The sequence below is a fragment of the Osmerus eperlanus genome, chromosome 2 (genome assembly GCF_963692335.1).
Source record: "Osmerus eperlanus chromosome 2, fOsmEpe2.1, whole genome shotgun sequence".
Lineage (NCBI taxonomy): Eukaryota > Metazoa > Chordata > Actinopteri > Osmeriformes > Osmeridae > Osmerus > Osmerus eperlanus.
Window position 1 is genome coordinate 7,995,659 of NC_085019.1, and position 144,179 is coordinate 8,139,837.

General features: G+C 40.9%; 7 protein-coding genes and 1 long non-coding RNA gene across 9 annotated transcripts; 1 reads left to right on the forward strand and 7 right to left on the reverse strand.

Moving 5' to 3' along the window:
• Positions 1-2,091: 2,091 nt before the first annotated feature.
• Positions 2,092-38,194, reverse strand: baiap3 (BAI1 associated protein 3). Its single transcript, XM_062450627.1, has 34 exons — positions 37,791-38,194; positions 32,951-33,097; positions 26,331-26,418; positions 25,734-25,817; positions 25,391-25,498; positions 24,752-24,811; positions 24,056-24,122; positions 23,388-23,601; positions 23,141-23,185; positions 22,924-23,001; positions 22,650-22,755; positions 22,446-22,553; positions 22,249-22,341; positions 22,039-22,142; positions 21,630-21,747; positions 21,278-21,402; positions 11,650-11,740; positions 11,501-11,557; positions 11,199-11,296; positions 11,012-11,063; positions 10,738-10,889; positions 8,687-8,810; positions 7,476-7,616; positions 7,200-7,295; positions 6,677-6,892; positions 5,500-5,568; positions 5,324-5,403; positions 4,925-5,033; positions 4,295-4,366; positions 4,070-4,153; positions 3,697-3,817; positions 3,476-3,599; positions 3,168-3,373; positions 2,092-2,976 (listed from the first exon to the last, which is right to left on the reverse strand). Exons 2-34 carry the CDS (start codon positions 33,082-33,084, stop codon positions 2,873-2,875), a joined length of 3,528 nt encoding a protein of 1,175 aa, XP_062306611.1. The 5' UTR covers positions 33,085-33,097; positions 37,791-38,194; the 3' UTR covers positions 2,092-2,872.
• A 3,247-nt stretch (positions 38,195-41,441) lies between these two features.
• ube2ia (ubiquitin-conjugating enzyme E2Ia) lies at positions 41,442-46,495 on the reverse strand. Of its 2 annotated transcripts, none has more exons than XM_062450647.1 (7): positions 46,256-46,495; positions 45,671-45,752; positions 45,403-45,486; positions 45,228-45,300; positions 45,019-45,128; positions 44,743-44,822; positions 41,442-43,313 (listed from the first exon to the last, which is right to left on the reverse strand). In XM_062450647.1, the coding sequence occupies exons 2-7, from the start codon at positions 45,734-45,736 to the stop codon at positions 43,253-43,255; spliced, it is 474 nt and encodes a 157-aa protein (XP_062306631.1). In that variant the 5' UTR covers positions 45,737-45,752; positions 46,256-46,495; the 3' UTR covers positions 41,442-43,252. The 2 variants fall into 2 exon arrangements, with proteins under 2 accessions (XP_062306631.1, XP_062306622.1); XM_062450638.1 differs by having other exon boundaries at positions 46,306-46,491.
• Positions 46,496-49,861: 3,366 nt separating this feature from the next.
• kctd5a (potassium channel tetramerization domain containing 5a) lies at positions 49,862-54,162 on the reverse strand. The gene is made up of 6 exons (XM_062450660.1): positions 53,846-54,162; positions 52,289-52,397; positions 51,972-52,063; positions 51,259-51,354; positions 50,374-50,499; positions 49,862-49,947 (listed from the first exon to the last, which is right to left on the reverse strand). Exons 1-6 carry the CDS (start codon positions 54,065-54,067, stop codon positions 49,918-49,920), a joined length of 675 nt encoding a protein of 224 aa, XP_062306644.1. The 5' UTR covers positions 54,068-54,162; the 3' UTR covers positions 49,862-49,917.
• Positions 54,163-54,768: 606 nt separating this feature from the next.
• LOC134037691 (uncharacterized) lies at positions 54,769-56,195 on the reverse strand. Its single transcript, XR_009932561.1, has 5 exons — positions 56,018-56,195; positions 55,782-55,935; positions 55,574-55,661; positions 55,389-55,473; positions 54,769-55,303 (listed from the first exon to the last, which is right to left on the reverse strand). It is a non-coding gene; the product is annotated as an uncharacterized LOC134037691 (long non-coding RNA).
• A 3,239-nt stretch (positions 56,196-59,434) lies between these two features.
• LOC134037696 (uncharacterized) lies at positions 59,435-60,755 on the reverse strand. The gene has a single exon (XM_062483164.1). It carries the CDS (start codon positions 60,661-60,663, stop codon positions 59,815-59,817), a length of 849 nt encoding a protein of 282 aa, XP_062339148.1. The 5' UTR covers positions 60,664-60,755; the 3' UTR covers positions 59,435-59,814.
• A 656-nt stretch (positions 60,756-61,411) lies between these two features.
• LOC134011184 (uncharacterized) lies at positions 61,412-71,161 on the reverse strand. Its single transcript, XM_062450685.1, has 9 exons — positions 71,088-71,161; positions 70,558-70,672; positions 70,338-70,458; positions 69,990-70,180; positions 69,616-69,749; positions 68,964-69,165; positions 68,776-68,869; positions 68,111-68,192; positions 61,412-62,505 (listed from the first exon to the last, which is right to left on the reverse strand). The coding sequence occupies exons 2-9, from the start codon at positions 70,616-70,618 to the stop codon at positions 61,792-61,794; spliced, it is 1,599 nt and encodes a 532-aa protein (XP_062306669.1). The 5' UTR covers positions 70,619-70,672; positions 71,088-71,161; the 3' UTR covers positions 61,412-61,791.
• A 2,355-nt stretch (positions 71,162-73,516) lies between these two features.
• usp31 (ubiquitin specific peptidase 31) lies at positions 73,517-86,124 on the forward strand. Its single transcript, XM_062450672.1, has 17 exons — positions 73,517-74,625; positions 74,743-74,880; positions 75,469-75,563; positions 75,667-75,759; positions 76,858-76,993; positions 77,347-77,494; positions 77,602-77,782; positions 77,935-78,046; positions 78,192-78,286; positions 78,798-78,875; positions 79,400-79,529; positions 80,002-80,121; positions 80,243-80,468; positions 80,559-80,717; positions 80,829-80,981; positions 81,186-83,915; positions 84,171-86,124. Exons 1-16 carry the CDS (start codon positions 74,095-74,097, stop codon positions 82,658-82,660), a joined length of 3,870 nt encoding a protein of 1,289 aa, XP_062306656.1. The 5' UTR covers positions 73,517-74,094; the 3' UTR covers positions 82,661-83,915; positions 84,171-86,124.
• Positions 86,125-110,447: 24,323 nt separating this feature from the next.
• hs3st2 (heparan sulfate (glucosamine) 3-O-sulfotransferase 2) lies at positions 110,448-129,742 on the reverse strand. The gene is made up of 2 exons (XM_062483176.1): positions 128,716-129,742; positions 110,448-111,358 (listed from the first exon to the last, which is right to left on the reverse strand). The coding sequence occupies exons 1-2, from the start codon at positions 129,258-129,260 to the stop codon at positions 110,740-110,742; spliced, it is 1,164 nt and encodes a 387-aa protein (XP_062339160.1). The 5' UTR covers positions 129,261-129,742; the 3' UTR covers positions 110,448-110,739.
• Between the last annotated feature and the right edge of the window lie 14,437 nt (positions 129,743-144,179).

Consider the following 144,179-nt stretch of genomic DNA (forward strand, 5'->3'; position numbering starts at 1 on the left):
CTGCCATTCAAACGGCAGCAACAGGGAGGGGAACCCCAGGAATGTGGCAAGTCTGAGAGGGACCCAGCTGGAAGGGAGCAGAAAGCTGTCAGAAGGAAAGATGGGAATATTCCAAAGGGTCCAACCAGAGGGCATGGTGTTTGTATTACAAGTCTATGCTTCCCTTCACACCTGAGCCAGTACTGACACAACTCAATTCTATCCACTTCATTCACCACTGGGTTTTGTCATTTGATGGAGCCTGCCACAGGTACAAAAACGATGTCAATGAAAGACAACAAACACAGCCTTACTATGTATCATTTCCAAAATCATACTTTCCATCAACGATAAGGGTTAGGGTTAATTCTTTAATGGTATCATGAGGGGAGGTGTGGTGGGGGAGAACAAGTCTGCATCAGCCTGTGACATTAGTAAGGCAATAAGGATGCCTCTGCTCTTTTGACAGTCTTCAACTGAGTGACAGGAAAGAGAGAAGAGACTGACAGGTGGGCTGCAGGAGAAAGCAGGCACCCCCACGACAGAGACTTAGAAAGCCTTCGAGGTAGTTTCAGTTTAATGTATATGTGTCTGCCAGTCTCCAGTCTGCCAGAGTGGCTTCGAGGTCATCCGTCATCATTCTGCTGGACCTTTCTGCAGCATTTGATACGGTTAACCATCAAATCCTGCTTGCCAGGCTCTCTGAGATGGGCATCACTGGCACTGCACTTCAGTGGATCTCATCCTACCTGTCGCGAAGATCCTACCAAGTCTCCTGGGGAGGCAAAGTGTCAGGCCCCCGCCAGCTCTCCACTGGTGTCCCACAGGGCTCCGTCCTTGGACCCCTCCTCTTCTCCCTGTACACCACCTTGCTTGGACCAATCTTCACCTCCCATGGCTTCTCCTACCACTGCTATGCTGACGACACGCAGCTGTACCCGACTGATCCGGGGATCTCAGCTAGGATCGAGGCCTGCTTCACAGACATCTCCGCCTGGATGACCAAGCGCCACCTCCAGCTGAACCTAGCCAAAACAGAACTCCTCATCATCGCGGCCAAACCCTCCATCTCCCACAATCTCTCAATCACCCTGGGATCAGCGACGGTGACCCCTTCGTCCTCTGCCAGGAACCTCGAGGTGACCATGGATGACGAGCTCTCCCTCACAGCCCACATTGCTGCGGTCTCCCGGTCGTGTAGATTCACCCTCTTCAACATCCGGATGATCAGGAGATATCTGTCTGAGCATTCCACCCAGCTGCTAGTCCAAGCACTTGCCCTCTCAAAGTTGGACTACTGCAACTCGCTGCTCGCCGGTCTCCCAGCATGCGCAACTCGCCCTTCCAGAGGATTCAGAACGCGGCAGCCCATCTGGTCTTCAATCTACCCAGACGCTCCTATGTTACCCCGCTCCTCATCTCCCTAAACTGGCTTCCCATCACGGCCCGTATCAGATTCAAGACTCTGGTACTGACCTTCCGAGCGGTGAACGGGACTGCACCCGACTACATCAAGTCTCTCCTCCACCCTTACACCCCCACCCGCCACCTACGGTCTTCTTCTGACAAACGTCTGGTGGTCCCACCGCTCAAGAGCGCCCGGTCCCAACGCAAGCCCTTCTCCTGTCTGGCCCCCCAATGGTGGAATCAACTCCCCACCTCCATTAGGGACACTGACTGTCTCCCCACCTTCAAGAAAAGGCTCAAGACGTACTTGTTTCAGGAGTACAACGGCACTTAGGAATGATTGGCTGGACCTGATGTTAGTTTCCTCCAGGATCACAGAGGGAGGTTCTTGCTGTTTATCTGTAACTTAACTACTTGTCTAACTACATGCTCTTATTGTTCTTCCCTTTGGGACTTATTTGGTTTCACAATGTATGCTTCATGTTTGGCTACTCGCAATGTTTGGGGCTATCTCGTTATGATCAGTGACCTATGCACTTTTGTAAAACTCTCTCTTGGAAGTCGCTTTGGATAAAAGCGTCTGCTAAATGCATAAATGTAAATGTAATACGTGTCTGGAGAACTCGCACCGGAACGCCATGTGTTTTTGTAAAGATTCCACACCACTGCATATTAATTAACGCAAATAAGAAACCCAAAAGTTGAATTGTTTATTGAAGTAATCACGTTAAAGTACAGTTTACAGTTAGGTTCATATGAATAATACATTCAACAGCAACACAGTCCATTACGGTTCAATGACAAATAATTCACATTTACAATAACAAATATAAGATCCTTTTCTTTTCAAGGATATGTTCCATAATCTGAAGAGATAATCATTTCGGAATCATATTTGAGTACAGCTGACATTACGCACACGGTTTTAAAATGTGACTACAGATGGCTTTTTGTTTGTCGTTAAACAGACAGTGCTACTTTTCCATAAACTCTGCAATCAATTAATAGGGATATCTTCATGGGGGGGGGGGGTGAATGAATATGTAAAATATTATAATGGCTGTAATATCCATTTTAATGATTAAACTGCATACCAATCGTTTTACAAACACAATTGTCATTTGATGTACGTTTAAATCTATCATATCAAAGATAATACAACAAGATGACATTCAGAAACCTCTTAACAAAATATACTGTATTGAGTAATATAGCTACAGTATAGAGTACACTATTTGTCACATTTCTCAGATACTCTGTCTGGGTAATGCTGAGACATTGAAATACAGCACTGACAGGACATCAGCTTCCCAATTAGAAAACAGTGTTATGTCTTACCATGTTTTTCCATTAGGACATATTTACTGCACATTCAAGAGGATTTAAAAACTGTAAACATTGGAAACATCGTACAACAAGTACAAAAGCAAATACGGCAAGGGCAAGATGTGGCAAGAAAACATTGATACACCAGAAGCTGGACAGCTTACTCCTCTTCCATAGACTTCTCAATCTCCTTCAGTCTGCGAACAAACTCCTGAGCCTCCTTGTCTCCTGTCCGTGCATCCAGCATCCTCATGATTGGCTTCTCTGGAGGGTGAGAGCAAACAGACGTAAGAGCTCCCAAAGCCTGACACAATTATCTTTCGATTGAATGGCTGGCCAAGTTAAATTCCAAAAGTAATTGGAAACCCTTGCACAACTTGAACCCCCTCCTCTCCCAAGGGACCCCTATCCCTTTCAGTGTGAAGTCAGTGTGATGGAGGAGCAGGGCTGCATACCGCTGGGTTTGTTGCGAGACAAGTGCAAGATGGAGGGCTGGACGTTCTTGCCAGATGCTGAGGCATTAGGTCTCCCCGGCCAACAGTAGTCACTTAGGGGGGCCACAGCTTCACCAGCAAAGTCATTGGTGGACAACCAATCATAGTCCATCACAGTGAAGATCAAACATGCAAACCTGTGTCTGTACTGCTCAGGACTGACATGGCTGGAACACAGGGGGGTGGATGACAGTAAAAAACAGAACGGTCAACCTCCAAACCTGGTCAAAGCGGTATGTGTGTGTGTGTTTGCCAGGTTTGACACTCACAAGTAAAAGATCTCATCAAATACTGGATGGAGGGTCTTGAGCTTGACTTGGGTGCGCTGACTCTTGGCCATAGGAAAGAGGTGATGGGGACACAGTTCCATGATGACAAAGGGATCACTTAGCCCTAAGCAGAAACCAGACAGACGGGAGACGGGCGAGTGAAAAATGTTACTATTCCTGGTGAATGAGCCGCTGCATGTCAATGTCACTGTGATATTTACCGTTGGCATCCAGGGCAATGAGGTCAGCTGCATGCAAAATTTCCACAGTCAGTCTCTGTTCAGGAGCATCGTAGTAACACTTTACACTGATACGGCCAAAACGGGTGTGCTTAAGTGTTCTCTGGAAAGAAGATCCATAAAATCAAGTATATTCTATAAGTCTGCTTAACAAACATCTGGGGGGAAAAATGACAAGATTCGATTTGTCCTGATTGCAGCCCCACACACCTCAGTCAAACAAAACCCCATAAGCTGTCAGTGATGCAGATGAAAATGTGCAAATTTCATTTGAGTAAATGTTGCCTCTAATCAACACTCCCCTACACCTGGGGGTTTGGAAACAAAGCAGCCACCCCTGTGTGCTGCCAAGTACCTGCTGGGAGATCTTCTCCAGGAAGTACTGCTCGATCAGCTCGAAGGAGGAGCATTTATTCAGCCTCAGCTCCTCATCCAGGGCCTGGAGCAGCAGGAGGGGAATGAAAAGAGAGAATAGAGAAGAGGTGTCAAGTCAGCTTGACAAGCCCCCCCCCCCCCCCCCCCAACACACACAAATGCCCTCAGTCGTAGCAAAGACTGATTGAATGGCTGGGGCTCCTACCTTGTAGTCTCCACTCTTCATATCCTCCAACGCCAGTCCCTCTCCTTCGGCGTGAAAGAACTGCACCAGGGCCTGGAGGTAGGGAACATTGAGGGAGAGGAGAGGATTTCAGAGCGGTGGATTAGCATGGCGAAATTGGCGGTTTTGCCATCTAGTCGGAGCATACGTCTGAGGATATCAGCAACTCTGTGTGTGTTCTCGCTAACAGCGTGAAACCCCTGGCAGGCAACGGCGACATCCGTGGGCCACACATCATGCTCTGCCCACGCGCTTAGCATTTCATGACTTTTCATGCAAATCTGTCATATGTCCCTTGCCAGCTCAGTTCCATTTGAATACAGGAACTCTCACATTGTCATGCTACAGGGAACTCCCCTCAGCACCGAGCAGCTGCCAATATACCTCATGAATGATATTCATGAGGTTTATGGGAGGTGATGAATGGCAAGAACATCACGGCAACAACAGCAGGGATACCATAGCTAATGATGATGGTAATGATGGGAACGATGATGGACGGGACCACGGTTGTTCCGAGTCTCTGACTGGGCTGGACTGGGCCTCAGCTGGACCTTGGAGGGGGGGGGGGAAGCTGGAGGCAGATGGTCTGTGGTCCACAGGAACACTGACCTCCACAGTGTACTGAAAGCGGTTGTAGAACTCCACCTGGACTCCCCGGTTCTCAGCGATGGTGTCTAGGATCATCCTGAGGAGCAGCTCCCACATGCTGTGGAGAACTCTGGAACACAGACGGCTTGGTCAGACAGCGAAAGCCCCGGACCTTTTGCGCCCTCCTTCACGGGCCCCATCGCTATCCTTAGCAGAGAACAGACAGGAACACTCCCACACACTAATGTTGAACAGACCCATACACCAGACTACAAACAGCTATTTATTTATAGTTGTTGTATGCTCATGTGTGGAAAAATGACTAGTTAATGATCGCTGCGATGGCTTAGGTGTCAGTAGGCATGCTATTATGGCACACTGATTATGCATAGTAAAGTGTGGAACAATAAAGGCAATTACCTTGTCAGATTCTCGTTCAGCAGGGACTCACTGAGGATGACCAGAGTGTCGTGCAAGTACTTCATGAGGGGGGACACAGCCTGCATGGATCAAACTCACATTACCAGTCTTGGACAGGGGACTACACCAATGTATGGACTACATAACAGATACTGCAAGGCAGTGTTGGGTCTTACGTCATCATTGTTGATGGAGTCAGGGGAGAGGCTGATGTGCTGAATGTACCTCCTCAACTCTGAAAGCATCTATACAACACACACACACACTAGTTGTCTTTAAGAATCTACGGTATGACATGTGCCAACAGTCTATTCTTATGCTGCCTTCACGTGCTAGTCGGAAGATCCCATTTCCCACTTGTTAAATCGAGATTAAAAGGACGTCAAAGTACTTCGGAGGAATATAAAAAATGGCGGACACAATTTCATATTGTGGAAATCCTTTTGAGTCCATTATGCACCTGCTGAAGGAGGAAATTGATGCAATAAATGGTTACAAGTTAAAGGTCCCATGACATGCCGTTTTTGGATGCTTTTATATCGGCCTTAGTGGTCCCCTAATAGTGTATTTGAAGTCTCTTTCCAAAAATTCAGCCTTGGTGCAGAAATACAGCCACTACGAGCAGTCCCACAATGAGCTTTCCTTAGGACGTGCCATTTCTGTGACTAACTTTAAATGCTATGAGGAGGAGAGAGGCGAGGCTAACTGCCATGCTTTGGTCATTTGCAAGCCATGTTGTCTCTCGAGGAAAATACATTATCGCATTCGTAGGTTGTAGTTCATTTTCTCATTGGTGGGCCAAATTCTCTGGGTGGGCAAAGCAGAGAAAGGGGAGGTAACATGTCGTCATAAGAGGAAAGGTTCCAGATCGGAGCGTTTGAGCTTTCGTTTTCTCAAAGGCGGAGAAGAATAGCCAGGGCTTGGTTTACATCTATCAAAATGTCTAGCCACTGGGGGACCAAAGGCAGGCTATGAGAACTCATATTAATGTTAAATAACTTCCTAAAGTGAGATTTTCATGTCATGGGACCTTTAAGTGTACATAGATTACAGATTAAAGTACACACACAGCTAACAATAGTTGCACTGTTATAAATAGATACATACATTACTGAATCTGTCCTCTTCTCCTCCATGTTGAAAGGTAATCCATCTCGGAAAATTCCCCACTGGTAATCCCGATTTTAGGGGGTATTACATGTGTAACCTCCCAGTCGGAAACTTGTATTTACCATAATTCCGACAGCATGTGAAGGCAGCACAAAACCATACTGACTCACTCCTCATTCAGCTGCCTGATAATAATCATCCTGGTTCCTGACAGCTTTATAAAAACAGAAAGACCAGTGGAACCTTGTCAGTGAGCAGGGTGATGAGGCGCTTGGCCTCTCTCTGCAGGTCTAGGTCTGCGTTGTACAGCTGCCCGTTGAGGGCCTTGTTGACCTGCTCCTTGCCTTCCGCTCCACAAGACTCCTCCATGGCCTGTTCCAACCCGGGCCAGTCCAGGTCCCGGGGCAGGCCCCCCAGGAACACACGCACGTGTTCGGTGTTGTTCAGTGCAATGCACAGCTAGCCAGGATAGCCAGGGAGCAGAACAGGAGGAAGAGACAGACACGGAAAAGTTGCACAGAAGGGTGAAGAAACAAAGGAAGAAGAGTGGCAGGGCTAAAAGAGGCAGGTGGAGGAGGGGATGAACAATTGGCAATGAGTATAGGTACGAGCAGGAACTAGAGCAAACACATACTGGAACTCTACAAGCCCCCTGCTGTCTTGTGTTTTGCCGAGGTGAGAACACTCATTGACATTCACTTCTTACGTCATTGCATAACGCCACCCCCCCCCCCCTTCCCCCTTCCTGTGTTCCCACAGGCGTTACCTGCACTGTTAGGCTCTTGTGGTCTTGGCCCAGCTGGCTGGTCTCAATCTTGCGCTTTATCATCTCAGAGTAACTCACGGCCTCACTGCAGAAATTCTGCGACACAGAACCACACAAAATGTACGTGAGTGTGAAACCCTCAATTTTCCTCTTGATTTCTGCTCGGGTGTCTTTGATTGTAGTTTGCCACCTGTAGAGCTTTTCAACTTGAGAATGAGTGCTGTGTGTGTGGATGGTTGTGAATAGAAGAGTGGCAGCGTTGGTGGCGCCACTCACATCCGTCAGGCGGGTGACGAAGATGAAGGCTCCTGCAGAGTCTGGCCAGGCCAGCTGGGACCAGAAGTCCTGCACCTGGCTGAAACATGCTGTGACGTCCACCGCTGAGGAGCTATGTTTGGTCTGCTGCACTGGCTCCAGCTGTTCAGTCCACACAAACACACCCATCAATATATCATACACATGTAAATAAATAGTAATTAAGAAAAAAACAGCTGGAGGTAGGGCGTTCTCATATAGAGCACCTCTTCTCGGGAACAAATTACCCGTCTCAATTAAGGAGTCTGATACTGTTTCGACATTTAAAATTAGGTTAAAAACGTTATTGTTTAGTCAATTCTACGACAGTTAAAGGTAAGTATGTTACTAGTTGGAGGCAACGGGGGACGGGTTGTTTCCATCCTTATTCTATAAGTATAACTTATTTTAGAGTTCTCTTCCCCTGGAACAGATTTCATGTTCCAAACGAGGGGGGCTGTCGCTGTCTTGGTGTGTGGGGTTGCATCAAATTCCCCTTTTTTGCTCTGTTAAATTGCTGCACAAGTCCACACTTGACCGGTGGGGATCTCATTCTATTATGACTGTAACTGTTAGCTGCTCCTGGCATTCTCTAATCCCTGCTCTCCTCTCTCTGTCCCCCCCCACACACATCCCTTGTGGTGTGGGGGGTTTGAGTTGTCAGCACCTGCCTGGTTGTCGGTCAGCCAACGCTGGACCTGGTCGCGAGTCTCCCGGTCCTGTCCTACATCTATAAAGTTGAACAATGGATTTTGGTGTTTTAAAAACCCATCGACACTGTATGACTATGTTTAGCCTGTGTTCTGCTCCTCTCTCTCACCAACCGTCTCTGGAGGAGGGGATCCCTCTCTGAATTGCTCCTCCCAAGGTTTCTTCCATTTTTTTTTCTCCTGTTGAGAGTTTTTTGGGAGTTTTTCCTTGTCTTCCTTAAGGGTTTAGGTTGGTTGAGGGGCAGTTCTATGGGCATATGTGAAGCCCTCTGTGACATGCTTGCGTGTAAAAAGGCTATACAAATAAATTTGATTTGAAATAGATGCACACACAATTAAACAAGCTAAAGTACTTATAAATTAATGAAGGCTGTATGAATATCACTGATATTCTGGTAAGTTCAAAATCAATATGTAATGATGGAGGGAAATTGGTATTGTATGTTCAGTAAGAGTCATGCTATAAGAGGGTCCTTCTCTTACCTGGTCCATGTCCACTGCCTTACGAATCCTGTCACAGGATCTCTCATGGACTATCTGCAGCCACTTGTGTATAGAGGACTTGAACCAGTTGTGAAAGCCAGTCAAAGCTAGCATTTTAGCATCCCTGCGATGAGAATATGCATCATGTACCAAGTAAACCAAGTATGTACACAAGGATTGTGTGTGTGTGTGTGTGTCTGTTTTATAGTGGGATTTTAGGGCAATGACCAGCCAATGATTATCTTGAGAACTGGGCACTGCAAAGTTGCAATTTTGCAGGTGTCCGTTTCAGAACCCAAAGACGTGTGGTGCCGTGTTTGACATTGTTTGGATAAGCGCTTCAAGATCCCCCCCCAAAAAAATATTACCGCCAGTTTCGCAATTGATCCCTTTCAGCCATGTTGAGCTAGCACTGTACATAGAATTTAGCTGCACTTTAGGCGACACAGCGTTTAGCTGAGCTCTACTAAGCGCTTGAACAACTGAAATTTGAAATGCTGTGTATTGCTCTGATGTGAAAATTAATATATGGACTAAATGCTGGCTAGCTAAGAGAAACACAACACTTAAAAGTGGATACTTTATTTCAGTATAGCTGGAAGGTTATAAACTACAATTGTGCTGTGTATACACGTCACTAGGGTTTAGCCTAAGACAGGGAATTGACTTATATTGCTTTAGGCATCATCAACAGAATACTTATTTGCATTTAGAATCTAATTTTCATATCACTTTTACAACGCAGATGTGGCCAGGTGAGCAGTGCTGTGCAGGCATAATTGAATCAGCTTCTTTCAAAGGGTTTTCTTTATGGATGAAATGCTAACTAGCTAACAGAAAGAACACTATATTTTAGTATAGATCAGTGAATTGTATTACATTAATTCATGTATTTACTGATGCAAAAACTCAAAACATTGCAAATGTGCAAAAACTCAATTATATTTACACCAAATCAATTAACCAACATTATAAATCACCAGCTGCATCACAGGCATGGACACTGCATAATCTATAGTGTGTGTGTGTGTGTGTGTGTGTGTGTGTGTGTGTGTGTGTGTGTGTGTGTGTGTGTGTGTATGTGAGACTGAATCAACTAAGTGGCATCACCGGCTGCATCACAGGCACTGCATGAGGTCGCAACGGGTATAGGACAAGAACACTATGCCTACCACTTTTGCCTCCTCAATCGGTTTCTTGAGGCATGGATATAGCAAGCTGCAAATGGGCATACAACAGAAACTAAGTTCTTACGAATTTAGCTTCCTCAGTTGATTGTTGGTTTTGATTGTTTATGTCAGTGTGAAACAGAAAATACAATACTATTTTACAGCACTGCATAGCACAAAGGAAAATACAAATGTTAGAAAATCCCCTTAAGGCATAACTTCAACACTGTATGGTGAATTTGGCCTATAATTATGGTTGGCTCAACCATTGTGCATGTAATGTTTTATGAAATGAACTAAATATCTAGATTTGTGTAGGGGTAAAACAATTTAACAGAACTAATATAATACATTTTGAACAACATGACATAAATTGTTAACATAGGAAACCCCAAACAATTGTAGGCTACATAATCATTTGGATGAATGTACCAAAGCATTAGCAATGTGTTTAAAAGAATGAGAAATTGCTTTGATGATGTGCATAAGTGACTAGATGATGTGGAGGCTGAATATGTATTTTTGAGAATTACAATTGTGAATGAGAAATACCGTCACACAAACACAGATTCCTGGAACTATTGACCGATAGTGAATAGTGCCTGTGAGGAAGATGCTGACACACGCACACACACACAGATTCCTGGAATTATAGATGAGTAGTGCAGTGCCCGTGATGCAACTGGTGATGACTCTCACCAACATCTTAAATCGCCAACGGAATCACAGGCACTGTGCACCAGTTTAACTAATCACCTAGTTGAGAAGGGAGTTTTTTGTGAAGAGGACTCAATCTATTTATATCTCTTAATTTGGAAAATGCTTGTGGTATGAAATTGAAAGCCAGTGAATACCCATACTAGAATCTAGGCAGTGACTCACTTGAGAGGTAGAAACTCCCTGAAGTGCTTCAATGTTTTCAAAGACATGTAGAGCTCAAAGAGGGTCTCGCCCATGCTCTGAGTCAGTCTGGTGCTTTCTTGTTCCAGAGTTCCACACACCCTCTCCATGGCAACGCTCACGTCATCTGCTACCTGGGTGAGCACAAAGATGGACAGAGTTCAAGGGTCAGGTGTTGTCCCTCGTGACAAAATTCTCAGGCAGAGGCCATATGGTCAAACAGCTACAGTATCTCTCACAACTAGTAAAAACTTACTAGTTTTTCCAACTGCCTGTATGAGATGCTGAAGAAATCTACTTTCACAGCACTGGGGATTCCAAGGAGAAAAGAAGAAACGTAAACCAGAAATGAGACTGAACTGACACAAACCAGAAATGAGACTTAACAACAGACACAGCTAATCCAAGTGATTAGGATCTGCCTGCAGACTGAATGTGTGTACCTGTAGAAGAGCTTGTTGTAGACGTTCTGTCCACTCTGGGCGTCAACACACACAGCATCCACCACCTGGACCAGTCTCCTTAGCTGCTCCTCCAGGGCCTTGAGCCGGCAACAAGAACAGCCAAAAGAGATGTCACCGCCTTCACAGGCTACTTCAGTACATGGTGTACTGTATATGATGACGAGTCATGACGAGGGACTTGGGTGCCGGACGACTGACAGGAGACAGTCCAGTGAAGGAGGCCTTGATGTCTTCAAGCCACACATCTGCAGTTGAATGAACATTTACTGAGGAATACTCACCCCTTTCTCTGGTTTGTACTGTGAGATGATGTTCTCATACCACTCCGCAGTTCCTTTCTGATGGCATGGAAACAGGGTAAAAGGCAACGTGCGTAGTAAAATGCCATCACCAATTTAATAAATCAGTGGTGTTTGTTTTAATGTTTTACCTTGACAACTGTGGCAATTTCCAAATGCAATTCATTTCGTAAAGGACAAACAGTCTTGAATGCCTGCATGGTCTGCATGTGTCCTATCCCCCTGCCATGAAAGATGAGAATGACAAATCTCAAACAGGAATGTGTAACTAGACAGGGTACAATTTCTGGGGAAATTGTAGGGTGTGCTTGCTTGCGTCGGTTGCACAGGGGTCAGTTTTTGAATGACATTTTTACAACTGATATTTCTGTATATTTTATATAAAAATGCATACAATTATTTATAAAGATTACATAGATTTAAAAGCATTTTTTTGCTGCTCATTTACAACTGAAAATACGAGTGAAGTGTAGAATGAAATAGATGTCTTCTCATTTCCCCTGCAAGAGGCAGCCTCATCGTTGAATCAAAACGAATACATTTGTCAGACCGGTGTAAAAATTGACCTAATCTCTATGACTTAAACGTCCTTTTAAGTTTTTCCCTTCTCGTGATATTTTAAGGAATTTAGCCTACTCATTGCATTCATTCATGAATAAAGAACCCTCTTTGAAGATTATTCTACGACGTTACCAGCAGTAGAAGATGGAATCGCGATTCAAACAGTACCATCTGCTAACTGAAAATATGCCCCCAAAAACGTAAATAAGCTTGACATTTATTTAGTGGAAAATCGCTTTCATAAAAAGCTCACTGGTAGCGATCATTGTCAGTAACAACGCCAAGTGCGATATAGCCCTGTGTGGAGAGCTGCCCCGGTAAATTGTACTACTACGGTACAGTACTAGACTACTGCTGTGTTTGTCTTATTTAACGTCTGATTTAACTTTCCGTTGTACGGTGTAGGCTGAAATTAATTATTTTCATGAACAGATTGACAAAGTTTAGGCTGTGGCAATGAAGTTAAGGTTAGTAGTTAGATAGATTTTTGATTTAAGTAAGGGGAGTGCCGAACATGTTCTGTCGCCGTTTGACTTCCTAAACAGCTGTGTAGATGTTTTTGTAGTGTGTCTCGCGTAAGCCAGAGCCATAGAAAAAGAGAGCTGCGACACGCTTTGATCTCGCCGACACGTGATCACGTGGTTCATGCTCTATGCTAGCTCGCTGTAGTTCCAAAAAACCCCACTGCTGTCAACCGGTTTGAATGGTTTTCAATGAAGCTGGCCAACGGAAGTCGCTTTCTCAGGCAAATGATGAATGAAACAGGCTCGGTTAAAGAAATCTGATATTCTGGCTATCTTCAGCAGACTCGTATCTACAAAAGGCAGTCCTCCCTGACGTGTTTGGTGTAGAATGGAGTGAAATACAACATTGTGAACACTCACTGCCAGTGAAACACAGGAAAAAAGCTAGAGCTTTTTTGTCACGTGGTTCCGGTAGCTCCCTGTAGTTAAACAAACCCCCACTGCTGTCAACCTGTTTGAATTAGTGATGGGCATTCCGGCTCTTTTTCGTGAGCCGGCTCGTATGGCTCAGCTCACCAAAAAGAGCCGGCTCTTTTGGCTCCCGAACGGCTCTTTAAAAAATACATGTTTTAACTATGAATTTGACTATGATGGGTGTGAAAACAATTTGAATTAAATTATGAAATGAAATCATACTCGACCGTAACCACATATCTTTAAAAATGCATTGATTTGTCATGGCTCTCCTCCGAGTTTTGACTGGCCCTCCCTCATGCAGGATTGACAGGAACAGAATGTGAGGATGATCGTGTGCGCCTTTAAGCCTACAAGTATTTTTTTTGTTGTTCTTTGAATTAGTCAATTATTTTAAATACAATTAAAATTCATTATTTCATAATCATTTAGTTTTTATAGGCTGTATTAATCTATTAAAAATAGAGTCGGCTCTTCAGATATGCGAGCCAGCTCCCGACGTTCACCTTCAAGAGCCGGCTCTTAGAGACGGATCGTTCGCGAACGACCCATCACTAGTTTGAATGGTTTTCGGCGGGACAGACAGCAGCACAATCTCGATTCACGGACATTTTCGGTATATTAACACATAATGTCAATTGGTTACTGGTGTGTTGTATCATGTATGTCTGATACTTTATTAACATGTATGTATTACATGAACTTATACATAACTCAATATTGTGAAGCAGAGCTAGAAATGGCTATGCTAGCTCTACTGTACAAACTGTACTGTACCATACTGTACATACCAAACAGTAGCCTAATGAGGACTATATTGTTCCACTTAACGTTTAACCTTAGACGGTTGAAGTAAATGGGTCTTGTTAAACGTTTTTTTATTCATCAGCCCACTTACAATTTAGCCTACCACATTAACAACACTTATATTTGTAGTACTTGATGCAAGTTGAATCTAACCATTATCACCAGCAACTGCTCAATTTAAGACAAGAAAGGAGTTTGGTAAATAGAACAGAATAAACAAGGCAACCAACTGCATTCAATAAAACATTTTATTGTACAATATGTCCTGTGTTCTTCCACTCCTTTTGTTTGTAGTGATCCGGTGATCTTCTGGCCATGATACATGTACAGCTAGCTAGAGTAAAAGTGTTGCTTACGTAGACCTACAGTCTAGCTCCAACTGCATTTAGAATCTAACAAGCTTACGATAAACTTTAACTAAAGCTGGCTATATAAAACACTACTAATAACAATTGATATGTGGTGGTCGAAATATGAAAAAATGCAGGATTTTCGTGAATTTACCAGCTAACTTGCTTCGGACCACTTAATTTGCAATTCATTGTTGCTAGCTCTACTAACTAGGCTAATAGACCCTTTTATGACCTACGTCATAAAAGGTATGTGCACGCATTCTGGAGGCAAAAAAGCAGTAATTTCAGCTAGTGTTAGTGACAGTGCAAGTGGATTTTGGATCAATAGTTTTAAAAAATGCCATCTTGTTGTGTGGTGGGATGCCAAAACAGATCAACTAAAATAAAAGGTCTCAATTTCTACCGCATTCCATCGGGGAAAAGACCGTTTAATGCAAACAGGCGTACATATCCTGACCGAGTGATAGGGCAAAACTAGCCTGGCTAACGGAGGTCACTTTCTCAGGCAAATGACGAATGAAACAGGCTCGGTTAAAGAAATCCGAGATGTTGGCTATCTTCAGCAGGCTCGTATCTACAAAAGGTAGTCCTCCCTGACGTTTTTACTGTAGAATGGAGTGAACGGGCAAAACTAGGCTGGCTCGGGCAAAACCAGCCTGGCTAACGAAGGTCGCTTTCTCAGGCAAATGATGAATGAAACAGGCTTGGTTAAAGAAATCCGAGATGCTGGCTATCTTCAGCAGGCTTGTATCTACAAAAGGCAGTCCTCCCTGACGTTTATAGTGGAGAATGGAGTGAAATACAACATTGTGCACACTGCCAGTAAGCGACCCGAGTCTGACTGAGGCTAACAACGTCAAAACAGTGTAACGGGGACGCAGTCTCACTCAGATTGCCAGTTTTACACAAATCACAAAAATAATCGGACCAGCTGGCTAAAAGCTGAATTCCCATATCTCTTTAAAGCTGCCCTGTTTGACTTTTAAGGTGTATAGTTGACTGTAAAACTGTAAGATTATGAACTTTGTGACGTGAAGACATAGCTGCCGCATAAGATGCGGTCTACCGGGCGACATTCTCACTAAAATTTCAAGACTTTCGTAACGCAAATCAAAATTCTGATGTGACAGATCAATGGGGAATCGACTTTTCTCTTAACCCTTGTGTTATCTTCGGGTCATTCTGACCCATCAGTCATTGTGACCCACCGTCATATTGCGACAGATTTACCGCATACAAAGACAAAGTGAAGCATTTTCTTTTAACCTTCGGGCTGTCTCAGACCCCCCACATTGCAAAGGTTAAAAGAAAATTATTTTAATTTGTTTTTGTATTGGGTAAAATTGGGTAAACACAACGATGGTTCGTTATGAACCTTTGGGTCATGTGACCCGAAGGCAGCACGAGGGTTAAAGGCTGTCCTTCTCGACCTTTTTGGTCTTTTTAAATCGTACTATTTGTATAATCCGTGTACTTCTCTAACCATTATAAAGGCTATCCTTTCCCGGTTTTCTGCAGCCACATTGCGCGCGCATCCCGAATGTTTACAAACAAATAATTGGTCTATAAGAGCTATATATAGAAGACTTAGTATGCCAACGAACACCAATAATTAGAACTAATTTGACAGACTATAAGCCAACTGACTTCTGGTTATGATACACGTGCTCTCTAGCTAGCTTCAGTAAAAGTGTTGCTTATGTTAGATACTAGCTAGACCGTCTAGCTCTAACTGCGTTTCGAATCAAACAAGATATAATCTTACGATAAACTTTATCTAAAGCTAGCTATATGAAATACTACTAATAACAATTGATATGTGGTGGTAAAAATATGAAAAAATGAAGGATTTTCATCAATTTACCAGCTAACTTGCTTCGGAGACACTGATAATGAATGGGGTTGAACTGTGGAAAATGCAATGTTTGGAACTACAGGTCGCATGTGACACGCTTTACTTCCGCATTCCTCGATAACAATGGGAGTCTATGGAAGTGTCGCAACTCTTTTTCTATGGCTCTGGCGTAAGCTACAGCGTTTCAGTGAGCAACACTGGTTTGAAACCACAGGTAATGATAATTTCACCCACAAATCGTTTACTTGTAATGTAATGTCATAATAAATCCTACAACGAAAATGTATTTGTGAGGAATGTTTATTTTAACGATTGAAAACAGATGCATCATAGACCACTGTAGTATGTGTTGGCATACTACGGTGAGAGAATCGGGCTAGTAATCCGAAGGTTGCCAGTTCGATTCCCGGTCATGCCAACTGACGTTGTGTCCTTGGGCAAGGCACTTCACCCTACTTGCCTCGGGGGAATGTCCCTGTACTTACTGTAAGTCGCTCTGGATAAGAGCGTCTGCTAAATGACTAAATGTAAATGTGTTGCCCGGGCAACAGAGGCTAATGTCATGATGCTAATACTTCAGTGACATAGTAGACTACCGTTTCCGAAAGTAGATGTACTTCCTTCATAAAATCAGCTTATATTGTACATTACACGTCACAATTGTGTGTCATATCACAAAGTAAAATTAGTTAATAGTTATCACCCTGGCCTCTTTGCTTGTGGCGTTTCTGCAGCTGCCTTGCAGTAAAGCAGTTAGCTTAGCTATCTCCCAGAAGTTAACGAGCTGCTAAACTAATGTTCTGCTAGAGGTAGTCACGCCAGTTTTCGTGACGTTAGTGACGTAAGTAGCGTCATTGACTGTGGCTAGCAAGTTAGCCACCATTAGCTTCACTTTTCGCCACAAAAACGTAATTTCCACTTAAACCATGCAACGGAACGTAAATCCCAATAGAAGCAACTCAATCGCTACCAAGACGAAACTTTTGACACCTAGGTTGTCTATGTAGGCCAAATATTGACTGAGTTTTAGGGGGGCAAAAATAAAAAATAACAACTAGAGAGGGTACAATTTCTGGGGAAATTGTAGGGTGTGCTTGCTTGCATCGGTTGCACAGGGGTCCGTATTTCTGTATATTTTATATAAAAATGCATACTTATTATTTATAAAGATTACATAGATTTAAAAGCATATATTTGTTGCTGCTCAATTACAACTCAAAATACGAGTGAAGTGTAGAATGAAATAGATGTCTTCTCATTTCCCCTGCAAGAGGCAGCCTCATAGCTGAATCAAAACGAATAAATTTGGCAGAGCGGTGTAAAAATTGACCTAATCTCTATGATTTAAACGTCTTTTAAGTTTTCCCTTCTCGTGATATTTTCAGGCATTTAGCCTACTCATTGCATTCATTCATTAATAAAGAACCCCCTTTGAAGATTATTCTACGACGTTACCGGCAGTAGAAGATGGAATCGCGATTCAAACAGTACCATCTGCTAACTGAAAATATGCCCCCCAAAACGTAAATAAGCTTGACATTTATTTAGTGGAAAATCGCTCATTGATAAAAAGCTCACTGGTAGCGATCATTGTCAGTAACAACGCAAAATGCGATATAGCCCTGTGTGGAGAAGCTGCCCCGGTAAATTCTACTACGGTACAGTACTAGACTACTGCTGTGTTCGTCTTGGTACTGTAGCGATTGCGTTGGTTGAATTGGATGTAACGTTCCGTTGTACGGTTTAGGCTGAAATTAATTATTTTCATGAACAGATTGACAACGTTTAGGCTGTGGCAATGAAGTTCAGGTTAGTAGTTAGATAGACTTTTGATTTAAGTAAGGGGAGTGCCGAACATGTTCTGTCGCCGTTTGACTTCCTAAACAGCTGTGTAAGTTAGATGTTTTTGTCGTGTGTCTCGCGTAAGCTACAGCGTTGCAGTGAGCTACACTGGTTCGAAACCACAGGTAATGGTAATTTCACCAACAAATCGTTTACTAATGTCAGAATAAATCCTACAACGAAAATGTATATGTGAGGAATGTTTATTTTAACGATTGAAAACAGATAACGCTACATCATAGACCACTGTAGTATGTGTTGCCCGGGCAACAGAGGCTAATGTCATGATGCTAATACTTCAGTGAAATAGTAGACTACTGTTTCCGAAAGTAGATGTACTTCCTTAATAATATCAGCTTATACTGTACATTACACATGACAATTGTGTGTCATATCACAAAGTAAAATGAGTAAATAGTTATCACCCTGGCCTCTTTGCTTGTGGCGTTTCTGCAGCTGCCTTGCAGTAAAGCTATAGTTAGCCTAGCTATCCCCCAAGTTAACAGATGCGAAACGAATGTTCTGCCAAAGGTAGTCACGCGTGTTTTCGTGACGTTAGTGACGTAGTGACGTTAGTAACGTCAGTGACTGTGGCTAGCAAATTAGCCACCGTTAGCTTCACTTTTCGCCACAAAAACTTAACTTCAGCCTAAACCATGCAACGGAACGTAAATTCCAATAGAAGCAACTCAATCGCTACCAAGACGAAACTTTTGACACCTACGTTGTCTATGTAGGCCAAATATTGACTGAGTTTTAGGGGGGCAAAAAGAAATAAAAATAATAATAATATATATGTGAGAGAACAAAGGTTGTGCTCTCGCCGAAGGCTTGAGCACACCCAACTAGAAAAGGCTGTTCCTGCGAAACAGCAGTGAGAATGCTGAAAACCTGAATGGGGATAGCTGACCATGCTAAAAAAGCTGAAAAGTGAAAATTTAGTAGAAAGTTATAAGCTGAAGCTTCAAAGCAACCGAAAGGTATTTTTGAAAGGGGCTGGAGCAGCATTCCAACAATGATTTGAAAGGATTTACCATTACTTTTAAAGGGAGAATAATTTGCACAAAAACCTTTATATTTTAAAAAGTATAAAAGTGAGAAATGAGAAAATACCCGCAAGCTGAAATGAATTTCAAAAATGTGTGAGTGACACAAAAGAGGCAGTGTGGAAGCTGTACTGCATCATCTGCATCATCTTAACAAAGCTAAGAGCTAATATAGCCTACAATGCGGGAGAAGCTGAAAGCTGAACTGTTAAACAGAAGAAGTAGGCTAGCTAGTCGGAACAAGAATATTATCGTTTTAACAGCTGAAATTATAGTTGGGATAGTAATAGCAGTAGCAGATGTAGCCTACCATTGAGTGCGTTTACTCGGCTTTCTTAGTAGGATTCAATGTGTTGATGGAATGAAACATACAGCAGTAGAGCCGATACAGGAAGACACGGCGACACTTTGTTGCAGAAGGATGATGGTGCAAGTTTTGTCCGTGGAGCATACAACGATTAATAAAAAAGAATCATGTAGACGCGTTTATTGAGTAATCGCATAACTAATTACACATGTAAACGGAGTAATCGTATTATTGGCATAAACCGACAATTGCTAGTAATCGTGTTTCTCATGGTCAAGTAAACGTACCAATCACCTGTGTGAGAGACTGAGTGGTGCGTCTGTCGTTACGGTGATGGTGCAGCTATGATTGCTAACGCGCTGAGGGCAGAGAATAAGAGAAATGTAGCTAGAATCCACACCTCAAACAAGATAACCTAGACGCAAAACTGTACGTCCAATCCAAAATATAAGGATATTTTCCGAGACCCAAGACTCTGCCGAAACCAGAGATATTCTTTATATGTCTGTGCAGTCAGAAATACGACTCTACCTGCAGTTTCAAAAACGTGTTCCTTTTGCTTTCCTGGTGCTTGTTTGTTTGGTTGCCACGGTGATGGCGCAGCTGTGATAGCTAACGAGCTAGGCAGAGAGAAAAACGAACATTTACCTAGCATCCACACCTCAAACAAGTTGACCTAGACGCAAAACTATACGTCCAATCCAAAATATAAGGATATTTTCCGAGACCCAAGACTCTGCCGAAACCAGAGATGTCCTTTATATGTCTGTGCGGTCAGAAATACGACTCTATCGGCAGTTTCAAAATCTTGTTCCTTCTTGCTTTCTCTGACTGATTTTACTCACCTCTCCATTGAAGTTAGTGAGAGAATTTGAAAGGCTGCTCTCGCTTCAAGGCTCATAGCTGAACATCTGTAAATGTGAGCTCTTTAGTAGTTACATTGGCTGAAAGAGGACAATTTTTCCTACATTTTAAGGTATAACTTGTTTCTGTAAGTTAAACTATATGAACGTTAGAGGAATTTGTTTGACAAATTAGTTGAATATCAGAAAAAGAGCAGCCAGCAGAGTGTGCCACTCTGCTTGCTGCTCATTCATAAAAATCAAGAAGGAGCAAACATTTTAATGTATTTCAAACTGTCATAATTCAAAATTGGCTGAACATTTGAAAAAGATGAATCATTTGGGAATAGCTGAATGTCTTGTGAACATTTTAAAGGTTGAATGGTGTCTCTAGCTGAAAGTAAGCTGAAGTAGTTGCGTTTGAAAGAGGAGGAAGCTTTTTAATGATTTGAAAGGATTTACCATTACTTTTAATGGGAGAATAATTTGCACAAAAACCTTAATGTCTTAAAAAGTATAAAAGTGAGAAATACCAAAAGTCATAGCCATCATCTCCTGAAGGAGCTGAACGTTTTGATACAAAAGTTGTAGGAATCGGTTAAAGTATGCAGAACGAGTTAAAGGCCAAAAAACGGCGGAAGAACTGAGAAGTTGAAAAGCAATAGTGAGAATGCTTAACAGCATTCTCACAATAATATATATGTGAGAGAACAAAGGTTGTGCTCTCGCCGAAGGCTTGAGCACACCCAATAATATATATGTGAGAGAACAAAGGTTGTGCCCTTGCCGAAGGCAAAGCACACCCAATTAACAGGAAGACATACGAGTGTGTGCGTGCGTCTGTGCGTGCATGTGTACTTTGTGAGATTTCTCTAGAGGAGTCAATCTCTGGGCAGAGTCTGAAATCTTATTGGAAAGAACCCCACAGGATATCAATTCTTCCAATCTGGTCTTTGCAGTGTGGCACCCCATGAGGATGCTCATACAGAAAGGGCACAGCAACTTGAGATTTAGAAACACAGCTGCTTTTATTGGCAAAATGACCGCCAATCACGCGCAAATGACTGACTGGGTTCTATAGCTCTCCTAAACACTAGAACTGACTGAGGTACTGACTGACATGGCTGTAGACTGTATGTCTATGCATATCAGTGGCCCAGTGGAGTGTTGAGCAGCATGCAGGAGAGAGGTGACGGTAGTGAGTTTACCTCAGCATGAGTTCACAGCGTGTGATGGCGGATGGACTGGAATAGGGAAACACCTGACGCATGCTCTTCATCAGGCCCAGGCAATGCTCTATGTGGAGCCGGAAGCTGTCAGACAGCTGCCTCTCCTGAACACAATGCAGGCAACACATGACTCAGTCTCGCATGACCAAAACAAACTATACAAAATCTATATTCCATATCTAGTTAGGGGTTTGAGACTGAATTCATGTGTTTTAATACATCCACTACTCCATGGAGATAATTACCATTTTTAAATGCGCTCAACCTGTAACAATGTAGAACACCTCATGGAATGAGACGGAGACAAAAGGGGGACTGAGGGAGGACCTACCAAGTCTCCTCTGACCTCGGGGGGATCCCACTCTGCATCGATGGTTCTGAGGAGACGCAGCAGCAGGGTGTAGCAGACCCTCTGGGACCGGTGGTGGCTGCTGTAGCACTGCCAGCGGCTGCAGACGAGGGCAACATCAAACCAGGACCGTTACCTCTCGCCTCGTGTCAAGAGCTTGTCATTACACGGTGCAAGGTATATGTTGAACTACACTTGAAACCGGTTGACTCACTATGTGAAACAATATGTAATAAGTCATATATGATTCATAATGAATGCTGGTTAGAAGGCTTGTTGGCAAGAAATGTTAGGTTTACTTAAAAAAGAGCTTCAACTACAAACAGTGTTTACAGTATAAATAGCACCACAATATTTGAAGTACAGAATACAGCATGATCTATGAACTGACATGATGGCCTGTTGCAGGGGTGAGAGGTCAGTTTGAACTGCATGATGGGAGAGCACAGTCCATGCTGGTGGAGTCACTTGCCCGTTCCAATTGTAAGGCTCTTTCTGAAAATGAAAACAATATTACCTACCTACAGTATTATTGAATGACAATATACTGTATATCCTATTCCATAAAATATAAATCAAATAGTTAAAAGTTATGTTTCACCTGAATGTGAGCATGTTCATACTCCAGTATCTGACTCAGCATTTTCTTGTGAATGAGAATATTAGAATCCCTCTTACTCAGTGTTGTGTCTCTCTGAGGAACATAAAAAAGGAGCTCCTTTAATAGTCTGTACTAGACCTTCAACAGAGAGGTGTTGGAGTATGGCGAGTTTGGTGAATGTGGGGAGACATTCAAACCTGAGTTGTGAAGAGCTTCAGGATCAGGTAACATTCCCCCTGGACCTTGGAGGCACTAGATCTAGGCTCAAGTTTAAACCATTTATCATACCCCACAACAGGGATCTCCTGCATGGACAACAGGATAAGAAAATGACGTCAAAAGCCCCTGGAACCAACAAGGAAAGGTCAGGCCCAAAGTTATTGTATATTTAGATGACTCACATTTAGAGGAACGTTGATGCACCCCAAGAAGTCATCAGCATTTTCCTCGGACCCAGACGCTGCTGTTCCATTGGACCGAACAGATTTAGCAATCTGCTTGAAGTACCTGGTGAGATAATCAACGACAAACCACAGAAACACACGTCCAAGTGATCAGCACATCCTCTGTGTCTTGATAATAAAGAACCTTTAACTTCCCTGTAATGCAACCACAGAGGGTCAGAACCTTCAAAGTGTATATGTGTATGTCTGTACTAAGTTTTGAATATTTTACCTGCCCATTCCTCGGAATCCACTGACTTCATTCAGTTTTTTGCAGGCTTCAGCCACCGAGACATCATCATCGTGATCCCTGTGGAAATTAAAGATCAAGGTTTATCAGAGATGGTCCTATGCCCAGCATTAGATCAGATCAGATCAGATCCAAGAGAGTGCCGTCAAAATATTCTAATATTAGTCTTCCTGTAGACCAGACTTCTGAGTGAACATACCATATGTCTAGATGAAGTAGATCGCTATGGACATCATCGATGTCGCTGTGAAGGACGAATGTAAAAAAACACAGAAGACACTCATGTCATCATGGTCATTCACAGTATTGGTGATAGAAAGCCTGTGAACAGTCACACTGAGTTGTGAATCACAGAACATCCTAAATGGGCAGATCATCAACTGTGGAGTTTTTCCTACAAGCACACCAAACCTCTCACAGACTGACGAGACGGAAGCAGTGCTTACAAGGCAAAGTGCTCATTCCAAACGGGGTTGAGGGTTTCAGGCTTGACCTCAGTGACCTGGATGCAGCGTGCAGCCAGTACTTCCTTCACACTGGAACGCTTCTCCAGTTTGTCCTTCCTCTTCCTGAAGCTAAACTTCCTCTCCTTTTTCTCCTCTGTCTCTCGTGGGCTCTGACCCAGCAGGATACCCAGCATGCAATAGGGGTCGCTGTACCCTGCCCAGCCCCCCGGTGAACACACAAGAAAGGTTAATGTGCACTCCGAACCAGTGCTATTAGATAATGAGGTTCCACTCAATTGGGGTTCAGAAAGAGAAAGCAATCATCCAACAGTGTTTTTAGACAATGCTCTGAGCAGTGGGATAACTTGAAAGCTTTATGAAAAGATGACAAGTCTAGAGCTTCAGTCAGTCCCTTTGAAGAACTTGAGTACACCAAGTCATTTAGCAGATGCTCTTATCCAGAGCGACTTACAGTAAGTATGCAAGCATGCAAGCCTTACTCCCTCCAAGAACAGACCAGGTTAATCTATCCTGTACTGCCACTCATTAATATGACCAAAGGCTTTCTAAATTCCTTACGTAAAGCATTTTTTTCGTGTTCACATTTACAGATTAATTTACAGAAAACATTCCTCTGATGAAAATGGGCAAAAGAATGAATCTCTTACCATTTGCATCTTTTGCCATTAGATTTTTTCCTTTCATGACAGAAACCCTCAGGGAGAAACTGGCTCTCTGTAAAATAAAGTGTACGCCCATGTAGTCAGACACCCATTAGTCAATAAACATTTATACCAAACCACTAAGTGTGGAACGCACACTGAACCCTAGATTACGCTTCTTTTTATTGCACTTTCACTGTGGTATAGAAATCAGGCATACATGCTGCAGGAGTCTGCCAAGGAAGTGTAATCGATGGCTGTTTTCTTTGTCAGATGCTTCATGCCTGGCATTGTGTACCAGAAAGGTGGAAAGAGACTGCTGTGCATGTGAAAGCTGAGATCCTTTTTAAAAAGGAGCGTTTAAATGGCACAATATCTTTCAGTCTTTTAAGAAGCCTTGCAGAAGGATCCCAGCATCTCTTTCAGACACTTGAAAGGTTTCTCATAGTTGGATGGACGAAAGGGACTCCTGCCTGTTCAGGTACTAGCTGTTAATCTTTCCATTATATCTCACCAGGCCCTTATTTATTGAACGTTCCTTGTAGGGGGAAGAGGAAAATGTCTAAACACAATGACTAGCGGCCACATCGTTTTGACACAGCACCCTTATAGCGGTCGAGGATAGTTGCTTGGGTGTGAGAAAATATGTAAGCAACAAGAATCGAGCAAAGGACATGGAGAAAAAGTAACAAAGCATCTCACCTTGGATTCTTGGACTCTCTGCAGAGTAATGTCATGCTCCTCCTGACCCAGATCAAACACCTGACAGAGAGGGGCGGAGAAGGAAAGGTCACACTGTGCCACAGAGGCTCATGCGTCTGTGAGCATATTAGCGATAGACACGCAGGGCAGGTCATGGAGTTTGTACAGCTCATAGTGAGAATGTCTATACTGTTTGGCTCTGCCACTAACTAGCCCTGAAATAAAGCAGAACAAGATGGCTGTACAGATCCCATCTCATCCCCCTCATAGAACTTTAAAGAGAGCCATGTCAGCTACCACACTGCTGAGAGCCACAAGCCGGGCACAACAAGATGTGCCAGCGTTAGAGTGACAGTGTCTGACTTGTTATATCACAGCTAAACATCGATACTTGGTAGGCACGGACTTTGATGTTTAATCAGATCTGAGGCAAGCACATCTGCACTAACTTATAGAGACATCCTATTACAAAAACTAGTGGTCAGCCTTAAATTGGGAATTTTCCCGGTTTATGATTGAAATTTATGATACATTTGACTGATAATTTGGAACACTCAGTTTAAAATGCCTCGTCATTTTAAACCCTTGTTTTGTCTCTGTGTTTCAGACATGATGACAATCCCTGATGTGCATGGTTACCTTTAGCAAGTAGCTGAAGATCTCTCCTTCTCCGGCGACATATTCCGGTGAAGGCACTCCGACCCTGTTCACCACTGTGTACACCGCCTCCTCATACAAGAGGTCCAGCTGAGGAAAACCATACCCAAACACATGATTAGATACAGCCTCATGCAATTTTATCAGCAGCACCATCATTAAATCCAGGTCATTGGAGAAAAAAAAACTATTGTATCTTTGTCGTCAATGGTAATGGGACTATGATCTGTTTCATAAACATAAAAAAAAATCTGTATTCGCTTTCATTTTATGGTGCTCTACCAGTAATTTGAGCATAGCCAGGTCAGAACCTCAACCCACTCACCTCCCTCCTGGTGGCTCTGTCTGGTACAAAGGCCTGCTCAATGTGTTCGGGGGGTGGGTCTGCAGTGCTGCTCCCTCCCTGGCACTGTGGGGACAGAACTCAGGGCTCACAAACTTCAGAAGCAAAAATCTAAAATCACCATGACAGCCTGAATACGGTCACGGCATTAGGGGAAGTCACAGTCAGCCATAAGACATTGTGTCTTTCAGTCCCGGTACACACAGCATAACTCAAAAGACAATAGGTATCACATAGATGTATGTTTTGGCCTGTTCTTCACCACTTTAATACCACAAGCCTATAGGAATCAAGTGCTCTCAGATAAACCTCTTAATAGGGCCCACTGAGTGTGAGTCCGCTTCGTCTGGCGTGGGCAGTGAGGAGGCTGGAGATAGCCACAGAGAGCAGCTTGTGACAGCTGAACTTCCAGCCTTTTGAGCATTCTACTCAACCTTGTCCTTCTGTCCACACACGTCATACTTGGCCTTGTGGCATGGGGGGGGGGGGGGGGGGGGGAGTGCTGACCATGTGCATCCCCCATGTCTATCCATTATCATATTTCCACAGGAGAAGGAGAAGAGCCAGGAGAGGGTTTACCTCAGCATTGTGAGCATGCAGAATGTTCTCCTGCTTCTGGAGTATGTTGTTCATGCGCTCAAAGAACTCCTCCTTCCCTTCTGGAACCCTTGTAAACAAAAAGGAAAGAGACAAAAACATACTCTTAAGAGAGAAACATCATTGTATTTCAGCTCTGATATATGGATTAGGTCCTGTCCATGTGCTTAGAACCTAGGCAAACATAACATGCTTTTTCCAGACAAGTTCAAAAGGAGCCTAGCATAGCCAATACACTCAGCACATGTATATCTTTTTGTAAAATGGGCAGGGCTGTCAATCACAACCGGTGACAGATAATCATTCAATCACAACTATTCTATTGAGAGGGATATTTGAGAGGGAGTGAGTGGTAGTCGGTACTTCTATAGAACAGATGAACACTAGGTCAGCTGTCACATTACCTTTTTTATCTGCAGAGAGGCCAAGGGAATAGTCTGCCAATAAAGTCTCTTTGTCTGTTTGCTTTGTTCTGACCTGTGTAAACAGCAGATAAACGCAGCAACCTGTGTTTTTGTCACGTATCAAAAAGAACCAACATACTGAACTCTCACACCACTGCCTATCCTCTCTGGAGCTTTATTGTTCTGCAGTAATAATAATCTACACGATGGCTTCAAGTGGCCTCACACTATACTACGACCATGTTAATCTATTACTGCGATGAATAGAGATCCTAGGGAGATACAAAATACGTTTTTATTTTCTCTCTCTCTCTGTGCGGGTGAATCCTTTGACTTGTGCCACTTGCTAATTTCATAGCCCTAGTCACCATGGTGATAAAGTCACATTGAACGAGGGAGTCTTTGGAACAGCAAAACACCTTGGGAGACCGCCTCACCCACCCGTCCCCACCCATCCCCCCTCCTGCACAGAAAACTGTTCTGGCATGAGCAGAAGCAAAGGAAACATTGCCTGCCACCTCTGTCCCCTACCTAGCTTCCTCAAATCCATTTTCCACCAACGCATTATGGATGCTGGTTCGGAGCCAGAGCTTAATCTCGAACCAGTTCTTCTCTTTCGACAGCCTAAGAACCGGCTCCGAACCAGGGAAAGTGGTTCTTAAGTAGCAACAAAACATAGGTGGGCTAAAGTAGGAACCGCTTGCGTCAGGGGCGAGGGCGGGGTTACCGTGACAAACAGAATCCTTTGACCGCCATTGCTGTAAATTTTTACAATTCATATTTACATTTAGTCATTTAGCAGACGCTCTTATCCAGAGCCACTTACAGTAAGTACAGGGACATTCTCCCTGAGGCAAGTAGGGTGGGGTGCCTTGCCCAAGGACACAACGTCATTTTTGCACGGCCGGGGATCGAACCAACATAGCCCGACTCCCTAACTGCTCAGCCATCTGACTCTATATTTCAGATAAACGGTACGTGTAAATCAGCATCTGAATTCAAACGTGATGAGAAAAGGGCAGTGTAGTTGCTGAAATGTGCTTATTTTATTGATGAAACGGCTAATTTCTAAAGTTTCTCCGACTTTTTGATAACCTACCGCAGCTAGCATCGCAGTGCAGACGCTAGTTGCTGCATTTTATCATAATCCTATAAATGACACACATTTTAAGTTTGGTTTGAACTTTATTAAGTGAGCCTATATTTAACACAAATGTAATACACAAGCACTATAGAGCAAAAGTTTATAAAATGTTGCGCTGATAATGCCAGTGTTGTCTGCTAGTCCAGGGTATTGCACAATAGCCAAGAAAACACGCATCTCAACCTCGCGTTCTTCGGATTGCTAAACACTAACAGCCTTTAGACGAGCTCTGCTTTGTGTTTGGCGCTGCCAGGGTTGCCAGGTCTGTGCGACAAAACCAGCCCAATGGCCAATCAAAACCAGCCCAAAGGCCAATAAAACCAGCCCAATATCAGAACTCAAAATATGCCCCTGCCAAACCATATACACTGATTTTAAAGTCCAACAGCATTGCTATCATTGCCAAATGTATTGTAATATCTACAAAGAAACACCAAATGTTTAGTATGCCAGAATTAAAAGCAGTTTTCAGGAGGTTTTCTCAGGAGACAGAGCATTAGGCACGTGTGCACATGCACAGTGCGTGTGTTTATGAGGGTCCATGTCAATGTGTGTACTTGCTGATCTGGAGTCAGTTGGGTAGGATTTGGGTATAAATAATTTCATTTAAAATATGGATTTTTATTTAAAGATATTCATGTAATTTGCATGCAAAATAGGTCTACCCAAACCAGCGGACAAAAAAAATTCAACCCGCGGCAACACTTCAAAAGAAAACCGCGGACCTGGCAACACTGGGCGCTGCTGCGCTACCGTTGCTGGGAAAGATGAGGAAAAGATGACGTATACAGTGACGTAATGATGTGGCTCTGTGGTGGCTCTCTAGTCCGTGGAAAAGCAAACCAGTTCTTAGAAGGCTCGCAAATTGAACCAGCTCCGAACCGGCTCTAGCACCAGCTCCGAATTAGCTCCCGGTTCACTTTGGTGGAAAGTTTTCTTTACTTCTCTTTTCCAGCTCAGTCCCTGTCTCCTGGCCTGTCTCCATCCCCATCTGTCTCATTATGCTGATGGGCTGTCCCCATGGTCCAGTCATGCTTCGTTATTGCCTCCATCACATCCCAGCAGGCATGTGGCAGCCAACACACTGCTCACTGATCTCCCCATCTTCAGGGGTCAGGAGTAGATGGTACACCCTCAAGATATTGATGGAGACTAATGGTAATCATGCTGGCAAGTCTTCATCACAAGAATGCCATGACGCCTGACTGGTGACCATGTACTGTACACAGTGAAAAATAAATAGCCTTTATACATAATAAAGTAGTAACAGTAATATCAAATCTTTTGAAAAATCTACTCAGACGGAAAAAGGAAAATGACTCATGTGAAGTAAATGTAGATTTGGCAGTCTAGGGACCCAGTCTGACATTACAAAGGAAGTTTACATGTTGACAGCAAGAAAGGCACAAGCTTTTACTTTGTTAATCCTGAGCAGACAGGATGTGTGGGGGAGTGCAGATAATTCATTCAGGTGTTGTAGATGTAAAATAAGCCTTCCGAAAATTCAGTTTTTTGGTCAATTTTTACCTACTTGAAGGTTTGAGAAATGAACATTGATTCCACATTCTCTCTATTACTCTCCCTCTCTCACATACACACAAAACCTAGACAACAGTCCCATTTTATGTTGCTAGGAAACAGGTTCTTCCCATACAGCCTTTTATTATTATTCCAATCTATTTTGATTATTCATTCAATGCCTTCACTTGCGGTTTCTGTCTAGAGACTAAATTAGGAGAGAATTGCACAAATAAAAACATACATTTCAAGTTCCTTGGACAATATTAGTTTTGAAAATTGTTTATAATTGGCCAGGTCACATGGAACTTTCCTTTTGGGTATATAGGGCCATAAAATGACTGACAAATCTATTTATAGAATAGTTTTTCCTGTGTAGCAGGATTTGAACAGAATAAGACATTCTAATTACATACATTTCAATTAAAATATATGAACATTTGCAATTCGATTAGGTCGGTAAAGCAGTTATTGCTTGACATTTACAATTTATTGTACAGTGCATCTGGAAAGTATTCACAACGCTTAACTAAAAAAAAAAAAAAAAAATCTAAATTCAACACACAATAGCCCCTAATGACAAAGTGAAAAGTTAGCTTCATATTCTTAATAGATTTGCAAAAATTATACGGAGATATAAGTATTTAAAGACTTTGCTCAATACTTTGTTGAAGCAACTTTAGCAGCAATTACAGCCTCAAGTATTTTAGAGTATGACACCTATCGTTGGGCAGTTTCTCCCATTCTTCTTTGCAGGACCTCAAGCTCCAACAGGTTGGATGGGGAGCGTCGGTGCACAGCCACTTTCAGATCTCTCTAGAGATGTTCAATCGGGTTCAAGTCTGGGCCACTCAAGTACATTCAGTCGTCCCGAAGCCACTCCTTTGTCATCTTAGCTGTGTGCTTAGGGTCGTTGTCCTGTTGGAAGATTAACCGTTGCCCAGTCTAGAGGTCTAGAGCGCTCTAGAGCAGCGCTTCATCAAGGATGTCTCTGTATATTGCTGCATTCATCTTTCCCTCGATCCTGACTAGTCTCCCATAGATTTGCAAATATTTCCAAAAACCTTTTTTCACATTATCATTATGGGGTATTGTGTGTAGAACTTTGAGGGAAAAAAATTATTGAATCAATTTTGGAATACGGCTGTAAAATCACGTGGAAAAAATTAAGCGCCGTGAATACTTTCCGGATGCACCGTACATGACATCTGTGGCTCTTATATTTGCCAGTTTTTCCTCAGATCCTCAGAGCACTCGTTATCTGTTAATAATTTTTAGGATGCTGAATACATTCTTCACAGTCATCTTTGTCCCTTGGACTGATACTAAGCAATAACCGTTTCTTTCTGTAAATCCTTAATGACACATTTATTAAGTCAAGTACAGATTAATATTGATATTATTGCTTTAAAAAAATCTATGTTTCTCTTATGATAACTTGCAATGCGAAGATTGTGTATATTAAAGTATATTTGAACATCTTATTAAAGTATGGATGAGCTCATTTTAATTGATGTTAGAGCATTTCAGTTGATTAAATGTCAGTTGATTTTATATTCAATTCACTATAATCATCATCTCGTCAACATTTTACAACATGTTTTTCAGAATTCAAATTATTTTAATAGTACACAATTCAAAAATGTGTAAATAATTAAGACCTTTGTCCAAGCATAAGATAGCACTTTAAAAAGAGAATACAAACAGCCTATGGGGAAATTTCTGTCTATTGCATAATAATCTCCTGTCCACTGCTAATCTTTACATGGATCACTGGCTAATAGGTGTGCTGCGTCTATGCACAGACATAATACAATTTCACTGAGAAACCGTATGATTATGCATGTTCTGGCTCGGAATATTGCTGTTTACAACAATCTTTTCTTGACATGACTGACGACAGAGCTCTCACAAGACTTTAATCATCAGGGTTCTCTGCATCTTGGGTCAGCTATAGAGGGAGGGGCCCAGTCTTATTTCCATGCTGCTAATGAGAGGGGCCACAAGATCAGGGCCACTGTATGTGTCTACGGTTAACGAAGAAGAAAAACAGTCTCTCCGTTCTCTAATGATGAGAGCTCAGTCACCACTCATGGTCTTGGGGCTGCGCTCTGGGCTCAGTGGGGATGCATATCCATGGGGGCTGACAGAGGAAGACACGCCTGTCCTCCTGGACCTCCAGGAAGTGTGAGTGTGGGTTCATTAGAGCCATCACTGCGACACAGGACCAACTGTAATCAGTCTCATTGCACTCTATCATGTATGGGAGGCATCCTATTTCCAGGGATAGACTAAGTCTCTTACATCGAAAAGATCCTGATCGACTTTCTTTTTATATTCTATTTAGAATGTATTTGATTTAATGTGCTATATAACTCTTGTGCTGCCTTCGGGTCACATGACCCAAAGGTTCATAACGAACCATCGTTGTGTTTACCCAATATAAAAACAAATAAAAATAATTTTCTTTTAACCTTCGCAATGTGGGGGGTCTGAGACAGCCCAACGGTTAAAAGAAAATGCTTTACTTTGTTTTTGTATGCGGTAAAGTTGTCGCAATACGACGGTGGGTCAGAATGACCCGAAGATAACACAAGGGATAAACAATTGCTGATCTCAGTTCGAAGCCTATATACGGTGTTAAGACAATAATAACCAATGTTCTGGATTCATCGTCACATATGTTTTTCCCCTCTCAAATAAAGTGGGTACAGTTGTTAAAAATAAAACTGATTGTACTTTCTGAGCAGATGTAACAAACTGACGTGTTTAGGTTGCTATAGAAATCTCAATGTTTGCATGGCCATTACTTTTGGATTTGACATCATATGAAAATAAAAAGGAAGATGCACTGAAGTAGGCCTGGAGAAACAATTGATTTACTTGGGCCTTTGAATCAGGCACAGTCATCTTCCTGAGTATTTATAGGACTGAACATTTTCATGACTCATTGCATTCATCAATAATAAAAGAGAGGTATAATTTGCTTTGGTTTATGAGGAACATTGTTTGGTTCTATATAGCGCATGATAGAAACTTAACTCAAACAGGAAACGTAAGTTACAAGGTGCCAGGTCGATACATTTGTTAGCCGATTGGTATGTTACCCAATCACCAAGTGTCTGACTGTATGTGGCTCTAAGAATTTAAGATGGCTGATCTGTCCTTGGGGAAGAATTTGTGCAAGGCATTCTCAAAACAGGTCCAATCTCTGAAGCAAAGGATGCCATCCCCATTAAAACACATTCAGAACAAAGTTTATGGTTCCCAGTACCAGCTGATTGGGACTGAGAAAAACAAGACATGAATTATTACACGGCTAGGCAGCCAATTTAAAAAGACTGTCATTGTCCCTTTTAGCTCCGCCGACAGCAAAAACAGGTGCCCATTAATGAGCCGAATACTAGGACTCATGGTAGAGATGAAGAAAGATAATCCACAGTTCCTACACATGATGTATTGTGTGGTATACACCTGACAAAGTTGAGTGTCAGGTGAGAGGAGCATGAGTTTCTTTCGGGCTCTGTGAGACTTACCCACGGGGTTGAGGGTCAGGGCGGTGAGACGGGGGACTGCTGACAGAGGTTGCAGGTTCCCTTCGTCCCCTCAGGGACTGGCTCCTCTGCACCTGCCTCATCACACTGCTCTTTAGGTCCAGCAGTGTCGTCATTCTGATTTCCTCTCTGCAGAAAGAAAGCACTCATGATCAGGAGACACCTGGCAACAAGGTCCTTGGACATGTGTTATATGGAAGACCACATCCTATATTAACTCATGTCTTCTACAGACATAGGTATTTATCAATGTGTTTCTCATCCCCTGGCTTGATCTTAAGGGATATCTGCTTCAGGATATTTCTCTGCAAATGCACCAGGCTAATCAGTGAAATTAATAACCCCTCTGTTTCTTAACTCAATTACACCCAGAAGTAGTGCTATTTCTGGCTGGGGTTGACTGATATTGTATATTGGACAATTTATCTTCAACTTGCAAGGTAACCAGTATTTTGAGAGGCTCCATGGAAGAAAAAAAATGATTTTCATAAGGAGCATTCAGAAGTGCCCTTCTCTCTCCATACACTCACACAATGTACCAAACACAAAGCATCTAACTAATTTCTTGACCTTGCGCTTCATATCCACTTGAGTTTAACGGTGATATAAGAGACTCAAGAAAGAACTCTGTCAGTTCAACCTCAGTGAGTGAGTAATTTCTGAACATCCCCCAGCTTGAATTCCTGACACGAGTAGAGGCTGTCACAAGACAGAAGCAGAGAAAAGCTCAAATAAATAAATAAATAAATATGCACAAAACACAACAAAAGGGACAAGAGAATGGATTTGATGGAGAAGTTGTTTTAGAAGACTGACAGACACAAGTCTTTTCATCCATTGACAGCGTGTCTGTCTTTTGTCACATCTCTCTTTGAGGATGGGAAGAGGAACGGTACACTGGCTTTGACACAGCAGATGCCATTCAGCTACAAATAAAGAAAAGCATACAAAATCTGCATACTGGGAATCCGACATTGAGCTTGTAGTGTTAATTGGAGCACAACTTTCCATGCAAGAATATGACCTTTTCTGAGGTAGAAGTTAGTGTAGAAGGTGCTCAATGAACGTAATTAGCATAATCTTCCCACATGATTAGAGGATCTGTTTCCGTCTCACGGCATCACACACATTCAACTTACCGACGGCACATCTAGTAGCGTAAAGAAAAAGTCTCAGTTTTGGGTCGGATCATGCATTTATGTTTGCTGCATACAGGTATATCCTTATGCTACTGTGAGGAAGGTTACTTTGAGTCATGACTATGACTGAGTCCCAGTTTGGGAATTCTATCGAACTGCTACTGTACCCGTGTATTTTGCAACTTTGACTGGGGACAGTTAACAGGGATTACAAAGCATCAATTTCCCAGGTGAGCTCATTTCAATTAAAAATGACTCACTCCCAACTGGTCGTCACTGTCTCAGTCATCAACCCCTGGTGACAAAAGCAGACGTGCCACTGTACACAGGGGCACTGGCTGCCAAGGAAACACTGTCATAGCCAAGTGAATGCCTCTCTCTCTGTCGTCTCCATGGGTGCCTGAGCTTCTCCATGGAGTCCCATGCCTCTCTCCTGTGAAAGCCAGAGCCAGGCAGCCAAAGGCTCCTTACTGTAGGGATGAGGGGGTCTCTATGGTAACAGTGCAGGAAGAGTGGTAGTGAATCCAGGTACATTCTCCCAAGAACACGCTTGCTGTTATTATAGCAGTCTTTTCCCCCCTTCACATTGACTCACAACAACAGTTCAGTATATAGCCCCAGTTGCTCAACTCAATATATAGGGTGACTTAAGTAGTGCATGACTGCTTTGTCAGAAATTCAGAACCCCAGAATGGCATGAGGTCTCAATCTTGAGACGCCCTCATATCAAAACCAATTCTGTCAGGAGATAAAGCTAGATTTATGATTCATACTTGTCAGAATAGTTCCTCCCATCTGTGGAATCTTATTCTGCAGATTTATTTCATATACATTGATTAACCTACTGGTCTCCATGAAATGAAATCTTAGAAACCTTTCTAATATCTCCATCAATGTCACCACAAAGTCTCAGCCACACTAAATAAGCCTTTCATTTTCTTCTCAGACAGAATATGATATCAAAACATTTGTTTGCCATGTCTACAAGACTTCAACATGTATTAACTTTGTTCTTCAATATTCTTTTCAGAACCGTAGTTTGGAGAAAAAAAAGTGTCCAGTGGCTTTCAATAACAACCTGATAATAAAATAATTGTAATTGAATAACATATTTTGACCTTCGGATGTATCATAATTCAATTCTACATAATCAGTTGTAGTGGAACAACACAAGGACATGATTGTGCAACTCCCTCCACTGGTGAATGTCGATGAGCTATTTGTTTTTGTCTTCTTGATTAATCAATTGTTTGAGGCCATACGATTGATATCTGAAGAGTATTCTAACGCAAAGCATATGTAAAGAAAATCATGGGGGGGGGGGAATGCTGTACCTTATTGATGTGACAAGGCCTGATTACCCAATTAATGTATGTCCATCACACACTGATGATCTGAAGGACAAGGCTTTGTGACTCTGAAGACAGACACTTCACACCAAGCCAATATGGACATTTCAGCTGACAAGAGAGGATCCCACAATGAGGGAGAACGATCATAGTAATCAGTCTGCATGTACAGATAAGGGACATAATCCCCCTTCAGGCTCTGATAAAAGCAAGAAGACAATGCAGGGGTTTCACAGCAGCTCATTTCCAACACATATCCAGCATGACAATCAGCTACTCCAATCAGCGTTTATGTCAGGGATGACAAGACACAGGCAGACATTTTGCATTTCAGATGGGAGGGGAAAATCCCAATTCTTGAGCTGAGAGTTATTTGGCTTGGATAATGTGTAGGACACTTGTTGCATTGTTACAGCCATAGTGTGGTCTGGCAGCAGAAGCAGCTACAGCCAGATGACGAGGGCTATTTAGGTTCCCAACAACAACAACTCTCTACATACAGCTTCAGTGCATGATAAGTGCATAGTAAATGGTCTAAACAAAAGCATAAAGAAAACAAGCCACATGAGGAAAGTAGTCAACACAATTGATACAAATTCAAATGTTCAAAGAGCTAAATGCTACTACACGTAAAAGACAGAAAATTATAAAGATTTATCTTTTGGTCCACTCTCCTTAAACCTATTGTATATCAAGTTGATAAACCACTAGTAGGTATACCACTGCCAATATCCAAACCATTAGTATATTTAATTCCATCAATCACCATTATGGTCCTTTGAATGTCAGCGACTTTCAGAAAGGCGGAGCTTAACACTGTTTGCTGAGTAGTGTTCAAGAAGAAGCTCACAAGCAGTGAAAACAAACAATGAGATTTTACCCGTCAGTCAACCTGGATGGGGCAGGGTTTTCCCCCGATATAGAACAAACCTCTACACTGACCTGTGTCTTTCTCTTCAATAGCATGCTACATACAGCTACATTTTAACGATAACATTTTAAGAGATTAGGTGTTCAGAAAGTCATTTGAAATATGACTTTCTGAAAAGCGTCTGCTAAATAAAAACACATTGATTATTATTAATATTAAATGTTCTTGTAATTGATTTTGATTAACCACTGTGATATAACAACACACATTGAAAAAGACAACAGCCATAGAAGTCTCTTGATGCTCTAGGGAGACAAATAGGAAGGGAGAAAAATACGAATTCATAGGGTATATAAATCTTCATTAAACAGTGATCATTGGTATACTGGATGTCGCAGATTGAGGTTGATGCATTTTTCTTCTAACACCTCTAGGTTTAGTGGCTAATGGTCACTCAAGAGCTAGAACATGTTCCCATCCGTATATATTTATAGAGCATTAACATTATGAATGAAAGCCTTCTAGTGGATTATACTCAAAGCTTACAATGCTGTGTAACTAACCTCCAATTTGTATTTACAGAAAGTATTGCTAAATTTGTGGGTTGCAAGAAAGGCTTTTTATAACGCACACTATATATTTGACTGGTCATAAGATGGTAAGGCTGTTTCCAAGACAACAACAAATGACATACCCATACCTACACTTTGTAAATTAATGTATGCTTTATGACAATTAGAGGATGGTTGATGAGGAATTCTCTTTCATTGGTCAACATCTGGGATTACAAACATGTACTGTCCTTCTGATTAGGTTTCTAAATAACGGTATGCAAGGCTGTTAAGACATTCTAACATCATACAGAAAAATGATGTGTCTGTAGTCTTTGTATGTTTAAACTAAATGTGTATCTATACCATATGCTTGTTTCTTTGCCAAACAAGTTTCAAAATGTATTCAACCTCTCTTACCTTATGCTACCTAAAAGAACATAGAATAACAGCTCTGTTTCCCTGTTAAGCCTATGATTTAAGTTGTGCAGGCAAAACTAACATAGCTTTAACATCCTCATTAAATGGCTTAAAAAAACATTATGTTTAGCATATGCATATGTTTAGCAATGGAAGTTAAAGGAAACTATTGTAATCACTTTAGAGGGCCTATGGGAGATTTGTTAATTAGCCTATATTTGAATGGAAGAAACTTCGAAATGCGACTGATCACTCAAGTGACCAATGCCCTTCCAGTCATTTAATCAAATAAACCATTGACATTTCATCATTCCCCGAACTTGCTATGAATGCGGGGAAGAAAAATCAACAGGTAGAATCGTTGAATGTTCCCTTTAAGTTAAAAAAATGCCAACGATGATATATTAATTATATTTTTACGTTTTAAAATAAGATTCAATTATGATTCTAGCAAAGTTAGGATATTTCAGATAGATATAAAATCATTCTCACCTGTAGCTTTCTCATTCACAGTTAGCAAATGTTGTTGTTGTCGGGTGCTTTTGAGTTCCTTTAACAAAAACCAATCGACGTTCAAGGCTTGACAGCGTCTTCTCAAAAATGATAGGAGCAAATAAACTACTGCAATAAACGTTCATTTATTGTATTTGATGGAAATAAAACGCGCTCATTTTTCACCGAGCTGTCTAGGCTACTGATGCTCCCGCATCAGCGGCACTAACCGAATATGGTCATAGGAAGTGCAGCACTTCATCTTCCTCTAGCTGTTGCTGAGGGATGTCGTATAACAACCCTGCTAAGAAAGGTTACCCTCATCTGCCAGTTATTGAACTCTACTGTTTGTGCAGTTATGTTCACACACTACATAGGTAGGCCTACTCGAAATACTCCGAAGGACATAATTAAAGCTACTGACCGTATAGGCTACACCTGCCTACACGTGTTACCCTTTATTTGTGATTGGGACCACTTTGTGTTGGCTTATAATGTTGATTGCACAATTGACCATGGGCCCCGTTCGTCGTAAGGGTTGAAGCTAAGTTAATCAATTGTCCCTTTAGCCCGTTAACATTAGCGAGATGAGTGAGAACAGCAAATATCGGTTCGTCAACGGCTGATCCGCATCCAAATCATGTGGTTAATTTCAATCAGGCTAAACTTATCAGGGAAATTGCACGTGCACGTCCTACTTCAAAAGGCAGGAAAGGTCGATCACCAAAACCGTGATTTTCTAACGGTATGATGGCGGAAAAGACAAAAGAGAGAGCGGTGATAGGCTATTCTCGACATCCGAGCAAACTATTATAATGAGTCTGTCTCTACGAAGACAATAAGCATATTATCATGGCTAAGTCAAACACCGCCGCTGCCAGAGCAAGACAAGCAGCTTGGCAAAAAATTGCCGATAAGCTATAAATGCGAAAGTTTTGGGGAAATGTATAGGCTCATCTTAAGTGCCTCATTACCCCAATCAGATCACATTTCTTTAAATGTGCCTGCTGGCAGTAGGCTTAATGGAAATTAATAATCGAATGAGATCTTGCAAGCGAAAATAATGATCTCAACTCTTTCAGAATAAGTAGGATAGATAAAAACAAGGCCACAGAGTATCTAATTGATACGAATTCATAGACACTTATGAGGATATATGTAGGCTACTGAGCTTATATCATGTACTATATATGTGTATATGCATGTAGGCCTATGTGTAAATCCCTCTTTGATTTCATTGACTGGGACATGGCCAGGGAATATGATGAATTGATTCATCAGCTGGTTAAGCGCCAAGTAGCCTACACTTTTCTTACAGCAACGCATGCTGCGGCTTTGCCAATGTTTTCTGCATCGCCTATACTGTATAAAAATGTTGCCTATACCTGACGCAAAAAACCTCAAGGCTATGCAGAGTCTGAAGCACAGTTAAAGTTTATTGTCAATTTCTTCACATGTCAAGACATAAAAAGGAATCGATATGACGTTTCCCACTCTCCCACAGTGAAACATATAAAAAGCACAGGCACAACAGATAAGACAAGACATTTCCTAAAACATAGCGTTACATATTCATATACAGCAGCATAAGCTCATAATAAAGCATAAAGCTTGCTGCGGCGTGTGATATTTGCAATGTACGGCCCGAGAAGGTCTTGCAAATAAATGAGTCCTTGTCCGCTGAATCGATATCGCTCAAACAAGAACTCATCCGTGTGAAATAAAGAATCTTGGCAATCGCGAAGAACTCTATTGGAAACAAGAACTCATCCGTGTGAAATAAAGAATCTTGGCAATCGCGAAGAACTCTATTGGTATGGAAAGCTAATCGAACTAAAATATAGCTCCTTGGTCAACTGGGTCTCTCAAAAAGGGAGCTGCCATGTTATTTTCCGGGGGTGTGGCAAGCTTATCCAGCTACACTTACGTTAGCCTGCTCTGGAGCAGGTTAGTGCTAATTGATATGTTACTATGGTGATTTATCGAAAGTTGCTTCCACGAACCAAAAAGAGGGGCGTTTTTTATCTTAGCCTGAAAATTAGCTCGGTAAACCGCTTAGCAAGCTACGACGAATACCCCCCAACTCCATCACAGATTGGCAGCCTTTAGTATAGACTAATTGATTCTCCGAATTCTTACCGTACAACTGGCATTAGCAACTCCAGAGGTTGATTATTATTATTGATGATTGTGTTGTTTATTCAGTGATTTCCTTAATGGTCTCGGAGATTCGGCATTGCAATAATTACATTCTCAAAGCTTAGCCTATATTTCATGCAATAAGTTCATGGTAAAGTGTTTGAGTAGGCCTATGCAGATCTTGTTTATTTTTCTATAAAATCGTATAATGTCGAGTGATAGTGATAATGTTACGGAAACAAGGTCTATAGCTTATGATACAAATCAGCAGGTGGAGAGGTGCACCACCCCACGCTGTCAAATACTATACACTACCCCCACTCTACTCATTTCTCGGTTGTCACGCACGTACGTACGTGCACGCGTACACATGCTATAAATAGGCACGGACACATTAATTACGCGGGTGCTGTGGTGAGGTGCCTCTCTAAGCGCAGAAATGATTCCACACAGACAATAACAAAAGCTCCAGTCAGGCACCATTTCACGGCACAGCAGTGACACTTACCAAATAGAACCACTTATACATAGACAAACCCAAAGATCCCAAGTGATTAGAAGTTCCCGATAGGGTTTTCAGTTTAATTGACCTGCTTAAGGAACGCCGGATTACGTAATTCACTCTGTTCTTTAGAGTTGTAAATCTGAAATAAAGGATATTCTGTAGTCAAACGCCATATAAACCCCATTAGGCCTACGTTTCAACACATTTCACTGAGACACTGGCAAGAGTTTTTCACTTGCAGCATTACCACATCCCCCCCAGGGAATTACAGTAATGTTCTTCCCTTTTGTCTGTGGTCAGACTACAGTGTACGGCCGACAAGCAATTCAGATAATAGCTTTTTTTCCTTCAAAACAGAAATTGTGTTTCTGGATTTTACACCCCTTGCAATTCACTAACCTCAAAGTTGCAGTTTGATTAAACAGTGTTCCGTGTTGTTAACAGCCCTTCTAGGCATGGACCTCATTTGTCTGCTGTGTCAGGAACTCCTCGATCAGAGAACCTCACAATTGCATGTTTATATCATTAACATACACAAACTCTCATCACATAAAAGCCTGCACAGCCTGCAACAGAAAATGATTCCCCCCTACCCCCCAAGCTGTTGCTTGTCCTCTTAACTCTATGCCTTGTCAGCTAGCTACCCTTTAGACAAAATCCACAAAGAAGGTTGAAGACTTCGCTGTGCTCAGTGGAAAGACACTGGGTGACCCTCCGCACCGTTTCCATGGACACATCATTAGTGAACCGCCCCAGCTGGCTTGAATTGTTTTAAGTATCTGTGGCACAGATTTTTTTATATATATATATTTCTAAAACAGGACTCCTAGTGCAAGTGCAGATGGAAAACCTTATTTTTTTATGATTCTCTTCAGATTACTATAATACAGAATCACTTCACATTTTGACAATCTGGGTGTGATCCATATTCAAATCACCCAGCCTGATAAACATCTCCATGATCATTTCAACCCTGATTTGTTTTCTTCAGAAAAATTGCAACAAAACAGGATGTATAGCCTGATGTTGATTACAGTGCTAATGATTTAATTTGCATTGCGAACCCTGTAATTTGCATTGTGTGCTAATTGTATTTCACCTGCTGCGCTCAGTTAGCAATCAGACAAGCTATGAGGTATGAGTGAGGAGTTCCTCTCGGAGACAATTCATCAGTGTCTTACACACAACCTCAAACAAATTACATAACTAATACAATTGTCTTAACATTGCCTCAAAACCAAGTGTGTTACACTTGCTTACTGAATATTTGGGGTTATGAGTCATAACACAGTGGGGCAGGATGGTGAGGTAGAGGTTGATTGTTGAGGAAAAGCAAATGAAAGTGCAAGACGCTCTACTACAGGATGGGAGTCATTCCTATGGGCCCAGGGTCTCAAGTTTCCCACTTCAGTCCCCAGAGCAGTGTTAGACCTAAATTGATCAAAATCAAACGTTAACCATTGGTTTCATTGTGTCTCTATAGCACTTTTGAAACCTTATTCCAATAAATTTGATATTTACTTATGCAATATTTCTATCATGACAGGTTCAATTTGACCTGAAAACAATAGGAGAGTTAATGTGTTCTATTGAACAGGGGAAACATATGTGCCCTGGGAACATAGATAACCTCCAAGAGCATGACCATCCTCTTAAACTATCAGACAGCTTTTAATTACTATCTATGACCCTGTCAATGCGCTGGTCAGTAAAGTCAAAAGAAATTAGATCTACTCATCCAGTCTAGATTCTTTCAACATTAAGATTAAATGGACTCAGCCTCCAAGAGTTGAATAAAACAAGTCAATATAAAAAATAAATCTAAATGTCAAATAAAGCTAGGCCTCCACATCTATGATTAGTCAACACTTAACAGGGAAGCAAGTAGGAATGACAATTAAATACTAATGTCAAGTTAAAAACAAAAAAACACGTGTTTTTTTGTGGAACAGCTTGACATCACACTTCAGGAGAAGGAATGTGAACAACGCTTAAAATTGAATTCAGACGGTACACTTGAATCATGTGACAGTAAAAACATTAAGAAACCTGTCTCACTCAAGGGGCTCAGCACATTAGGGCTTCCTCATCCATTTCAGTAATATACCACAAGTTTGCCAAATTTCCCATACAAAATACAGATACTGTATGCATACATATTTGGATGTACACGGTCATAGAAGAAAACAGTATTGTCACATGGAGGATGAATTCTGCTGAATTTTTGCAACATCCTGTTCAGTATCCATGTTGACAGTCCTCATAACATTCAATATCTAAAAAGTTTGTTCATAAGCTTGATCATCTGATAATACAATACAGTGTGATATGATGGAATGTATCTGTATGCTTTAACACTTTGTATAAACATTTTTTATTTACTCTAAATACTTCAAACAAAGACTTGTGATTTAGTTAACTGCTGAACATACTATGGTTGTCTTGCCTATTATTACTATAAAAAAAGTTTAGCATATAGGCAGACAACCGCTAATTTATTGAATACATTAAGTTGGACAATGTATAGAAGTGGATGCTCCCATCCATTGATCTCATTCAGTCTTTTCAAAAAACCACAGATGGGAGTCCGGCAAATCCATTATGGTGATACATTTCACCTCATATCCCATACCTCCAAATCAAAAAGTTTAAAGGGGCAGATCAGTATGGTGAATGTTTAAGGACAGAAAAATGGCACAAAACATTCAGTTAAAAAAAGAAAGTCCAGCACAAAAAGGTTTGCTATGGACAGTTTTAAAGACCAAAAAGAGCAGACACAAAAAAACATGAGCAATCCTTTGACGTGAAGTATTGAAGCTTACGGGGAAAACTTCTTGGCCTGTGCTCGAACCCTTTTTTCATATTCCACTCTGTTTTGGCTGAAAGGGAAATTGATGAGATGCAGGACAGGTTATACATTTCACATGAATCAAGGTCAGGAGTCTCTACCATTTCTGGGACTCAATGAAATATTACAGAAAACTCCCACACAAACGTCAGCTATTAAACCTTTCAATCTCAGTACATGACCCTCATGGGTATAACTCATAGCTAGAAAGCCTCCTTGTCCTCTCCCATATATAGTAAAGAGGTATGAACGCACAGTTCATACTGTTCCTACTGTTGTAGGATACTTTTTGTATCCTACAAAAAGGGACATTAGACATTCAATTGTCATCCTGCGACCACATTTTATATAGAAGTTTGATCTCAGGTTTCAAATCTCTGCCCTCTATGTTGTATGTTAATATTAGTACCATAATCATTTTTTGAATACATATTTATAGCAAAAGATAAATACAAAAAGGTACAATCATTCTCTTCCCCTACACAGCTTGCGTTAGGATGAACTATGCTTAATCATTTTCTGAACCCACTACAATAAGATCTCAAAATTAAACATGGTGTTTACATGCATACCAAACAATGAAATTAAATATTTGAATGCAACCAGTAATTATATTGTTGGCCTTGTTTAGATGACTGTACCCAAGTAAGTGTGTGGGCACCTTATTTAGAATGAGCATTCATTTAGTGATAGAGAAACTACTTGCGTGTGACCATCACTGAGTGCTTTAAAAAAATAAACATGTAAATAAAATAAATCTGAATGAAACCCAACCGGGGTCCTGTTCCAGTTCATTCGGTTCCATAAAGCCAGCTCAACGTAGTTCAAACTCAGTTACTATGGCAACTTATACTGCGAAACTGACCTGGTCCGGGGCAGGCTAACTGTCAGGCTTAGCACGTGTTTTTGCTTAACCAGACGTTCACTGACCCAACGGGAAAACAATGATTCACCACAAACTTTCTAGTGTGATGCCTTTTAAAACCTTTATCAATGAAGTAAAGGTCGATAAAAATTAAAAAAAGGACCTCGACCTACGTAGCCCATCATTCATGTCAATCATGGCGTGTCATTTTTTTCTGATGAAGTGGTGGATGAAAGAACATTCTTTCGGAATAAGTCACATGATCATGAACATTGCGCTTTGCCATGGTGGATTGATAGGATCCATGTTTACCTCTCAGGCTGCTTAAGAATAGGGTGCACCCGCAATTGACTTGAATTAGTCGGATTGCGTGAACTACAATTGGCCTTTATGGAAAAGCTTTTGCCCCGACTGACTTGTTAGGTTAATTCAAGTCAGGTTTGGGAGTTTAATCTCAAGCTTTTTTGAGCTGTCTTTATGGAACAGGCCCCAGTTTGCATTACATCCCGTTTACAAACATTGAAATCATGAAATCAAAATTACTGATACATAGATTTGTTGCCTATGGATAAGTCAACTGCTAACGAAGACTTACCAGTAAATCGTGTATGCCTCTGCTTGTGCCGGATCTTGGATATTTGGTTCATTTAGGAGCTCTTGGATTCCTAACAATATCTGTTGATGAAGGCAGAATGGCAACCTTAAAATTCTCACATGGGATGAATATCCAGAACATGAATCTTTGCTGCCCTCTGCTGCACAACATTTTGACAAGGCAAAAGCAAGGACAGTTAAACATAAATAACTACTCAAACTGGATTTTCCAACAGAAAGATCTGCGCATCTTAAAAAATTAACTCCAGATGGGTACTTGTTTGATAGTAATGGCCGGCCTCCAGTCTTTGTCCTCCTCTAGAATCGATAGGCAGACAGTGCCTGACGGATATACATTTGGGTGGAACAAGGGAGGCTCAAATTTGCCTGCAAAAGACAACCTGGGTAATTAGTTACATGAAATGTTACATGCATGTAGGATTAGTGCTCATGTAAAGTTAAATCATTAAAAGAAAAGAAACGTACACTTTGGAGGAGAGGAAGGATAGTCATCCTTGAAGAGCATTCTCAGTTTGAACAGCCCTCCTTCCCATGGCGTCTAAATTAAAAAACAAACTTTGTGAAAAAGTACCTGGAATAAGCCATTGCCCATTTAAAAGCTGTCCACACAATTTGGTTGCGGCTTTCCATCAAGTCTTACCCCCTTTTTACCAGGAATGGCACACTCCCAGTTCATCAGGTTCATTGTTCCATCAGGGTTTTTTGTTGGGACAGCAACAAAACCCTAGTGAAGGACATGTCTTTTACCAAATGTAATATCATGGCAATGTTCAGAGCATCAAGACCAAGTTAGGCCCACAGATCCAACAAGCAACAGTAGAGGAGAAATACAACTACGAAACTCACGAAGTAGGCTATATACCGCTTTTTCACAAAGTGGGGTGTCCTGCAAAGATTTGAATACTTACAAAGGGATGGTCCTTTCTCCAGGCCTTCCTTTCTTGAGCAAGGCGGCTTAAGGCTATACCAGACATGACTTCTTGTTGCTTCCTAAATCAAAACAAAGTATTATGCAATATTCAATAAAGAAACCGGGGAAACCCGTACACAAACCAGTTTCTGAGAGCAATAAATAAATTTGCCATCTGGTCAATAATACAACTTTACTTTTCAGTAGCAGTGAAGGGTAGATATTTCTGACTGCCTTGATAAGTTTGAGAGATGTCCACAAAGCAGCTACTAGTATAACGTCTGGACTAGCTAGCAGGCCAGCCTATTTTCCTAGCTAGCCAGCCAGTTTTAGGTCCACACTAGCTAACTCAGCCTGCCAATTGTAGGACAGCTAGCCAGTCAGTCACTTCTATGTAGCCAGGTAACTATCCAGCTACATGCAAGATGGCTAGCTAGCAATCTCTGGCCATTCATAACAATTGTATATATAGGCTAGTTAGCCGGCAGTTGGCTACCTAGCCAGTTAGCTTGTACAGTACGAGCTTCCTAGCGTATTGGCTGTGTTGTTGACTGAAAAAGCAGGCAAAAGCAAAGAAACTTACCGATTAACGTTTAATTTTCACGTAGAGGGTTCTTAAAGATCAACACTCACCTTCAGTATGACTAAAACTGTTTTTTTTTATGTGATGATAACAGATGGCGTCAAATTTGGCCACAATTTGCTTGCCAGGCTTACGAAGTTTCCCTCCTCCTGAAACAGAATTTATCCCCGTCTAAATAAGACCAAGCGCACGTTACGTTGCGCAAATGTCCACCCTGCGCGAACCTTTATTCGCTTTCGTTCGCAGATCTACCACAAATACAGCAACGAACCAGACTGCATTTAATCATCAAATGTATGCCAATCAAATGTAATCAGATCTATACAGAGAAAACAAGAACACATAGGAGGAAACACAATTCAGGAACGGAACGTACCCATATGCCGATTGCTTCTGCCTGAAAACGATTTCACTAATTAACTGATCCAGTTGCAAAACTCCCGCATTCCTTATTTTGAATCAGGTATAATTACCCCAAATAATGTTTTATTAAAATGTACCCACAATAACAGTTTGTATATGTGGATTGGTAAAGACAATGAAATGATTAGGCTACATTTATCGAAGTGTTCAAAAATTCAAAGACGTGGCAAAAAGAGAACGTAGGGTAATGTGTGGGACACCAAACTCCAATGTTCTTTTCCCTACTATGAACATTTGTCTAGTAGGCTAGTCCACATAATTTTTACTCTAGCATGGATGTTATGTGACTGAAATCCCCAAACTTGAAGAGCTCTGACAATATTATTCAGAGCGATACAGAAAATCCAAGACAATATTACTGATGAAATAACTAAGAAAAAGATTGTATTTAAGGTGGATGTTTTATTTCAGTAGGTAGCTGGAAGGTTATTACAATTGTTGCTGTGTAAACTAACACAAAGTCACAACGGTTTAGCCCAGAGCCATAGAGAAATACTTCATCATTTTCATCATTACTAATGTCGTTGCATTTATCATACAATTAAAAAAAAAAACTAATTTGACATACTTATTAACTTCAATAAATATTTGTTGTAACATAAACGTTGATGTTAATATCAAGTTGTAGCATACTGTAACATCAAGGTCAGCCGTTTAAACCAGTCTCGGGAAAAACATCCAAACACTTTGTTAATTAATTTACATTTATTAAGTTTAACAATGTTTTAACATCGTTTCGAATTTTTACTTGTCAAAACATAGTTTTCATATTGTGTATATACATGAGTATATAAAATACATGTACAAACATCTAGAAAGATACTAAATAGGAACGGCAGTGATAAAGTGGAGCAAAGCATAATTGTTCTTTTTCTAAATGTTTTACAGATTAATGGAAAGTTTGAAAAACGTTCTGTTAAGACATCCACAGCAGCTGGAGGAAAGAACATGCTTGTGTCTACCATGGGCCCTTCCTAAGAAGAACAGTCAGACCTATCTAAAATTAGGTGGTGTCCTGCAGAGCTGAAGAGGACCCAATAGGGTGCATCAGTTTAATCATGCAGTAGACGACACATGCAATAACTGATAGCTCCTGTAACGCCATACTCTGAAAAGCTACTGCTGGGTGGTCACTACTCATCAAAAGTTGACCCTGAAAAATATGAGCATCAGTAACACACCCATTGCAAATGCACTGAAGTGCCTCATGGACACTAGAGGCACATGTCACCACAAGACACTCGGTGACGAGTAAATATAATTTTCATCAAAAAATATTCAAAAACGTATTACTAGTTGTGTTGATACATGGCTGACAGCAACTATTTGGGATATGTAAATATACAAATCTTCCAACCAGCCAAATTTGAGGGTGGTGTCAAAATGGCAAGGTAAGTAAACATGTAAGATCAAGATTATAAAACACTACACGTAAACTTTACCTTGATCAGGCAATAACAATGGTTAAATTGACCTCTGTAGAGATTATAGCTTGTATTCCACTATTGAAAGCCCTTAGTGTGTAAGGAAGAAAAAAAAACATGCTATGAGAAAACATCATACAGTATATTATCAGACTTTCTCCTCAATGTACAAACAAAGGCTTGTAGATATATTAAAATTACCTAAATAGTTTCCAAGTCCCTGACCACATATTTGTGTAATTCAGTTCGAATTGATATTGATTTGGTCATCAAACAAAGGCAACATGTTCTACACCAAAATTGTACTGTATATATTGTCAATAAGCAGGATATGTGAAAGCTATTAGTGATGGTAAAGCCATTGTGTGCTGCAGCTTTAACCTTAAATGTTTGTACACTGCCAGTCCAAAACCAGTCAAATGACTGATTGAATGTATACGGGTGTTATTGAAAAACACTGTGGTGAATCATGCAGAAGGATTAGTGCTTCAAAACTATGTTTCCAACACAGGTGTGATACATGTATGCATAATATCAATTATTTGCTTGGTAGAACCTGCCACAAACAGTCACTGCCCTAATATTGAAGTTAACTGCCCAAATCCAAGACAAAAGCTTTGCAAATAATAAAAACTATTTAAAAGTAAACTAAGTAAACAAATAAGGCTTGCAATTAATATTGAGACAAAGAGGCGAAGGTTATATTAAAATTGGCAAGTAAAATGGGTTCCACATACAGTTTAACAAATACCTATTAATAATATTCAACCGAAAATATCCCACTCCCTCCCTTCAAAGCTACTCTCCCAAAAACACATGAACGTGCTGTCTGACTACTGCAATGAGTGCATGGGCAGACTGCGTGCAGGTAGGTAGGTAAGATCATTGGTCGTCAAATCATTGCATTCGGTCTGAATGCGATGATTGGTCGTGTTTATTACAGTCCTGCAATGGTCACAGATATCTGATATATTTTTTGATTATCGTCCGAGCAATTAATTTATTGATTGCTATCAGGATGTGAAGTTTATTTCTGCAAATATGACAAAAAGTGCTTCTCAGAAACATTACCTTCCCTGCCTTTAAGGTAAAATACTCTAAAATACAAGAATGTTCCAGTTTCAAGGCAATCCATTGAGTACACCAAGAACCCTACAATGGAAGACTTCTACATCCTGCATCTCCCAATCATATCTCGTCAATCTCTTAAAATAACAGGTAAAAAAAGATGATAATGTCCCCTTTCCATAACATAAGATTCTGTGCCATTGGGCTATGTGTAAGTGGACAAATAATCTCATTTTCATAGATATATAAAAACCAAAAAAGTCTAATATGGATTTGTCAAACACCAAATTAATACAGAGTACAAATCTAATTGATTTTCTTCAAGTTAATTTCTTGAACTGAAGTTTAACTATTCCCTCCTGGTTGTATGCATTATGTTTCCTGGTGAATATTCGAAAATACTAGCAGAAACCCTGAGTAAATGATGGACCAGCTAGATGTAGTAGATTACCTTGCGCAAGTTTTTATAAATGACACGTCTATTTTCTCTCCATCACACTGATAAGGCTGTTAGGTCCTTCTTTCCATCTGGGATCAATCTACACCACTAAGTAGTCAAAACAGTCAATTAACACTTAGTTGTGCACATTACTGGTGTGTGTAGAAAAAAGAAAGCTGACTTCATCAGCCTACCATGATGTTCCTTAGAAAGTTCCTCTAGATTGTGATGTGTTTTGTGTATATGTGTTTCGTGTTTTGTTTATATCCAAATAATAATCATGTTTTTACAAAAGGATTGCAGTCTCTTTACATTCGAGAACCTTGTTCTTGAAGAATCTGAAAAAAAATGGTAGATTAACATAAAAATTATGTATTACATGAAAAGTATAGAGTGAATGCCACAACAATGAGGAGCAGGTTAGCTTCTGGAGTCACAAAACATGAACAGTAACAGCACAGAAGCAATAGAGAATATCCATACACTAGGGAAGATATGTAAGGAAAGGGAAAACCATTAAATATGGAGGAATTATCATCTAATCTTTGATATAATGGGCACATAGGGAGGGGGAGGCAGGGGAAAGGATGCAGTTTTACCCATAGCTCTAAGATTCTAGGCAAGGCCTTGTGGAAAAAAGTCAGTTAGGTTGCAGTTAGGGTGTTCGATAGGTTGCATGCAAAAAAGCAGAACAAAAGTTTCTCAACATCACATATCAAGTTGTGAAACCAGTAAACGCCATGTAGCAGTATGGAAGCACTCACCTTTGCCTTTTCACTTGGCTCGCTGCTTGTGCCATAACATTGGTTATGCAGTTCTTTGGAGACAACACACAGGAATTCTGCCTGGTCTTCATTTCCATAGTTGTATGAGGAGCCAATACTGACCAACTAAGAGAAGAGAAGGGAGAAACAGAGACAAATAGTCCCTTAACTGTGACCAAAGATGAACATCATGTTTGCTTACAATTAAAGAAAACGTTTCTCAATCATGTATCGGTTCATCAGTTGCTGATTAATGAATGATGTACAGTACATAATATTAATGCATAGCACTAATGCCTTACGTAGGGGACGTTGAATGGCTGTATTCTAACAAGTCTAAACCATGACTGTATTGCGGTTCCCCCTTTTCACAAATGAGGCCATGTGCAGAATGCTTGGCATTCTGTCACCTTGCTGTCTCCCAAAAAAGGAAATGTGTGAGTGGCAGGAGCCAGGACACCCATTCCTACTATCAGAGCAAGACCTTTACACCCTGCAAGGTATCTGCAAGGGGAGAGGCTTCTCACAGACATATCACAGAAAAGGGATCATTGGTGTTCTGATGATTTTAAGGGAGGGGGGGGGGGGAGCAACAACTTTGAACACAACATCAAACTCTAGCAACTTGTACCCCGACAGCAGCGAGTCTTAAATGGTTTCCAGGATCAAAAATTGAATTTTCTTGTCTCCTCACACGGTCTGACAATTGTAAGACTTATGAGAAAAATAACTTCAATCAACACATTTTTACTCTGGCTATAAAAGTTTTCTATACAACTACTAATGATCTGTAGATTATTTGTCATTGAAGCGTTAAGTCTACATTAAAGCACTTGCTCACCGAATACAAACACCTGACAGTGCATCTTTATCCTCTAGGCCTACCTGTTCAAACTTCCAGCCGTCTGACATGGTAGAAACCATTTGTGTTAATTCTTCTTCTTGGCACTGCAAGACTCTATAGACATGCTTTACAGGAAGCTGTGTGAAAAACAATCCAATCGTTAAAGCCTATACCTAAGCTTAGTTATATTAGCCAGTTTTCCAAAAATACTTTTCAAGCTTATTTACGTTTTATGTGGGCATATTCTCAGTTTACAGATGGTACTGTTTGAATCGCAATTCCAGCTAAGATACTGCCAGAGTGACAACGTTGTTAGTATTAGCTTGTTTCAAAGTGGTTTCTTTATTAATGAAATGTAATATGTGCTTAAAAATATCCCTAGAGGGAAAAACGTTGCAACGATGCAAATATTTAAACTATGCAAGGCTGCCACATATCACTCCCCGTTAATTGAGGGGAGTTTCTTAAAGTTGGAAAGTTTCCACCTCCTTCTTATTCCTGTTATTTTGCAACATTTTAAGAAATACTATAATCACAAGAAAGCTAACAGAAGTGCACCACAGAGGCACAAACAGAAACCCTCCACAATACAACATCTGTAAACAGAGAAATTTGGGAGGCATTTGGGAGAACCGTTTGCATAATCAAGAAGTCCTTGTTGAATTCTTATATATTTTTTATACAGATATTTTCTAATTCCTAATTTTAAAGAAATGGGGACGCTGTGATATCAAAATCAGCAATGTAAACTTACCTGCGCAGTTCTGCAGTCCCTCTCTCTGATTTTGTCTTTAACTAGCTTGATCAAATAGGTAATATTGTAGAATTCTGCCTCTTCCAGTACTCCTTCGGGAACAAAACTATACATGAACAGATCCTGAAAGTTTTTTTAAATAAGCATCCGAAACTAATGAGGGAATCATTTAACATGCTGTTAGTGAATATAAGCATCATAAATAAAAAAGGAGATTTATCGGCAACACAGAAACAACAACAGAACACTTATCTGAAGGTGACATGAAAGACAGGCCCAAACACATCTATGAACAATCAAGGACATTCTCATCATACCTTCCTCTGCAAGGCCTCTATTGAGCACCAATTTCCCATGCCTTAGATAGTTGAGCACTGGACCGAAGTAAGTTGGGTCTCTGTCTATTAAATATGCACCTGTCTCATCCTGAATAATAATAAAAAAAAAAGAATATTAATGAGAAAGGAGTTCATACAATATTATGAGGACAATCTGTGCTAGATCTAAACTTTCCCTTCCAAAACTGTTGATTACTGTAGGTACTATACTATACTATACTATACTGTAGGTTTAAGTTGTTACAAGGTTGATGGGAGCAGAAAACACTTGATCATGTATCTGACATACAGACCGACCATGTAAGTGTGTATGTGTGATGTTGTTTCACAAAGGTAGCCTCTGGTTAAAGAGATATTTATGGTATAGGAACTATGTTGTCTATGCATGAGGGGGTGTTTACATGTTACTACAAAAAGAATTCTAGAAGGTGGAAGCAGAGCCTGTGATCCCCACAGACTCCAATCAGATTTATTTGTTCGTTCTTCTAAGAGACTGACTTTCCAGCTGATGTTCAATTTACGCTGGTGTTAGGATTTAAGAGATGTTGTAGTTATTGGCTAGAAGTCAACTTTCTACTTACACATTGAAACCTTGTAGGCACCAGCATTACAGGTGAGTGCCGGGAGTGCCATAATTACACTGAACATTGTGGCTGGATGATCTGTTGTTTAGGATCCCTTGCCAAAGCCCGTGAAGTAATATGAGTCTGTTTCCAGAGTTTGGCCCAGACATAGTTGAGTGGCTAATGCCCCCAGCTCCCCAAGGGACAACATGGAGCACTGACATTAAGAAGTCTCATTATCTCCCAAGAATCCCCACTGTGAGCTAGATTCAACACTCCCACACCTTCATTAGCTAGAATCAATACAGAAAGCTACATTTCTTTGCCACCCTAATCAAAACTTCGGAATTACTTTGTGATTATGCATGAAACATTTTCCACTCATTCTGAACCTTCTGCTGGGCATTTTTTACTCCTCCATGTCCAAATGTTAATAGTATCCGAGCAACAGGGTTTGTGAATTTCTTTGCTGACTTGTAAATGTCACCCTTCAGTTAAATGATGCATGATGACCTTTTGTGAAATGTATAGGATGGTCAAAAACACACTTTCTCATGTATATAATCACATTTTGACCAGAACAGGGCACCTGAGTCCAAGTGAAACATCTGACAACAAAAGATAAATCATGCTCATGGCTGTTAATTTATTATTAATAACCGGTCAACAGACTATATGACTAAGGGTAATTTACAAAGCTGAAAAACCTTGTGTTTTATTGTGAACATTGTCTAAGTTGTTTGAAATGGCCATCATGAAACAATTCTATGATGACTCGAGCTAACTACTGCTGGCTGTTAGCTAGCCTCTGCTAGAAAAGCAGGGGTTAGGCTATCTAGTTAGCTAGCTAGCTAAAAAGTGAATGATTGGCTCACTCACGGTTTAGCCAGCTGGACTGTTGTGCATGGCTAACTAGGAAACTCTAATTACCTAGCTAGCTACCCACAACAACTGTTACGTTAACATTAACTACCTTGTCAGAGTCGAGGTCGGGGTCTGCCTGGCACAGTCGATACAAGAACGATTTGGGGTCTCTACACAGCGTTTGTCTCGTGGTGAGGAAGTACGTTCCACCAACATTCAGACGAACCCATTTGGATGCTCCAATTCCAGGTGAATGCGTTATTTCTCCTGCAGACGGGGCTGGACACCTCCGTCCAACTGAGCCGCTAAGGTCAGGGCTCTTCTCCGCCATCCCTTCTCCCCCACTACACTGCAGCTACTCGGAGCTTGCAGGACCTCATAGAAACAGGAAGTATTCTGGTGGTCCAAGACAGGCTGCTCTTTGCTCGTGAGCAAACTGACTAAAGCCACACCTCCCCGTCCCAGCCAGGACACAAGAGAAAATTGATGCAAGCATATTCCTGCAAAACTGTATTGCTCACTGTATTTCCACTTTTAGTGCAAATATACATAGGAGTGCTGACTGTGCTCATGGGAACACAATTTATTTAATTAAAAAAAATTAAATGCTCAACATTTTTATGAACTGTTAGGCTTACTCTGTTAAGAGAAAGAAAAAGGACAACGAATCAATTGAGCCCTGTGCTGAATGGAAATTGGCCTGTACAAAAGAGATGAAAGTAAACCAGAGCTACTACAGACTTGTCTACTTTCCTGTCTACTTTTCCTAACCCAAACTGAAAAAAGTGATTCAACACAAATAAATAAGAGTGGTTTCCTAAATACAGTCCTGTCATCCACCTTTACATTATATCTAAATAAAACAATTATAGTGCTTTGACCAGCTGGATAAAAAAAATACAATATAAACAAAGCACAGACAGCCCATCAATGAGAACCACAACTGAAGAAGAAATACATTGTGACAACACTTCCAAATGGGACATAAAGTAAAGGAACGATTTCACAAATAAGAAATATTTCTCCCTTTTTAGTTTATTTCATGTGTTTACACATCCTTTGCAAACACATCTTCATGCCATCAACCTGACAGACCACATTCTTAGTTATGAAATGAGAGACTCTGCAGCTTACCACGATTTGCACATAAACATACCGCTGGAATGACACTCTCTGGGATAATGTGAAGGATTTTGTAACCCTCACAGTGGCATTTAGAGTGATCGGGGAGTCTCTGGCCATGGGCATCAATTCTTCCCATCAAGAGTCAACTTTACTAGTTGCTTCAAACTCCGGAGGCGAGGGGATGATCTCCATAACGTAACTCTAGGGTTGAACATGGGTGCTGTGTGTGGGAGATGTCCCAAGGACCATTTGTATTAGAAGAGACCCAGTTCATCAAAGAAGCATCAACATAAGGACTCTGATCTTGCAATGGTGTATTTGCTGTTGCCAAAATGCAGTGGTCTTCCTTAATAGGTTTACTCTCAATAATCAAAGTATTTGTTGTCTGGAGATCTTCTATTTCGTGAATCCACTTCAGATTCCCTTGTGATGCAAGCCAGTCCTGTGGAGACAATATCATTAAGATGTAAACAGTCTCACACAAGACACATTTTAAATATATAAAACTTATATTAAAAAAACTTTACATTAAGATTTCCATTATAATCTTTGAAGAGAGGCTGGAAGAAGGGGGCTGGGGATGGCACATGTAAGCAAGCTTCAATCTTCATTCTATGGCACAATTTATATATTCTTTGACATTTCATCTCAATAAACACATTCCAGTGCCCTTAAAATATAACATGAAATGATTCTACCAAACAGTCTTTACCTTTTGATGGGAATGTATAAGCTGTATAAGATCAGACCTGCAACGACCAAACACACTGGCAATGCTAACTTGAGGAACCCCCTCGATGCTGCAAAAAGAAACACAGATCTGCAAAGTCACAACAACGACAAATAAATGTGCAGGGGAGGGACAGATGTGTGTGGGTGAGCAGTAGAAACAAGAAAAAGAAGAAAAATAACACGTTTACCCTGTTTTGCATTGGTCTTTAGCCGTATCATACTCCACTCACTCTTCTCTTCGTTATACCATTCTGCTTTAGATCTCACTTTAACAAGGTATTCTTGGTCTGGATCAAGTTTGGATGCGTTCATTAAGAAAAATGTGTTGTACACACGAAATTCCTGAAAAGAAAAGTTTATCAAAGTTGAAAAAAAAAACTGTACTTCAATACAATATTTGACCTCTTGCTGAATAACCTTTTACCTTATATATCTCATTGTCAAGATATTTTTGTATGGATAGCTGGTACGTAAATTTTATTATGTGGTTTTCATAGCCACTTTTCCAGGAAATGTTGTAGCTATCAGATGTGCTCTGGACTTTGAGATCAGTTGGGGCAGTTGGTTTAACTGAACACAAAGAGTTTGTTATAAATTAAATGATCAAAACATTGAAAATGGTATGGCGTACTGGTGAATCTTATCACTAAGACCTCTGTATCACAAAGACATTCACCCCCCCACTCCCACATAAACACAAAAATGTATCAATAAAAAACAAGTATTATCCTCATAAGTAACTCACCATTAGCTGAAGGCCGAAATTTTGTAACATTTTTATAACAGTCAGAGTCATAACAAAGCGTTACGTTGAAATGGTCAGATGCTCTGAATCTGCGCTTTGTTTTATTTACAGTCACAAATGTGCAATTGTAATGATGATCCCCTATTTTTACAAGTGGACATTTAAACATGCTGTAGGGAAAAGATTAAGGGGATTGAAATAAGCTTTATCAAGATGGCAAGCAAGTCAATTTTAAGATTTAAATAGTCAGGTATTAGCATCAGTGCTGTTAAAATGGTCTAGCTCCTTAAGAATAATTTCTGCAAACAAAGAACTGTAACATTCTTTTGTATTCTCAATTTGAAATAAAATAACACACAATGGTTCTAATAAAGAACTCAGTTGAAAAACATATTGGTAATCAAAACAAAACTTACCTATGCACCACTTTATCATTAATCCATTTGAAATCCAGCCAGTACTGGATGGTAACTGTTGTGTCTCTTTTCAAAATACAGTTAATTGTAAACTGATAATCTGTCGTACAGCTGAGTCCATTTATTGGATCTGTAAGTATTAAGAAAAGTTACACACTATGTACATTTTGCACTTGAATATGAATTGATCTTATTTCTAATTTATGAATTTACCTTCATCAGTAGTACCTGCTGACAAATTAATAATGCTGCAGAATTCACACAGTATCAGCAAAGACTTCCAATTAACATGCATCTGTGGAGATGAACAAGAAAACTAGTAGTCTTGACTTTCATCATGTAAAAACATTAACATCTCTCATATTGTTTGTATTGAAATTCAGTTGGTATGTATATATTGCCCAATCAAATTGACATTAATGACAAATGAATTAACAATACAGTTAAGACTGAAAGTTCATACATCGTGTAATTCAGTGATAAAGTAAAGCACTACCTTGTTCCTTTTCATGCAATAGATCTACTAAAGAGTAGAGTGTGAAAACCAGAGCCAGATTAATATGCACCACCAAAGTATGGTCATGTGATCACATTTAAGATTGTATCGTATTGTTTTTAACCATGCACGGCATGTGGCAAGCAGTTTAGTGATAATAGTGAAACTGGAATTGTTTGCGTGATAATGTCTAGATAAACATATATAATAGGTACTTTTATTGTCACAAACTCACCAACACACTGAATTTGATAAATGTATGTTGAATTTGTGTAAAACAATTGGAATATGCACACACATGTCCCTATCAAACATTAATGCATAATAACATGCTAAGAACTCAACATCAACAAAATTCTTTAATGTATTTTTTTTTTAATCTCTGTATCAGATACAAAACACTACAATATCCTAATATACCAAACGTTGCACTATAAATAATGTTAAACTATTTGACGAAAGATTAATAACAATAGAAAAACATTATTTAGTTCACACAAGCAGTTACGAAGTCAATAAAACAATTATATGCAAAACAATAGTCTTCAATATTTTGGATAGTTTTTTTCTCTACAGTTCAGAGGGGCTTAAGGGGTGGATGTACTGTGCTTCTGTGGGTTGTCAGGATTTCCCTCCACGGTGTTGCAAATCATCCATTGCTTGACATAGTTTGAGCTTTCTGCTCCACTCAGTAAAGATGAGTTAATTTGCTCCACATTATCAAAGTCTGAATTAATTGGGGGGCCGCAGTCTGACTCCATAAAGCCACTATCAATGGTGTCCAAGTCCACCCTGGGATAGCCATCATCCGACGGTTCATTAGAGCAGAAGGAGTCCAGTGAAATTTGCTCAGGTTCTATGTGTTGGGCTTGTGGCTGCCACTCAACAGCTGATGAACAAATCGATGATCGTCTTCCTTTCTGTACAGATAACCTTTCTTCGTTATCCATATTGCAATCCATTGAAGTTTTAAACTTGCTGCCCAAACTATTTGTGCTGCCTCCTAATGTGGCCTCCTCCTCCCCAGGTGTGGTCACAGTATGGATAGAGATGTGGCCAGCTGAGTGACCAGTGCTATGCCCGCTTGCCCCACTGAAGTAGAGTAACGAGGAACTGTGGGGTGCCAGGCTGAGTAGGGAGACGATACCGTGTCTACCGTTTCCCTGGTTGTCCTCACTGCTTCTCTCTTTTATGCTCCCACAGGTCAGCATGATGACTTCCAACTGCTTCACGGGCATCTCTTGAACAGGTGTGTTCATCATCAAGTGGTCAGACTCACTGAAGATCGGTCTGACCCATTTCTGCGACAAACAGAATGAATGATAACTCATATGGGTGCAGTAAGGTCTACGATGTCTAAGAGACATTGTTAGCAAGCTGTAATGAACAAGTACATCATTATAATTTTTTATGTGCTTCGTATTAAAACTGTGCATCAAACACTGTGCCTTCGATGGAGGATATCCTATTGCGCAACCCTGAGCACTGACACCAGTTGAGCAAGATAAGGCCCACAAATATGCACGGAACATTTTTTCAAGTCAATGCCACATCCGATGAAATAGAGCTTCCGCTGAAGTCCATCACAGATTTTCATTGGGTGTGCTTTGCCTACGGCAAGGGCACAACCTTTGTTCTCTCACATATATATTATTATTTTTATTATTCTTTTTGCCCCCCTAAAACTCAAGTCAATATTTGGCCTACATAGACAACCTAGGTGTCAAAAGTTTCGTCTTGGTAGCGATTGAGTTGCTTCTATTGGGATTTACGTTCCGTTGCGTCTTGACTTTCATCATGTAAAAACATTAACATCTCTCATATCGTTTGTATTGAAATTCAGTTGGTATGTATATATTGCCCAATCAAATTGACATTAATGACAAATGAATTAACAATACAGTTAAGACTGAAAGTTCATACATCGTGTAATTCAGTGATAAAGTAAAGCACTACCTTGTTCCTTTTCATGCAATAGATCTACTAAAGAGTAGAGTGTGAAAACCAGAGCCAGATTAATATGCACCACCAAAGTATGGTCATGTGATCACATTTAAGATTGTATCGTATTGTTTTTAACCATGCACGGCATGTGGCAAGCAGTTTAGTGATAATAGTGAAACTGAAATTGTTTGCGTGATAATGTCTAGATAAACATATATAATAGGTACTTTTATTGTCACAAACTCACCAACACACATCTTTTCATTTGTAAAGCTGAATTTGATAAATGTATGTTGAATTTGTGTAAAACAATTGGAATATGCACACACATGTCCCTATCAAACATTAATGCATAATAACATGCTAAGAACTCAACATCAACAAAATTCTTTAATGTATTTTTTTTTTTAAATCTCTGTATCAGATACAAAACACTACAATATCCTAATATACCAAACGTTGCACTATAAATAATGTTAAACTATTTGACGAAAGATTAATAACAATAGAAAAACATTATTTAGTTCACACAAGCAGTTACGAAGTCAATAAAACAATTATATGCAAAACAATGGTCTTCAATATTTTGGATAGTTTTTTTCTCTACAGTTCAGAGGGGCTTAAGGGGTGGATGTACTGTGCTTCTGTGGGTTGTCAGGATTTCCCTCCACGGTGTTGCAAATCATCCATTGCTTGACATAGTTTGAGCTTTCTGCTCCACTCAGTAAAGAGGAGTTAATTTGCTCCACATTATCAAAGTCTGAATTAATTGGGGGGCTGCAGTCTGACTCCATAAATCCACTATCAATGGTGTCCAAGTCCACCCTGGGATAGCCATCATCCGACGGTTCATTAGAGCAGAAGGAGTCCAGTGAAATTTGCTCAGGTTCTATGTGTTGGGCTTGTGGCTGCCACTCAACAGCTGATGAACAAATCGATGATCGTCTTCCTTTCTGTACAGATAACCTTTCTTCGTTATCCATATTGCAATCCATTGAAGTTTTAAACTTGCTGCCCAAACTATTTGTGCTGCCTCCTAATGTGGCCTCCTCCTCCCCAGGTGTGGTCACAGTATGGATAGAGATGTGGCCAGCTGAGTGACCAGTGCTATGCCCGCTTGCCCCACTGAAGTAGAGTAACGAGGAACTGTGGGGTGCCAGGCTGAGTAGGGAGACGATACCGTGTCTACCGTTTCCCTGGTTGTCCTCACTGCTTCTCTCTTTTATGCTCCCACAGGTCAGCATGATGACTTCCAACTGCTTCACGGGCATCTCTTGAACAGGTGTGTTCATCATCAAGTGGTCAGACTCACTGAAGATCGGTCTGACCCATTTCTGCGACAAACAGAATGAATGATAACTCATATGGGTGCAGTAAGGTCTACGATGTCTAAGAGACATTGTTAGCAAGCTGTAATGAACAAGTACATCATTATAATTTTTTATGTGCTTCGTATTAAAACTGTGCATCAAACACTGTGCCTTCGATGGAGGATATCCTATTGCGCAACCCTGAGCACTGACACCAGTTGAGCAAGATAAGGCCCACAAATATGCACGGAACATTTTTTCAAGTCAATGCCACATCCGATGAAATAGAGCTTCCGCTGAAGTCCATCACAGATTTTCATTGGGTGTGCTTTGCCTACGGCAAGGGCACAACCTTTGTTCTCTCACATATATATTATTATTTTTATTATTCTTTTTGCCCCCCTAAAACTCAAGTCAATATTTGGCCTACATAGACAACCTAGGTGTCAAAAGTTTCGTCTTGGTAGCGATTGAGTTGCTTCTATTGGGATTTACGTTCCGTTGCGTCTTGACTTTCATCATGTAAAAACATTAACATCTCTCATATCGTTTGTATTGAAATTCAGTTGGTATGTATATATTGCCCAATCAAATTGACATTAATGACAAATGAATTAACAATACAGTTAAGACTGAAAGTTCATACATCGTGTAATTCAGTGATAAAGTAAAGCACTACCTTGTTCCTTTTCATGCAATAGATCTACTAAAGAGTAGAGTGTGAAAACCAGAGCCAGATTAATATGCACCACCAAAGTATGGTCATGTGATCACATTTAAGATTGTATCGTATTGTTTTTAACCATGCACGGCATGTGGCAAGCAGTTTAGTGATAATAGTGAAACTGAAATTGTTTGCGTGATAATGTCTAGATAAACATATATAATAGGTACTTTTATTGTCACAAACTCACCAACACACATCTTTTCATTTGTAAAGCTGAATTTGATAAATGTATGTTGAATTTGTGTAAAACAATTGGAATATGCACACACATGTCCCTATCAAACATTAATGCATAATAACATGCTAAGAACTCAACATCAACAAAATTCTTTAATGTATTTTTTTTTTTAAATCTCTGTATCAGATACAAAACACTACAATATCCTAATATACCAAACGTTGCACTATAAATAATGTTAAACTATTTGACGAAAGATTAATAACAATAGAAAAACATTATTTAGTTCACACAAGCAGTTACGAAGTCAATAAAACAATGATATGCAAAACAATGGTCTTCAATATTTTGGATAGTTTTTTTCTCTACAGTTCAGAGGGGCTTAAGGGGTGGATGTACTGTGCTTCTGTGGGTTGTCAGGATTTCCCTCCACGGTGTTGCAAATCATCCATTGCTTGACATAGTTTGAGCTTTCTGCTCCACTCAGTAAAGATGAGTTAATTTGCTCCACATTATCAAAGTCTGAATTAATTGGGGGGCCGCAGTCTGACTCCATAAAGCCACTATCAATGGTGTCCAAGTCCACCCTGGGATAGCCATCATCCGACGGTTCATTAGAGCAGAAGGAGTCCAGTGAAATTTGCTCAGGTTCTATGTGTTGGGCTTGTGGCTGCCACTCAACAGCTGATGAACAAATCGATGATCGTCTTCCTTTCTGTACAGATAACCTTTCTTCGTTATCCATATTGCAATCCATTGAAGTTTTAAACTTGCTGCCCAAACTATTTGTGCTGCCTCCTAATGTGGCCTCCTCCTCCCCAGATGTGGTCACAGTATGGATAGAGATGTGGCCAGCTGAGTGACCAGTGCTATGTCCGCTTGCCCCACTGAAGTAGAGTAACGAGGAACTGTGGGGTGCCAGGCTGAGTAGGGAGACGATACCGTGTCTACCGTTTCCCTGGTTGTCCTCACTGCTTCTCTCTTTTATGCTCCCACAGGTCAGCATGATGACTTCCAACTGCTTCACGGGCATCTCTTGAACAGGTGTGTTCATCATCAAGTGGTCAGACTCACTGAAGATCGGTCTGACCCATTTCTGCGACAAACAGAATGAATGATAACTCATATGGGTGCAGTAAGGTCTACGATGTCTAAGAGACATTGTTAGCAAGCTGTAATGAACAAGTACATCATTATAATTTTTTATGTGTTTCGTATTAAAACTGTACATCAAACACTGTGCCTTTGATGGAGGATATCCTATTGCGCAACCCTGAGCACTGACACCAGTTGAGCAAGATAAGGCCCACAAATATGCACGGAACATTTTTTCAAGTCAATGCCACATCCGATGAAATAGAGCTTCCGCTGAAGTCCATCACAGATTTTCATTGGGTGTGCTTTGCCTTCGGCAAGGGCACAACCTTTGTTCTCTCACATATATATTATTATTTTTATTATTCTTTTTGCCCCCCTAAAACTCAGTCAATATTTGGCCTACATAGACAACCTAGGTGTCAAAAGTTTCGTCTTGGTAGCGATTGAGTTGCTTCTATTGGGATTTACGTTCCGTTGCATGGTTTAAGTGGAAATTACGTTTTTGTGGCGAAAAGTGAAGCTAATGGTGGCTAACTTGCTAGCCACAGTCAATGACACTACTTACGTCACTAACGTCACGAAAACTCGCGTGACTACCTCTAGCAGAACATTAGTTTAGCAGCTCATTAACTTCTGGGAGATAGCTAAGCTAACTGCTTTACTGCAAGGCAGCTGCAGAAACGCCACAAGCAAAGAGGCCAGGGTGATAACTATCAACTAATTTTACTTTGTGATATGACACACAATTGTGACGTGTAATGTACAATATAAGCTGATTTTATGAAGGAAGTACATCTACTTTCGGAAACGGTAGTCTACTATGTCACTGAAGTATTAGCATCATGACATTAGCCTCTGTTGCCCGGGCAACACATACTACAGTGGTCTATGATGCATCTGTTTTCAATCGTTAAAATAAACATTCCTCACAAATACATTTTCGTTGTAGGATTTATTATGACATTACATTACAAGTAAACGATTTGTGGGTGAAATTATCATTACCTGTGGTTTCAAACCAGTGTTGCTCACTGAAACGCTGTAGCTTACGCCAGAGCCATAGAAAAAGAGTTGCGACACTTCCATAGACTCCCATTGTTATCGAGGAATGCGGAAGTAAAGCGTGTCACATGCGACCTGTAGTTCCAAACATTGCATTTTCCACAGTTCAACCCCATTCATTATCAGTGTCTCCGAAGCAAGTTAGCTGGTAAATTGATGAAAATCCTTCATTTTTTCATATTTTTACCACCACATATCAATTGTTATTAGTAGTATTTCATATAGCTAGCTTTAGATAAAGTTTATCGTAAGATTATATCTTGTTTGATTCGAAACGCAGTTAGAGCTAGACGGTCTAGCTAGTATCTAACATAAGCAACACTTTTACTGAAGCTAGCTAGAGAGCACGTGTATCATAACCAGAAGTCAGTTGGCTTATAGTCTGTCAAATTAGTTCTAATTATTGGTGTTCGTTGGCATACAAAGTAAGTCTTCTATATATAGCTCTTATTAGCCTAGTTAGTAGAGCTAGCAACAATGAATTGCAAATTAAGTGGTCCGAAGCAAGTTAGCTGGTAAATTCACGAAAATCCTGCATTTTTTCATATTTCGACCACCACATATCAATTGTTATTAGTAGTGTTTTATATAGCCAGCTTTAGTTAAAGTTTATCGTAAGCTTGTTAGATTTTAAATGCAGTTGGAGTAAGCAACACTTTTACTCTAGCTAGCTGTACATGTATCATAGCCAGAAGATCACCGGATCACTACAAACAAAAGGAGTGGAAGAACACAGGACATATTGTACAATAAAATGTTTTATTGAATGCAGTTGGTTGCCTTGTTTATTCTGTTCTATTTACCAAACTCCTTGTCTTAAATTGAGCAGTTGCTGGTGATAATGGTTAGATTCAACTTGCATCAAGTACTACAAATATAAGTGTTGTTAATGTGGTAGGCTAAATTGTAAGTGGGCTGATGAATAAAAAAACGTTTAACAAGACCCATTTACTTCAACCGTCTAAGGTTAAACGTTAAGTGGAACAATATAGTCCTCATTAGGCTACTGTTTGGTATGTACAGTATGTACATACCAAACTGTACCATACACTGTACAGTACAGTTTGTACAGTAGAGCAAGCATAGCCATTTCTAGCTCTGCTTCACAATATTGAGTTATGTATAAGTTAATGTAATACATACATGTTAATAAAGTATCAGACATACACGATACAACACACCAGTAACCAATTGACATTATGTGTTAATATACCGAAAATGTCCGTGAACCGAGATTGTGCTGCTGTCTGTCCCGCCGAAAACCATTCAAACTAGTGATGGGTCGTTCGCGAACGATCCGTCTCTAAGAGCTGGCTCTTGAAGGTGAACGTCGGGAGCTGGCTCGCATATCTGAAGAGCCGACTCTATTTTTAATAGATTAATACAGCCTATAAAAACTAAATGATTATGAAATAATGAATTTTAATTGTATTTAAAATAATTGACTAATTCAAAGAACAACAAAAAAATACTTGTAGGCTTAAAGGCGCACACGATCATCCTCACATTCTGTTCCTGTCAATCCTGCATGAGGGAGGGCCAGTCAAAACTCGGAGGAGAGCCATGACAAATCAATGCATTTTTAAAGATATGTGGTTACGGTCGAGTATGATTTCATTTCATAATTTAATTCAAATTGTTTTCACACCCATCATAGTCAAATTCATAGTTAAAACATGTATTTTTTAAAGAGCCGTTCGGGAGCCAAAAGAGCCGTCTCTTTGTGGTGAGCTGAGCCGAGCCATACGAGCCGGCTCACGAAAAAGAGCCGGAATGCCCATCACTAATTCAAACAGGTTGACAGCAGTGGGGGTTTTGTTTAACTACAGGGAGCTACCGGAACCACGTGACAAAAAAGCTCTAGCTTTTTTCCTGTGTTTCACTGGCAGTGAGTGTTCACAATGTTGTATTTCACTCCATTCTACACCAAACACGTCAGGGAGGACTGCCTTTTGTAGATACGAGTCTGCTGAAGATAGCCAGAATATCGGATTTCTTTAACCGAGCCTGTTTCATTCATCATTTGCCTGAGAAAGCGACTTCCGTTGGCCAGCTTCATTGAAAACCATTCAAACCGGTTGACAGCAGTGGGGTTTTTTGGAACTACAGCGAGCTACATGAACCACGTGATCACGTGTCGACGAGATCAAAGCGTGTCGCAACTCTCTTTTTCTATGGCTCTGGCTTACGCGAGACACACTACAAAAACATCTACACAGCTGTTTAGGAAGTCAAACGGCGACAGAACATGTTCGGCACTCCCCTTACTTAAATCAAAAATCTATCTAACTACTAACCTTAACTTCATTGCCACAGCCTAAACTTTGTCAATCTGTTCATGAAAATAATTAATTTCAGCCTAAACCGTACAACGGAACGTTAAATCAGACGTTAAATAAGACGAACACAGCAGTAGTCTAGTACTGTACCGTAGTAGTACAATTTACCGGGGCAGCTCTCCACACAGGGCTATATCGCACTTGGCGTTGTTACTGACAATGATCGCTACCAGTGAGCTTTTTATGAAAGCGATTTTCCACTAAATAAATGTCAAGCTTATTTACGTTTTTGGGGGCATATTTTCAGTTAGCAGATGGTACTGTTTGAATCGCGATTCCATCTTCTACTGCCGGTAACGTCGTAGAATAATCTTCAAAGGGGGTTCTTTATTCATGAATGAATGCAATATGAGTAGGCTAAATTCCTTAAAATATCACGAGAAGGGAAAAACTTAAAAGGACGTTTAAGTCATAGAGATTAGGTCAATTTTTACACCGGTCTGCCAAATTTATTCGTTTTGATTCAACGATGAGGCTGCCTCTTGCAGGGGAAATGAGAAGACATCTATTTCATTCTACACTTCACTCGTATTTTCAGTTGTAAATGAGCAGCAAAAAAAATGCTTTTAAATCTATGTAATCTTTATAAATAATTGTATGCATTTTTATATAAAATATACAGAAATATCAGTTGTAAAAATGTCATTCAAAAACTGACCCCTGTGCAACCGACGCAAGCAAGCACACCCTACAATTTCCCCAGAAATTGTACCCTGTCTAGTTAATATGTGAATCCCCTTAAAACGATTACATGAATTCCTTCATGCCCATGAAAACAACATTTTCCTGTTATCACACTTTCAACAAACAAGCAACAGACTGAGCAATAAAATATGATTTGATGTATTAAACTATGTGCTGTTTGTTAGGTGCAACTCTTTCTTTGAGTGACAAAGATATTTTCTAGTTCTCTGGCTTTGGCTACGTTTGGCTGTGAACTTCAGCTCTCTCTGCTGGATATTTGTGTAATTGCATATAAACATGGTGTGGCATGGTGATTTTAAATCACTGGTGTTGTGCTACACTGCATGTCCTTGAGCCCTGAGCCATACATCTGTCTCATTTCAACTTCATACAATGACCAGTTCTTGAGATAATTGAGTCACAGACTGATAGACACACACACAGACATAGATTCTGGTTCGTAGTTAGTTTGTTTTCTTGTTTTAAAATGTTTTGAATGATTTGACAGAAACGACTGTCCACAAAGAAAGGAATCCGATGGATGCATTTCTCCCCTATTTTGTTTACAGTTTGGGGTGGGAATATATTGCTAGGTTAAGGGCTTTAGCAGCTCTGCCTCCAGGTCTCGCAGCTTGTAATATATACTTTTGATTAACTCATGGCTTCATAACAAACATTTAATAAACTGGCTGGGCTGGACAACTGACTTGATACCATTACAACAGATGCAAATAAAAGGAACAATTACTCATGTGTGTTTGTGGGACAAAGCTGAACATCAGCTTTGTCCCACATTTGGGCCAATGCTTTGCAGCATTGGCCCAAAAGTTCCAAAGAGAGAAAAAAGTGTTGGTGCTCTGCAGACAGGTACTGTATATCTGTGGATGGACAAAGTTCCAGTTTTTGGGTGGATGAAGCTCAAAGCTTTGGTGTCCTGTATTGACAAGCATCTAGAGAACTGCGAACCTCATACTAAAAAGATTTTTAAGTGATTATATGAAGATCTTCATAGAAGTTAAGAAGGTTATTTGAGCAAATAGTTACGTATTGTGAGCATGCACACACAAAGACTTTTAAAGAAAAAAGGGGGGGTGGTACTTCCGAAGGGATCAGTTCTGTATTTTTATTTCTGCTGCTTTTGATAAGAGTTAGTGATTACTCCCACCCTCCAGTAATTGTGCTAAGCTAACAACAAGTTTACTTTTAGCTGAGATAAAAACAGGTTCAAAGTCTTGATGTATTTTTGTCAAGACTTTCGGATGGAAACCCCCCGTGGGCTATATTTAAACTGGAAACAGGAAAGTGTTTGTTTCATTTCATGGTATTTTCCATCAAGGGGGTCAACTGCACTGGTAATGTATGCTTGTCATTTAATGATCCGCCTACAGCCTGTTTGAGTTGAAAAACACTTGTTTAAACACCTGCAAAACTGAAAGATTTCACGCACTTCTCATCTTAATCGCTGGGACTTACACTGCCATGGTTGTTTCTGTTTTACATATTTCTGTTTTGACTTACCTTGAAATCCCCATCATATGTATGGTAGAGTGGCTGGAAAAATGCATCTGGCTTTGGGATGTATTTCATTGTAAACCAAGACCTGTAAAAAAGAAGAAAAGAAAACGTCATGTCGTTTCAAACAAGAAAGTGTGCACTAAAGTGACATTGCTATTAGTATTGTCATTATTTACGTACATGTATTTAATCATTTTATTAAACAAAGAATATTTAAGAAGCTTTATGAAGCTATATGTATTTGATTCTGTTCCAGCTATACTATCTGAACCCTTTGTACTTTAAGCATATTTGCATCAATAGTGTATCTCGCTTTTGCAGTGCAACTTCCTGTGTCAGCTTGCCCTTTGACTGACATGCACTTTTGCATGCACAGTAAAGCATCTGTGGGGTTTTTGTTAACGTGGGAGGAGATGCCAGGAAAGTATCTACTAACACATTCTGTAAAAACACAGCAGTTGATCAAATCATTTACTGGTATGGATAGACATGAGCCCAAAAATGAACATGTCAAATAACCTCTATTAAAAAACATCTGACAAAAGCTGGGACACTTCTTCTAACGAGCTATTAGCTTGACCCTAACAGAATATTTTGTCTAGTCAGTTGTATAGCCCAGCCAGTCTATTGAAAGTATATTTAACCAAGGTAAAAAACTAAATACTTACGGTTTTCTGCAGTAAATTAGGCTAAGGACACCAAGGACAAACACAAATGATAGCATCAGGCTCCACCATAATCTATCATCTCCACCATCATCTCCTAAAAAATATGGACACAGTATTAAAGTTACAACAATGAGGATAAACTAAACTTCTGTTGTTATCAAACTGATTATCTTAAAATGTGAATTTACTTTTCATGTCAATACTGTATACTGTGCCTGTATGTTTATCCAGTTCTGTGGTAGAACTCCATTCACTCCAGGGGCCTTTGTAAATATCATTAGGTCCAACTTTAGCCTGTACATCCACCATGCATTCAGCCTGTTGTTGCAACTGTATGTAGTTTATAGTTAAGTACTTCTGGTCCTCGCTTACAACATAGTGTATGGGATCCTGTCAGGATGGATAATTAACACAACATGCAGGCATTAAAAACTACATGCTGTTCCAATGGAAATATAAATGTTGTATATTTTTTTGTTCAGTTGTAGTGCAGTCAGGCCTGTCATCAGGGAGGGTCCAAGGGTACAGATGTTCCCAGGCCCAGGACCCGGTAGGGCCCATGCTAAGTAAAGTTGCATCCCCTCGCCCTCCCTCCCATTGATAAGTTAACTCGCACCCTCTCCTCCACCCCCCACCCCTGTGGATGAGGGGCCCAGTTGGGAAAAAGTTGTCCTCCTTTCCACAATTACTAATGGCTGGCCTGAGTGCAGTGGAACCAATTCAATATCTATAAAGGTGTAAACCCGGCCTAAGTGGCCCTCCAGAACATTTGTCATTATACCAAGGGGTGATTCCAGTAACAATCATTCGTTAAGGTATCATGCATTAAACAATGTTTACCTTTAGGGGGTCATCTTTTGTCCTAATTCGCACTCTGTACATTAAGTTTTCAAAGTGATCATCTGTCTCCCAAGTGATATTGTAGCTTTCTTTGGTCTTTGTTGCATGCACATTAAATGGCTGCTGGGGTTTCACTATGGGGCAGAATTAATGATTGATGATTGAGGGTTATGTGGGAAAGTTCAATAAAATAATTCAAATAAACTACCAAATCCCAGATTAAAAATGTGTAACTGTTAATGGCAGATTAAAAAGGGAAACATCAAAAGTGAAGAAAGTTGTATTACTACTGAGAAGAAATAATCATATTGATACAATTTTTTCATCTTAAACAACATAAGGGAAAGTACCAACTACTTTTACATTTCACTCACCCATATCCGCCAGATTCCAAAATGAATCATTTGTACAAGCGGGCATTACATTTAGCTTCTCTGAATATTTTATTTTTGAAACGCAGTTTGTTCCAAGGGATGCATATAGATAGAAATCCTTTGGTCGTATTAAGCACCAGCCTTGCGAGGATATAATTTCACAGCTGCCATTGATTTCCCCTTCAAAATCCCTGTATGAGACAAGAGTTATGATTAACAATTCATACTAATTGTTTCTACATAGACATGAAATGGGGATTCATTCAATTAGATTAAAATTGAGAATCGTTAATAGAGTGAAGCGATTAGCTTGTAATGAGCATGGCCACAATCATAAATGTCAGGTACCTGCACTCAACTTCAAGGGTCAATGGAGATGGTGACATCTCATTGAAGATTATGCCAGACCAGGAGCAGTTCAGCGAGTCGTTCATGTTTGTACAGCAGTTTATAAGACAGATGCTTTCCGCTGCAAAAACAAGCACAAAGTTTGGACAGTGTTACAGTAAATAGTTAAACAGGTGACTTCCTAGAAATATATATATTGGATTTAAATATGTCCTCTTACCATCTTGAATTAAGCAGGATAGGATCCACAACAAATGAATAGCTAGTAGTTTAATTGCCATTGGGAAACATATGTTTGTTCTGCTTAATGTAACTGAGTACAAGGTACCTGCAACCTTAAAATAAAAATACATGGTTTATAGATTGTTATAAAATACTGTACAGTGTTTAACATATTACCTTTAGCAACTCTACATACTATAAGAGGGACATATTTGATGAAATACTATGAACACAAAGCAACATTACAATAGATTTTAAAAATGTATCTATAGGATTCCATGACCTTCCATGAGGAACTAGTTCAACAACAGTTTTTTCCAACCTCATTACCATTGTTTAATCAATATTACTTTTAAACATTTGAAGAATTGATTAATTCACTAGAAAAGTATTTCTGATAAAAGGTCACAACATCATTAAAAGTGATTAAAAATTGTTTAAACAAAATGTATCTTCAGAAATAAGATATTGTACTTATTTTACAAACTCACAAACTCATAACTCACTGTAGAACTGGCAAAATCTTACTTTTTTTGAATGAGGATTCTTCAAACCATCGTCTCTGATTTCATGAAATTAATAAACTCACCCATATCTCTGATACTTTGGGGGACATTACCATGATGTATGAATTTAGAGCGTCATCATCCGCCATGTCATTGCAGGGAAGTGGTTTTGAGGCTAAACCCATATAAGCCATTTACACAGTCCCTCCCACAGATCATGCTGTTTCTTACAATACAACCCATCTAACTTACAGCTGCTGACAAACAACAATGACTAGTATAGTTCTTTTGAAAAATGACAGTTATCTAAAGCCATCTCATAAGGCAACACAAAATCAAGTTATGTAATATGAAACAATTATGTTTTGCTTTTAGATTATGTTGCATGAATACAGTATTTAATTATATAAAATAGAGATTGTGTTGTTTCAATTCTTCCAAACTAATAAAAGTAAACCTATATAACTACTTTTGTCTTCACACATTTTCAGATACTCTAAACAGTGTCTGGCACCCCTATGATTACTAATACACATACATAATCAGTCTAGTCAGACAATCATCTTACCCCTACAGTGTACAGACAAAGTGCTAGCAGTTGGCTGTGGGAATTTTTTGACAAGCAAATCTTGAACTAAATGAGTCAATTTGTTCCTAACACCTACAGGGCAAGAATGTGTTGTATCTTATTGAAATCACCCCAACTTCTTTTGGTAAAAGGTTATTGGTTTATTAATTTGAGTAAACACTGTTTCTTTGTCACTCAAAAGGATTCTATTGGTGCCTCGTGTTTATTATGTCTTCTTGTTAATTCTGCAAATACTACACTGCTGTTTTTTTCCAATAACATTTTTTTAACATAATATTTTTTTTATTATGCCAATCCTACATACCTAACTAACATGTGTGTCAAATAGTTATCTGAAATGCAATATGATTCATCATGAAGTACAGTAAATAGACGTATCTGACCACTGTGTAAAGCATTGTGCAGTCAACAGGAAACAACATATGAAGCTGTGGAATTTCCTGTGTACTTATGTTATTCACTAATAGAACTAGTCTTTGGATACTAGTTAGTATGTTCTCATGTCCGTGTACTATTGATAAGAGTTAATTGTGGATATTTATCAGGCTGAATAGATGTCCAGGGTGAGGAGAAAGTACTGGGTAAACATTCCTTGTGATGACTACGGGGAGAGCTCCACCTCAATCTCTCTCTGCCCTGAGAGTGGTCATGGGCTGTGAGCTGTGAATCTCTTTCTCTGTGACTGTTGTAACACCATTACTGCCTGACTGTCACTATCTGTGTTTATTTTCTTGTGCCCTATAATAGATGGTCCTCCGGCTTTCAGAGCAGAGAGAGACATGCTTGAGACCTAAGACTGGTGTTGCAGTTGACATTTATTGTCAGAGGTCTGGTTTTCTCTCCCAAACTGCAGAATGCAGAGTGCACTTAATCACTCCGTTAATGAAGAGATGGAACAAACACTTTCTTCATCAAAGCCATCCCAGAACACAGGGAAACCATTTTTTTAAAGATAGAATATGGATGAATTGGACTGCGGTAGAAAAAGGCTAAAATGAATTGCAGACACTAATAGTGGCCCTCATGACAATCCTTATTCATGACAGTAATACTATAGCCGAATTCTCTAAAATTGCAGTGTCCTTGGTTGCTCTATCTTTATCTGTTTTGAGTGACGGGAACACCAAGAGTAGACAGACACATCTTAAATTGATTCTGATTGTTTTTTTACTCGAGACAACTATCATCATCTCAGTATGCCTGCGCCTCGTCCATTAATTGTATATAGCGGAACAAGTTATGTCTCATCGTGAGAAATGTTGAAATGCGTGAGAAATACAAGGTGTTGCGTGAGAAATGGCTGAAATGCGAGTCTCACGGCGAATGCTTGAGACTTGAAAGCCCTGAAAAAGTCAGCCGGGCTCAGGCAAGCAACGGGGGCCTCGAACTGCCTTGCATCCTCTTAAACTAGCCCAGCAAGGTACATCTCTGGCATTGGGTCGTGTTTTTGCCAAATTAAATTCGACACTGCCACCGCCGGGAGGCGTTACTACTAGCTATTCACTATCCCTAACAAGGTAACCCAATACAATGGAGGCTAGAATTCTAGTTTGTTTGGCAGCTGCAACTCTTAGTTAGCTACCTAGTTTAGTCTTAATCTAGCTACATTAGGTAAGACATTTAATCCAGTTAAGTAAACCATGTGAAACAAGTAGCTATAGTTTTGTTCGGCTTCCAGCCACGTATAGCTTGCTAGCTAACGGTAGCTAGATAATTGTTTTGTTAGCTAACAATTTGACCTAGTCGTTTAGCTATCTTGACAGCTACTACTAGATAGCTAACTTGGTAATGGAGCCGGATAGCCTAGCTAGTAGTACCAACAGCTACACTGTAGTAGTAACGTTATCTAGCAAACATACTAGTAGGTAACGTTAGCGTTAGCAAGTCTAAAGCTCGGTTCAGTGCTACAGTATCTAACGTTATATATTGAGGTATCTAGCTAGAGCTAACGTTAGCAGAATGATTTATGCTGAGTTTTGTTGGCTACCAGTAAAGTCGTTAAAAAGATAGCTAGCTAGCTATCTTGCTACTATCTCGACTAGTAGCATGCTTCCGCCTACAGGCTAGCTGATTATTTCTATTAATTTCTAATTTTCCTTATCTATTGCGCCGTGTTAACTACAGCAAATACTTTACTGGACAACTACAGTAGTATCTAGCTCTAGTAGTGCTGGCTGGGCTAGCTGAGGGGCAAAGCAGTTGTACGGTATGCTAAAGCCATGTTGATGTAGTTCAATTCGCATTGCTTGGGTGTGAAATGTGTTATCATTGCAATCAAGCAGTCAGTTCTGTGCTGGCTTCATAGGTTAGCAGGTATAGCCAGCTAACTTAACCAGCACTAGAAAGTAATTCAGTTACGTTTATCTCAGCTTGATTGAGCTAGAAACGACCATAACATTGGTAATTCGGTTCTGAAGGGATCGCTTACATTTAAGAAACCATGTCTAGCAAAGCCACAACCAAGGAAAAAAAGTCTGGTTTTAGCAAGAAGCTATTCCGGCGGAGTTCAGTACGCTCTGTCGGTAGTTTTATGAGCAGAGTCTTAAGGACCTTGTCAACATTGTCCCATTTTGGATCGGAGGTGCATTCAACTGAGGGTGACAAAGACGATGGTGGGTTCATATCATTTAAGACAGGAGGTAAGGATGCCCAGCCTTTGGATGACACGGACTGTAGCGGCTTCCTTTTTGGAGAGAAGGTTCCTGGAGTGTCGGGTCTCAAAAACCATGGAAACACCTGCTTCATGAATGCAATTCTTCAGTGCTTGAGTAACACTGAGCTCTTTGCTGAGTTTTTGGCACTGGAACAGTACAAGGGTGAGGGAATCGATGAAGAGAAACCGAAGACCAATGGTGTGCTTTTGCAGAGGAAAGCTCCGCAGCTCAGAGGAGAGGTTACAGAGCAGCTGTCTGGCCTGGTCCGGGCTTTGTGGACTTTTGAGTACACTCCACAACACAGCCGAGAGTTTAAAGTAGGTGTTTAACCTATGTGCATGTGGTCCAAGTTGAAGTTTGAAATTGCCACACTTTACATTTCATGTACAGATGTTTTGAACAGACTGATCTGAGCGTTGTGTTCTTTGTTAAAGAATGCTGTGTCAAAAAACGCCTTGCAATACAAAGGGAATGCTCAGCATGATGCACAGGAGTTTCTGCTCTGGCTCCTGGACAGGGTACATGAGGACCTAAACTGCATTGTACACCCCAACAACAGGCCATCAATAAAGGTACATTCTACAATTGAACAGCCGTGAATTGCATGACTTTGCTGGTGTCTAGGTTAGTGCAGTAGAGTTTGTGTGACTTTGACTGTGCAGATGAGCTCTAAACCGTTTCTAAGGTGTGTCAGCAGCATGTTACAGTAGTGGGACACTCATTAAAATGTCCCCAGCAGCAGATATAAATCCAAATGACGGGCTGATTTACTGACCAAACCAATTTTTAACTGAAATGACTTGACATGCAAAACAGGTTTGGGTTAAGAGCCTCCCCGGAAGTACTCAACTGGGGCTGTGTGAACAGATATGTGGTTACGTCATTTGTTGTTGAATGATTTGAGGTCGATCCAATTGGCTGTGATTTAGTTTTGGCAATAGCCATTAAGACTGTTTTAATGGTAACTTAAAATGTGAGTGTAGAAATCCGTTTGATCAGAATTTAAAGCATTGTTTACTGGTTCTCTATACATGACCCCTGAACCTTGCTTTCCCTTCTCATTGCCAATCGTATATGACTGCAAAATGTTTTACACTCAAGCCATTACATTTTGTAGTGCTTTTCAACATTACAAATCATTGTAATTGTTTTCTATTCAGCCACCAACTGAAGAGGATGACGGAGGCCTTGAGGGTCCTTCTCCTCCCCTGTCTGCTGGTTCATTTGTTCAGGAACTATTTCAGGCTCAGTACAGGTAGGCTCAAGCTGTCCCGTCCCCCCAAGGGGTTTCGTTCTTCGCCGCAGCAGACACGTACCTGTTCCGCACCCGATGTTTGACTTGGATCTTTTGCCAACAGGTCCTCACTTACTTGCCCACAGTGCCAAAAACAGAGCAACACCTTTGACCCGTTCCTCTGCATCTCTCTGCCCATCCCCTTACCTCACACACGGTGAGTAGTGCACCCATCCTCTGTCCTGCAGCCAGGGGGCCCGCTGGTTCAGACAAACAGTGGGACTATTCTGGATATCCATTATTATTCATTTCATGTTCATGTACAGTATATATTCATTATTTAGATAACCGTACATTTTCTCAACAGATCAAGCCATTGTTTTTTATGTTCCATAGGATTTAAGGGAAACTAGTGACTTTTGGTTTTTGGCCTCAAACTATGGAGACATGCTTGTGAGCGTCTCTTCTGACCCCCATGATAGTGAGGCTATTTTTAAAAGCTTGGCTACGCTGTCAGATCAGGGAGAGAGCTCCTTGTTCAATGCAGATTATTTTCAATATTCTAAATTCATTACTGTCCATGCATAATTAAGGAAGGGAATGGTGAGGGGAAATTAAGAAATGTGCAGTGACAATTTCTGTCACATCAGTCCACCAACATGTCTGATTAATGACATAATAATGTGCTCTGCCTGGCTTTTAGTTCTCTCTCTTTGAGGATTCAAAGTCCTTTTAGTCAAGCTTTCTTAATCAGTTATTACTTATTTGAGAAGCATGTGTTGACCACTTCACATAAAAAGATTTTCTGTTAAGCTAAAAAGCATTGTTGGAAAAATGATCATATAGACATGTAGTTTTGTGAGGGTCAGGCCTAAATTAAGCCATGCAAACCTAGCTGAATTCACGTGACAACAGATCTCACTGTCAATGTCTAGAAAGGAAAGCTCACTTTTAATTCAGGGGGTTCTCTAATTCGTGGAACATGGAACTGCTGAGAGCCACATTTCTCAGCACTCCTGGCTAAGCTTTTAGTCCTGTCAGCTAAGGCAGTAATCCACTTTTTCCCCAGAGGAATCCTGAATATAGAGACAAAACCCACATAATAAGCAGGGACGCAGCAACACCATGAGAGGAAATACCGTTTTTTGAAAATAGAATTGGATTATCCATACTATAGATTCAAAGTTTTTTAATCGGGTCTTATGGTGTTTTGTCCTCTTCCAGGACGTGTGGGTACCCGCTACCCGTTATTGGAAAAGTTCAGTTTTGGGTGATAAACTAAATGTTGCATTTGCGGTTTCCATCACCTTCTCAGGCCTCTGTATGTGATAGTGGTGTACCAGGGAAAGTACTCCCATTGCATGCGGATCGGAGTGGCCGTGCCACTGAACAGCTCTGTGTTCCGGCTCCGAGAGGCAGTGTCACGTGAGACCAAGATCCCCACGGACCAGGTAACCTTTTCTCCTCCCTCCAACCTCTGCTCCGTCATACTAGCGTTGCGCACACACACACACACACACACACACACACACACACACACACACACACACACACACACAGGATTTGCAGCAGTTCTCCAGAAGAGTCCTATAATCACAGAGGCACAGTAACAGTATCACTGTGTAAGAGCATTGTCGTATAACCAGTCATTTTTCAGTTATCTAAATGTTTTTGCAAGGACGCGGTTGGAATTAATGAGTGTATGGGGGATGAAGTGGGAAACAAGGAAATGATGTGTTCCTATGAGTTGACATAATGCAAAATATGTAAGAAAAAATCCCTGTCCTCCCATCCATGTACGCAGTTTGTCCTGACGGAAATGTACTACGACGGGTTCCATCGTTCCTTCTGCGACGACGAGGACGACCTCAACGTCATTCAAGAGAGCGACTCCATCTTTGCCTTTGAGACGCCCGAGACCTTTCGATTGGAGAACCTTCGAACTAAAAGAGGTATCGCTCTCGCCCGATATACTGCTCTGACGTTCTTTTTGAAGCTCTTCAATCGTCTTCATAAAGGTATCCCATGGTGACCCATCCCTAACGTTGTGGTCCTCTAGGGAGTCTTCTTGCAAACCTGAATCAGAACAACTTGAAGTATGGGACTGAGAGCAGTAGGACTTCATCCTTCATGCAGGGGGCGGTGACTCCTGTTTCGGCTTCGCCCAATAAGAACATGGGAGTAGAGAAGATGATCCTGCTGGTCTGCAACCGAGCCTGCTCTGGCCAGCAAGGGAGAAGGTACCACAGAACAGTTTTATAGTTCTTGTGCACAGCAGCATCAGTGGCTATCTAATAGGCTTCATGGATTCAAACTCGGGTTGGCGTGTAAAGCTTTGATGAAATGGTATCTCATGATATATTCGGAGGACTAATTTGTGCGCTCTCTCAAGGTTTGGTCTACCGTTTGTACTGTACATGGAACGTACTGTGACTTGGGATGCACTACAGAAGGAGATCCTGGAGAAAATGCGTCACCTGCTAAGGCCAGGAGTTTACATTCAGGTTGGCCACCAGTCCAAATGACAATTTCATTGTCTTCATTGGAAATAAGAATGCCATTCTGCTTCTCAACATGTGCTCATGGGACCACCTGCAGTCAAGTGGTGGGACGCAAACTGTTGAGTGACAAATGATTGTCTGTCTGTAGGTGGGGCCGTTCAGCCTTCGGGTGGTTGGTGTTGTCGGGATCACCTATCTTCTACCCCAAGACGAGCAGCCCCTGTGCCACCCCACAGTGGAAAGGTCAGCCCTCTCGCTTGCTTTTTAGATTTCCCTCCAGCCCCGACAGTCTGCTATTCTATACAGTTCATTGATTTCCCTTATCACATTTCATGCAAGGCGCCCTCCCGTTGCAGGTTGTTTACGCTCAACCGATCCTAGTCCTCAAGCCACACACACGCATGCCCTGTGAGATGGGTGCATTCCTATTCACGTTGTTCAGCAGCATGCTAAAACATGCTTTTTTGTCTTTTTTCCCCCCTCGGTTTCCTGCTCAGCGTGTTTGGTTCATGCCCTAGCTGTTGAACCTATTTGTCTCGGAGTAGAGAATAACATGTGCCGCCTTCCCATGTGAAATATCACTTAACACAGCAGCATACGATGTTTTGCATCGCAATAAGAATTAGAAAACCCCCATCGAGTACCAAAAGTCCATTCAATTGTTCTATGATATGTTAGTTAATAGTGGTCAATGTTTGTTTTTTAATCAGAAAAATAGTAAAACTGGATTTGTCTCTCCTAACCTAATCTGCAGAGCATACAAGTCCTGCGGACAGGGCGGACCTCCACATGTCAAGATAGTGGTGGAGTGGGACAAGGAGACCAAGGACTAGTGAGTGTAGCTGAAGGAGGATTGTTTGTGCTTTTTGTCTCTGTTTGATGAACCGTGTGTGTCTAGAGTGCAGTAAGATCTGCTGGGAGATTCATAACCATGGCAGATGCACAGAAACAGTTCACACTCAGCAGAATAAGAACAGGGTAAAGAAGAGCCCTTTCATGTTTGTTTTTGTTTATACCTCAAGGAGTTGGTCTGCGTTCTTATGATACGACATCGGCAAAAAGATTGCAGCTAGGAAGAGAGAATGGCTCAGGGTGTCAATCATCTGCATGTTTACATTTTCGTTTGGAAAAAGGAGTTTATCAAAAGGCCCAACATGCCAACTTCAGAATCTGCCTCCTGCCAACCTTACAGTTGACATCTAACCAAACGGCTCTTTCTCTAAATTCACACACAGGTTTTTAAAATGCATACATAAGACTGATTCTACAATGCTAAAAAACGGGACCTCACATGACAGGACTGTCGTTTTTTTTCTCTCCTGTGGAAGTCTTGACTGTGATCCCTTTTGTCTGCAGTCTGTTTGGCCACACTGAAGAGGAGTACATCCCTGATGCAGAGAGTGTATATCTGCACAGGGAGCAGCATCACCAGCCCCAGGCCTGCACTCTCGCCCAGTGCTTCCAGCTGTACACCAAAGAGGAACAGGTAACGCCACTGTAACGTTGAGACGCTTAGCTCGACGTGATTGGGCTGAGGTTGAAAGCGACAGTTTGCTCTTTCCCCACCCACTGGCTTGTCTACTTTTCTGGATAGCAAATGGACTGTCACTTTCGGAGATGGCTGGAAATTATATTCCTAATGCTGTCTCCGGAAAAAGAGAAGCATGGCATTACTACTATTAGAACTCTGGAGAGAGACCAGCGAAAATGTGAATGTACTCTGTAATTAGCTCAGGCTTATGTTGGTCAGTCACAGAGCTGCGTTGAGCCAGTCTGGTCTCAGAAATGCGGGTACTGAGAGAGCGAGAGAGAGCGAGAGAGAGCGAGAGAGAGCGAGAGAGAAGGAAGAAGAGAGAAATCCGGGGCCTCCATCCCGCGTGTGATGCTGATTCAAAAGCATTGCTGCGGGGAGCTTTTCCTTGATGCTGCTGCCTGGATTGTGTGTGTGTGTGTTCCAGTTGGCCCCGGACGATGCCTGGCGCTGTCCCCACTGCAAGCAGCTGCAGCAGGGCCGCATCAAGCTCAGCCTGTGGACCCTGCCGGATGTGCTCATACTGCACCTCAAGAGGTTCCGCCAGGTACTGCACCCAGAAACGGCGCCTGTGTTGTTCGAATGTTTCCCCTGCTTGGACCCTCCTGTCTTCTTGACTCGAGCGGGTAAGGCTCGTTCCGTGCTGACCCGTGTGCTCTCGTCTGCAGGAGGCAGACCGGAGGGTGAAGATGCAGAACATGGTGAGGTTCCCGTTGCTGGGGATGGACATGGCGCCCCACATGGTCAAGAGGAGCCAGAGCAGCTGGAGCCTGCCTTCCCACTGGTCGCCGTGGAGACGACCTTACGGCCTGGGACGCAACCCGGACGACTACCTGTATGACCTGTACGCCGTCTGCAACCACCACGGAAACATGCAGGGCGGCCACTACACAGGTAAAGCGACTTGACAGCAGAACGGGTTGGGTCCTGTTTTTCCCGCCCTGGGTTTGCCTTGAAAAAGCCTCCCTTTCTCTGCTCCGACAGCTTACTGTAAGAATTCCATCGACGGGCAGTGGTACTGCTTTGACGACAGTGAGGTCCAGCCCGTAGCGGATGATGACGTCTGTCAGCAGACGGCCTACATCCTGTTTTATCAGCGGAGGACCACCATCCCTTCCTGGTCAGCCAACAGCTCAGTCGCTGGTGAGGGGGACACACACTGTGGACTGCGCAGGACAAAGGAAACGGCTCTCCCTGAAAGATGTCTGTCTGGGAGGGATGTTGTGTGAGGGCTGTTGCGTCTGTCTGTTTCAGGCTCCACCAGCTCGTCTCTTTGTGACCACTGGATCAACAGGCTGCCGGGTAGCAGGCCTGCCAGCCTGGCGTCAGGGGCCTCCTCCAGACGCACTTCTCTGGCCTCGCTGGCCGAGTCAGGGGACTTTATGGGGGACCGTATGGAAGACGATGGTGAGAGACGTGAGGTTATCCTGCCTTATTCAGCCCTGTCGTCATTCGTCGTCCTCCGTCTCTCTCTCTCCCCCCCCCCGTCCCCCGTCTCTCCCCTATTCATGTCTGGCCTTTCCCTGAACCAATGCCATGCTCGGTCAAGACATGAATACTCAAACCTGTTATCGGAGTTTTGACGTGACCCTCTGTGTCTTCCTTTGGCAGGAGGATTCTCAACCCGCCCCTTCGTGAGGAGCATTCAACGCCAGAGCCTGTCCTCCAGATCGTCCGTGGCCAGCCCGCTGTCCTTCACCGAGAACGGGATGAAGCCCTCGTGGTCCCTCTCCGCCAAGCTCCAGATGCGCTCCAACTCCCCATCCCGCTTCTCTCTGGACTCCCGCTCCTCTCCCCCACTGGAGAGGATCGGCGAGGCCTGCGACGACAAGGTGTCCACCTCCTGTTTCGGTAGCTACAGCAGGCACGAGCGTTACTTTGGCAGCAGGGCGCCCCTGGCCATGATGGAGGGCAACGGCGGCGATCTGGATGGCGGGAAGAGGTTCCTAGATGAGGTCTACTGCAGGGCCCCCACGCCAGCGGACAACAACAACCAGATCACAGCCCTGGACCAAAACACGCAAGCCACCGCCACCAAGGAGCAGAAACGCAAGAGCAGCATCGGAGGATTCTCCTCCAAGTCGGAAACGACCGGGTCGAAAAAGAGCTCCGGCAAAGCCGAGCAAGAGAAATCCTCCAAGAAACGCCAGTGTGCATCGGCGACGCCCAAATCCTCCATCTCCCAATCGTTTTCCAGCCCTCAGGTGAAGGGCCTCAGGGGGATCAACTTTAAAGACAAAAGTGCCAATGCAAAGACCAGCAACGCGACGCCTACCGGGACCCCTTCCAAAAAGAAAGAGTCTTCCCCTGGTCCAGAGGCAGGTACAGCCGGCACCCCGCAGCGGAAACAACGCATCTCCTCAACGCCTCAGTCTTCCGCGTCCCCCTCCCCCACGGCGAAGAAGACTTCCGGCAGCACTGAGACTTGCTCCTCCTCCTCCGGCAGCCGCAAGAGACTGGTGGAGAGGAGCTACAGCAGGGACTCATTTGGGCTCAACAGCCCCCTGGTCGACAAGCCCCGGGGCGGCTCTGCCACGCGGGCCCCCCTGCCCAGGAGCGGGGACAGCAGCCGGCCCGACAGGAGGCCCTTGAGGAGCTCCAGCAGCATCTCGTCCATCACCAGCCTTCGCTCGCCCAGCGTGTCCTCCAGAGACCTGCGTCGTAGCAGCAAGTCCGAAGACAAGGGCCTGTCCTTCTTCAAGAATGCCCTGCGGCAGAGAGAAAGCCGGCGCTCGGCCGATTTGGGGAAAGCCACCATCCTGTCCAAGAAGGCCTCAGAGAGGACAGCCAGGGTGAGCAGCCAGACTCTGAACAATGGGGGCGACGGCGGAGAGGCAGCAGACAGCGTCTCACTCCAGGCCTGCACTGAGCCTCATCTGGGTGAGCTGGCTCCGGAGGGGAGGTTGTCCTCGAAGCCCTCTGTCAGACACTCACTTTTACCTGTAGGCAAATCCAAGTCTTCCACTTCTGAAACAAGTCTTAAATCTCCCACTAATGGGAAAAAGCCTCTTGAAAGGATGGCATCTTCCAGAAAGCTATCTTCCAGCATGCAATCTTCTGCACGCCCAACACAGAAGCCTCAATAATATATCAACAGTAGTTTCATTTTTTAGGTAATGCAGCTATGTTATTTTATGTGCCTAAGATATACATAAATATAAATATGAATTTATATATAGAGAGAGTATAAAGTATATACCTGTATTTTCTTTTAAGAATCAAGATGTAATTTATCAAAAGCGCCTTTCAGTCCTATCATGGAACCAAATCATTTGCCTTTGGCAAAGTATAAGTCCACTACTGTATGCTAAACTGAATAGGAATGTTTTAAGTGAGCACTTTGTATATTTTAAACATTCTTTCCCACTATATAGCTATAAAGTACCCTAACTGTCAAAAGGTTTAAGTAATATAATGTGTTATAGTGCTTATACATGGTTATAATTTATCTAGTTCAATGAGCTTGGGGTGACAAACTACAAACTTCATCTTTGATCTTTGGAAGGAGTTCTGAAAGAAGTGACTCCTTCTCTACACCTGGTGCTGTACCGTGGGGCAGTGTTGTTCTCCGCACTGACGCCATTCAAATGCTGAGGTTCCCAAGTATGTTTTCGTGTGAACACTTTTGAACATCTTGGCAGCATTTAGTTGCATAAGCTGTGGTACCTCATCTGAGGCGATAATGTCTGCCATTTTTGAAATAATAGGCTGCCATAGATGTAATCACAACGGCTTCCTTCAGTTGGAAATATGTACATTTGTGCTTTTTACCTTTAGTTGATTGTAAGACAATGACGTGACAATCTTTATATCATACTTTTAGAATTTCAGGTGGCAAGATCAGCATTTGGATTTCCTTATGTTGCCTATCTAAGGGTAAAACTCGTTGCAGAATCTTTGTTTTTTTTGTGATACAGTGATGGCTAGAAGAGTGAACATAATTACAACTTTTATCGCCACCCCGATGTTGTGCTACCTTATCTTTTTAAAGTTGTTTTCAGTTGCAATAGCCTTGAACTGCCACAGAATTTGCCCGTTTCTAGTTAGGATTTATCCAAGCCTGCAAGTGCAATACTTTGTTCATGTCACTGCAACCCCATCCGAGTTGGTTCGTGGAGGGCATGTATTGCATGTGCTTCTCACAAATGTCGAACCAGATTCCCCAGCCAAGTTTGATAGATGTCTATCCAACAGGTCCCAGGTTTATTCCAGGTTCAGGTCACTCTTGGGATGGCTTCAAATCAATTCATGCCTCTACCACCCGACAGCTTGATCATTCTTTTTTCAGATTGGGGTGTCACCGCATACCCCGTCTCCCCCCAAAAATGCTATTATTATACAGTTTAACCCTCGTGCTGCCTTCGGGTCACATGACCCAAAGGTTCATAACGAACCATCGTTGTGTTTACCCAATTTTACCCAATACAAAAACAAATTAAAATAATTTTCTTTTAACCTTTGCAATGTGGGGGGTCTGAGACAGCCCAACGGTTAAAAGAAAATGCTTCACTTTGTCTTTGTATGCGGTAAATCTGTCGCAATACGACGGTGGGTCACAATGACTGATGGGTCAGAATGACCCGAAGATAACACAAGGGTTAATTGGCTTACTAATGAAAAACATCTCAAATGCAAAATATTTCTGCGCACACTGCAATTTCTCTTGGCTGCACAAAATGTAAACAAACTAAGTTGGCACATAAGTACCCATAGAAATGAAGGACAGTGTTGTCAGGGCAATAATGCAGAGAGGCTCATAAGTATTTCTGTCTTAAAAGACACATCATTGGAACACTTGTCTGTTCTAGCATTAATTGGCTTCCACCCAAAGCCAGACTGCTGACTACTTCACTGCCTGTAGCTACATTCTATCTTACATATTCAAAACTGGTCATACGTTCATTATGACATTTAGGTCAAAAGCAGGAATTCTGGTTTGAGAGGCTTTAGGGAGGTTAACAATACTCTTAATAATCTGTCACTTTTAATTGTTGCCACTGGCAACTGTCATTGCTATAACTATGGAAATGGTTTGGATCTAGCTGTAGCAGAGTGTCACTAAATGGCCCTTCTGCTGTGTCCTGTTAGACCTCAAGACTCAAGCTCCTAGGTTTTGTACTCTGAGTTAAATCTTTGTTTTAAAGTCAACGTCCGTGAATGGGGAGTTGAGTAACCCTGTGACCACGTAATGCTGAGTTGACACAATTCTGCCGTTCCATGCTTGCAAGGCAGAACCTTTCTCTGGCCCTGAAAGGTTAAATGGCGCATATTCCTCTTCATAGTACCATTATGAAAGCTGCAGCTTCTTTTCACCTTTTTGTTTGAAGTAGATGCCACTGTGATGCCAAGCCGTGGAATTCCATAGAGAGACGTATGGAAAGCAGTATTGCATGATGACACAAAAGCATGCATGTCTTAAACTATGCAAGAGACTGTTGCTATGTCCTCTACAGAACAATTTATGCTTTTTGTTTTCCAAATGCCAGTTACAGGGAGCATAGCTCACGACTTCCATTGCTTTATTTGCACTCAAAAAAAAAATGAGGGTAATCATCACTTTAAAATGGCTAATGTTAGAATGTCAATGCTTAAATTTTTTTTCGTGTGTATATATATATATACACACACACACGCACGCACGCACACACACACACACACACACACACATATATATATATAATTTTCTTTCTAAGGAGCTGTCTTTGTCGTTTCTTGTTCCATGTTTGATTTGTTTATAGGTTATCCTGGTGTTACAGACGTTTTTGTTCTAGGTGCTTCAACTGCAATGTCACTCGTTAAAGAGTGACTTGTATACCCCCTTGCCATCACCAGCAAGGACACAAACACTATGGATGCAACTGTCTCCCCTTTCACATTTCAGATAGTGTGTTTTACATACGTAGGTCATTCCTATACTTTGGTCTTGTTTGATTTATACAATTATTACAACTGGAAACAAAAGACAAATGTAAAGCTAGCTAGGTCATGAATGTCACTAATAGTAATCAATTGGAGTATAATCCTCCTTTTAAGAACTTTACTGGTGCCATCAGGAAGAACAACTTGTCATTTATTGTATTAGTGCATTAAAGAGATCTAATATATTCAGGAAATGTAACTAGATATTCATAACTAGTCCTTAGACTTTGTATGAGGTAAATCAGTCTTGAATAGTGTGATAGATGAGTATAACACCCTTCATTTTTCAGTCCTTGATTCACTCTAGACTGGAACTCATAATACCAGGCAGTGTGGATGTCTATCTGTTCAAACAATGTCATTCTGGAAGCTTGTTCAATAGGAGAAAATGAAATAATTGCGCAAAATGAGACTACGTCAAAGCTTTTTATGTTAATTTATTTGTGTGTTTTATTAATGATGTGCAAGCACTTTCAATATGCATATTTCTTTTCATATATCATATTTTACAATTTCTTTTTTATGATACATTTCTTTGAAAGAAGCAAACATTTATAAACATTGTTGGTTTACCAATGCAAGAACAAAAATGTATGGAAAAATTAAAACAGGTATAAAAAATATAAAAAGACGTTGAATTATTTGTCCGTAACCGCTGTGTTCTCAATGTTTACAATAGCTCACCGTACTCTGTACGGCGTATGCATGTACCATTAACTATTAACCACTGGAGGGAGCTCCTCTCCTTTGACTCAGTTTGCACTTGGTAGCCAATTGCTTGTCGTTCTGCCATACATTGAGTTTTAACCTGTTGATATATAAGTGAATCCATTGAAAGTGTTAATCATAGTGCCAAAACCATTATTCTTCTTGGAAAGCATCAAAAAACCTTTCCACTCCAGTATGTGTCAAGTGCAACATGACAAGTGACATTGTTCTGAACTAAGAAAAAATGGCAGCAAAGCAGCTGTACGATTAAGCTGCCAGAGGGGTTTCACTGAGCTTGGTTTTGAGCCACATATGAAAGCTTGTCTACTCATTGAATCACAGGCTGTGCTGTTGCTCCTACTCAACACTGTCAACAGATCTATTACATTGCCTGCATGAGACCCATTTAGAAGTATTTTTTTGATCACAAGAAAAGTAATATTCCTGCCAAATATCTACTTCCCTCCCCCTGCAATTATAGATTCAGTTGGTATTGGATGAGTGTAAGATAGATCAATGACCCAGTCTCTTCCTGCTGCAGATACAGATAGATGAGCTGTGCTGCACAAGCCCTTAGCAGCTCACTACCACCGTAGATTAATACTGCAGAGTTTTTTCATGAAATACAGAGGTATCAGGGCCAGGAGGATGTGTGTTGTCAGTGTTCGGCATGTTTGATTTTTACATCTCAAAATGGTGCTTTCTTCTCACCGCAGGGTAACCAGGGTATTAATGGAGCGAACGAGATATATTAGTGACACTACAGGGATCGTTGTGTGCTTTCATTGGGAAGATTTCATTTCAACGTCATGTATATCATTATGAGTTGTGTTTGCTTATAAATGTTATTTGTGCATTGTCACAATTTCAGGTGTTCCAATCCTCATCGTGGGTTAGGGTAGGGTGCAGGAAGGCTTTGCTTGTAATCCCAGTTTTGAAACTTGCTGACTTCAACCCATTATTTGGCTTTTTCTGTTACTCATCCTAACCCACTAGTATTAGACAAACATTCACTCAGGAAGCTTAGTCTAACACATCCTCAGGAACATACCTCATGCTCATATTTCTTATTTAAAGGCCAGTGCTCCACTCACTGATTTCCCCCTATAGAGTAGTCAAATGCCACAACCTCTACATTTTAAACAGAGTAATACTGTCGTTAATTATGACAGCCTAGAGCCGTGAGTTTCTGTTGAAGTCCTCAGCAAACCGTTAGAGTGGAGCCCAGCAGGCCCGATCATCTGTCATGGTGTCCTGGCACCATGCTGTGTTCCGTTGGTTCAATGTGCCCCTGGACCATGAAACTATGGCCCTTTTATGTACTTATCTGCGGTTATTACAAAGCTTTTTCAACACCACTTCCACCGCCTACCTTGTGAAACAGCCTAGGGTCTGACGATCGGCCTAGATGAGCTGACGCCAGTGTCTGTGGTTTCATTTTTTCCTTATGAAAGAAGTTGTGGTGATTGATGTTCCTGTACAGTTGAAGATGGTTTAACTGCTCAGGCTAGATTGCAGTGATCTGTGTGCGATGGGAACAACTTCCACTAATGTTCCATCCAATCGAAAATAAAACGATAATCTAGTCTAATCACTGGGACTTAAAATGGATGTCATGCTGGGTTTTATATCCAAGGGTAGACCATCATTGAAAAAGAACAATGAGTTGAATATTGATCAATAAAGACCTCCCCTGTGTGCATGTTGCCCTCTAGCTAGGATTGCTGGAAGAATTATGACCCACTAGTTGCATTACATTTACATACATTTAGTCATTTAGCAGACGCTCTTATCCAGAGCGACTTACAGTAAGTACAGGGGCATTCCCCTGAGGAAAGTAGGGTGAAGTGCCTTGCCCAAGGACACAACGTAATTTGACACGGCCGGGAATTGAACTGGTAACCTTCAGATTACTAGCCCGATTCCCTAACCGCTCAGCCACCTGACTCCCTTAGCGTTTTGACTCAACAAAAACCAACAAGCATGCCAAGCATGGTTGCCAAAGTTTCGCTAGAAGCCAACTTATGTGGCTTAAGCGAACCTCCTGGTTTGTCTGTGTGTTTTCTCACTGCCCCCATGTCCTACTGGGCTCTAAACTGGGACAGACGTTCAACCTGTGACCTGGCTCAAGTCCAGAGAACAAGTCATTTAAAATGTCCCACTTTGCAGAGGATGCCATTTTAACCTCATTCCCCATGTTTCGAAACAGAGTCTAACCACTGTCCTCCTCTTCACACTCAATAATATCCATCTCCAACGGCAGAGCAAGTTACTTAAGTAATTCACCTGCGGTTTTATCTCCTTGGTCCCCTCTTTTGACTGTGCACTGGTGAGTGCGGGAACTTTGTAAGAAAATCGATAGTAATTGATTCCTGAAGACCGGAGGTAGAGGGTTGGAATTCATGGGAAGAGCTCAGGGAAGACATTGACAGAGAGCTGGTAGCGGAGAAGTGCAGGACCCTGAGTTAAATATGCATGTGGCTGCACAGCTAAAGGTCACCAGCATGAACCTGTCTGTTGCGACAGATTATTAAAGAGGGTCACATTATTGGTTTCACAGTTACTGAGGGATCAAAGAGATCAGCAGTGAGTAGTGTTACCTCTTCTAATTGCCCTTGTTGGGAATAAGAAGTGGAATAAAGATAGTGTTCAGGGTTTGTTTATCCTAAATAGAAGGCCTTCCCTAGCAGGCCAGGAGCTCAGACATGGTAATTCTGATAAGAGCTTTAAAGAGGCGATTTTGTGACAAAGATGTATGATTCCGAATGTCGTGCATCGTGTTGTGTAAGCAACAGTGCACTGAAAACGGTTCTGTTATCTCCCTCATCCTTGCCTCTCCACATCGCTACACCGGTGCAGCTCATTGCTAGTTACAGCAATCTGTCACATTCATGTCAAAATCCTCTCTCCATCTCCTCCCTTACATTCTCACAATGCTTGTTTGTTCGTCTCTCTTTTCCAAGACCAGTCAATCAAGCTTCGCAGGGTGATGTTCAGAGCAAGATGGCAACAGACTCTCCCCATTGATTCCTCTGCTGTGACGGGGTCCGACGGGTCAGTGCAGCTGACAGCCCAAAGATTGATGGGGAAGATCCTCCCTGCCTGCTCGAACTTCCCAGGTGGAAAAGTGTTGGACAACATGAGCAGTGAGCCAAAGCCCCCATAAGGGAGTGTGTGTGTGTGTGTGTGGGGGGGGGGGGTTAGGGGGGCTCCAGCCAGTCAATTCCCCATGGTCTGTGTGGTCCCTTGGCTGATAGCCACGTGACACCCCTCATCAGGACCGATGAATGGTACTTCCCATGGCCAGGGCAGCAACAAAGCACCTGTGGACCCTTTGAGCATCCTTAAACCTGGATAAGAGCTGAACCCTGAACAAAATAAGCATGATGGGAAAATGTGTGTTTTGCTTCTTTTCATTGTTGACTTTGATTGTACCCTGATATAATTCCTGTGTCTTGCCTAAACATATTTTTCCAGGCAAAGTGAAATACACAAAACATGACTTGCACAAAGAGAATTATGCTCTGTTACTGATGCCTATCTGAAATCTCTGAACCGATTTTAATATAGATGTGCAGTTGCATGAACAGGTGACAATGCTGCTTCAGGTGACAATGCTGCTTCAAACAAGCACTGGTGACAGTGCTTGTTTTTGAAAACACCTACCAAAATAAAAGGGTGATAATGGTTATTATCACGTTCTTGTTCATCTTATTATATTGTGTAATAGGTGTAATATATAGCTGTATGTAAATATCATCCATGATCTAAAACAACTTCTTTGGTCCTTAATTCAATTCCTGGCCACTGTGACCAGTTGTGAATCACACAGTGGGTCTGTGGCATCTTCCACTACCACCAACACCAACTAGATACATAGCCCACTGTGCTGCATTTGCCCACAGCAAGAAAGAAGTGTCCCTCCCTGCGTAGGTTGTGCAGAATTGGTAAGTGTGATCAGCCCTGTATCATGACCCATAGGTAATCTCAGCAGATGCAGATCTCCACAGATAGCAGAGACAATGTGCTTTCAATTAGTCAGTTATCATGTACCCTGGTTGTGGAAGATGCTTCTGCTGAAAATTGCGGAATTGCCTGGAACTGCCTGTCAAACAATGGAGGTCAACACCTGTTTGTGCAATTTGTTTATGAAAATGGCATGTGAATAGTTTCAATGTAACAACATTCAAAACTGGTGTTGATTCATTCTTAGATTATGAGATTCCTATTTATTCTATAACCTGGGGCATTTTGTAATTACAGTATTTTAGGCAGGTTCATGAAATGTTTTAAATTCAAGAGAATAGCTACATGCTTAATTTTAGGCAGAACACTGTAATGTGCATTCAGGTAATGAGGCATGATAAACAGAATTCGGTTGATGACAAAAAAAGTTGTTAGTGAAATATTTAGTTACATCACATTGAGTAAGAACATTACTAGAACATTAAAATGTGTACAGCATGCAGCTGCCTTAGCACCTTCACAAATCCTCTTCATCATGATACATTGGTTCATAAGAACAGCAACTAATACAGATATGAATCCAGATGCCCTTGGCTGTTTAACCATCATTTATTTATGAATGGATGTATTCCTACTGTTGTAATATCTCTTTGGACTTCACTCTTTGGAGTGAGCTGATTTGTCTGAAATTCTTTGTCTTTGTGTCTTTATTATCACCTGTACCACAATCAAGTTCTGCTCCTGTAGTTTTGCTGTGACCATTGTCGCTAGCAAGCAAATTCTACTGAACTTAAAAAACTGAATTTGATTTTGGGTGAACAGTTTCACCAGTAAATGCACAATAACTAGAATCTTTATTTATATTTTACCTATCAAAAAATGTTACAGAGCCAGTATTCTACAGCCCAACAATCCAAAGCGATATTTGTTTTACAGTACTGTGGTGCCAGTTCATGTGCCTTCTCTTGCAGGCTTCTGGATGACGCCATCAGGATGAAGGGATAGTAGGAAGATGTTCAGGTCTGGGGACCAACCTCCTTAAACGAAGGCACTCAAAATGCAAATGGATCCACACTCCTTGTTAATGACCCAGTCGTAAATGTTAACTCCTCCTCACACATTTGCATCATAAACATAACCTACAGCAGTCTAAGAGAGTAAATTGGTGCTGTAATAGATTTGTCAGTGAGAGGAATTTCTCATTACTTTTATTAAGATGCAGACGCTGGCTTGCAGCAGAACAACAAAGAAAACATTTGTCATAAATTGTGACACAGACACTCTTACACTCATATATTGAACACTGTCAGAGTTTAATCAGTCAAGGAATCATTAGGCCCTTTAATGTTTTTGAACCTCTTTTAGATTTCTATTGGATTCCATAGCACCCTTCCATTTCATATTGTGCATGTCAGGTTTGGAGGGCAATGATATGTATTAAAGCCTTTTCAAAGCTGTATTCTCCGTAAAGGTCAAGCATTTTTTGCAGTTTTCCTGTCTTTATCGGTTGTTGTGGATACTGCAGTGCATCATCCTGAGGATAACTAATTTAAGGAGAATGGGATGAGCAGTGTCTGCCAATGGCACGGTTAACATTAATATTACCATTATTTTCATCAGCTTCTAATGTTCTTGTCACATGTCCATGACAAGTTAGAGAAGTCTTCCTCCCTCCATTAATTAACACTATAGAGAGGCTCTATCACTACCTCCAGACTCTGCTCTGCTCCTTTAGCTCACACCAGCGAGAATAATAATGAACTCAACAGAATGAATTATAGATCATGTCATACTCAGAGGAATACTGTTAGTGCTTTATTACATGGTAGATTTTGGTAGCTATTTACACTTTAAACTCTTTGATTAGATTAGATATAACTTTATTCATCCCGGAAGGAAAGTTAAGATGTCACAGCAGCCCTAAAAGATTTACATCAAAGGGTCAACATAAAAAATATATGCACAGTAATAATACAAGTATTCACAGTAGAAGCAGGGTGTGAATTATGGGGTGGTTTAGGGGGCTCTGATCCCCCTAATTAAGACTTGGACCCCCCAAAAGAGGTAAAACAATAGGTTGGGGGGGTCGATAAACACCCTGGAGAAGAAGTTGACCCCCCCGATTGTGATTGTATAATTCGCACTCTGAGTAGTATTATAAGTAATACTGTAGTAATACAAGTTTACACATTAATTGTACTAGTATACACAGTAAACAGTCCCTTTACATACTGCCTAGAAATATCATGTAGAGGAATAACAGGCCACATTTCAGAGCCAATCAACTCAGCCGACTCCAATCTGTAGTGTTGTTTTTTTCAGTCTTCTCCTTTGACAGGAAGTCACATTCCCGTCTCTTTCATAGTCCTGAACAATGTTCATTTGCCACTGGGGATGGGTGTACAGATCAAGAGGTTGTACTTCAAAGTCCCCACGTTGTTTCTTTTGATAAGAGTGTCTGCTAAATGAACACCTTGTTACTATTATTAAAATGTTGACAGCCATTAATCAATTACGACCCCACTTTCTTTTTAACAGATCACTGCAATTGGAATTCTTAATGTTGAGTGTTGATAGTAAAAATACTAAACCATCAAAAATATTCACACTAGCAAAACCTCGTAACATGACCAATGTTTGACATATCTTTGGGCAAGCTGTTGAAATCTACCTGTATAATTACAAGTTAGAAGAAACACATCAATGAATAAAATATCAGACTCCAATATGTAAACTCTAAAGCCCTACAGCAACTCAGAAGATTCTAAAGTTCTTCTTATCATGTATTTTAATTGGTAGTAAAAATACAGACAGAAAGTGAGCAACTTGACGTGCAATACAGACACAATTTACAGCAATTACGCAAGGCTGGATTCCAGCAGGCTCCTCCAGCTCCTCTTTTATTTTCATAGAGGATCCAGTGACAGTAATGAATCATAGTTAAGACTATACTGCAGTGTAAGCTTGCAGTTTATTAAACAGTCATCAGCTCATTGCTTTTGATCCCCCAGAGTGTCATTGTAATAGATTACAGCTAGACATGCTGATGTTTCCCCAAACCATCCTCTCCCTTTTCCCACCACCAAACTTCATACCCCCACACAGGAGGCCATGGTGGATAAACAGACACACAAACGGGCCCTGGAGCAGACCTGGGCTTTGCAGTGTGGATGTTGTGACCTTGACTTGTGTTCTCCCCTGAGTGTTCAAGCTCTGTGGCTGAAGGGATGAATTTAATCACCATGTTCTCCAGTCTCTTGGACAGGTTTTCTTTGACATTGAGAAGAAGGACAAGGGATCCAACAGAAGAAGAGGATCTCACATGTGCCTAATTATCGCATATTTTGAGCTTTATGGACTGTGCTGGACCCACGTCCATCTAGTTTTCAGATTGGTGACCAGGACAGAAACGCATGTTTGATTACCGAGAGCACTACTTTACAATCAATACACATACAGTACCAGCTTGATGAATCAGGCTGTGCTATTCATTGACAGCTTTTTGAACTTGGTAGGAGGTGGAGACTTGTAAACACAGTTGTCGACCGGCAAAGGTATACACAACATGTCCAACAAACATAGAAACCAATGTGCCTCACCAACCTGCATCACGAACAGGAGGCACCCGCATCATGTAACAAATCAGCTGCCCCTTCCTCTCACTTGCTCCGCTTACGTTTTTTTCTCCAACAACACTCCCTGTGGTCATGTTGCACAAGAGGAAATAATCGGGCTGAACAGGTTCATGCTGAGCCCCTGGCTAATACACTCAGGAGTCCTTTCTTTAGGTTGGAGAGAGGTAAAGTGCCCGGCAGTATGCCATTCCTGAGTTAAGAGAATCAAATGACCAGCCTGCTACGTTTTTACTGCATAATATTAGCTTTCATTATGTCTATGTGCTGCAGTGTAGCTCGCTCTAATGTGTTGTGAAGTCAGATGTTTGTGATGCACAGTAATCCTCTCCCTCCACATTGAAGATTATTCACAGTGGCTGGTGGAGCCAGCTTTGATGTTGAAGATTGGTATATTGGTCCTTAGTATAAAGTATGGAATATGGCCGTACTGTCAATCTAATGACTGCTGCGCTCAGCATCAGTGGATGTGAGTGCAGTCAACAAGATGCTGCTCTAACTGAGACAGAGCACCTCTGGGCTCCTGTTCCTGCTGCCTGTAACTTCCATAAAAGTCCACACATTTGCTAGGTCTGTAATTAATTATGATTTATGGCAAGGGGTTTGTAACCAGAGAGAGGATGTTGAATGGAATCTTTTGGCTGAGGACTGGGCTGAGCTACTCTGGGTATAATTTCTAACCCACTGTGGCTGTAGTGCTGCAGTCCCCTATTGAAAGTAATGTGTGTGTGTTGGTGTATGGGCATGTGTGAAAGAGTTTGTCAGTGTATATGGAGGGGTGAGGGAGGTGGGGTGGGTATGTGGATCAAGGACGTCAGGTTTTCTACAGCGGCACAGTAGTAAATCTGACTCTTGCAGACAGAGGGAGTTGGACAAAGTGCTCCACAAAGCTCCTCAAAGCTTTGTCTGTGAGACGTGATGTTTCATTGGTAAAGGTAGTTTTTGTATAAAATGAACTCTCATCAACCATACTCTATCCATAATAGAGTTATGGTCATAACTGTGAGAGAGATCTACATTATAAAGTAGAATTTCATTTTTAAGGCACATAAGAAGCTATGACATAGCATCACAAATCACTATAATTAAAGTCCAGTTTCTAAATAACCAATGTATTGTTTGCCCAGCAATGTTTCAAACATAAAATATGCTTTGATGAGGAGTAATATAAAGCATGTGCTAGTCATGTGATGTTGTACATAATACGTGCTGTTTGCCATCAGAATCATATGGATGAATGTGTCATGCTTGGAGAAGCGTTGAGCAAGAGGAGTAAAATCGACTTTTACCGGTGCTTAACTTTAATTGCGGCCCTTCATTGATTTAAATCAGCTACAGATCTATGACTAAAAGATTGAAAGTCAGGCATTTAAATGTTCCACAGAATGCTAATAACCTGAGGATTGTAAACACAATAAATTTACCATACAAGCCTCAGAATGTTTCAATCCATATATGTAGCATGAGGTGAGAGGACCTATTCTGGGCAAATAAAAACATAATAGTGTCCTTACTTAACAATTTTATGTTAAGATACAGAATATGACTAAATGTAACTGACATGTTTCAGAGAAGACAAAAATGTAAATGAAAAGAATTTCAGTGGATAAAAACAATAGAAGGAAAAAAGCCACCCAAGATAGAAACAAGTTAGTTAGATAGGAAAACAAGATAGTTTTCCATCTTGGAAGCAAATGCAGAGCTCTGTTTCAAAAATGGAATGCTATAAACAAATCACCTTCCTGGTGCTGCACGTGATACCTATAGTCAACAACACCAACAAGCATTACTGACAGTATCTAATGTTCTATCTTGTTCATATGTGTTCAGCCAAACAGTTTTGCTGTTAATCTTGCAAAGTTTCTGTTGTCATTTCTGTTTGGTTGGCTGTAAGATTCGCCTTTGAAGTGTCTCTACATTTCCATTTGGAGTATATATATATATATATATATACTCCATATATAATATCCTGAGAATAGCAATGTTACAGCCTGCTGTGTGGAGGATTGACTAGAGGCGAAGGATACTTTTACCTCTGTAAAGACTTCTCTCTTGTTTTAAGACAGATTCATAAATGCTAACTCCTGGAACCAAAATGCCTCATCAAATAATGAACACAGCATATTTCCCCTCCTGTCAGCTGAGACCATTAGACTAGAAAACATTTGCTTTATGTGACAGAGAAGGAAAAGTGATAAGTTTGTCATATCCCCTGGGTTACTCTGCGTGTGCCGGCTGACAAGGTTTTAGGCTCAGACTGTTAACCGTTCAAGACGGAAAGAGGATAGCTCTACAACTCATATGGACTAGGAGGCAGCTTGCAGGACTATTTACCATCTGGAAAAAAAAATGCTGGCGAAAATAAGTGTATTTTGATTGCATGTGATTTGTATTTTGGTGACCAAAAATGTGGTCCTGCCTCAATTTCTTGACAAAGAAGAAGATGTAAAGGCAGTCCAAAGACCAAAACTACTTTGTTGGGATCACATCCTCATCTCCAGACAACTCAGTGAAGAGGAGGTTGTTTTTGAAGGGATGAGGTCAGAAAGATGTACCCAATGATTGTCTGTATTCATGCTGTCAATGCACCTGGATAATTTGAGTCTTCCACTGTTAAAAACAGCATTATTATCGACAGTTATTACTCCAGATCCAAAATTGGGTTGGACAGTATTTGTATTGGTTTATTATGTGTTTTTTTCCTTGCTTGTTAGAAGGTTTTCCTTCATATTACACGTGTTCAGTGAACCAACAGTAAATTACTCTCCAGTTTGAGTGTATTGGTTTTGATATTCAGTATGAGATGAAAAGTTAACCATGGGTTGCTTCTGTTATTTATTGAAATGGTGAAGATCATCATGCTAAATAATTGAATAAAGGACTGAGGCCAGGCTGTGAAAAGAATTAGAAGGTGCCTCCAGTCGTTTCATCTGCCCACTGCGGCAGGAGGGATTTCTCCAGCATTATCAAAGTTTTAACACAAAATGAAATCCTGCACTTGGGCTTTTGTTTTGAAACTGTGTCTCTAGGTCTGGTTGACCAAGTGTAATTAAGAGCACTTATTGGGTGTGCTCAAGCCTTCGGCGAGAGCACAACCTTTGTTCTCTCACATATATATTTATTATTATTTATTTTTGCCCCCCTAAGGATCAGTCAATATTTGGACTACATAGACAACCTAGGTATCAAAAGTTTCGTCTTGGTAGCGATTGAGTTGCTTGTATATTTATTTACACTCCGTTGCACAGTTTAGGAGGTTACAACGTTTTTGTGGCAAAAAGTGTCTTCTGTCAACGAAGGGTACCAGTGCTAGCCTACGTCACTACGTCAGCACACGTTAGCAACGACGCATGGATACAACGTGATAGAGACGTTCTAGCACGCAAATTGGAGCTTGGATTATGAGTGAAAAATGCCAACCACCAAAATTACCAACCATTGGGTTTTGTTGAGAAAGCAATTTCGAGTGGAACTGCCATCTCGGATTTTTAATTTAGGTCGTGAAAGTCTTTGTAATTTGAGCGAGTGCGCGTCGCCCGTGAGACTGCATAGGCGGCAGCCATGCAAGCGTCTAGTTTAGTATTTTCGTAATTTTATAGTTCGGTCAATTCTACACCAAAAAACAGAAGGAGGGCAATGTTATGACGATATGACTATTGTGAAGACAGCCAGGTGGTGAGATGTTAATGTAGGTTGCTGTAAAAACTTTGGTTTGCCACGTGAGAGCCCCGTCAGCCTCCGTTGACGATTGCGTCAGCTGTTGTCGATCTCTGAGTATTTTCTTAATTTCGTACCAGGGTCAATTCTACATCAAAAATCAGAAGGAGGGCAGTGTTTTAAAGATATGGCGATTGCAAAGATAGCCAGCGGGTGAGCATATTTTTGTGATTTGTGTAAAACCTGGAATTTGCGTGAACACCGCGGCTTGTTTTGACATTAGCCTCAGTCAGACTCGGCTCGCCCACTGGCAGTGTGTCGTACTGTCTTCAAAGCCACAGCTAAACTTTATGTCAAAAGAAACGTTCTCATTTCAAACTTTCAAGCAAACTTATTTGGAATTTCCCCCTACATTAATGTCAAACTTATTTACGTTTTGGGGGGCATATTTTCAGTTAGCAGACGGTACTGTTGTTACAGTAGCTTGTTTCAAAGGGGGTTCGCAGCTGTTTCAAAGGGTGTTCTTAATGAAATATGCAATATGCAATATGAGTAGGCTAAATGCTTGAAAATATCACTAGATGGGAAAAACTTATGGGAACGGACCCACCTGCAACCAACGCAAGCGAGCACACCCTACAATTTCCCCAGAAATTGTACCCTCTCTAGTTCAGTTTGATGCCTATGTTGAGAGAGAGAAACAGAACGAGAGAGAAGTGGAGGGCAGAGTATTATGGCAGGCACTTGCTCAAAAATCAGACCCTTTTGGTTAGACGTTATTAGCTCATATCTTGGTTCCCAAAAAAAGGGATGGAACCCAAACACTGGAGCTGAGGATCATCAATCTGCATACCAATCTGCAGTCACCACGCCACTCTATAAATCAATAGACTGAATCGAGTCACTCACACATTCCCTCCAACCAGTAATTAAACATGTCTCAAACATCTCTGTACAATAATTCTATAATTCCTCTGCATACACAAATGGCTCCAAATGTGCATGTTTATTCAGTGTAATGGTGCGAGAGATATTACTTGGCAGCTTTCTTTTTTGAGATATGTTTTCCTATGTCTTCAACCAACTACAGTAATTGCAGAGCACATCTTAATCACTTCATTTCCTATTCATTCCATATCCCTTCATGAATAGCTAAACAAACAGACTAGTAGATCACACAGATAGATGGACAAGAGGGATTGCAGCAGCTCTAGTGGCAGGATATTATATGGAATGGTGCCTTTTTGATATTGAAGTGATTCAAGCCCAATGTTAGACTTTAGAATAGCTAACATTTAAATGCACATTTAATGCAAATCGTTCTTGGATGTTTGAACAATTAATGCTTGTATGCATTTAAATATGGTCAGTAAATAATTTGTAAATAGAGATTGAAATGAAATCCAATTAAAAAACCATTGATGCATGGATACACAGAAGGTAATGTCACTCCTGTAAACAAGTCTCAGTTTGGTTTTGATTCCTACAACATACTCCTTTTATTCCTACATTATACTGTAATATATGTATTGGGTTAGGACTGTACTGTTGGCTGATGATATCATCACATAATAATGTTATAGTGTTTAAAGAGTTTATAATGTAACATACAATAATTCAAAATGTTTGTATTTTGTTTGTGAATAGTTAATTCTCCTCAAATGGTGTGGTACAGTTATGGTTGGTAAAGGATAAGTATTCCCAGTCGAAAACAACAAATTGCGGTCAAACCCCCTGTGAATGGAGTCCTGCTGACATGTGACCGAGAGGAGAGTGGGTGGTGTCGAGGACATGCTTGAGTGAGTCACAGAGCACCGCTTACACCCTTTCACCTGCGGCAGCACCAGGAACAACATGTCTGTGGGGCATGTTATTTACTGGACTACTACAAAGTCTGAACGCATCAGTAGAGCATGACTCCTTGTGGATCAGAGAGGTTACAACTCAGTTCTCAACCAGCAATGTCTCTTCATCTCCTCATACTTTTGAATGTCTTTTTCCACAAACCATTGGAAAGCCATTCAATCACTTTGTACTTCAAGACAACAATCAACATGTACAGTCTAGCCTGTGTTAGTATAGCCTGTGTCAAAAGAGGACTGGCCCTTTTGTTTTTAGTATCCACCCTTTAAGAGTCAGTGTCAGGGAATATAGCAATCATTTGTTGCTGAAAAGTATACATTACGCAGCCTAATAATTCTGCTGCACTTACAAAATGGCCCATGACATGCAGAGGCATAGCTGGGGATTTTGCATTACAGAAATTGACCTATGTGTCAAGGTTTAATTTCCTGAGCTTGTTTCTGTGTCAGCTTTAATTTCAAGCACTGAAGCATCATTGTTCAACCAGTCACACAGTGCCTGCAGGAAAATATCTGTAATTGGGTTTGACCTTTTTCTGGAATACCAAAGCAAGAAATGAAATTCTATCTGAGTTTCAATAATGACATTTGTGAGGTGGTGGGATTTACAGTGGCACAGCTGTAACTGTGTCTCAGTGCCCAGGGTATCACATTCATAAACATTCATTTAGGTACCTAGACCAAACACTGCATGAGCAAAATGGGATTGCTCATTCTGTGTTCACCACATGGGCTCATAGCAAACTTCCATTGTTGTCAAACACAGACACATTAGCTTGGAACTCGAAGAACACTGACTACACTAATTAGACAAATAAGTTACTCTGAGTTTATGGGAATCTAATTTCTGACAGGGCTTTTTACCGGCAAAACTGGAAAATACTTCCGCTGGTCAAGATAAAAGAGTGAGGAGACATCAGTTTGATTAATATGCCAATAGACGTGAATGAGAAAGTAAGTTAGCATTATATTTATAGTGCTATTGTGCACAGCAATGGTTATAAATACTTTAGTGTGACAGTCATATTGCCGGTGGACGGAGTTCAGTCAGTCACTTGTGACATTCATCTCACAGAAAAGTAAGCACTCTATCTACAAACCTTCACTGCTATAAAACTTTTTCTAGAGGACCCAAGATCTGTAGTCTTGGACTAGACACAGGATGGATTGCCCACACATTGTGGCATTGAGAGTTCAACACAGGGGGGCAACATAGTGCTTTAGTGGTAAAGGGCTACAGAGGTCGGTTCGGGTTTGAGAAACGTTTCACATTCACAACTCAATGTATTTATTTACATTTACATTTAGTCATTTAGCAGACGCTCTTATCCAGAGCGACTTACAGTAAGTACAGGGACATTCCCCCGAGGCAAGTAGGGTGAAGTGCCTTGCCCAAGGACACAACGTTGTGTGGCACGGCCGGGTGTCGAACCGGCAACCTTCTGATTACTAGCCCGATTCCCTAACCGCTCAGCCATCTGACCCCCGCATTTAATAACATTGCAAATGAATGAAATCAATTACAAGGCAAACATGTTACAAAATTAAGGCTTTAAATCTTACCTACTCTACTATGACCATTGTAAATCTGAGAGAACGCATGAGGTGAGCAAGGAGAAGGACAGTATTTATATTTTATTGTCAATCCACAATACCGTTTAGGATTAACACCAATTATGAATACATTGAAATACAAAAAGGGATTTTCTGAATGCCATCTTAAGCCTCAATAATAACCCCCCAAAATGTGTCCTGTATTGCTCTTGCTTCTCTTCAGCATCAAGCAACATATCTTATCACACCTCGAATCCCAGTACGTGCTGCTCTGTCATGTGAAGTGTGTTGACAGATAAGAAAATCTACTGGACTGGTTAGACCGTATTGTTTTTTTGTCTCTCTCATCACCAGCCACATCATCTACCAGATGTTGAACCCAACCGTGAAATAATTCCACCTCATCATGACACTGCTGGCCCTTGGGCTCTCATGCTTGTTCAGCATCTACTTGCTGTTGACGGTATGCAAAGCAGGATGGAAGTGGGGTGTCAGGCAGTGTTGGTTGGTGTCAGTGATGCTCTGTAGACACTTTGACCCAAGACAGGATGCACACTGCATGAGGGAGTGCCTGAGCTGCTAAAAAGGTTCTCCATCACACCATTACCCCTCTCTGTAGGAACCATGAGACACTTGCATTTAATAGACGATAAAATATGCCCCAACTGTTAGTCACCGAGCCCTGTTCAAAAATATTAAACCCAGCCTGTCGCAAGTCATGCCACTTGTGCAATCAAATGTGTGAAGTGAGCGCTAATGGGAGGGTTGATGTACATGCACTGGACCCTTGCAAGATTACAATGTCATCATCTAATCCCAATGGCAATTAATTCTGATTGTTTTTAGAGGTCTGTCTGCTATTCTTTGTCAGATATACATATTCAATCACCTCGGATGAGTATACTTTTCATCAGACTTGATTCAACAGAAATTCAGACAAGGCTACAGGTAACTACCAATCTCTTCACAGATGTGTGTGTGTGTTATCCCCAACGTTGTTTCTTGAGAGGATGCAGACTTTGTAAGCAATAAAGATGACTTCACACTTGGATTCCGCTGTGACATGTGGACACTTTTTTAATCAAAGCTTTTGGCAAAGTTGGCTCTGGTACATTTATCAGTCAGAAGTATAAGTTAAGACTGAGATAACAGAGAGGGAGATAAAAGATAAAAATGTCACACGAATGGCAGAAAAATAAAGTACAAAAACAAGCCCTGAACCTCTTATAATTGTCCTACTGCATTTCTGAAGAATGCATTGAATACATTTCTTTTACCTTTTTGCCCAAAGTAATTATGCTACACTTTAAGTATTTTAGTGATCTCCAAAAGGGCCAAGCATTGTTTGTTATTTCGTAACCATGGTGTATAATCATACAATGTGGTGTATTTTGTTGCTGGAATGGTGAGAGGCATGAAGGCTAATTAATTCCAGTGTTATAATTAGATTCACATAAAATCCCAAATGCATAGTAACTATCAAATGAATTCAATTCATCTCATTCAGCTATTATCTATCTATTATTCTTGTTATTTTAATTTAATGTATACCAAACCCAACCACAATCAGGATTCCAGGAGAATTGTTTATTGAATCATTAAATTAATTAACCCTTGAGGGGTGATCGCATGATGGTGTTTGGACCCATTTTCGATATTTAACATGACAAAACTAACCTTAGCTTATTTTCTGTGAAGAACAACACATTTTGTATGTAAAATGACACATTCCAATGACTGCACACTGTGCTTCCCCTCTACATATTTATATGACATGTCTGGCTGTTTCAATATGGCACCAAGAGCCTCTGTCTCCTGTATCTGTGTTGTTGTAAGTGTTGCATTACACAGCACTTTTGACTGCATTTTTTGACCGACTACTATAGCTTCAGTATCTGTTAATCCACAACAGTGACATTACAGCACAATCATATACTTTATGGCGGGTTGTGCGATGCTTCTAAAGAATGCCCAAAGCAAGGCATGAAAAAAAGAATAGTTGAACATAAATATTCTTTGAGCGCCAAAGATCAATTGTCTGCAGTGATCAAAAACTACAGCGCTGGAGCGATTCACTTTGAAGCTGAAGGCACTACAGCTGAACACTCCTATTTCAAGCATTGTTGATTCAGTGACATGTTTTAACCAGTGCAGTCCAATGGTGTGTCCAATCCATTTCAGACTCAACAAATGAATGTGTAATAGGGTTTGGTATGACTTGAGACCATTTTATCTGCTTCAAATTATGTTCATTTTGAAGTAAGTAGATGTTGACCTGGCGGTGCTGATTATTTCAAACACTTGCGTAAATGTTTGGAAGTGAATACAGATTAGTGCAAAACAATATTCCATAGTCTCTTGATACATTATATTTGTTTTCGTGTGGATGTGGACACTTGGAGCAGGCTGGATTTTAAATTACACCATGTACATCCCAAGTGATGCTGTTTGATGATAACCTTTTTTATATTCTGTCTGCTTGCAAACTGAGGAATGACAATGTCAGCATTCCAGCTTGTGACACCATGCTAAATAACTGTTCTGTCAGGTCTTATCTTTGACTGTTGGCATGCAGGATCAGGCTTACCAAAAATAGAAAAATCACACCCAAATGCCAGAGGAAGAATGAAGTTCACAAAAACTAATTACATAAAATAAATTTCACACTTTCAACATCCAGTCATGGGCAGTTAAAACAGTATTGAACCACTGATTCAAATGTACTTGTTCAACATCCAGTCATGGGCAGTTAAGACAGTATAGAAGCACTGATTGTATTTGATTCCAACTTTATTAGGATTCTATGTTAATCTGTAGCCTCTTCCTGTATGTTATCTGTGGACACTTGTCATGGCATCCTTACAGTAACGCGAGTGACCTTTCCTTGATGAAACGCTCAGGGCTTCAGTCCTGACATGTCGCTTTATCTTGGGAATCTTTGGTGAAGAGAGGGTTCAGGCCTCTCAGTGCAGGGATGCATTACAGACTCCTGGGTTTTCAAAAGGCCACTATCTGTCTTTAACACATTTACCAGCCACCTCCTCTGAAGGTACACTAAAAGTGAGACAGAAAAACTCATGTTTTATTTCATGTCAATCCTTTTTTGTTGACACTGAAGTTAACATCAAATTATTGAAACATGATATTGGGTCATTTATTGGGTCCATTACTTTTTCTATTTTCATCCAAAACTGTAATTAACAATGTAACTTTTCAGCTGCAATGGAAAGGATATTTACCCTTTGGAGAAAATGGTCATGGAGGTAGATGGTATTTGAATAATAGAGATGTATTGGAAATTGATAGACAATTGGGAGACAATTGGCAGACGTCTTGGATGATGGTTCAAAGCCGGGGGGGCTTTTTATTTTGTATTACTCAAAATGTTAACTGTACCAGTATTCGTATGTGCATATCAGATAATTTGTAACATTAATAGTAAAACCAGGAAACCAAAGTACATCAGGATGTGATTCCCAAACTCTCATATTGACACAGTTTTCAACTAGCCTACATACTACAACAGGATCATTGAATTCCTGAAAGTAAGTTATGGCTTTTGATGGTGTGCTATCACAAGATTTTCAGTGGACCCCCCTGGCCACCCCTATGAGAACATTCTGGGGGCACCACTGTAATGGAGATACAAATTATGTTCTAACAGCGGGCACTAGCTCTATATTATCAGTGCATTCACCTGTATAAAAGTATTCCAAATAAACACAAGATGTCAAAGGGTCTTGTCTCTTCTGTGCCCTTCCTATATTTTAGCAGAACATAAATAATCCAAATATCCTACCAATATAACATGAGACTCTTGCTGCTCTGCCTGGAGGAGAGTATCTATTTCAACAGCTGAATCTGGGCTTCCCCTGACAGGAGAACAGCTGAGTAAGAGACTGTGTTTTTCTGTCTTTCGTAATCGTGCTTTGAAGCATCTGACATCTCTTTACCATGTAACCTTACTGCAGAAACAGAAACTTTGAAATTGCTGAACACAAAAGCTAGCTATTTCAAAGGACCTCAAGTCCTAGTTATGTCAACATTTTTGTTTTTGAAAATCAACATATTTTTAGAGTTGTGTGGTGCAATGTTAGTCCTTGGTTTGATGTATTTTTACATTTATATAACTTTAGCTGTTTTCTTTACCTGGCAGTTCTCACGAATATACTTACCAAATCTGTATCTTTTTTTATTGTGTCAATTACATGATGTGCAATTAACACAGGTCAGAACAGGGAGCTGAGGTTTAAGCCTCGAAGTCCCTAGCCAGCTGGTGGACTTCAGTGATTCCAAGAATTATTGGCTACCACCGAGGGTTTGAAACAAGACCTCGAAGATTCACTCAGAATAAAACCACAATTATACTTCAAGGACAAGACTCTCTCTCTCTCTCCAACATCAATATGCTTTGGCCCTATCATATAATTTACAGGAACTTGTGATCTGGAACTAAATACAGATGTGGTCTTGACCATGAGTGGCCTTGTAGAGTAATCCTGTTGGCTCAGGTTGGTTTAGGCCAGCCACTATGTCTCTACTTGTATTGACTGTGGGCTGACCTCATGCTGTGCAGCACCTGAAACACAGCCACCCGTCTTCTTTATAAACTCTCCAAAGGCGTCATCTTCTAAAATTCAATAGGTTTTTGAAAAGCTTTTGAAGGGCATTTTGCACTGAATGGACATGCCCAGTTCTTTAAGTTGGTGAAATTGACATGTATGTTTAGAATTCTGTCACCTTGCTAAAAATCATGGGAAACTTCTGGTCTTTGTACAATTCCATATAATACAATACAGCACCATACAGTGCCATATATTTATTGGAAAATGAAGTCGTTTTGAGTCTACCTTGAGTGATGTTGAGTGTTAGCCATTTTGATTTTGTCTTCAATATTGGTTGTTAATTTATTTAAGTAGAAATAAATACATAATATAAATAAAAAGTATCATGCTGCTCTGTACTATGCTCCACTGTGTTTGTTAGTGTTGCACTGTAATGTTGCAATGCACTGCACAAAGTAACTGATTAGCACTTAAGTATTGTTTTTGTTCACTGTGTCTGGTCAGCAGAGATGTGGTTACTTTGTGATGTGGCTAGAAAATACAAGACCGTTCATTGAATCTGAACACAAAAAGTACATAACTTTGTACTTCTGAACCACGATTTTCTAGACTTTCTACATGCACTATTTGTATGTCACTTTGGATTTAAAAAAAGTATTCTAAAAGAAAAAAAGTTACATTTTATAAATGGAACACTGATATTATGTATTACTTATGAGAAACAAGCTTAGGTCCAATACTTGATAAGATAGTTACTGACAGTAACACAGTTACTGCTACACTAGTTAAATACATTCAGCCGCTGTGTTGCAAGTTCATCATTTCTATGCCTAGCCTGCGGAATCTGTAAAAATCCCTTCGCATATGGTCTGATTACAACAAATCGGTGCCCAATTTCTAAAGTGAAACTATCCATTCCACCGTTACTGACAGTTATTTCCAAGAATCATCCACATATTTTTATAATGGCAAACACATTAACGGTCAATGGGACATTATGTCAGCAGACCAAGCTTTCCATCTATTTTTATGGCTTTGGTTGTGTTTCATTCACTCTCTCCAAACAACCATGGCAGTTTTATGACCCCACATTATGAGAAATGCCTTCATACATCAGAGCATTAGACTACTAATTGCGTCGAGAGAAACCACAAAACAACAGTCCTACAGCATCAGCCCTAAGCTTTAAACCACTGTAATAATATAATACCACACAGTCGGCAATGCAAATGAAATCAATTTACACTTTATTCAGACTAAGCATTGTTTTAAAAGTAGAATGGAGATTATGTTCTGATCAAGGACGAAGGAGTATGAGTGGTCATGATCTTATTTGCCCTAAATGTCTGTGGTGACAGCACCAAAAAAGGATCCATCCATCATTCAGAATGTCCGACTCAATTTTTGACAAAAGAACATTTTCTCCTCACAATTTCACCCGTAAGCTGCTGAGAAGCTTATCAACTTTAAATGCTTCCTCTGAATATAAACATTAAAGGAGACAGCTCTCTTTTTATACCAATGAGCAGTTTCACAGTAAAACCATTTACATCTTTATCTGGCAGTGTTTTACCTATCTCAGATGGGGTGTGAGAAAGACAGGGTGGGTTGGAAGCAGAGCAGGTGGTGTGAAACCATGAATGTGAGAAAATGTTTCTGCACAAGACATTGTACGGCCCACTCATTTATGGATTGCATGTTTGTATGTGAGAACCCAGCACTTGAAAGGACATTAAAGCCAACAAATGTCTGTATGCAGTGCGATTCTATGAATTACATACGTATAGACATGAAACAGACACTGAGTCTTTGTCCTAAAAATTAAGACTATAATCAGCCTGTTAGACAAATTGAAACATGAACCAGATTACAACTGGACAATTTCCTGTTTGTGCACACAAATCTACAACAAATGGAAGGAACTCTCTGTTGTAATGACAGTGTTCATTTGCTGTGGGGGTCGAGCTGTATCAAGTAGATACAGAATGCAAATGGAGACATGCATGAATCTGGGACAAGATGGCCGTGATCACCAGAGGTCTAGCCACTGTGTGCAGTATCCTGGGAGCTGATAACTTCCAACTGCCTAATTAGGCAGATTGTGAGCCTGCAGTGTTCTTCTCTGCCAGACCTTTTTCATAGGTAAGCCTACCAGCACATGTTCAACAGGAAACAAGAAAATAATAGGGGTCTAGAAGGACTCACTTCCAGAATGTCATACATAGGCAGTCAAAACAGGCAATAGTATTAATATATATTTCACACTACGACCAGAAAATGTTGCCATTGTCTGTGAACTGTGTTTGCGTTTATGGCGTTTGTGCTTGTGGACGTGCAAGTGTGTATACATCATTTTTTTTACTAGAAACAGAAGAGGAAAGGTAGAGGCAAGACCTTGACAGAATCAAAGGTGATAACTCTGCCGACACTGTCCTTAATGGGCTGCTCTTCGTTATCGTGGCATGGAATCTGTCAGGTGGAAGACTTCAAGCATGAAACGTACACCGTGGCAGCTTCCAGACCTCTCAATAACAATGTATTCTCTTGAATTACGCTTGTCAAGGAAGTATGCATTCGTTTTGTACAGCTTTTGATTAAAAATATTCCAATGAGGTAGAGTACACAGCAATGTGTTCTTTGAGAGGCCTAAGGGAATTATGGGATTCATACAGTATTGATGCAGGTAGAGGTCTGCTCACATGCCATTTTTGCATTTAATGAGATATCCTTGGAGGAAGGGTTACGGCTGCCACATTGTAAATCATCCATAGGCAAGTGTGTTTTTCTTATTTCACTATAAAGAGAAGAAACATTCTCTTTATCCTCTATGGGTTTGCCTTAGGAGGAGAGACAAGGTGATGTCTCCCTTAGATACAATCTATTAATACCTCCGGACGCTAAACTTACATTTGGACAAATCCAAGTTTTCGAGAATATCAGGTGTGGGGATAAAGCCATATGTTCTAGCATGTCTCTATTTCTACTTAAATGTTTTGGCTTCACCCTTCCTTTCTTCAAACACTATGAAAAAAGTAATTTTCCCTAAAATGCTTTGCTTTTTTTGTTTTATGATTCACAACTTTTAAAGGGTACACTGTTTAAGTAAGCCATGTAGTCTGGACATAAACATCTGGAGACTAATGTGAAAATATAATACATATTTTGGTATAAATAATGTTTGTTAAAACTGTCTGTGACAACAATAAAACAAGAACTGCAGCATGTAGTAATACCTGTTTACAAGACATGTACTGTAATATGTTGGTTATATGGATATGTACAGTAACACACCAATATACAGTATATGTAGAAGGTTAAGAGATTAGGTTTGTAGATTATGCTGTACAAGCCTGTACTCTTACTTTAGAGCTTTGGGGTGCATGTTACATTATTAATGTACACTAACCAATCATTTTGGAACATAAGCGTAGTGTGCACACTGGGAGTCTGCCAGACAGCTACTTTACTTTCTCCCAATAGTCTTTTGAACATTACAGATTGCAGACAGCAGACACAACTCTGAGAAGTTCATGAAGATTCAGGTTTGGAGCATCAATTGAATAGCAATGCGATTCCTGGTGGAGAAAGTTTGTCAAATAGTATACAGTGCACATATTAAACTGACACTTGATTTATTTTAAGCAAGGTAATGAATCCATGGGAATTGATTTTATCATGTACTGTTTGACATTGCCCATTAAGGCTGAGACATAACTAACTTCAGAGTCTTCCAAAGTTCATGACATTTACAACAACAGCCTGTTTGCCTCCGTGGTATTTCCTTTGAAGGTTAGACTAGCCGCAGCAGGTAATTGCATTGGTTCTTCTACCATGATCATCAAATCAATGCCTGGTTTTGATAACTTACTATGATGGTTTACTGTGCAGATAGACCCGACTGAATGACTACTGGGTATGGCATTCAGTCAAATCAGACAGTCTGTCTGATTGTGCAGTCTGAAAATTCCCATAAAACTTCTGTGTAAGATATATTTTTCCACATCTTACAAGTAAGATAAGAATTTCACAATGATATTTAAATGTGTATTATTATTATTTTCACACAGGTTGGATAACACATCATTATTTAAATCTACAATCATACCAAGCAGTAAAATGGCATACTCTCAGTCCTGCACAGTCAGGCCTTAGGCAGTTTGGGGGAATAGTTGTAATTAACTGAGCAATGATGAAGTTGAGCTCATTGGTACACTGCGCCACATATCAGTGTATGATGGTGGCTCGTAGAGCAGGCAGGGGTAGACAGCATTGGCAGGTTAATCAAGAATTAATGGTGAATATCACAAATGACAGTTTAAGTACTGCAATTGCCTAAGGAGATGCTGTGGAACAGCACAGTTGCAATTCTGTTGCTCTGAATACCAAATTCTTGTGATGTGGTAGGTCACCATCAGGTTGGCAGAAAGGAATTATATCCATAGGTTTTATAAAACAATATTTCACTGGTCCAATGCTTAAAAAGAAATCACACACAAAATTGCATCTGAAACTTTGACGATTACACTCACTTTCATATTGAATTGGTAACAATAAATCATTATCAGTCAACATGGGTCTAAGTGTGTTCATCATGTTCCTTTTGATATCTCAAAAAATCTTCCGTATGTAAACATCTGCTGTCTCTCTTGCAGAGTGTGTTTGCTCAGTGTTACAGCTCCAGACATCTCACCACTGCACAGCATTGGTGTCAGAGACACAGGTGTTTCCAATTATCCAATTGGATATCCAATATCATACTAAGGTGCTGATAAATTCATATGATGACGAGTGAAGACAGGTATTACATTCAATAATGTCTACAGCATATACATATCCGTATGTGCTTTGCGATGCAAAATCTTTAGGTTTGTGTAATGCATCCTGTATCGTCTGTGTTGACATCCACATTGCCTTCACCATTTGAATCAGTATGATTTATTGAACATGGTTAGAAGATGGAAGGAGAGACACACTCAACAGACTCATTTGGAAACTGAATGATATGGCAGAATGTCTTTCTCTTTTATTGGTTAAGAAAACAAATAGGCGGTGAACCATGTACATACTATAGCTATTTCAAATGTTTCAATTGCAGAATATTTAAGCTAACGGTGAAGTACATACACAGTACCTTGATAAGTTTGCGCGTCATTGTTTTTAAACTTTTAAGATAGATTAGGTTGCTTTTCAGGTGTTCATGGACTAGCGCTCATCATAAGTCATTACACAGCAAAAGAACAGATGACTTCACTGAGGTAGCCAATGACAATTAGCCTGTTTGCCCTCTTTTTCCACCACACTTTCATTCCCATCTGAAATCATGTCCAACAGTCTCATAGAACTTAACATTAAAAGGCCTATAAAAGTCCCGCAGCTGCTCAATAACCTCCCGGTCAATCTGCACATGAGTTCTACCCTTGGACTTGCCCAGGCAGCGTGGCTGGCTACTGCTCTCAGGCTTCTTCAGGCAGGGGAATCCTTTGGTTCTGTTAAAGTAGAAGTGCTTGTCTGTGATGATTCGTTTGAGTCCCAGGAAGTCCTGCACCCGGCCTAGCTCTCCTGCTGGATCTGTGATCAAACGCTCGCCGCTCACAAAGTGGATCTGTGATAAGCGAAAGTACTGCAACCAGTTCTCCAAGTGGAGGATGTACATGCCAATGCGAATGGCGTTCCAGGAGGTGTCCACCAGAGCCAGGCTCCTGTTCTTAAAGGCCAGCTCCTCAAAACTGGGAATGTCAGGCTTCTTTGACAGAGTCTGTGTGTAATCAGAGATGGCCCTGGTGACCGGGTTACGCACCACCACAATCAGCTTGGTGTCTTGGGACATACTGGCAATGCGCCTCGGAGCCTCTCTGGTTACAAAGTAGCTGGGGGTCTTCTCCAGGGTGATTTGGCTGTCTAGTGTCCTTGGCATTAGCCCCCTACACACAGAGAAACAAAGAGAAGAGTCATTTATTAAAACTAAGATTCTGACTCCCTTGTAACGTTAATCACCTATAGTTTATATTCCCAGCGTGACAGTAATGCTGAAGAGTGGTCACATTTCATAGGTGTAGTCATGAATCATCATCACCTGCATGACAGAAGTCCAGTGGCGAATGACACTGGGTCTGAAAATCTGGGTCATATTAAGTAGGTCATCTCCATCACATTTTACTGGGAACAAAGATTTTTTCAAGTTCTGTAAAAAGTTAGTTCTCTGTCTTCAAAGCATAGTGAAAGTACAGAATAATGGGGTTGCAAAGAACATTGTAGAAGCAGGGATTTGGGATTTGGCTCTCTTTAAAACTAAAACTGAATTGGTCACCCTCAAACATGTGAGCCAAATATCAAAGATATTCCTGTTTTAAAGTTCTATGATTGCGAACAATCTGCTGTCAATTAGATTCAGTGCTTTCTCAACCATAGCAATATGGAACTCCAGGACTTTTCGAAGAATTGGGAGCTCTAAAAGGGCTTTACCTACGGTAAGGGTGGCCATAAGTTCCCTTCATAGTTCCAGAAATATTGATCCATCTAACGTGATTTATGAATTTTGTGCTGTTTGCCTACGTGTTTCAGTTAGCTAAAGCAATTCAGGGCTACAGCCATCCATTAATCTTTATGAGACCAAAAATAACCTTCCCTATCAGCTTTACAGTATACTGAAGACATGTTAATGTATGAGACATGGCAAATACTTGCTTTGGTTACAGTATGTAATATCCACCTTCCCAGCATCCTTTTTCTTGGATTTGGGTACATGCTTCCCCGTAGAAATCTGCATAATTTAATGTAAAATGTCCACTTCTTCTGAATTGTACAGTAGTTTCTCTAAATTGCACTCTATATTAAGCTCCTCATTCAGCAAAGTCCCTTTTTCTGTTGGAAGTGGGGTGCAATCAGACATATTATAAAACCATCATAATTGGATTCATAAAACTACTGTAACAGCATGCCATCTGAGGGAGTCCACATCTTCCAGTGCTGCACAGTAAAATATTGTAATGTTGTGTGAACAAGGCAAACTGGCGTTTCATAGCTGACAAAAAGGAGATAAAATACTGTATTCTGCCAGCTACTGCAGCTGTTGCTGGAAACAAAAAACTAAACACTAATCAAAAGAATCCAGCATAAGATACTATGAGACATTAGACTGAATCATGTGGGTCACATTTCTAAACATGAAAAAGATAATTGGCTACTAGCTGGCTCTTTTCCCCTCCATTTTGAATTTGTCCATGTTAAAATCTGAATCTCTGTGTGTACTCCGTGTGTACTCCAGGACATCTCTAAATTTGGGTTGAGTAAAGCAGTCTGAAACGTTTTTAGTTGATGTCAAACAGAAAAGGAAATAGCTATTTCAAATTCCGATGTTGCACTTACAATTCCTTGCTGTAGCATGTTAATTGTAACAGGCCAATGACATTGATTCCCTTGGGCTATGATGTCTTTCTTTCTGTCAGTGCTCTTAGCATTGTAGAGAGAGAGAAACACCCTGAACTCTTGTGTGATATGACAAGGTGACAGTGACATATTGCATGGGGCTTAACATTGTACTGTGTCACAGCACCCTGTGGTGCCTGGACACTTCAGAGCTATTCAATATTACCAATAGAATGAGGTGTGAGTCATAACTACCACTATACAACCGGAAAATGTGCTACAAGGTTGGGATTCCAGTGAGAGGTTTGCCAAAGCAACTCTGTTGAATGGTGACAGTAATACAACTTATATTTGACTGTAGGTGTACTGTTGTATGCATTCAATTTACACCCTCAATTTCAAGTCCAAAGACACTAATAGTATTTGTGAGACTAGTAAGATGGGAGTAATGCTTTCATATACATTAACTCACTTAGAGTACTCATTCACACACACACACACACACACACACACACACACACACACACACACACAAACACACACACACACACACACACAGTCCCCGACTGGCATTTAGTGTCATGAATCACACTAGTAAGAATTGATGGGTGACCATTATACTGTGAGTTGAAAGTTGAAACCAAATTTATTGGAGCAGTTTACATTTGAGTCTTCTGCACAGGTTATTAGTGAAACTGAAGCCAGGAAGCATTACAGGTTTGGCTGTGACATTTTAATCACACCAGTAAAATGAACTGAGGTGTGAAGAATCTGTCTTCATAGTGTAAATGTGCCCAGTATTCCCAAGTCTGCAGTGAGATAGCAATTTCCTGTTCAGTGTTTTTTTTTGTTTTTTTGTCTAATCTTTGATGGATACATATAGTGCAACACATGATAAAAAATAGTAAGAAAATATGTCTTTCTACTTAAAGTAAATACATTGAAGTCCAATTGTTCAACAACATACAGTATCAGTCATGCAGACCACGGCACCAAGTAATAAAGGTCAGCTTTGGATCATCTCCTCTTGCACAATCAATGGACTCAGACCTTCCAAGTGTCATTTCATTGATGTTTGAATTCAAGTGAGAGCTGAGTACATTATCAGTCTAGCAAGAGCCCTGAGTAAATATATGAACAAGCACATACACATTTCCTTAGCTAGAGAATAGGTAGCACATGGATAATGGTATGGTTGAATCCACAAGACACAAGGTAGTACAACTTTTAAACCAAGAAAGAAGACAGATACAAGATTGCTGTTAGCAAATAGGTCAGCGACTGATAAGCTACTGTATACCCTGTTTCATCTTCAGCAAAGCGTTTCTGACTGTTGCTTTGGAGCTCTGGTTGTAATAACTTCCACCTTCCTGGCGTCCACCAATATTAGGAAGCTGTCACCGAGAAATGTCAAACAGGCTGGGGTGACACACTGTTTTCATCTGAATTAATATGGGCCTCATTGGACTAATTAAAGTGCTGTATGATGAGCATGAGGATTGGACAGTAATGCACAAGCTAAAACCAATCTGATTGGGATTTAAATTAGAAACCATCCATCAACACGGCCAGCGTTCCAACAAAGACAGACATAGAGATTTAGAGAGTGGGCCTATCTTTCACGAGAGCGGAGATGCCTGTCATCACAGAGAGTAATAATGAACCCTGACCATTAAACAAAAGCCTGCTGGTGAGTTATTGTCTCACGACAGTGACCTGCCAACATCAAAGTGTCCACTGTTGTGTTTGACTAGGTTTTAGGGTAATTTTGGAGAGCCTCACATGAAATTATTAAAATGTATTGTGGCTCCTTATTACCAGATGCAGCTAGGAGATCAGTGTAAGGTAAGCCCTGGGATTCAATGCTCAGGAGTATGAAAATGAATTGTCTCTCCACTGTTGTCTCACATTCTGTATAGATCTGAAGGCATTAGCATATTTTCTTGCAGTTAATATATAGTGTACAGTATCACTTAATATTGTATTCCTTAATACTTTTATTTACAATACACATGACCCTTAAAACAAAATATTTCAATACAGTTTCAGCTCTGATGTGCTACGATTGAGGATAAAAAACTACATACTATACTACTGTATTATACTATACTACCACACTACACAATAGACTGCTATACTGCTATACTTTGTGCTGTATCTTTCAGTGTCTGATCCACTGAATAGCCTTTAAACCAAGCCTTTCTTGTATAATAAGAAGGAATAGCTCTGCTCTGTCTCTAAAGTATCATCTTATTAATATTTCACTCACTCAGACTTCTGGGATGATGTCCAACTGTTAATCACAAGTCAGCAGCAGAATCTGGCCTCAATGAAAGTCAATTAAGAGTTAATGAGGAACAATTCAGACAGACAAAATGATACTGGAGATAAATTAGCTGGATGGGGAACAATAGCAGAATACCACCCTCACTGATAACAAGCAGCTTCCATTTAACTAAACATCTAAACATAGCTTGTTGCTAAGTGCATACTCAGTCAATTAAGTTGAAATCACAAACAGGTAGGATCAACTTGTAAAAAGTGAAAACAACTTTTAAAACATTAACTTTAAATTAGTAACATTTTACATTTGGCCTCTGACATTTTCTGTGGAATAACAGTAACCTAATACACTGAAGGAAACAATAAATAATTGCTTTTTTCGATAGATAAAACGCTGAACTGAATCGAGCCAGTTGCTGCTACTGTCTGACATGAAAACATGTCCTATACTTTCCAGTGATGAAGATGCTCTTGGGAAGGCCTCTGAAAGCAATTTACGTGTAGGATTATAAATCATTTTAATAATTCAGAATTATGAACTGTGGTTTTGCCGCCAAGTTAATCGGAAGACTATGCAGTGAACAGAAAACCTTCAACGCATGTCAACCCTGACCACACAATCCAATATGTTCAACTTCAAATGAGTTATTCTGCCACATCTGTCAATGTATTGTTCTCTGGGCTTATCTAATATAAATGTACATCATGTGCAATTATTTGTTATGCCACATATCTGCCTTATCTGACATATCTGGATCATGTTAGCTTTGCTTGCCTCCAGTGGCCTATAATTCCAAACAATAGTTGATATGGTCTGACATGTAACATAGTTTTGGATGCACACAGTGAAAAGTGACCCAGTCTCTAGTGAGAAACCAACAATCCCTTTGGATCTTGCTACTGGCAAATACATATGAATCAAAAATATTAAAGGCAGGGTAGGTAAGTTTTGTGAAACTAGCTATTCCGACTTGAGTTTGAAAGTATCCAACCTAAAATATCCCACCCCCTCCCTTCAAAGCGGTTCAATCATTGAATTCGGTCTGAATGCCATCCAATCATTGCATTTAGGCTGAACGCAATGATTATTTGTGTTCATTACAGTCCTGCAACGGCCACAGATTTTGTATTGTATTTTACTGTCAGTTTATTTCAGCAATTATGACAAAAAATGCTTCTCAAAAACATGACCTACCCTGTCTTTAAAACTAATACATCTGCCTTATTCTCTATTGTGGATTTTACTGTGAGGATCTTATTTTGGTAATTAATGTTAACTGTTTCATGTCTCTCAGCTATGTATCTCTGGTTGAAGGCTCCTCATTAATATTGCAGAGAGAAGCCTGGACATCACACTGTAGAATGTGTCGTTTTCAGTGTTAAATGAGCACCATCCAACTTTCTATACTTGTCAACCTTTCTGACGACAGCTTTTTAGAGCTCCTTTCCTCCCCTAGCCAATTAATGCTAGACCAGGAGAATATTCTTGGCTGCAGCAAATGCTAAAAGGGCTCTCACACAATTTAAGCACTTCTCAAGGAATGTACTCGAAGTGTCTCTGACTTCTGTAAAATCAATAGCGCTGAGATGCCCTTTTAAGTTTTCATGGAATGTAGCGATGCGTATTTGTTTGATTTTTATGATCCTGCTACAAAATGAAAGTGGGACTACGGCAGCAACGGAAAATTGGTTGCAAAATACAGTATACTATCCATATTAGCAGCCCCATACGTAGCTATCTAAAGCCTGTATTGAAATAAGACCACATGGTTCTTTCCTATTTTGGACATACAGTAATGAGCACTGCACCATTTCTCTGGTTCCTTATACTGCTCTGTCACTTGCACTAGGTAAAAGAGAATGAGATGGTATTATTAGTTCTTCAATTAACAAAACAGAACAAAACCTATCATACTGTAGTGCCTCATCAATAATGCCTTTGGTAAAAATCTAATTCCTCAAACTGGGCCCAGGTCATTTTAGGTTATCTGTCACACGTTCAAGTCAAGTCTGAGGAGAGGTAATCCAGAAAAAAAATCTTTGAATTCAATAAAACGGCCTTGTCATTACTGGGAGATAAATAAAATGAGGGGAAAAAAACTCCAAAATATATTAAAGGAGCTTTATATGAAACTTTTGACTTAATCAGCCAATTTATCTTCCTCATTACTGCGGGCGTTTATGTGCCTCTTATTGCAAGATGGCAGTGGTTAAAATAAAATTGCTTTCAGAGAGGATTAGGGAAAGTGTTGTTGTGTCCCTATGTCTATGGCATCTTAATTAGTTTAATAGAATTGATGAATTTAGAGTGTGTGAGAGTATTCACACTGCTTAGGTACATGCATGGGTGTACTGAGATCAGTTTTTGTTCATATCAAACATAAACAAATCATTAACCACCAGGTTATTTGTATTATTTCAAACTTTCATTTGCACAAGGGATATCATGGCTACAGTATGTAAAGTCCACTGCCACTAATATACATTCTCAATGCGCTAGCCTTTCTTATTGATCTTACCTACCCGTGAGACCCTGTTTCAATAGACTTAAGCACAGCAGGTATGAATGACTTCCAACTGTGATGGGAGAGTGAACACAAAGACACACAACTGGTCGGAGCCATAGTCATAGTAAACTGACCAGACGAGTCTCCACTCAGCAGCTGCTAATGGAACACACTTTGTTTAGTTTGGTTTTCTCAGCTAAGTGTAGACATGACCCTGGAGGGTCCCCTATACCAGGGCCGGGATCTGGCATTGACAAGGGTGGGTGGGCTGAGCCCACCCAAACGTCTGTCTTGCCCACTGAATCAGAATTTAGGCAAAGACAGCATTCATCTCTTATTTTTTACAATTTGTGCAATCTGAGGCGGGCTGTGTTGGGAAGTTTTAGGGAGGGTTGTAGACTGCCCCAACCAATCAAAAATAGCACCTGAAAATGTAAGTATTGTTCTATGTTTTTATTGGTTAAAAGCACCCACACTCATGACTCTTCAGTAGTAGAGAAGCAGATTCAGACAGACAAGACTTGAGCGATAACATTAATCTATCATTCAGTAACGAGAGTAGTGAAGTTTTTATGAGAGTCATTGAATCATTCATTCAAAACGCAAAAAAAACTACATGTAAAAATTTTTAAATAAACATTTGTATCTAACAGATGTGGCCACACCACCATCAGAGGTACACTTAGTTGATGTTCGCCTGCACCTGGATTCGAACCCACCACCTCCAACTTCTCAAGAGCGATCACTAACAGCTACACAAACGTAAAACTAAAAGTTCAGTGGCACGGGTGGCCAAATTACATATTTTATTTAGTTGTCTATTCAAAATAATGGGAGAACCATAATCTATGTATATATAAAAAAACATCTCAACTTATCCCCATATTTGCCCGCCCAGGATATCTGCAAGCCCACCCTTCCATAGCTGGCAAGAACCAGGCCTGTCCTATACCGTCTGTGTTAGTACCCCATCTTCTACTATGGAGAGTCTCATATACCAGCTGTGTGTAATACCAGCTCTCCGGCTGCTACATCCCTACTCAGCTTTGGGTTTCAGACCTGTGATGTTAGCTGATGTCTCTGGAAGCCAACTACTGTTCGAGCAGCTCCACTGTCTGGAACTGAGGCTGAAAGGGTAACCCCTGCATGGAGCCAATGGCGTCTTAGATACTCCATAAACTGCGGACATGCGTGTCGTCAATGGCAGAGGAGGAATGGTCTGATATTCTGTTGCAATATGTGGTATATTCAACATTGACACTAATTTCACAAAAGAAGAAACACAATGTATAGTAAAATGTTATTTCTATTGTAACATAAACAACATGTATTAATAGGAACCAGAGAAGCGGAACTAATTAGTTTAAGTGGTGTTGCGCCCAGTTTTCGCTAGGTGAGGGGCTCCGCCCTCCCCTCCAGAGAAGATTTGGGAAGCAAAGAGGAACGCTGCTGTCTCCATTTCTATTAATATACCTCTGTATTTATCAGGTCAGTATTGATATGAGGTCAACTACCTACTACTTTAAAATGATAAACTTTGTATTTTTCTTTGCATTACTCTATATTGTTATGCATGATGGAAAATGACTTGTTTAAAACAAACAGTTAGCAACGCACCTCGCGGCATGGTCTGTATGAGTAGCGGCCGTTGCGGCGAGATGAAAGGAGTAGCAAATACATATATTGTACAGCTAAGTTTGAGGCGCTGGGTCCTGATTGTTTGACAAATGTTTACTATGTTTTAATTGTAATATAATTGCTGGAGTTGTTTATTGAAAGGATGCACTTATGTAGATGTTATGGGTGTATTTCCACGTGTATCACCGATTGAACATTCCCGTCTTGTGCTAGCTAGTGAACGTGCTAGTGTGGGGGTTATTTTCCTGACCTACATAAGGTAGCGAATGTTGTAAGCGTAATCATTTTGTGTAAACTAGTAAAATTACCAATTAGTAATGTGAAACAAACAATGTGATTAAACAAATGTGTGATTGGATAATAATAAGAGAAGATTTGGGAAGCAAAGAGGGACGCTGCTGTCTCCATTTCTATTAATATACCTCTGTATTTATCAGGAACTGAAAGACAGCCATCAAAATCATTTGTTGCTGTGGCCCATCAGCCTTGGGACCTGTAACAAACTGTGGGGGCTCGTCCGGGATCTCTCCTCTTCGCAACAACCAGGGGAGCAGATCCAGTGATACCAGAACCGCAAGACCAAGGTGACCAGACGTGACAACAGTCCAGGAGTCAGTTGGTGGGTGTCCGTAGAGGAAGATCGAGGAGGAGAATCGTCTTCACTTCCTAACGGAGCCGCACTGCTGAACAGGAGGTCGACGTACGTCAGCCACTTGGGAGCTAGACCACTGGTAGCAGACCACACACCATGACTACGACACGCAAACAGCTGGTGTGGGACATCAAAAAGAGTTTGTTCAAACTCTCGAGCACTGACATTTACAAGCTTGCAAGGGACATTGCAAGTGACAGCAAGGACACAGTCAAGCTGAGCCCAGACCATGAGGAAAGCTGCATGGACTATGTTGTTTCCTACATACAGTCTGACTCCTTACGAGAGAGCGATGATGAAGGTATGGGTCAGTTGATGATGTTGTCTGATTTAATATGTAGAATTGTGAATCCTTGTATTGTTGGTGATCTGTCTGATGATGAAGCTTGTGAAGTTGTGACACATGTTAGTCCCAGTTCACCACACTCACCCTCCAACAACACAACCACACAGAAACAACACCAGCCCGGCACACATGCCAACACAAGCACACAGTCAGCAAGAGAACTGAGAAAACTATATGAAGAGTTGGGTGAACAACTAAAACGATGTGAAGCTACAAATACTCCACCAGTCAGTGTATATAACCACCAGGGGACATCAATGCCACACCTAATGTCACAGAGGACAGAGAGGATGGTCCCTTTAAAGGACCTTCCCTACCTCCAGAGCAGAGAATACAAAGTATATGGCGGTCAAATTGGAGACCAGAGTTCTGAGATAGGGTATAACAGCATCAGTAAACAAATAGATGAGGGAGTCAGAGAAGGCTTTGCAGAAGCAGAAGTAATCAGGGGTGTGTTGAGGATAATTAAACCAGGCACCTTTTAAGGAAATGCTTATCAACAATGATGACATGACTATTCTCAAACTCAAGGGCTTCCTCAGGTCTCACCTAGGAGAAAAGGCAACTACGGAGATGTTTCAGGAGCTAATGTGTGCTAGGCAAATTGAACAAGAGTCACCCCAGCAGTTTCTGTACCGCATGATTGGACTAAAACAGAAGCTTAATTTTCAATCAAGGCAGGCCAACGCAGACATCTCCTACGATCCAAGGACCATCCAAGAGGTTTTTCTCCATACCATTTACCAGGGCCTTGGGACAAAACACGCCGATATTCGACAGAGGCTGAGACCTCTCCTCTCGAACAGCCTAGTCACCGATGAGGAAATCCTAGGCCAGGTAATGAAGATGATAAGTGATGAGAATGAGCACCAGCGCAGACTCAGCCAAACCCCCCGTCAAAAGACAACACATGCACATAGTGCCAAGGTGGAAACAGGAGACTGGCAGAGTAATGACAAACCAAAAGCCTCAGTGGAAGACAATAGGAATCTCCAGACCATACAACAGCTCAGTGCTCAGGTGGAGGCCCTAACACGCATGGTGACCACGTTGATTGATCAACAAGTAGTAAATGCCCAGGTCGGTCACTCACTGACACAACCAGCACAACTATCACCTTATCCCCTACCACGTACTCCCTCCCAGCCACCTCCGAACACATATCCTCAACCTCTGCCGAGTCAAACCCCTGCCCAAGTAAGGAGAAGGACAACTTGTCGAAAATGTACTGAACAGAACCAGCAGGAGTGCAACCACTGCTTTGTGTGTGAAGAAATAGGACACCGGGCAGTGGGTTGTTTGAAGCGCACCAAGTTTCAGGGAAACAGGACCCGGTCTCTGCCGAGGGACAGCCAGAGATCGATGTTCAGCCCCAGTCCCAATCAGTGAACCCTGCCCCTGAAAAACTAACTAAGCCACTCCAACAGAAGAAACAGCCACGCACATCTGCTTGTCAGAGTAACACAAGATACAAAGCACCACTTGTTGGAAAGAAAAGCCTGCTTAACCCTTGTGTTCTCCTCGGGTCGTTCTGACCCATCAGTCATTGTGACCCACCGTCGTATTGCGACAACTTTACCGCATACAAAAACAGTGAAGCATTTTCTTTTAACCCTTGTGTTATCTTCGGGTCATTCTGACCCATCAGTCATTGTGACCCACCGTCGTATTGCGACAAATTTACCTCATACAAAAACAGTGAAGCATTTTCTTTTAACTGTCGGGCTGTCTCAGACCCCCCACATTGGAATGGTTAAAAGAAAATTATTTTTATTTGTTTTTGTATTGGGTAAAATTGGGTAAACACAACAATGGTTCGTTATGAACCTTTGGGTCATGTGACCCGAAGGCAGCACGAGGGTTAACCGTCGGGCTGTCTCAGACCCCCCCACATTGCGAAGGTTAACCCTTGTGTTATCTTCGGGTCATTCTGACCCATCAGTCATTGTGACCCACCATCGTATTGCGACAACTTTACCGCATACCAAAACAAAGTGAATCATTTTCTTTTAACCGTTGGGCTGTCTCAGACCCCCCACATTGCGATGGTTAAAAGAAAATTATTTTTATTTGTTTTTGTATTGGGTAAAATTGGGTAAACACAACGATGGTTCGTTATGAACCTTTGGGTCATGTGACCCGAAGGCTGCACGAGGGTTAAAAGAAAAGTATTTTTATTTGTTTTTGTATTGGGTAAAATTGGGTAAACACAATGATGGTTCGTTATGAACCTTTGGGTCATGTGACCCGAAGGCAGCACGAGGGTTAAGTGTTTGATCAGTGGGTACCCAGCAACAGTTCTATTTGACACTGGCTCACAAGTGAGTATCATCGACAGAGGATGGGCCGACACCCACATTCCCAACTATACAGTGAGACCTCTACAGGAGCTTCTTGAGGAAAACCTGGATGTCTATGCAGTGAATGGCCAGACTATCCCCTACGATGGATGGGTTGAGCTCACTGTCAACCTCACAGGGAATGACAACCCCAATCTCACCATACAAGCCCCTTTCCTGGTTAGTCAGTTGTCACTACCCCAGCCTCTTTTAGGAGCCAATGTACTGGAAGAGATTATTAGGAGACAAGAATCCTCTGGTGATGCGGCTGCTACAGTCACCAGCCTCCTACGAAGTGCATTTGGAATGGAAGAAGAGCAAGTGGTGGCCATGGTTAATTTCATCCAAGTTTCACAGAGGACATACTGCGACCCGGCCACAGTAAGAGTGGGCAAAGACAACATATTCATCCCAGCGGGAAAGGCAGTACAAGTGCGGTGTAAAGTCCCCCCAAACTTTGACATCTCGGATCCCCTAGTTTTATATGAACCCACGGATGGGAACATTACTGTAGGACAGCTGAGTGTAGGAGAAGGCCTCCTGGAAATCAACAACACTCGATGGCCATACGTAAAGGTGCCCATCTCCAACCACTCCTAGCATGAGATCACCCTACCAAAAAGGACACATCTGGGTACGATCCAACATGTCACCAAGATCCTTGAGACAGATGTATCCCAACAGGCTGAGTGTACTCGAGCAAAAGCACCGGCAGAGACTAACAATGTTGCCTCCTCCAATGCTGACCCCCCCACAGGGCCCTGGCTACCGCCTGTCGACATCAGTCACCTAAACCCTGAACAACAACAGCTAGTGGAGGGAATCCTATATGAGGAGTCCGGGGCCTTTTCGCAGAACAGTGGTGACATCGGCTGTATCCCTTCCCTGCAGATGGAGATTAGACTCAAGGAAGACACTCCGGTACAAAAGGCTTATGCATCTATCCCAAAACCACTATACAGGGAGGTAAAAGAATACGTTCAGGAGCTATTGGTGAAAGGATGGATTGTGAAGTCTCGATCACCATATGCTGCCCCTGTTATATGTGTGAGAAAGAAAGATGGCTCTTTGCGCCTATGTATCGACTACAGGCTCCTGAATAACAAAACTGTGCCAGATCGACACCCCCTTCCACGAATCCAAGACCTCACTGACTCACTGGGAGGATACAACTGGTTTTCAATCCTAGACCAGGGCAAGGCCTACCACCAAGACTTTATGGCCGAAGGATCGAGGTTCCTGACGGCATTCACCACTCCCTGGGGGTTGTACGTGTGGGTCAGAATACCATTTGGATTGTCAAACGCACCAGCAGCGTTTCAAAGGAGTATGGAGGAGATGCTCGACACCCTAAGAGATGAATGCTGCATCCCCTATCTCGATGACGTGCTATGTTTTTCCAAGTCCTTTGAAGAACATGTACAAGTGCTTCGTAGAGTCCTTCAAGCCCTACAGCGCCATGGGGTAAAACTGAAACCGGAGAAGTGCGAGTTGTTTCGCAAAGAGGTCCGATACGTTGGACGGTTAGTGTCGGCAGAAGGGGTGAAGGTGGATCCAAAAGACCTAGAAGCAGTACAGGTACTGAAACAGAGAACTCCACAAACAGTTGGACAGGTCAGACAACTGCTTGGTTTTCTGAGCTACTATCGAACATACGTGCAGGAATTCTCACGTATAGCTAAGCCCCTGTATGACCTGCTTAACCCTCGTGCTGCCTTCGGGTCACATGACCCAAAGGTTCATAACGAACCATCGTTGTGTTTACCCAATTTTACCCAATACAAAAACAAATTAAAATAATTTTCTTTTAACCTTTGCAATGTGGGGGGTCTGAGACAGCCTAGCTGTTAAAAGAAAATGCTTCACTTTGTCTTTGTATGCGGTAAATTTGTCGCAATACGACGGTTAAGGTAAAGCCACACACACCGCAGCCCACACCGCCGCGAGGAAGGACAAAAAGCCCCCAGCAGTCATCCCGAACCCCAGTAGAGTGGAAGGAAGAACACCAGCAGATCCTGGGATGTCTGGTAGACAAGCTTACCGAACCTCCAGTGCTGGCGTACCCAGATTTTGATCGCCCTTTCACACTCCATACCGATGCTTCTCAAAAAGGCCTTGGAGCTGTCCTTTACCAGAACCAGGATGGGCGGATGAGAGTGATTGGCTACGGGTCGCGCACATTGACATCGGCAGAACAGAATTACCACCTACACAGCGGAAAACTTGAGTTCCTGGCACTGAAATGGGCCGTGTGCGACAAATTTAGAGACTACTTATTCTACGCCCCCCATTTCACAATTTTTACAGACAATAACCCACTAACATACGTCTTAAGTACGGCCAAACTCAATGCCGTGGGCCATCGCTGGGTGGGACAGCTAGCGGATTTCCGTTTCGACATCAGATACCGGCCTGGCAAGACCAACATCGATGCTGATACGCTATCCCGCTGCCCCCTTGATATCGACACCTTCATGACAGAGTGTGCTGAGGAGCTATCGGAGGAAGCAGTATGTGCTATATGGGAAGGAAGCCGGAGAGCCCAGCTGGGAGACGTTGCCTGGGTGGCAGCCCTCAACATAGCATCCCAAACCCAACCTGTCATGGAGCCTCTTCAGACCATCAGTCATGATGAATTAATAAGAGAACAAAGCACAGACACTGCAATAGGTAAAGTCATGGAGTTAAAGGAGAACAACACACCACTACTGAAAGAAGACCGGGAAAAAGTTGACACATGCACAAGGAGGCTCTTAAGAGAATGGGACAGGTTACACATTGAGGACGGCCTACTTTACAGAAAAACAATAGGTCGGCGACAACTGGTCCTGCCAGCCACCTACAAGCAAATAGCCTTTACCCATCTACATAACAACATGGGCCATGTCGGTGTTGAAAAGGTATTGAGCTTAGCAAGGGAGCGATTCTACTGGCCTTTCATGAAGAGAGAGATTGAAGACTACATCACAAGGAAGTGCTCCTGCATTAAGCAGAAAAAGCCAGCCACTCATGAAAGAGCACCAATGGGAAGTATTACATCAAATTCGCCCCTTGAACTTGTGTGCATTGATTTCCTCCACCTAGAAGCCTGTCGGGGTGGATGTGAGTATATCCTCGTAGTGATAGACCACTTCACTAGGTTTGCCCAAGCTTATCCCACCAGGAATAAATCTGGTAAGACAGCTGCTGACCGGATCTTCAGTGATTTCATCCCCAGATTCGGATACCCAACCAAACTCCACCATGATCAGGGCCGGGAGTTTGAAAACGAGTTGTTCAGAACCCTTAGACAATTATCCAGTGTTGGACACTCTAGAACCTCTCCGTATCACCCCCAGGGTAATCCTGCTAAAAGGTTAAATCGTACCTTGTTACAAATGCTTCGCACCCTAGGGGAGAAAGAAAAGGAGAACTGGAAGGACCATCTACCTCATGTGATACACGCATACAACTGCACGAAGCACGAGGCCACAGGCTTTTCCCCCTACTATTTGTTATATGGCTGTCATCCACGTCTCCCAGTTGACCTCCTTTTTGGTCTCATAGCAGACAAAGAAGCTGAAACCCCAAAAGGATATGCTGAAAAATGGGCGGGAAAGATGGTGGAGGCATATAGGATCGCAAGTGCAAACAGCCAACAGTCGAGTGCCAAGGGGAAAAGGTACTATGATAAGAAGAGTAGAGGTGTGACCCTTCAGTCCGGGGACCGGGTCCTTGTACGAAACCTCAATGAAAGGGGAGGGCCTGGTAAGCTTAGACCCTATTGGGAGCAGAACATCTACATTGTGAAGGAGCAGGTCGGGAACAACCCCGTCTACAAAGTAAGTCCGGAGAAAGGAGGTCGCCCCACTCGCACCCTGCACCGAAATCTGCTGCTCCAAGTAAACGACTTACCAGTGGAGTCATCTCCGAGCCCTGACGTTAATACACCTAAACGGCAAAAGAGAACAGAGCCACGCTTAGGTACTTTGAAGACCATGGAACAAATTCAGAGCCCAGATACGAGTGACTCTGAAGAGGAAGGGAGATCTCGTTACTGGCTGCGGATACCGGTGGAAAACCTGAGAGTTGAGAGTAACTTACCAGAGAGGAGTGCTACTAGCAAACAACAAAATAAACCAGAATGGAGTGAAACTCACCTGAGACGGAGAATCCATGTTGAACCTGAACAGAGAGAGAGATTCAATGTTGGGACTGAGCAAAGGGAGAGAATCCGCATCGAACCCGAACAGGAAAGGGAAGACGTCATGGACGAAGGACAGGGAATACACAGCGAAGATGAACACAACGCTCAACAGCTCCAGCCTAATCATGACCAAAACATAACTGACCAGGAGACGGATGACCCGGGACTAGGCCTTGAACAACAAATCCCTCTGAGACAATCTACTAGAGAAAGGCGACCTGGTTATGTGTTCACATACCCATCCCTTGGCCAACCAGCTTATCAACCACGCCCTACTGTTAGTACCGTTGTAACCCAGCCATCTCATTGGACTCACTTGTATTACTCTTATCCCTATCCCCATCCCTTTCAACCCCCATCCATCACTCCATACCCATACTCACCTGCAGCATACCCTATACATTGTTTCTGAAAATAAATAGTTAAATAACAAGGTTCCACACACATACATTCCATACCCATTGACTTGGGGTATATTTAATGTTTTCATTGCTTTCTGAATGGTGTGTAGTTCAAAGTGTAATGGCTGTCATGGAAGTTGAACTTTTATTTTCTCTCTTGAGGTTTTGTGTTATGAAGGTCAAGTGTCAGGAGCCACTTTTGTTTGTCGGGGAGTGTGTGGTATATTCAACATTGACACTCAGTGTAATTTCACAAAAGAAGAAACACAATGTATAGTAAAATGTTATTTCTATTGTAACATAAACAACATGTATTAATAGGAACCAGAGAAGCGGAACTAATTAGTTTAAGTGGTGTTGCGCCCAGTTTTCGCTAGGTGAGGGGCTCCGCCCTCCCCTCCAGAGAAGATTTGGGAAGCAAAGAGGAACGCTGCTGTCTCCATTTCTATTAATATACCTCTGTATTTATCAGGTCAGTATTGATATGAGGTCAACTACCTACTACTTTAAAATGATAAACTTTGTATTTTTCTTTGCATTACTCAATATATTGTTATGCATGGTGGAAAATGACTTGTTTAAAACAAACAGTTAGCAACGCACCTCGCGGCATGGTCTGTATGAGTAGCGGCCGTTGCGGCGAGATGAAAGGAGTAGCAAATACATATATTGTACAGCTAAGTTTGAGGCGCTGGGTCCTGATTGACCAATGTTTACTATGTTTTAATTGTAATATACCAAATTACCAATTAGTAATGTGAAACAATGTGATTAAACAAATGTGTGATTGGATAATAATAAAAGAGAAGATTTGGGAAGCAAAGAGGAACGCTGGAGTCTCAATTTCTATTAATATACCTCTGTATCAGGAACTGAAAGACAGCCATCAAAATCATTTGTTGCTGTGGCCCATTAGCCTTGGGACCCGTAACAAACTGGGGGCTCGTCCGGGATCCCGTAACAAATACATTATTATCTGTGTTCGCGTTTCTCGTGAACCTGGATTATCAAATGTCTTCCATAAAACGAATCTATTACTCTATTACTTTTGCAATGGTGGTAATACAAGTATGGAGTAGGCTATATTCTATAGGTGTCCAAGGTTAATGTGACATGGATTTGACATTGCTTTCAAAAGCTTTTCACGCAAATTATTTTCGCACTTCTGTATTGATGTATTGCTATCATATTTTCTATGCTATGAAGTGGTTTTATATTATAAAGAAGGATGTGGTTCTATTGGATATTGCCGAAGGCATTTGAGTGACTTATAGGAAGTCTTGAGAGAGCGCGAGAGGGAGCGAGCGAACGAGCGAGCACGAGAGACAGAGAGAGAGAGAGAGAGAGAGAGAGAGAGAGAGAGAGAGAGAGAGAGAAAACTATTCCAACATAATAGTAATGCAAGTGAAGTGCCAACAACTTTTGAATTGAGCTGAAAGGTGTTCATTTCTGTGTGTGCAATAACGTATGAGATAATTGATCAAACGTATGTAAAACAAAAAGGTCCCTCAACTATTTAATACTTACATTACATTGTTACAATTTATTAATATCAACTTACCTGTACCAATCAAGTCCCCTGTCATAGTTCCTATCGAAAAAGTGTGGCTCTGTTCCGAGCGCGCGCACATCCGGATGAATTCGAATGAACTCCAGGACCGCCCTAGTGCCCCCCTTTTTCACACCGACAATTAGTGCGTTCGGTAACTTCTTGTTGCCATATTTTTGTGCAACAGTAATATTATTTAACATAACTTCAGAAAAGACAGTATTCCGTGCGTGAGTACTAGAAAAGGCAGAATGTATACTTTGGTTACGAGCATGATTTGATCCTTGTTGAGTCAGAGTCTCATTGACGACAATCCTCATGTCCGTGGGGAAAGTGCAATCACGTAATTTTTGCAGAAGTTTTTTGCCACCTACATTCTTGTGATGGAGGCAACTTCTCTCCTCAAAAGTCTGGTTTGTCATGATTGTACTACCACAATAAAGAATGCTGTAGCATAAATACGTAAAGGACAACGAAAGCATGAACAAGAAAACAAATCGTTTGCTGAACCTATTAGAAGATGGCACGATCCGGCTTGAGAGGAACCTGTATGCCATGTCGCCATGGGTTAAGAGGCTGCATCTTTTTCCTTTTCGGCTGCTCCTTGTTTGCTGTACCTCCCTGTGGAATCGGGCTTCAGCAGCATAGCAGTGAGACACAGCAGTGACAGGACGAGGTAAATGTTCCTCAAAGATAATGACAATGTGTAAGTGTCATTCTCTTAAGACAACTTTAAGAAGACATACTGCTGTAAATCAAAGATTAAAAGCGCCTCGTGAAAGTGTAAATATTGAGGCAAAGTTTGTTTGAATAGTTTTATCTATTGGATCACACATGGTTGATTAGATAATCCTCAATGGAAACCCTAAAACCCACATACTTGGTCGTCCATCCCTTTTCTCATTCCTTTGTAGTTAAAATTGCATTTGGTTTAGACAGTGAGGGTTCAGATGAAATCCATATTTCTTTCGTTGAAGGCATCATTTCATTGCTATCTGCCCCAAAATCTCACAGGCAAGCCTTAGCCTCTCCTTCCAGGGATCCGATGTTCAGCTCATCATGTTTCGCTTTCTCAAAGTTCTGAAGAATGCCGTTGCAGCAGTCGGGAACCAGTGATAAATATTTAAAGCTGCCGTCTGACGTCACTCTGTATATGATCATAATTCTCCATGCGTTTTATCTTTTAAAGGAGCACTAAAGGTATTTTTTAGAGATGATTTTATCCATGACTAATACAATATGGGACATGATAATATGCTGTGTTATTGTGAAATATTATACAGTTATCATATTAATATTTGTCCAAATTCTACTATTCTATTATCATAATATTGTTTAAAAATATATTTCCACTCATGCACATTATATAAGACCTTAACAAAGTACATGGAGTTGGACCAAATGAGAAACCAGCTATAGATCTTAATTTTGCATTTGCAAGTAGCATACATTTGTAATTTTGGCTCTGTATTCAAGGGAGAAGACTGCTACTCTTTTTCAACCTGAAGCACACGTTTGCTAAAAAGTTAGAAAAAGTTATTTAGTCTAGCCACCAGACAACATAAAGACCTTGTTAGGCCACATCAGGATGATTTCATGTGTTTATGTTTGTTTCAGCCCAATTTATTTGTTATTACATAATCAATTCCACTTTGTATCTCAGTTATTAATTAAATCAATGATCAATGGTATATTACATCTGGTAATCCATTTATTCCAACAGCTAATGTAGAGGCTGTCTCACAGATAGGGGCCATTGGAGTGAAACACTAGATTTTCCAAATTAGTGTGGCACCACAGAGTCTGTTTCTCTAATCAGAGACCCTCTATATAGCCATGGGGCTGAACCTGCTATTAGTGAAATGTGATTAGGGACCACCGATCAATTGGGTCCACAGTCCACAGCAATATGACATTGAAACAATGAGGCGTGGGCGTTCATTAACCTTTACATCCCTGAGAGAGCGAGAGAGAGAGAAAGATAGAGAAAGAATTGCTAATAACATGAATAGTTTTCCACCACCATTCATGGCCTTGAACAATTTCCTCAGTTGTAGAATTGTAAAATATGTTTTTTTGTCACGTTTTACTGAATTTGGTGCTGACCCACTGCGTCTCTTGGGCGCTGTCCATGGTGCTGAAATATTTCCCCTTGCCTCAGGAGATTTTATCATAACAGGAGGAGGATTGCAAATATAGTCTCAGTGTTGTACCTGTTTCCAGTTCATATCCCAATGAACATAGCCTATTATCTTTGCAATGGTATAGACAAACACGTGTGTGATTCTGTAAGCTGTGTGTCGTTGGCACACCAGCCCCACACAATGGCAAGTCACTCATCTGGATTAAGATAAATGAAAGTGTCTTCTGCTAATTATCTTGAGACGAAACAAAATAATTGGATGCCTCCACTCAGGTTGAATGGATTGAAGTGAAATGCATTATTTTGTTGACACATCACATCTTTTAAAGTTATTGAGAGTGCATTGAAACATTCATAAAGCACAGCATCTCTTTATTATTTACAGGGTCTAAGGTGTGATACTTTTTTTGCATGTAGCTGGAGCTGCCCTCTTTCTTTAAAGTTTGACTGTTCATACAGCACAGCTGTTCACTCTTAGTGAAGTTTTATGCCATCGTTCAGAAATAATGAGATCAGAGACTTGACTGCATGGATCACCCTTTGTCTGAAAGGGAAACGGAAATTGCTCCACCCACTCTATGTGCTACAGAGAGGTACCTTGAGTGGGAAACTTGACATAATCCAATACTGAATCCATGTGATATCCTGCACAGCTGCAAAAAGATAGAAATAAAACGTTTATGTTATGCTTATAACAAGAGGGTGGGATACTATACTTGCTCATACAAAGTACTATTTTATCAATGCAGGATCATTCTGTATTGCTAGTTCATTACATTTAGTTATGAATCCATGAAAGATAAATGGCTCCGTCTTGCAAGCTTCTGTTTATGTACAATTTTATCAGTTGCAGTAAAAAAAATCGAACTTCTCATCCCTAATCCCCCAACAGAATAATACACAAAAGCCAGGCATCAACTAAAGGCCATTGAACAGCAGGCCATCTCCCTTTCTGCCAACCACAGAGTCAGCTAATTGTTGCTGACATTTTGCCCGTGTTGTTGAAATCAAAACAATTTGGATCTATCGATTTCTAATATTTTGCACAAAAGACGAACATGGCTTTGAAATGTCACCCCTTTGGTCATCTGCCGAGAATCTCCCTGGGACTGCTTCTTAGAATCAGGTAATTGTCCCACCGTTTGCATTGGCAGAGCTCAGGAGGTTCCTCAGCACAGAGGCCATTTCTGATCCTCTCCAATTTGGTCACATAGAGGATCAGGGTCCATAGTCGGAGCTCAGTGATTTGGCAAGCACAGGGAAAAAGATGCCTGGCATCAAAGATCCAGACCAAACGTCACATCATTCATACCCTGTGCACATACAGCTGAGACACAGGGGCCTAGAAGGTAAACTGAACTCTCTGAAAAGTTTTTTGAGATGTCGAGAGTATAGTTAGAGAAGATGCTATTTCGAAACATTACTTTGTCTTTTTGGAGTTTCCTGAGTTTTATTTAACAGGTATTTATTATAATGGTTCAAGGGGATTTTTAGTTTGATTTTAGTCCTTCATTTATTTTAATATGTTGAATTATTAACTAGTAGTATATGGTCCTAGGGCGTGGACTTTATGAGCTAATAAAGCTGACAAACTTTGGAATAATGTGGACTGACAGTATCTGAATTACTATGCTTTTTTTACTATGCAATCAGTATGTCCTGTTCTGTTCTTGTCTCAGTTCAGATAGTTAATGTTGAGCTTGATGACTGCAGCATGACACCAACGCCACACGGCATACTTTGTCTGAAAGTGTCATCTCAATAATGAGGCGTTAATCTTATTTTGCTTGTCTTTTTGACATAAAGTGGACTATTTGACTACTAAAACATATTGAAATCATGAAGGCTCTCATAAATCCCCCACCATACAGTATCTTGGTACCACCCACATTTTATATGAAAAACAATAATTTTCAAACCTACAATTATTTACATTCTGCCAAACACCATTGGATGTTGTCAGTGTGGTTGTCTGCAAAGGTTGATGCTGTTGTGAACATTTGTTGCACTGTTACAGGTCATGTTTGGTACAGTAGGAATCTATTTCTAAATAGAATTCAAGAACCCTAAGATTTGTGTAATTTGACATTGTCAAATGTTACAGGGAAAGTAAACAGCATTGTGAGCATTGCATATTCATTAGTCTGTATTTGTGCTGTAAACCTATCCAGAAAGTTCTGGGGAATTACGGTTTACCTTATCAAGAGAGTGGGCCACATGACTAATACCCTTGTCCTAAAACGATCCTGTTTCTGTATCACTATCACATTTTTGCAAAGCTAAGATCTTATTTTTATATATATTTTATTTTATATTTAAATTGTTGTATTCTTAGATTGTTTAGTTCTTAGAAATAGTTAAACTTTTGTACTTTTACTTAATTTAAGATTCGTATATGTTTAGTGTTTTGCACCTCCCTGCCACAGTAAATTCAGTGTTTGTATAACATACATGGCGAATAAACCGAATTCTGATTCTGATTCTGATGGAATAACATTTGAATGATGGGTGCAATGAAGATTTCAGAACCTTTTCAACATATCAGACTTTTTAGATTACATTTGCACATATTTTTTACGGCATCTGGTTCGTTGACACCCTGTGAAATGCATGCAAACAGGCCGCACCTAAACCCGCGTGTTATCTATTTTGAGCCCCAGCACAATTGAATCCAAACAAAAAGCCTGAGGAATGAGATCTGTCCTTCGAGGAGACCATCTATCTCTGAGGTTCCTCAGGCAGAGACAGGAAATGATTCTGATAATGACACTGAATGCACTGTATCTTTCCCTGTGCTAATAGTGCAAACTCCTAGCATCTCATTGGTTAGGACAAGTTCTTCCAAAGTTATAACAAATAAAGGAAGTTTGGCACACACTGAGTGCAATGAAATTGTATCTACAGAATGTATTTTTACAAAAACATTAAAACATTCAATAATGTCTGAATGTTTTTTGATCAGACTATTATACATTCCAATAAAAATGGTTTATTTGATCCCTCTATGTTGAGATCTCATGTTATTAGCATTGAGGGTCACAGTAATCTCCGTATTGTCTACCACAGCAGTTTGGGCCAGTGTTTCTGCTCAGCGGGGGTGCGTTCGTTGGAGAATGAGTTGACAGTCCATTGATCCCAATAAGAGAAGATGATTTGATGGAGGCCATGGTCATAACATTGCTTCGTAACAAGGTTATGTGGAGCTAATGATATATCCTACTATATATTGATTAAACTCCTGTACTGGCTGAAGAGAGAAGTACTGTAGTCACTGTCAGAGGGAGCAGTTGAACCTTGCGGTAAAAGGTTCAGTCACAGGCTTGGTTCAACACTAGCAGTCATAGAAGATAATACAAACATTTTCTAGTGTAGTGCCAACTACTCAGGATCTTCACAACCAGCATCTTCATGTATGATTTAAAGTCTACAGTATTCCTTTTCTTTTGCATTGTTTATCCGTCCTTCTTAGGGCCACTCCATAGACATAAGCCTCATGGAGGAGTCATCGTATTTGTTGTTTTTCTATCAAGCAGCTCATCTTTGACCTACAATATATATTGAAAGTCACGTGAAGTGGTGAGACTTACCATTTACATTTTTCACAATACATGTCTCATGTAAAATTGTCAAAATTCTAAATGAACAAAATACAGATGCATTGTTTTTTTGTTTTTTACTGTCACAAACACCAGCGCCTACATTATCGAATGGAACAGCCGAGCGCTAAAACAAATTCATTATTCATGTGTGAGGATGAAATTTTAGAGCACTCTAAGGTTCTGCTGAATTCATTATTTATTTGTGAATCCTCCTCAGTCCCCTCTTCATATTCACAACTCATTTACGCTCATCCATGCAGATGTGGCACCTTTATCCTTCTGGAATCTAGTCTCAATGAATGTTCTTACCGGGATTTCGGAAGGGATTTCAAATGGAAGGACTCATGACAGTGACTTCTGAAACATTGAGCTGAAACAGTCAGTGTGTTTCAGTACATTGAATTGGAGTAACTTTTCAGTTTGAGGTGTATACAGTCTTCCCATGCTCTGTGTGTGGGTCATGCTTTGTTCCCCAAGTAGGCCGAGAAGTGCATCTCGGTGTGTTCATTACAGGCTGGGGAGATATGGTACCACAGAAGTGATCTAATCAGAGAGGCCTTCATCAGAAGGCAGCTTCAGGACCGATACATAAATATTTAATTAGAACAAGTTGGTTGTGGCAAATACTGATGGCGGTATTTTTTTGCAATTTTCTTCCCAGTTTGTCTTGTTACAGAGGAGCAATTCCATATTCAGGCCGTCGGAATGGTGAGACCAAGGCCGACACCCCGGCAGTTAGCGTCTGCAGGGGGAGATAGTCGGCATCTGTCTGAAAGAGGAAACAAGAAGGAGAGGAGAAAGAGAGGAGGAGAAATTCAATCATTGATCATCTCCCTTCACCACTGTCACATCAGGGTGAAAAATTAGAATAGACAGAACAAGGTTCAGGGCTGCTAAAATGGCAGAAATAGGAAAAAGCCATTGAGAGGCAATTTGTCTTCATGCTTGGTGTAGGAGATAGAACAGTATTGTATTACCATTTGGCAGTTGACAGTATGTCCTGGAACACAACATCAGAAGTGTTGAACATATTCTTAGTTTCTTTGACGTTTTTTATGCATTTTTTAAAGTAATGGATGTAAAAAAAACAACCACCTGTGATATATGCCACAAGTAAAGGATTTCATCCTCATTCACATTCTCCTTAGAGCCTCTCTTCCATACAGCACCACCATACTAAACATAGGAGTTAGGGCGTTAAAATCCAGACCTTATCTCCAGTCAGGTAGCGATCCTTAGTATTTGTCTAATCAGGTCCTAGGGGTTCTTTTGCAGATATTTTGAAGGGCATAATGTCCTTCTGTGTACCAGTGTATTGAGTTGCCTCCCATACTAATACAGTCTCCAGTTTTTCCATTGAGGCCTAGGCTACTTTGTTGTTCTCGTGCTTGTGCATGACACTAATACACAAACAAACTGTAGATTAAAATGTGTTTTGCAACATACTGTATTTTGTATGCAGATATACTGTATATCTCGAACAGTATTGTATTTGTCCCCCTGTATTGATGCCATAGCTTGATCTGTTGTGATGTATGGTAAATTAGCTGTATAATAAATAAAAAACACTGAAATAAGAAAGTACTGGAACTTTTACTGATGAAGAAAAATATGTTTTTGTTGATGGATATGTACATAATACACCATGTACTGTATATTGATCATTCTAAACTGCAAACCTTTTCCAGTATTACTATCTTTGACTAATTTCTACTTATTCAGTTTGAATTTCCCCTCTGAATGACCAACTTTTTGCTGTAACGGTGTGTACTGTACTTGTTATGAAAACTATTGATTCTCATTGATTGCTTGCAGAGTTGTTCTCTCCGCTTCTTCTGTTTCAAACCTTAGAGAGAAGAGGATATTAAAGATAAGAGTTATTGATGAAATGCAAAGATGCATTTTCCCATTCCAGAAAAGTAACTGCTATAACGGACCTTCATCTCCTTTCTATGAGAAAGGAGATGAAATAATTATTGCTGTGCCCTTCATTGATAATTAAACCCCCTTCTGTAGACTATGTTCATTGTTATGTCATAACTTAACAATTAAAACAGCCCTTTGCATTATGTGGTGTACACTGGTCAGACTGGTCATTAACTAGATAGAGAGTACTTGATTCAATTTCCGTGCACTGTACACGAGGAAAATACACAATATCTCTTCCAGTTTAGAAACTGAACGGTGTACAATTTTAAGGAAATGACAAGAATGAAAGCTATGGATGATAGACCAGACACATACACTAAACGCAGGCCATGATGTCAATGCACTGATGCTTGAAATGTTGCTTTGCTATCTGTGTAAAACTGCTTTTGAGGCGGTGAGAGAACACATATCCAATGAAGATTGGGTACACAAAGTTGGTCATCTGTAACCACGCAAACAATGTGTGCACATACACAAACCTGAAAGCAATATTGGTATTCCTCCCTGTCTCAACATATGAATAAAGATAAACCAGTGGATTTTAAATGCATGCTGTGCCATCCATGCTAGGTATTCTTTTATGCTAATGAAGTCAGTATTGGTTCTGCTGTTTCAAACAATCCAAACATTACCATTTCAATAATTTCACAGCACAAAAGTACAAATTGATTGATTAATGTGGAATTAATTCTTTACTGGTCTCTAAAAATCTCGATACGACTGATGGCTAAATGGGGACCGTGTGAAAAAAGAGGGAAGATGGAGGAGGTTAGAGACAGAGTAGAGAGTGCCGAGAGTAGGAGCAGTGACTACGACAGCTGAGAGTCAGTGGTCCTACTGTGGGGTCTGAGTATCTACCCTCGCACTCTGTGAGCTCTGATTAAAGAATGATTTATGGGCCTGCTGGAGAGCCTTTTCAGCAATCCGTCTCTTCAATGAGATTTTTTTTCCCCTTCGAGGGGGTTTGGTAAATCAAGCCTTCCTGGCAAGGATCCTGGCTGGACAATGTCAATGTATTACTGAGGGCGAGTTATTAAATGCTATAATCACGGAAGCACAGGGGGCTGCCCGTCGCACAGAGACACATATTTATCTTGCCTCTGTCAGTGAAATAAAACGGACATGTGGAGACACTGGGTGATCACTTCCACAGACTGGCCATTGTGATCTCTCTGCCTCAGCTGTGGTCAACGACTCTGCAGAGGAGAGCATGCTGCTGCTGTCCCTACCAAGTGGATGTGTTGGAATGCAATACAGAGTTCTGGAAAACCAACCATGTTCTCTTCCCCAATAGGGGTGCAATTTTCAAGTTTGCGATTTGTAAGGAATGTACTGTACTCCAGACCATATTTAATACAAGTGTACCGGTATAGCAATGTAAAGTGAGATTAGAATGTACCCTGCAAAAATGAAACTGAAATAGCTTTGTCTGTACTGTTGGAAGCCAGTGGGGTCTAGATTTGTAAGACAGTGGTGTAACCAGGCGGTTGTGATGGGATTAGTCCATTCTGTCTTGTCACTGTGGTCAGAGGCTTTTAAGACTTGTTATTGTGCTGGCAAATTATATTGCATTCATATTGCATTTGGTCAAAAGTCTTAATTGATGGCACATGCAAGCCTACTCAACATATTCAGATTCAATTTGTGTCGTTTTTGTGATCACTGAAGGATTCTTGCTGGATATCCAGTGCACAGAGCTGGTGCTGAGGAGCTGCATGAGCTGCCTGAAGACTCCTCTCCAAGTGTCAAGATCCCAGGGAACATTGGTGCAATGCCTTGTGACAGCAGTGGATATTAAACATGCCCTTGCAAGTAAGTGTGAGAGCAGGACAAACGAGGTTCAAAAATGGATAAACATTCTAGTCATAATAAATAGTAGATGGACTTCTCTATTAGTGAAAATGTGTCCAAGAAGGCTAAGTTAATGTGATTTATTGTTTATATATTTTGCTAGTTGACCTGTAGATGTTTTCTCAGTTGTCCAGGTTTTCATGTTGTCCGGTGTCTCTGTTTGAGTTCATGTATGAATTCAGAGTACCTCTCTTATGTGCATAGTGGTGTGTCTTGTAGACAATGGCAGGCAGAAGCATGGCTAGATTATGGCAAATGACGTTAGCCTAATTAACAGTCACAGCGCAACACACAGTAATGTCTTGTGATGATGTTCCCCAATCATGTCTTTCTGTTATCCCATTTACATTAATTATAATCTATCTGCTTAACCGACAACAAATAATCCAATGAGTTTAAACCAATTATTCAGACTCTGTAAAAGTAATTACTTCACCGACTGTTTCCGTTAATATAATGGAGCTTATTTCTGGGGCAAAGAGTTACATTGAGGCTTCACCTGTGTGAGCAGCAATCCACCTTCAAATATAAGATGGTTATTTTTCTTTTCTTTAGCCATGACAGTGCATTAATACCTTGTTGTGTCACAACCCGGTATACAAATATCATGTATGCCAGTTTTTGATGTGGTCAAGTAACTTGTCTGTGAATTAAGGTAGAGGGCAGTACTGCAAACACTATAAGTATTATACCTTGTGACTTTAATAGGTGGACAAAGCAGAATTGTCCCTTTAAGTGAGTTTGCATCTGGTACAGCTTGAGATATTGAGAAGTCAAATTGTAGGTAAGGTAAAGCAGCAATGGCCTTGGTGCACCGTAAATTCCCGTGTCATGTTACAGCAGCGTGACCCCATGATTAATCAGAATCAGAATCAGAATCAGAATGGGATTTATTCGCCATGAAAGTTTGCACAGACAAGGAATTTGCTTTGGCAGGAAGGTGCATACAATAAACATATACCTAAAATTTAAATATGTGGACTATCTATACTAAGGGTACATAAACTAGCAGTACTAAGTGGGATTAGAATAGAATTAAATATACAATAAAATAAAATATAAGTTGCCGTAAATTACAATATAAAAATACAAAAATACAAATATTACAAAAAATACAAAAAATACAAAAAATACAAATGTACAAGATACCATTTTGTAATGCAGTGCAAAAAGCAGTGTGTTTTAAGCAAGAAGTCATTGGAGTCAGTGTGGTCCCTTGGCCTTGTTGAAGAGGCCAACAGCGGAAGGGAAGAAACTGTTTTTGTGGCGTGAGGTATTGGTCCTGATGGACCGCAGCCTTCTGCCGGAGGGGAGTGACTGAAACAGGGAGTGTCCAGGGTGGGAGGAGTCGGACACAATCTTCCTCGCTCGCCTCAGGGTCCTCGAGGTGTGCAGGTCCTCGAGGGTAGGCAGATTGCAGCCAATCACCTTCTCAGCAGTAGTAACCAGTAACCAGGCAGCCCAGTGCATGTGGATATGACAAGTACTGCTGTCATTATACACTGAATACGTAATGGATTTTTAAGAGCAAGTCTCCCTGTGAAAAAGTGCCAATTATACTATTAAAGCCTTCTGTATACCAGTGACCTTTTTGCATTTGCTCTGCATGCTATTATACTCAATCAAGAAAGGTCAGTGGTGGACGTGGGTTTCATGCAAAACCATATGTTTTCTCTATTGTGTTGGCTGTTTCTTCATTCTGACCTTAGGACAATGGATGTTTGCTCTTGCCATCTCATGTAAATATGCATTGGTTGATATTTCCCTCTCCTGATAGAAAAGCTATGATTGTCTAACGTCACATTTGTTTGTGGTGTGACTTCTGAAACCTACTGTATATATACAACAAAAACAAGTAGAAGCATTTGTAAATTACTAAACATCATGACCAAACAATACAATTATAATTTTGGGGGGGGGTAAATGTTGAGGTATAGATTGTTTTATTTCATTGATAATCTTCAAAACGTTATTTACAGTACATACATGGGAAGCTAAACTAGATACTAGATCGCTAAGGGGGACTATAACTTGGTGTCTAACAATGACAGGAAACAGCTGAGACGTGCAGTATATACTGTACATATACTGTGTACCTATATTTTTACTACTTGTGATGGACATGGGCAGTCTCACAATGCTCACATGTCAGTGAGCATTAGGAGAAATACAAGGGAGACCCTTAGTGGTGAAAGTCTGAATTTCCCCACTTTCTCAGATCTGGAGGATGGTACTGTAAATTGTGTTATTATGTTAATTACCACAGCTAAGATCATTGTTACAGTTCACACGCAGCACAGAATACATGCTAGCACAGTGCTATCCTGGTTATCATTTTTCAGCATTTTTAATTCAATCACATTTTCATTGTTATTGTATTGAGGCAATTTGTTGCAGAGGTATCCATGTTGACATGTCATCTGATTCCATTGATGTAGAAGTAAAGAACTAGAGAGGGAGTTGTTTTCAGCTCATGTCCTGAATGAGAAATTACCTTTCAGAGAGTGATCCCTCTCCACTTAACAAAATGGAAGGAAACAGAAACAGCTTTCTTGATGATAAATGACGCATCAAATTTATTGGTGTGTGTGTGTGTATGTGTGTGCACGCGGTGGCATGTATATGTGTGTGTAAGTATGTGAGGATAAGGATAAATATGCCTGTCTTAGGAAGAGAGAGTTATATTGAGACCACTGTGTAACATATACAGTCACATGTCTACAGTTTAGCTAATTACTCTATTGATCTCTGCACAGAATACTATTACCAAAATTAACTACATAAATACTTTTTGTACAACCACAAATATGTTGTGTTAAAAGAACGACTACAGTAGCATGATACTCTTAAGGCCGGTTTCACAGACACACATTAAGCCTTAGTCTAGGTCTAAAAAATAAAATTTAATACAAAACTTCATTGAGGTTTTTTGTTGTTGTCCTAGACTAGGCTCAATCTGTGTCTACGAAACCAGCCCACAGTGTCTACCTCAATCTGAATCCAGTTCCACCTCTGCTACTTTAGTGCCCTCAAGTGATTGCTGATGGCATCACACCTTCTCTCTTCACACAGCAGTTGTTTCTCAATCTGTGAAAAAGTTATACAAATATGTAGACTAACACCTCCTGCACAACAAGCTGAAACTTTGCCAGTTGTATTACTTTCAGATAGATAAACTGCATCAAACCTGACCCATTAAATCAACAATTTGATTTTGTATTAAAATGCACTGATTATCAATTGATGAATATGGGATATAGACACTGTTTCATTAATTTTGTGATTTATAAATGCTTGCTACATGACCCAGTGATGGAGAGACCTTGAGAACTCCCAACTGTTCTGGCTTGACCGGCCAGGTCACCGTCTGAGTTCTCAGGCATTGGCTTTTTTTTACGTAAGATGTCATGAAAACCATTGAACAAAACACCTTTGGATGAATGATGGTAAATTGAATTTCTTTTCCATTTTCTGAATGCCCTTGCTTATTGATATTTGTTCCTGGAATCCCCAAATAACCAAACCTCAACTCAGATCAATAGTATCTATCAGGACCTCTGCATAAGCAGTGTACATGACATAAAGAAGACTGTAGGACCACAAACTAATATCTATGTTATTCGGATGGGTGCAAGGGGTAGGACATATTCTCGTTACTGTACATGACTTACCATGTTCTTTAGTCTGTCACTTTGAACAACATTGAATTTCATGTTTTTAGTTTTGGATGAATGCATGCAAGTCATATTGCTTCACTTCATCCATCTTTGTCATTTCAGCAGCATTATCCATCAATCAATAACCGTGGAGCAAAGTGGTCAGCATGAATTATGTGCTAAATTAGGGCCCTTAACAGTTATCGATTATGAATTTGTCCGTGTCCTTGAACTCATTCGTAGTACTTAAATGCTTTGTGTAAGGAGTACCTCTATTTTCAAATCCTTGGAAACATACAGTCGTTGTTCCATGCTTATTCTGTATTCCTGGTTGCATGTTGTTTGTGTTGTGTTATGCATGGTGTGAGATCCTTCTGCATTGCCCTTTGGAATTGAGGAGACGAGTAAAGCTCATGAATCATGGCTGCAGTGATTATCTGCATCTGATACCTTGGCGGTGAGTGCAATGCTTAGAGTGCCAAAGAGAAAGGCCTGACAGCTGTGAAAATCAGCCAAGAATATTTTCTGGGAATCAGGCTTTTCAGCAATCATGGCATGAAGCCTTGGCAAAGTGCAGGCCAGAAACATGGAGTCTGAAATTATGTCTCTGTCTCCCAGGGTAAACAAGCCAGCACATTCATTAAAGAGCTCTTGACTGACCTCAAATGTGTATTGACCAGCTGGGGACAAATGGGAACCATTTCCCTCTATGAATTGAACACATGTTACCGTTTAGGATTGATTCTTTGTCATGGCAACCATCTATGTATGAAAGATAAAAATGAATCTCAACCAAAATTGATTTAGAAATCGCAATACTTATCTCTATTTGACAGGTTGAAAAGCCTTTATAAAGATATGACTCCGCTGTGACAGTAAACATAAACTAGACAGGGTACAATTTCTGGGGAAATTGTAGGGTGTGCTTGCTTGCGTCGGTTGCACAGGGGTCAGTTTTTGAATGACATTTTTACAACTGATATTTCTGTATATTTTATATAAAAATGCATACAATTATTTATAAAGATTACACAGATTTAAAAGCATTTTTTTGCTGCTCATTTACAACTGAAAATATGAGTGAAGTGTAGAATGAAATAGATGTCTTCTCATTTCCCCTGCAAGAGGCAGCCTCATCGTTGAATCGTTGAAGGGGAGTCAGGTGGCGGAGCGGTGAGGGAATCGGGCTAGTAATCCGAAGGTTGCCAGTTCGATTCCCGGTCATGCCAACTGACGTTGTGTCCTTGGGCAAGGCACTTCACCCTACTTGCCTCGGGGTCCCTGTACTTACTGTAAGTCGCTCTGGATAAGAGCGTCTGCTAAATGACTAAATGTAAACGTGAATCAAAACGAATAAATTTGGCAGACCGGTGTAAAAATTGACCTAATCTCTATGACTTAAACGTCCTTTTAAGTTTTTCCCTTCTCGTGATATTTTAAGGAATTTAGCCTACTCATATTGCATTCATTCATGAATAAAGAACCCCCTTTGAAGATTATTCTACGACGTTACCGGCAGTAGAAGATGGAATCGCGATTCAAACAGTACCATCTGCTAACTGAAAATATGCCCCCAAAAACGTAAATAAGCTTGACATTTATTTAGTGGAAAATCGCTTTCATAAAAATCTCACTGGTAGCGATCATTGTCAGTAACAACGCCAAGTGCGATATAGCCCTGTGTGGAGAGCTGCCCCGGTAAATTGTACTACTACGGTACAGTACTAGACTACTGCTGTGTTCGTCTTGGTAGCGATTACGTTGGTTGAATTTGATTTAACGTTCCGTTGTACGGTTTAGGCTGAAATAAATTATTTTCATGAACAGATTGACAAAGTTTAGGCTGTGGCAATGAAGTTAAGGTTAGTAGTTAGATAGATTTTTGATTTAAGTAAGGGGAGTGCCGAACATGTTCTGTCGCCGTTTGACTTCCTAAACAGCTGTGTAGATGTTTTTGTGTCTCGAGTAAGCCAGAGCCATAGAAAGAGAGTTGCGACACGCTTTGATCTCGCCGACACGTGATCACGTGGTTCATGTAGCTCGCTGTAGTTCCAAAAAACCCCACTGCTGTCAACCGGTTTGAATGGTTTTCAATGAAGCTGGCCAACGGAAGTCGCTTTCTCAGGCAAATGATGAATGAAACAGGCTCGGTTAAAGAAATCCGATATTCTGGCTATCTTCAGCAGACTCGTATATACAAAAGGCAGTCCTCCCTGACGTGTTTGGTGTAGAATGGAGTGAAATACAACATTGTGAACACTCACTGCCAGTGAAACACAGGAAAAAAGCTAGAGCTTT

Bases quoted from the DNA above. Each gene is read 5' to 3' on its own strand.
- baiap3 (XM_062450627.1), bottom strand. From the start codon at position 33,084: ATGACGACACTGCTGGACCTAAAGAGCAGTGTGATGAGGCAGGTGCAG. The intron at 21,748-22,038 runs GTCAGTTCATAG...CCTCGTCTGCAG, and splicing joins CCCCTGCAACAGGCCATCAT to CCGCTGGCAGTGCTACAGCA. The intron at 11,064-11,198 runs GTACACACATTC...TGGAATCCCCAG, and splicing joins TACAACAAGCTCTTCTACAG to TGCTGTGAAAGTAGATTTCT.
- ube2ia (XM_062450647.1), bottom strand. From the start codon at position 45,736: ATGTCTGGTATAGCCTTAAGCCGCCTTGCTCAAGAAAGGAAGGCCTGG. The intron at 45,487-45,670 runs GTAAGTATTCAA...GTCCTTCACTAG, and splicing joins GGAGAAAGGACCATCCCTTT to GGTTTTGTTGCTGTCCCAAC. The intron at 44,823-45,018 runs GTACCCATCTGG...CTTCATCAACAG, and splicing joins CGGCCATTACTATCAAACAA to ATATTGTTAGGAATCCAAGA.
- kctd5a (XM_062450660.1), bottom strand. From the start codon at position 54,067: ATGGCGGAGAAGAGCCCTGACCTTAGCGGCTCAGTTGGACGGAGGTGT. The intron at 52,398-53,845 runs GTAGTTAATGTT...ATTATTATTCAG, and splicing joins CCGACCTCGACTCTGACAAG to GATGAGACAGGTGCATATTT. The intron at 49,948-50,373 runs GTGAGTGCTTCC...ATTTTTTTTCAG, and splicing joins AGCCAAGTGAAAAGGCAAAG to ATTCTTCAAGAACAAGGTTC.
- LOC134037696 (XM_062483164.1), bottom strand. From the start codon at position 60,663: ATGCACAGTTTTAATACGAAGCACATAAAAAATTATAATGATGTACTT.
- LOC134011184 (XM_062450685.1), bottom strand. From the start codon at position 70,618: ATGGCAATTAAACTACTAGCTATTCATTTGTTGTGGATCCTATCCTGC. The intron at 70,459-70,557 runs GTAAGAGGACAT...TTGTTTTTGCAG, and splicing joins ATCCTGCTTAATTCAAGATG to CGGAAAGCATCTGTCTTATA. The intron at 69,166-69,615 runs GTAAACATTGTT...CCATCCTGACAG, and splicing joins CAAAAGATGACCCCCTAAAG to GATCCCATACACTATGTTGT.
- usp31 (XM_062450672.1), top strand. From the start codon at position 74,095: ATGTCTAGCAAAGCCACAACCAAGGAAAAAAAGTCTGGTTTTAGCAAG. The intron at 75,564-75,666 runs GTAGGCTCAAGC...TTTTGCCAACAG, and splicing joins CTATTTCAGGCTCAGTACAG to GTCCTCACTTACTTGCCCAC. The intron at 78,876-79,399 runs GTGAGTGTAGCT...TTTTGTCTGCAG, and splicing joins GACAAGGAGACCAAGGACTA to TCTGTTTGGCCACACTGAAG.
- hs3st2 (XM_062483176.1), bottom strand. From the start codon at position 129,260: ATGGCATACAGGTTCCTCTCAAGCCGGATCGTGCCATCTTCTAATAGG. The intron at 111,359-128,715 runs GTAAGTTGATAT...CTCTGTGTGTAG, and splicing joins AGGGGACTTGATTGGTACAG to GGGGCTAATGCCAAGGACAC.